Source organism: Cnephaeus nilssonii (assembly GCF_951640355.1).
Source record: "Cnephaeus nilssonii genome assembly, chromosome: 13".
NCBI lineage: Eukaryota > Metazoa > Chordata > Mammalia > Chiroptera > Vespertilionidae > Cnephaeus > Cnephaeus nilssonii.
Window position 1 is genome coordinate 18,534,792 of NC_137084.1, and position 118,881 is coordinate 18,653,672.

At 38.2% G+C, this 118,881-nt stretch overlaps 9 protein-coding genes across 11 annotated transcripts; 8 read left to right on the forward strand and 1 right to left on the reverse strand.

The window, feature by feature from the left end:
• Positions 1-3,818: 3,818 nt before the first annotated feature.
• LOC307109348 (olfactory receptor 8K3-like) lies at positions 3,819-13,670 on the forward strand (the record flags this gene model as incomplete). Its single annotated transcript, XM_079788033.1, has 2 exons — positions 3,819-4,197; positions 13,057-13,670. 2 exons carry the CDS (start codon positions 3,819-3,821, stop codon positions 13,668-13,670), a joined length of 993 nt encoding a protein of 330 aa, XP_079644159.1.
• An 18,573-nt stretch (positions 13,671-32,243) lies between these two features.
• Positions 32,244-50,956, forward strand: LOC307109707 (olfactory receptor 8K3-like; the record flags this gene model as incomplete). Of its 3 annotated transcripts, none has more annotated exons than XM_079788574.1 (2): positions 32,244-32,315; positions 50,087-50,956. In XM_079788574.1, the coding sequence occupies 2 exons, from the start codon at positions 32,244-32,246 to the stop codon at positions 50,954-50,956; spliced, it is 942 nt and encodes a 313-aa protein (XP_079644700.1). The 3 variants fall into 3 exon arrangements, with proteins under 3 accessions (XP_079644700.1, XP_079644701.1, XP_079644699.1); XM_079788575.1 differs by lacking the exon at positions 32,244-32,315 and adding an exon at positions 43,065-43,163 and having other exon boundaries at positions 50,114-50,956; XM_079788573.1 differs by lacking the exon at positions 32,244-32,315 and having other exon boundaries at positions 50,015-50,956.
• An 8,080-nt stretch (positions 50,957-59,036) lies between these two features.
• On the reverse strand, positions 59,037-118,422 carry LOC307109349 (olfactory receptor 8U3; the record flags this gene model as incomplete). The annotated part of the gene is made up of 2 exons (XM_079788034.1): positions 59,037-59,994; positions 117,473-118,422. 2 exons carry the CDS (start codon positions 118,420-118,422, stop codon positions 59,037-59,039), a joined length of 1,908 nt encoding a protein of 635 aa, XP_079644160.1.
• OR8K5 (olfactory receptor family 8 subfamily K member 5) lies at positions 70,263-71,204 on the forward strand (the record flags this gene model as incomplete). Its single annotated transcript, XM_079788576.1, has 1 exon — positions 70,263-71,204. The coding sequence occupies one exon, from the start codon at positions 70,263-70,265 to the stop codon at positions 71,202-71,204; it is 942 nt and encodes a 313-aa protein (XP_079644702.1).
• Positions 78,788-79,738, forward strand: LOC307109694 (olfactory receptor 8K1; the record flags this gene model as incomplete). The annotated part of the gene is made up of 1 exon (XM_079788560.1): positions 78,788-79,738. One exon carries the CDS (start codon positions 78,788-78,790, stop codon positions 79,736-79,738), a length of 951 nt encoding a protein of 316 aa, XP_079644686.1.
• Positions 86,919-87,887, forward strand: LOC307109731 (olfactory receptor 8J1-like; the record flags this gene model as incomplete). The annotated part of the gene is made up of 1 exon (XM_079788598.1): positions 86,919-87,887. The coding sequence occupies exon 1, from the start codon at positions 86,940-86,942 to the stop codon at positions 87,885-87,887; it is 948 nt and encodes a 315-aa protein (XP_079644724.1). The 5' UTR covers positions 86,919-86,939.
• On the forward strand, positions 92,526-93,483 carry LOC307109691 (olfactory receptor 8U1-like; the record flags this gene model as incomplete). Its single annotated transcript, XM_079788558.1, is given in 2 exon segments — positions 92,526-92,686; positions 92,688-93,483. Coding segments are annotated over 2 exon segments (957 nt in total).
• LOC307109690 (olfactory receptor 8U9) lies at positions 98,155-99,114 on the forward strand (the record flags this gene model as incomplete). The annotated part of the gene is made up of 1 exon (XM_079788557.1): positions 98,155-99,114. The coding sequence occupies one exon, from the start codon at positions 98,155-98,157 to the stop codon at positions 99,112-99,114; it is 960 nt and encodes a 319-aa protein (XP_079644683.1).
• Positions 105,034-105,972, forward strand: LOC307109713 (olfactory receptor 5AL1-like; the record flags this gene model as incomplete). The annotated part of the gene is made up of 1 exon (XM_079788581.1): positions 105,034-105,972. The coding sequence occupies one exon, from the start codon at positions 105,034-105,036 to the stop codon at positions 105,970-105,972; it is 939 nt and encodes a 312-aa protein (XP_079644707.1).
• Positions 118,423-118,881: the final 459 nt, after the last annotated feature.

Below are 118,881 nucleotides of genomic sequence, written 5' to 3' on the forward strand. Positions count from 1 at the left end.
TCTGGGCCTCTAGTTAGACATAAAAAGTAATCATGAAAGCAGAAAAAAAAAAAAAAAGAAAGTTAATTCAGAGTAAAAGGTAAGAATTTAATGCAAAAACAAACAAACAAATCTAACTCACTGATGAATACAAACAATAAATTCCCCTCCTTGTACTTTGTTAAACTTTCAAATTCTTCAGGGACAATTAAGAAATTGCTTGGCATATCTTCAGAGAGTGTATCAGACAGTGGGAATAATCTATAAATTGTTCTCACTATTTCATGTCATGAAGCACACCAGGAAAGCATGAGAAAGGCTTCATCACAGGTAAGCAGATAGATATTTTATGTGATGCTGTATTATACCAATATCTAGATCGTGTTGGTGACATTTGCAAGATAACAACTTTTTCTAAGGAACACCAATCAGGACTTCTGATTGGCTTTAGTGCATAGTATGCTATTGATGATGCATGAGAAAAAGAGAACTGCTCTCCTTTCAATTCAGATTAATTGTTCAAATATTTTCACAAATGCTAAAAAGCATCTTTGAAATGCTAGCGTCATATTGCTCATGTGAAATTTATGTATCAGATAAATACTTAATCATATGAATAACAGAAGACAGAACCAAGAGACAAGAAAGCCAAACAAAAGAGTCAGGAATGCAAAACTAAACATTCTGACAGAATTATCAAGCTGAACGTATTCAATTTCCAGTGTTATGTCCTTCCAAACCCTGAGTCATTCAGTGCCTCTAGGCTCTCCTTCTCAAAAATATTATAATAATTATTGGATATTTAAATCAATGTATGAATGTGAATTTTTTCTGATGAACTTGATGGGCAAAAAAAGGGTGTTTTCACCTTACATTGAGATGTGAAAAGCAAATTTTGGAGGATAGAAGATTTTTAAGTTTTATGGTGATGGTACAAGGTACACTGTATTCAATTTCCAGTGAAATCTGTCAGAAATCACATATCATTTCTCACCGAGTATATCTCTAACAATGATAATCTGATAGTCGACACAGGTAGTAAACTATGCAAACCTAATTTGGTGCTTCCTATAGAAACCTAAAGCTGGTGAGAGAAAGCCCTTCTTCCTTCCCTTATCTTACAGGAAAACCATCATCTACCGATGGAATTTTTTTCATTAGCCTTTCATTGTACCTAAAAAATTATATTGTTTCTTATTCCATTCATTTACATTTTTCTTAACAGTATTTCTGACTTAAAATGGTAGGTACTTGGAAACAGGATAGTATATGAGAAGCTCATACCAGTAGAAGCAATATTTTATGTGAAAAAAATGTGGATTTCCCATGAACACATTTAGAATGTAATGCTTTAAATTTTGTATTTTTATATGCTTTCTTATACTTAATTCACTGACAATTATTTATATTTTCCTTGTAGCCAGAATCAATTGTATTGTTTTCATTTTTTAAAGAAAATATATATAGCATGTTTTATCCATTATTTATTTGATCTTAGAAGCCATTCTCATTTTATGTTGCCATTACTCTAGTATTTTTGTAAACTGGTGGCATGTCAAGGATATTGCTATACATTTTTAAAAATTATAATTATTTATGTCTACATTAAAAGCTTTTTTATACTATGGAGGAGTCTTTTGTGGCCAGACTTTAACATAATGGAATCCATATTTATATCTTTGAACTTTACCTTGCCAATATACTGTTGTGTAATATAGTGATTTTACACCTATTTTTTTTTTTCAGTAGAGAATGTCTTTATCCAAAGGGAATGTTTACAAAAGTTCATTACATAAGACCAATTCCAGTGATCTTCCTTTCTCTCAAATTGCTCAGTTTCCTCATACTAGCTTAGGTTCCACTATGACAAAATATATATTTTATGTCATAAACAACATAATGTATGTTAGTTATAATGCACCCAGAGAAAAGAAAATATGTTAGGTTTTATGTGAATTTTTATTAAATATTGTAAGTAAGGAAGAAAATCAATTATTCACAATAACAACACATTTATGTTCCACTTGTAGTCATGGAGTTGGTTCCTGGTGGAAATAGGCAGGAGTGCACTAGGAACAGTTACCTTGATAATAGACTACTCGGGCTCTTTATCAGCATACTCCAGACAAAGAAGTTATATCACACAAAAAGAATGTATGTAGACATATGTAAAGGTAATCCATTTCAGCAACATTCTGTCTATACTTAAAAAATAAAAGTAGACACACAAAATAAAAATGACATGAATTTGCCATTAGAGGGATATTTCCAGGTACCATAAATACATTGAAACATTTAATTCTTATTTATCTTCCCAACCATATTATGAAGAATAATTGATTTTGTTGATGAGTATAGAAATTAAGAAAACTTACATCATTAGCCCTAAGAACTCCTTAGTATATCCAACAAATGTAAGTATAACATAGACTGGAACTACCTATGTATATTTTCCTATTCACATAATATCTACTATGATTTTTAAGTGTTTCCATAAGATACACATTTGTCCAATATTGGTCATGTGCTAAATTTGTCATCCTGCATCAACAGTAGACATAATGGCTTTAAAAGGAATATGTTTTATTTTTTAAATTCTACCATAAAAATGTAATAATATTTATTTTGTACACTTTTAAAATTAATATTTTTGTATTACAAACAAAATTGCAATGTCTATAATACAGAATACTTACAAATATTTGAACATATGATTATGAAACATAAACATTAATAAATTGCATCTGAAATTGTTGTAGGAGATACCTTAACAGGACAAAGCAATATGAGTTTTAGTAAATTAAATGAAAGGAATATGTTTTAAATGAAAGGATTTTAAATGTTTCTCCACATAATTGGAATTTGGATTTTAAAAATTCTATTATGTAATTAACATAGGTTCATGTCACATTGTATGATTATAATTTAGCAAGTGCAATTATGTAATTGTCATTGCATAAAAGACAACAGGAAAGCTTAACAATGAACTACAAACCTAATGTCTACAGTTTTCAACATTTTTTATATTTACTGCTTTTTGTATGTAAAATCTCTATCATCCTATCTAATAAAGGGATAATATGCAAATTAACCATCATTCCATCACAAAGCTGGCAGCGCCCATTGCCACAATGTGGCAGCACCCAGTACCCTCAGCTTTGCTAGAGTGCCCCAGTCCTGGAAGGGCGGCTGCAGAGAGCGGCCTGGTGAAACGCTTGCTTCATCGTCCCACCTGTGGCCAAGGAGACCCTCTGAGCCATGGAGAAATTCTGGGCAGCACGCACAGAGAAGCCAGGCCCTGCAGATAGCAGAGAAACACAGGTACTGGGCTTAAGCCAGTAGGGCTCCCAAATTGGAGAAGGTGCAGGTTGAGCTGAGGGACCCATACCCCCATGCACGAATTTTGTGCACTGGGCCTCTAGTTACATATAACAGGGTTTGCCACCATTGGACTTACTGGCATTTGGGGCTGTAAAATTCTTTGTTGGGGGTATACACTAACACAGTAGGTTAATTAGCAACCTCGCTAGACGCCAACCATGTGTTCCAGTAGCACAGGTCCTTCAGTTGTGACAACCAAAAAGCTTCCAATATTATCAAATGTTAGAGGGGGACAAATTCCCCCCCATGGAAAACACAAAACTCTGTCTCCAACTTTATTCTTGTCTCTGTGTTTATTTGTGGGAAGTGGATTATTTTAATACAGCCTAACTGGTATATTAGGATTTATTTAACTTGTACCAACTTTGTATACAAAAAAACATTGCTAGATGATGCTACATAAAAGCTATTGAATATATGAATGTCTTTATCCAGAATAGGTTTTCTGATAAACCTGGATGGACCAAAAAAACCTAACAGTGCTAAAAGAATTCATTCTAATGGGAATCACAGACCACCCTGAGCTGCAGGCCACCTTCTTTGGGGTATTCCTCATCATCTATGCAGTCTCTGTGGTGGGCAACATGGGCATGATCATCCTCAGCAAAATGGACTCCAGGCTTCAGACACCCATGTACTTCTTTCTCAGACACCTGGCTTTCACTGATCTTGGTTATTCAACAGCTGTGGGACCAAAAATGTTGGCAAACATTGTAACTAAACAAAAGACTATTCCCTACAATTGGTGTGCAGCCCAGCTAGCATTCTTCATCTTGTTCATCATTAGTGAACTTTTCATTCTGGCAGCGATGGCCTATGACCGCTATGTGGCCATCTGTATCCCCCTACTCTACACAGTCATCATGTCACCAAGGGTATGCTGGACACTGGTAGCAGTACCCTATCTCCACAGTGCTTTTCTCTCTCTGATAATCACCATAAAGATTTTTATTTCATCTTTTTGTGGCCATAATATCATTAATCATTTCTATTGTGACTGTCTTCCCTTGCTGACACTGCCATGCTCAAGCACACGTGAAATTGAGTTGATAATACTGATCTTTTCAGTGTTTAATTTGGTTTCATCTCTTCTGGTAGTTCTTGTGTCCTACATACTGATCCTTCAGGCCATCCTCAAGATGCACTCTGCAGAGGGCAGGCACAAGGCCTTCTCCACCTGTGGATCTCACCTGACAGTAGTGGTTATATTGTATGCGACTCTATTCTTCATGTATGTGCAGCCCAAGTCCAGTCATTCCTTTGACAGTGATAAAATGGCCTCTGTGTTTTACACTTTGATCATACCCATGCTGAACCCCTTGATCTACAGCTTGAGAAACAAAGAAGTGAAAGGTGCCCTGCATAGGATATGGAAAAACCTGAGCAAACGCCCCAGGTGAAGTTTAATATAGAATGTGTAAGCAATAAATTAGGTGTACAAGCTGTTTGTGATATATGATTGGACTTAGAAAGCAGTGATCTGTAAGAGGCATGGGAGAGTAGAAATATAATTTTGTTGTTTTCACCTTGTAGATGTTGAAGTAGTGATTATCCTCTGGTTTCAACTCTGATTTGTCCTCAGGTTGTACTGTAAGAGATCAAAGCCCCAATAACTGTTTACACATTACCAAGTAGTTATGTTACTTGTATCTTACACAGCATTTAAATACAGGTGCCCATCATACTGGCATAGTGACATACAGATGATGGCAGTTACTGTTATCAGTGGTGAACACATATACAGCAATGAATAATACATGAACAATTTGCCTTATGACAGTTTAACTATATCTTCCTTTGGCTTGGTGGCATATCAGATTCCTTTTATAGCATACATAAACATGTATATGCTTGCAGAAGCAGAAATAATAGTGTAATTATTTTCAAGTGACATTATTGTGTACATCAAAAATGTAAAGGAATTGTCAACTTGAAACATGATAAATAATAAAAGCATTTTACAAGATTGGTGGATATAAGGTAACCAAGCATATAAAAGATCAATTTCCTCTACACTAGTAAAAAGGAGATGAAAATAAAATATAAAACTATTGATTACACAACAATAAAATTTGTAAAATACTTAAAGAACATCCTAATGAATTCTTTGCATTACTTCACTGCTAGATGCTACAAAATCATTACTAGTTTATTAAAGGAAACATAAATGTAGCAATATACCATGTCCATTGATTGGAAATAACAAATGTGATTAGATCAATGCTCCCACAATTGTTGTATAGATTTAATGCACTAGCAATGAAAAGTCCAATAGTATTTTTTACTACTCAAGTTCATATTAAATTTATGTGTAAATGCAAAACTTTTAGGGTAGTCAGGGAAATATATTAAAAGAAGGAAGAATACCAAGTGCTTATAATTATAGATATCAATATCTTTAATAAAACTAGGTTATTTGAAAATGTGCCATCAGGCCCTGGCACTGGTAATTCGGGTGGTTGGAGCATCATCCAAGGCACCAGAAGGTCGCGGGATTAATTCCAAGTCTGGGCACATGCTGGGATTGAGGTTTTGATCCATGGTCCATGTGTTTATGGGAGGCATCTGATCTATTGATGATATATCTCTCTCCAATGGATGCCCCTCTCTCTGTCTCCCTTCCTTCCTCCCTCTTTCCTTCCATCACTCCATCCAACCTTGCCCTCCTCTCCAAAATCATATTTAAAAAACTGTGTCATCAGTGCAAATAGAAAGGCCAATAAAATAAATGAAAATAATTTGTTCAATAGGTGACTCACACATATAATTTCACTTGATTTAAATAAAAAATGCACGCTATGTAATAAGGAAAGAAGGATTTCATAGTAAACTGACCTAGCTCATTTAGGTTTCCTATGTAAAATATAAAACTTAGTCATTTGGTTGCATCAAATGTAAGATTAATTATGAATATATTATATTCATAAAAAATAAAGAAATCTAAAGCACAAAGATTCTTTTAAAAAAAAGAATATCTTCATGACTTGGAAAAAGCAAAGATTTTTTTTATAAAGTACAAAAATTATAACACTGAAATATACATAGACTAGAGGCCCGGTGCCTGAAATTCATGCGGGGTGGTGGGGGGGGAGGCAGTTGTCCCTCATCCCAGCCTGCACCCTCTCCAATCTGGGACCACTCGAGGGAGGCAGTTCAATATCCCTCTCACGATCCAGGACTGCTGGCTCCAACCACTCGCCTGCCTGCCTGCCTAATTGCCCCTAACCACTTCTGCCTGCCAGCCTGATCACCCTCTAACCATTCTCTTGCCAGCCTGATTGACGCTTAACTGCTTCCTGCCAGCCTGATTGCCCCTAATTGCCCTCCCCTACCGGCCTGTTTGCCCCTAACTGTCCTACCCTGCAGGCCTGGTCACCCCCAAATGCCCTCCCCTGCATGCCTTGTTCCCCCCAAATATCCTCCCCTGCCGGCCTGTAATCGCCCCCAACTGCCCTCTCCTGCAGGCCTGGTTTCCCCAACTGCCCCCCCTTGCAGGCCTAGACCCCCCTACTGCCCTCTCCTGCAGGCCGGGTTGCCCTCAACTGCCATCCTCTGCAAGCCCAGTCATCCTGAACTGCCGTCCCCTGGAGGCCTGATCGCCCCCAACTGCGCTCCCCTGCTGGCCTGATTGCCCACAACTGCCTGCCCCTGCCGGCCATCTTGTGGTGGCCATTTTGACCACATGGGGGCAACCATATTGTGTGTTGGAGTGATGGTCAATTTGTATATTACCTCTTTATTACATAAGATATCACTGTATACAAAATAAAAATTTGTATTTATCAAAATATCAACAGACACCACAGAAGAGATAAAATAAAATCCTGACAGAACACTTCTGATACACATATGAGTACTGATATCAGTAATTTGTAAAACAAATTGCCAAACTGTTAAATTAAGTATGATTTAGACCATCAATGTACTGTGGGGGAAGGGGAACCAGGGTGGTCAACACACCTAAAGAAATGCTTCACAACAAAAGCTATCAAAACAGCCAAAAATTCATAAATGTCTTCAAAATATCATTAATCATTAGCTAAGTATGTTAAGGTTATACTATGAAATCACTACACACCCAGCAGAATGGCTAAAATTAAAAATTTTGAACAATAGTTCAAAATGTTGATGCTAATGAGGAAAGCAAATATTATTTTACTTGCTTGAGGACATGTACATTGTTATAAAAACTGAAAAGCTAAGGGTAGAAATGACTAAATTTTAGTATGTGTATTCTCTATGAAGCAGCCATTCTATTCTTGTGCAATTATGCCCACTGGAGGATAATGTGTTTGGCAGATGTGGCCATCATAGGTGTTAAACGCTTATCAAGGGTAGAAGGGTGGTGCATTTACAGGGTTGGGAAAAGTAGGTTGAAAGTTGCGACTACGAAAAAAAATTATTCTCGTTTTATTTTAATTACAATTATCAGGGAATTGTAAATATCAGGGCAATATTTTTATAAATTATATGTGATTATCTGTAATAAATCCAAATTTAACATTTTATAATACCTAAAGAAGAGGAAAATGTTTTATTTTCAAAGCATAAAATGGAATACAATGTTAATAATATCAGCAATCATAAAACCTTGAAATTGGAACCCATTCTAATATTCAAAAATAGAATAATGGATAAATAATTTGTGATGAAATGGAACTACACATAAAAATTAAGATGAACCATCTAGAAATACCTATGACAATATATCAAGTGAAAGAGCCCAGACACACAAAAAACAATGTACAGGATTTCTTCTATACTGTATAAAGTAACAAACATAGGTGAAAATAATCTATGCTATTAGAAGTCAGACTGTGTGTGTGTGTAAGGGAACAGTACATAATAGAAAGGAGAATGAAGGATTATTTTGGAGTCTTGATAACATTTTATTTATTTTAGTGGTTATAATTGCTGTAATCTGGATCCTGACTACACAGTTGTGTTAATTTTATAAATATTAATTTATGATGTATACTTTTGTTAATATGTATATTATCTATATTAATAAAAGGTAATATGCTAATTAGACTGGGAGACCTTTCAAGAGACCTTCCGGATGTTCTTCTGGACAAAGCCATGTTGGCGGTGCTGAGGTAGAGGTGGTTAGAGGCCAAGAGCGGAGGGCAGTTGTGGGTGATCATGCCAGTGTGTGTGTGTGTGTGTGGGGGGGGGGAGGCGCGGCCATTTGGGGTGATCAGGCTGGTGGGGGGTGGCAGTTGAGGGTGAGTAGACTAGCAGGGGGGCCAGTTGGGGGCAAGCAGGCTGTCAGTGGGGGTCAGATGGGGGTGATCAGGACATCGGGGGGGGGGGGAAGTTAGTGGTGAGCAGGCCAGCAGGGGTGCAGTTGGGTGTGAGCAGGCCAGTGGGGAGGGCAGGTGGGGGCGAGCAGGCCAGCAGGGGGGGCAGTTGGGGGCAAGAAGGCTGGCATGGGGGGCATTTGGGGGCAAGCAGGCCAGAGGCAGGGGCCAGTTGGGAGCAAGCAGGCCAGCAGGTAGAGTGGTTAGGGGCAATCAGGCAGGCAAGCAGGTGAGCGGTTAGGAGCCAGCAGTACCGGATAAAGAGAGGGATGTCCGACTGCCAGTTTTGGCCCGATCCCTGTAAACCAGCAGTAGGACATCCTTCGAGGGGTCCCAGATTTAAGAGGGTGCAGTCAGGGCTGAGGGACACCCCCCCACACCCATGCATGAATTTCATGCACTGGGCCACTAGTACTTTAATAAGTTAAATACACCACAACTAAGGGGAAAATAGCTACACATATCTATTTTCCCTTATGAATTTTAAAACAATGTAAAACATTGTACAAACATTTCTCCATTATGTCCTCAGCAGTAAAATCATAAGCAGACACTCCTTTTAGAGGAGACAATTAAGGATTGCAAAAAAAAACTAAAATGCTCTCTTAAAGAAATAATATCCAAGAGAACGCAAGGAAAGGTACATAACATAACTTTTGTGTGGGACTAGAAAGATGTCTGTACAATTAGCAGATATTCCATCGGCTTTGTTTGAAGTTTTCAAATGCTTTAAGCATAATTAACAAATTGTATCCTTTCCCCTCAGGGACCATCTCAAAGGACCAAGGAAACCCGTAAATTCTTCTTATTGGGTTATCTTAGGGACACATCATGGGGCAGCACAGTGAGATTCCTTCTTGGAGGTGAGTAGACTGTACCTGCTTCTCTGACCTGTTCTGAGGTCCGGGGACACTTCATGGTCCATCTCCCATTTAACAGTTAGTCTCTAATACTCCAACTCAGTGCTTTAGCCATAGCTTGAACAACCTGCTTTAATAAATGAAGTTTCAACAGCTACTTTACTATGATTTTTTATGAAAGCCAGACATTTACGTTAATGTAATAAATATGACACCTCTGAGTGGCGAGGAAGCATTAAAAATCTCAAATCCCAAGATCATAATATTTGTTTTAACTTGGACCCTTAATCAAATATGATATTGTTATTTGTAGTTAATTGGATGTGTTTCAGAATTATTAACCTCAATAGTAAGGTATATTCATAATGTTTTCCAGTTACCTTTAAATTAAAAAGATTTTATCAATATTTTTATAAACCGTGTCATTTCTCTGTTTAAAATTTTCCACATATATCCAAACTTTACAAATATCATTGAAAGTATCAATGTTATTTGATAGTTACCACTTTTAGTGGGAGATGAGATATTAAAGCAAAATATTAAAGCATAAATTGCACTACACTGCACCTCTGTTCCACTATGTCTGGTAAGAGGACATCCCCTCCCTCTCACATGCAAGCCTTGGAAGGGTCTTTGAAATGCCAATAAGTTGTATTTTGAATAACTAAATGCACATCTAATAGAAATAGGGAATAAATTTAAAATATACACAAATACAGACTTAAGTAAAGAACAGTCTTTGCAAAATTATAAAGCAGGAGTATGCATTATGCCTAAAATTAAGGTTTCTTTTCCACTCTACTTATTAGTATTTATTTATTTAAAAGTTTTTTATTGATTTCAGAGAGGAAGGGAGAGGGAGAGAGAATGAGATAGAAACATCAATGATGACAGAGAATCATTGATCTGCTGCCTCCTGCTTGCCCCACACTGGTGATTGAGCCAGAAACCTGGGCATGTGCCCTTTCCTAGAATCGAACTGTGACCTCCTGGTTCATAGGTAGATGTTCAATCATTGAGCCATGCTAGCAGGGCTCCACTCTATTTATTTAGTAGCTCTTTCTAAAATTCTCTATATTTTCACTCAAAAATGACTTGGGTTTTGAAATAGGTACATTATGAATATTTTATTGATCTTTCAATGTAGAATTCATTTATTGCCACTTATGTAGAGCTGAAAGCACTATCTGGGAGAAGAAGGGAGACAGAGCAGGGAAACAGTTTAATTGATCTTTACTCTTAGTGCAGTTTTATAGTGAAGGTCCAATGCTAAGCTCTTCCCCTTGCATTTGTTACATATTTTGAGAGTATTGAGTAAAAACAAATTTAAGAGGTCAGAACCAGGTCATCTTTAATTATCATATAAAATAATCTAAATAGAAATAGAAATCCATGTAAAAAAAGAGGTTAGTGTTTCACTATCTCATATTTTCTCACATATAGAAAGACTGATATTTACTAGCATAGATATAAAAAAGTGTCCAGTTTTTATTTTATTTTATTGTTTAAAGTATTACAAATAGTAGCACATATGTCTCCTTTTTTCCCCATTGAGCTTCCACCGACATCCCCTACTCCCCAGCAAATGCCCTCATCCCCCCTAGTGACTTGCAATCATTGGTTATGCTTCTATACATGCATACAAGTCCTTTGGTTGATCTCTTTTTGTTTTTTATATTCCATAAATGAGTGAGATCATGTGGTATTTTTCTTTCCTGACTGGCTTATTTCACTTAGCATAATGCTCTCTAGTGAACTCATACAACTTAACAAAAGGATGATAAACAATCTAATAAAAAAAATGGGCAAAGGACCTAAATAGACATTTTTCCAAAGAGGACATTCAGAAAGCCAAGAGACATATGCAAACATCCTCAAAGTCACTAATCACCCAAGAGATGGAAATTAAAACAACAATGAGGGAACATCTCACACCTGTCAGAAGTGCTATCATCAACAAATCAACAAAGTACAAGTCCTGGAGTGTCCAGTTTTTAAACTCTCATTTATTCCATGAGACTTACAATGTTATTTATATCCAATAAATACACTCAGTGTATTATCTCTTGAGAATTAATTCAGTGTTCCTGAACAAGCCACAAATATTCTGGTTTCTTCCTCTATCAATCTCCTTATTCTGGATATTTCATATAATGCAATTGTACAGCATGTGACCTTGTATAGTTGGCTTCTTTCACTTTGCATAATGTCTTAAAGACTCATTCATGTAGTAGCATGTATCAATACTTTTTTCTTTTATGAATTATTAATATTTCATTGTATGAATACACCATACTGGCTATATCCTTTTATAAGTTGATGAACCTTTGGTTTATACCTATTTTTGACTATTATGACTAGCGTTTTGAATATTTACCTGTAAGTTTTTGTGTAAACTTAACAAAGGTTTTCCTAATTTCTGGGTATATATCTAAGAGTGGAATTTTTGGGTCATAATAACAATTCTATGATTAGCTTATTGAGTAACCCTCAAAATATTTTCATAGTGGCTTATTACAGTTTAAATGACTGAAAAAAGTGTTCAAAGATTCTAATACCTCCACACTGTTGCCAAAATTTGTAATTTTCTATTATTTTTTAATAAAAATCCTAGAGGGTGTAAAACAGTACCTGTGTAGTTTTAACTTGTATTTTTCTAATGACTAATGCTGTTAAGCCACTTTTCATGTACTTATTGGTCACTTGTATGTTTTCCATAATATATGTCTATTCAGGTCTTTTGCCTTTTTAAAAAAATATGTGTATTGTTTACCATTTTGTTGTTGAGTTTTCCAAATCATTTGTGTATTGTATATACTGGAAACTTCACAGATATATTACTTGCATTTTTTTTTTTACTTTGTGTGGGTCGTATTTTAATTATTTGATAATGTTCTTCAGTGCCCAAAAGTCTGTTTTATAATTTTGATAAAGCACCAATTTCTGTATTTTTAATTTTTTGTTTGTGCTATTGTGTCAAATCTAAGAAACCTGTCAAGAGCTTCGCTAAGCTGGGAGAGAGATAATTGAGCTGTCAAGTGTTAGAGTAGCCAATTAAAGCAACAAGCCATAAATGAAATATTGAAACCTTTAATCACTTATTACAATGGAAATCTCTAATCATAGCTCATGACATTTATTGGTTAGCTATGTATTTATTCCCATTACAGTTTTCCTGAATGGCCTGATGGACAACCACAATCGAACAATGTTGAATGAATTCATTCTAATGGGCATCACGGACCTCCCAGAGCTGCAGGCTCCATTATTTGGGCTCTTCCTCATTGTTTACCTAGTCTCCTTGCTGGGTAACCTGGGCTTGATTATCCTGACCAAGAAAGACTCGAGGCTACAAACGCCCATGTACTTTTTCCTGAGATACTTGGCTTTCACTGATCTTGGTTACTCTACAACTGTAGGACCTAAAATGCTAGTAAATTTAGCTGTCAATCAACATGCAATCTCCTATAATTCGTGTGCTACCCAACTCACTATCTTCAATGTGTTTATAACCAGTGAAATTTGTATTCTGTCAGCAATGGCCTATGACCGCTATGTGGCCATCTGTAACCCTCTGCTCTACACAGTCATCATGTCACAAAGATTATGTCACTTGCTGGTGGCAATACCCTATCTATACAGTGTCTTTTTGTCTTTGCTGATCACCACAAAAATTTTCATTTCATCATTTTGTGGCTATAATGTCATCCAGCATTTCTACTGTGATTGTCTGCCATTGATATCTTTGCTCTGCTCAGACACACATGAAATCAAATTGATCATTCTGAGTTTTGCAGTTTTGACTCTGGTTTCATCTCTTCTGATAGTCCTTGTGTCCTACATTCTGATCCTGGTTGCCATCCTCAGGATGAATTCTGCAGAGGGCAGGCACAAGGCTTTCTTTACCTGTGGATCTCACCTGACGGTCATAGTCATTTTCTATGGTACCCTATTCTTTATGTATGTGCAGCCCAAGTCCAGTCATTTATTGGATACTGATAAAATGGCCTCTTTATTTTACACTTTGGTCATACCCATGCTGAATCCCTTGATTTACAGTTTGAGGAACAAGGAGGTGAAAAATGCCCTAATTAAAACCTTGAGCACGTGTGCAAATAATCTCTCGAAAATTCACTGTAAGATATGGTAAGAATTAATTATGTATTAGCCAATGTATACTAAGTTTGATTGCTTTAATCTTGTGTTGGTACCTTCATGAAAAGGGCAAGAATAAATGTGTGATAGTATAGAAATAAGAAAAGTATTTATTATTTTCAAACAAAATATATCACTAATAAATGACTACTTTCTGCTTATACATCAGATATTAACCTATAAATATTCAAAGTAAGATTAGGTGCCATTCCTATATGTTCTCATATGTAGCTTTTTTTGCTTTCATTATATATTTATTTTTATAAAACCAGCCTCTACATTATATTTAAAATTATATGGTATAGGCACACAAAAAATACCTGATATATATAAAAAAAATACCTGATTATATAAATAATAATATATAATTCAATGGGTTGATTCAATGAAATATACTTACATTGTTAAGAGTAATAAGAAAAATTTTCTATTTAGGAGCTAAGAGAAAATCAGAATATATGCAGAATGAGAAGTAAGCTATATAATATGATGGATGGTATTGAGCAATATAAAAATGTAATAGAACAAGCAGCCAGAATAGAGTTTAAATTTTAAGGTTGTCAATAAGGGTGGCATTTAAATAAACACTTGAAGATATGAGTGAGTGGACTATATGGCTATCTAGGAGAAGACCATATCACAGAGAGAGAAGTGTAAATGCAAGAGTTCTTAAATGACAATATTGTTGTTGTATTATGGAACTTCAGAATCAAAGGTGGTTGAAGAATAAAATGTGATTAGGACATAGAAGAGGTGATAATATACTTGTAGCAGAAGTTGACCTTGTAGGACTATGTAGACCATTGTAAAACTTGCCCTTTCTTCTGATTGATAAAAGGACCCTGAGGATTTTTAGTCAATGAGTGATTAAATTAATCTTATATTAAACTAGTGGCCTGTTGCATGAAATTCATGCATGGAGCGGGGGTTCCCTCAGCCCAGCCTGCACCCTTTCCAATCAGGGACCCCTTGCTGGCAGTCTGACATCCCTCTCGCAATCTGGGACCGCTGGCTCCTAACCGCTCATTTGCCTGCCTGCCTGATTACTCCTAACTGCCTCTGCCTGCCTTCCTAATTGCCCCTAACCCCTCTGCTTGCCTGCCTGATTGCCCCTAACTGCCCTCCCCTGCCTGATCTTGTCCCCAACAGCACTCCCTTGCTGGCCTGAGCTCCCTCGCTACTGCCCTCCCCTGCTGGCCTGATCTCGCCCCCATCTGCCTTTCCCTGCTGGCCTGATCTTGCCCCCATCTGCCTTCCCTGGCTGGCCTGGTTGCCCCCAACTGCCCACTCTTGCTGGCCTGTTTTGCCTCCAAAGGCCCTCCCCTGCCGGCCTGATCTCACTCCCAACTACCTTCCCCTGCCGGCCTGGTTCCCCTCAACTGCCCTCCCCTTCTGGCCTGATCTTGCCCCCAATGGCCCTGCCCTGCCAACCTGATCTCCCCCAACTACCCTACCCTGCTGTCCTTATTGCCTCCAACTGCCCTCCCCTGCTGGCCTGATCTCGCCCCCAACTGCCCTCTCCTGCCAGACTGGTTGCCCCCAACTGCCCTCCCCTGCTGGCCTGATCTCGCTCCCAACCACCCTCCTCTGTTGGCCAATTTGGTTCTGATTGGTCAGTTTCTATGCCAGTCAGCGTCAAAAGCTCCGCCTCCTAGGCAGCCATTGGCTCCTCACACTTCACCCAGATTTGGTTCTGATTGGTCAGTTTCTATGCCAGTTAGGTCTCTCCGCCTATCAATGGGGCCTGATCAGAAAGGCGGGACTGATCAACAGCCTTGTTGGAGGCCTGGAGAGAAATGGAGGCATGGCTGCTGGCTGGCCTGGAGAGAAAGAAAGAGGTAAATGCTGATCAATAGCTGCCACACAGGCTGCAGATCAGACACTGCTTCTCTCTTCAGGCCTCTCTCTGGGCCTGATTCGCAGCCCCCTCAGCAATCAGTGCTGCGTCACCATGCCTGCAGTTGCAGTAGTCAGGGCTGGGTTTCCATGGCAACCCAGTGCTGACAGCAGGACTAACTTCATGGTTGTGGAGCCTCCGGTCCTGACAGAACCAGGGTTTTTAATATTAGGATGATAAGTTAGACTTCTGTGAAAACAATAGATTGTAGGATACTAGAAAAGGAAATGGGAAATCCTGAGGGAGTTCATTTAGTTGTGATAATTGGGAGAGGACAGAAACTTAAGCTAGGGCAGAAAGAGTCAGAGGATAAGAAATGAGTAGATTCTTAACACATTTTTTAAGAAAAGGTCAATAATATTTCTACATATAGATGGGGTTTGTTAGAGGCTTGAAAAAATATTAATTATTTTTAAAGAATAGAAAAACTAGTTCCAGAGCTCACCTAAGATATGCTGAATACTATTTTTGTTTCCAACTAATGTAGAATAATAGGGATTGGACTTACCTTTCTATTAAAACAAGAACAAACACAAGATGTAAGAAATAAGAGTTTTCAAAACAATGATATTAGGCAACAAAACAGTTTCCCTGAGAGATGAAGAATAAGGGAGGTGAACTCTGATTACCCAGCTTTCCTTTCTTATGAGAGTTTCTAGGCCACCCTGCCAAAAGGTCAAAACCTAGAATACTTCAGCTGATGAGGCAGAGTTGACAGTCCAGTGAGACCAGGCAGCTAGAGTTCACAAAACAGAGTACTAAAGTCCAGGGGTTTCACAGAGAAAGGAAAGTGGGCATCTGCAGATAATCCTTCTCAGTTATTCAAGGGGTGACTGATCAGCACATGCAAGTGGAAACCACCCAAGGCTAAAGAAAGAATCATATTGATACAGAATTTTTGGACTAGAACCCAGATTCTTTGTCTGCTGGAGTCAAATAATGAATCCTTGGACAGGGGGTAGTATAGCAAAGGTGGAGATTTATTGAAGAACAAGTACAGATTCCCACATGGGGAGAGAGAAAGAGTCCCACAGAATGGACTTCCATGTGGGAAGGGGGAAAGGATCCCACTGAGTTCCTTTTCCCTAAGGCATATAAAGGCTGCAGATCTTGGTGCCTTGATATCCCCTCTGATTGATCAATATTCCCTTTTGAAATGGTAACTATTATGATTCCTGAGGCCCTTCTCCTTCATTGTCCTCCTGTTCCTTCTGGGAATTCTTCCTTCTTTATTTTGTAAATATAGACCTTTTTTTGGCTAATACCAGTTCCCTTGTCTTATGGAAATATACTTGTTGCCGCTTCCTTGCCTTATGCAAATGTCACTGTACCAGGCTTCCTTGTGTTATGAAGATGTATCTGTTGCTGCCTCCCTTGTCTTATGGAAATGTAACTACACCTCGCTTCCTTGTGTTAAGGAAACGTACCTTCTCCCAATCTGTAGCCCTAGGTTTTTTTTCCATGGACCCCAATTCTAAAAATTTCCTAAACCTGCCTATATCCCCCTAAAATTCCTGTTTCAATATGAAAAAATTAAAAACAGCAGTACTCAGAACTCAAAAAGAGGCAGGAACTGTGACAATTTGTTACATAGAGTAGAAAAACTCATCATTCATGGGGTTTTATGTAGAGTACACAAGAAGGTCTTACTCCTTATCTCAAGTAGATCCCAGGAAAGGATCTGGGTTGTTTATCTAAGGCATCCCTTGAGATAAACTTGAACCATGCAGGTGTGGGACATTCAAGTCATTGCTAGAGAAGAGGCTACTCTACGCAAGCAGGACCAAGGGCAGTCTTAGGACCAAAAAGACCAGAAGCTTAAATTTAAAATTTAAGTGTACGCAAAATAATTAAATTAACTGCTGGAGGATTTACACCACATGAAACATATGCAATTGCAAATCACACAGCACTTTATTATTCACACAATTCCTGATGCTGTGGGTACAGGCTTACATGGGGATCCTGGTGGTGCTGTCCTCTGGGGTCCGGTAGCTGGGCTGGTCCAATCAAGGTGTAAGGGTCTGGCATTCCTCACCTGAGAGTTCGGTCTTGTCTCAATCAGGAGTTACTAGCCATTCTTCTGTCATCAGGCAGGAAGAGGAACGTGGAGCAGCGTCGCTTGCCAGACTGACAGAAGGACATGCCTTTGTGGCTGTCTTGACAGGCGAGCACTGGGCTGATCAGGATCCCCATTTTAAAGCTTTTATCACATTTGCAGCAGTCCAGGTGGCTATCAATGAATTAAGTCAATGCACACGTTTATCTCAAACAGGGCAAGGGGCTACATGTGGTTATCTAGGGAGAGTATATCACTCACTCAAGTGGTTATCTTGACAAGTCACTCTGAGTTATTTACTGAAGTTCAAATCCTTATCTATGTTAACGAAAAAAAACCATTGAAACCTGTAAAGAATTTTAGTGAGTTTATTTGAGCCAAACTGTCGACATATGCCGGGAAGCAGAACCTCAATGAATTGAGATTATGCTCCTAAGAATGGTGGGTTACATCTGTATTTATGCATTGCCATCAAAGGAGGGACATAGGTGGGCTACATGAAATTCATTGGATAAAGTCAAATGGTGGAAACCCCTGGGATTGGACAAAAAGTAAAATGATGGACACATACTTAGGTGGGTACAGGAACAATTAACATGATAATGAAGGAATTTGAGGCATCTGTCCTGGCGCCTACCACATTTGGTTGTACCCCAGGGGCTCCAGCAAAAGAAGGAAGTTACAAGTTACCCAGACATCTCACAGATATGTTATCTCAGAGGCAAAAAGGCAAATGGGCTCAGTAAAGAAGATCCAAGTTGATCTTTGTCAGGGAAGATAGCAGCCTAGGAATGACTGCCCACCATAACCTGTTTGTAGTTAAATATTTAATTTTCAAACCATCCTTTGTGGTTATTCCAGGTCTCTGAGTTTGCAAGACTGCCACGCAGGCCTCCCCTGAGCTTGTCAGGTTAGCATGTGGCTCCTTTCGTCCACACATTCCCCTTTTGGTCATAAATCAATCCAAAGGATGCATTGATGACCAACCTTTTGGTTGGATAATGGAGTCCCACGATGCTAGGAAGGCTCATTCCTAGGATGTCTCAGTGTCAGCATGTCTTGCTGAACAGGTGGACCACTGGGGATGGGGCAAGACCATAACCTTAGATGGCATTTAAGGTCGAATTATATATTTTAAAAAGGCAGGTAAATGGGAGGCAGTCAGATCCTATATGTCCTTGTTAAAAGTATTCTGGATCATTTCTAATTTTGAGCCACCGTGATCCGAGTCTTTTTGCTGTTTGTCTTACGTTTTGCTTTTCTGCATCTAATATAACATTTACATATCAAGAACAAAAGTAACAATAGTAAACCAATAACACTGATTAGGAACAGAAAATGTCTAATACTAGACAAGGAAAATTCTAAGGGGAACAAGCATCACAGCTAACCAAAAAACCCTTTACATGTATTATCATAATCTTTTATTAAGCTAATTATGCTTTCCTCCTTCATCCACTGTCATTTGTACCTTATGATATGTTTGGCCAAATGAATTAAGACTCTACTATTTCATTATCTAGAAGCTCTAATTTTCTTCTGGCCAATTAGTTCCCATAAAAATGGCTTCATGGGGAGGAGTTCAATTTCCCAATACATTGGTTTTTCAGTATCAATATCATCACAGATTTTATGAACATCAGGCAAAGTCATTCTGCCTATAATTTCAGTATTACACCATATTCTAGTATTATTTAATGTAAACTTGGTGATATTACAGTAAAGATTGCTTTTAACCCTTTCCAGCAAAAACGCCCCTTTCCTATATACTATATTGTTATTTGTTGGGGTAGATACAATAAGCCAGGACTGGGTGAATTCAGTATTCCATATGGATTGAGGGCATAACCATTCACTTTTCCAATTTTCACAGACAGTGAGATGGGTTCACATTGTTTATTATTTTAAATATGGCCCATCTACTTCCCATTGGAAGTATTCTAGTATTATAGAGGATAGTCCTTACGCCAGCCAGTTGAACTACTGGGAATTTTAAGCTTAGGATTTAACTCGCACCTGGGCTTTTAAAAACACAATATTGTAGATCACATTTCCCATTTAAAATTTTCCAAATGCCTGGGGAACCATATGAGTCCCATAAGTGTCTGGCCTGGGCTTCTGCAGCCATTATCGTTGGCCATTGTTTCATAGCCACTTCAGATTCCTTGCATTAGCATAGACAACAGGCCCAGTTGAATTAGGGCACAAGCATGTTCCCATTGTTGGGTTTGGGCATGAGTTTTTAGTCTGTCAAGCCTGTTCTATCCATTAAACTAAGGCTTTATTATCTTTTCATGCTGCTTCCCACTGTTTTTCCTTCTTCCAGAAACAGCATTCCCTCTATGTGACCTATTTGAGATAAAAATCTTTTTCTAATGAATGACATTCTTCATTAGCTACATACAACTTCAGCTTGTCCCGGATACCAAGGCCAGCCCCTACTGCTCCAAGTATTCCCCTTTTGCTTCTTTTAGGGGGACCAATGTTGTTGGATCCACCAGGAATGTTGTTGCCATTGGGTAGCTATGGCTTGGGAGCAGTTAGGGTATACTGAGTGGAGCCCAAAAATGTTGAGTTTCCCATGCCATAGTTAAATGGGTAGAGGTGACCCCCAAATGAGCTAGAGTTTGAGTATTCCATAGGGCTTCCCATAAGCGTCCAGGACGCAAGGATGGTGGGGTAGTTACAGACATATCTACCCACCAAGTAATGCCAATAATTTCTGAAATAGGGACCCATTGATTTCTTTCTTGCTTCACAGACATCCAGCCACAAGAACATGGCTGGTGAGTCGGAGGACATGGTATGCTATGACAGATAGGACAGGCTGCTGCAAGCCTTTTGCCATCATATCCAGGTGTTTTTCTTAGCTTTTCATCATCCATCTCTATAGCTATACAATATTCATCCAGATTACATCCATATACAATTCTACCAGTGGAATTATCAGGGAGATATTCTTGGAGGTATTTGCCTAAGGTGGGTCCTTTATAATAGATAGAGCCAGAAAACAACAACAACAACAACCAAAGCTTATATTGATAGGAGAAGACCAATGTGTGGCTAACAAGGCATTAATTTCACTATCATACCTGATAACCAGAACATCATTGTGTAGTAGGTAGGAAAGATTAGCAGGTATCTAGGTTAAATTTTTCATATCTAATAAAGAAAGAGGTCTGGGGAGGTAGACATTGTTTCCACTAGGGAACCATAAGGATAATAATAATATGAAAATCATTTTATGTACATTCAATCAGTATCAATCAGATGATATGAAAACAAGCTATCAGTTTGTGAGTATACAGGCCTTGTTGACGTCATCTTGGGATAGCTGTCTGCCTCCGTGGTCAGCGACTTCTCGTCCTTGAAAAGTCTGTGATCTCCGCTGCAGACAGAGATGGTGTCAGAGATGGGAGTAGATGTCCATTCACAGTCAGATGCCTTTTTTTAAATGAGAAATGTGAATCCATGAGCTAACTCCTTTAAGCTTAGCTGCACATGGGTTAGTTAGTAATACCTGGTAAGGTCCCCTCTAATGAGGTTGGAGAGTTTTTTATTTGGTGTCTTTTCCAAGACAGCAAATCTCCTGGTTGTAAGCCATGATCTTTGAACGCTTCGTCTCCCGGGAGCGCACTGTGAAATGAATCTGTTACCAATTTGTTAGTTCCTATAATGCAGAATGTCTGCTCTTTACTTTTCCCTATATTCAGGAAACAAGAGATTTAAGAGTCAACAATATTTTAAATAGAATCATAAGAATAATTATCTTCAATTCATTTAGTCCCATAGTTGTTTTTGTTTATTTATTCCTTGAAGTTCTATAAATCTTCATCCAGTTCAAAATATGACCTGCTTAGTAGCCTGCAAGTTAGAGTAAATCTGAGTCCTTTTCATGGATTTTTCTAGACATATATACCTACAAATGCATCAGAATAAAGCTGTCCACAAATGACAAAATTTAAAAGTGGCATGGTTATAGATTTGATAAAAACTTTGCTTTTCTATAAAATATAACATTCCAAGACAACAACTTCTTGGTAAGTAATAATCCCTGTAAAATGACATAGAGAATAATATAAAATTTGTATACCTTTAGATTCAATTATAATTTCAACATATAAAGAATAATATGTAAGAGTTTAAAATGAGGCGCATGGCTTATTGCAAGCAGTGTATTGAGCATTGAAAATAATACATAAACTCCCAATATGTGAAACGCAAATACCCAGAGTATCACTGGCAGACGCCCCCACAGGGAATCATGACTCTTGGCTTGCCAGTGTCCCTGACTGGACACATGCTACCCTCCTAAAGTTTCCTGTTTGAACTTAGCTCTGAGAATCTTTGCAAGTTTCTTTCTGAAGCAGAGTGCCTTAACGATGCACGTGACCTGTCCTTGCTCTTGATTGGAGCTCAGGCACATGGTCTTTCCCGATTGGCTAATTCAAAGGGAGGGGTTGGCCCTTGCTCTTTCAAGGGGAGAAGCAAACCATGAGGCCAACATGGCGGCTGCCAAGTCACAGTCCAAAATGGAGGCTGTCTAAACTATTCTTTGACAGAGAAGATGATTTGTTTATTCTCACAACAAATAAGGAAAGAGCAAACCGAAATCCCTAAAAGATAGACTGCCACAATTATATTTCAGACCAACAGACAGAAATCTCACTAGCTGTTTCTGGAGGCTGAACCCTGAGAGGGAGAGCAAGAAGAGCCCCCAAGATTAATAAGAATTCTTGGCAGCTGCTGGGACGTTCTTGCAATCTCTCTCACGCCTTCAACCCCACCACACACAACTAGGCTTCCCCAAAGCGGGACTTGCCTCTTCTTTCAACAAATTAAACAACAACAAAGAGACACAAAAACATCAACACTCTTATACAGGCGCGCAGAAAACACACTAAGAATTTACACCAGAGAATGTCTAGCATTAAAATTACTGAAGCAGTGTCTTTTGTCCCCGATTCGGGAACTGCCTCTCTCTAGAATTTCAGTACATTCCCAAAGGACTATTCAAAAATGGCTGTAGACATTTGTTAACTTCAAAATAGTTCTGAAACAGTCTCTGAAAATCTTTTTTATTAATTTCCATCTTATTGGAAGAAAATTTATTTTCTTAGAAGCTTATAGTTTCCAAATCAAGATACGCTTCCCATATACTCATTCACTTTAATTTCAGAGCCGGCATTTTTTTTTTTCCCTGCATGCAAAATATTAACATAGGTACCCCAAACAAACTGCATTTTTTTTCTTTCTTTTTTCTAGCCATTCCTCAGTTAATATTTTCTAGTTAAATTTTCTCATTTCTGTTAAGTACTTGCAAGTAAAGGCTTCTTATCAGGAGTATTAAATGAGGGCTGGGGTCTTGGGAGCTTCTAGCCTTGGAGGCACAATTTCCCATGTTAAATTTTTTTATTTTTGGATATCTGTAGTCTGAGCAAACTTTAGATATGTTATGTAGTAGGTCAAATGTGGCCTCAGTTTCTCTCCCGGCTGTCTAAAACCACAAAAAAAAAAACGTTTTGGGGCCCGGGCAGACCAAACCTTATGGTGGCCCCCTAGAAAAGCCATTTAGCAGTTGTGTCGGAACTTCCAGATGGGGCTCCTGCATTTCTGACACTTCCACAAAATTCTTAGTCACCTAAGAACACCTCAGAATTGGACTATTCTTTAAAAATAAAGAAAATGTTGCCCCTTTATCTTCAGAGCTGAATGAGTTCAGCTCATTTATACGGCGAAAGTTACTTTTGCTCAGACTCTCAGCAATTCCAATTGAAAAGCCAAAATCAAAACCAGCCACCCATTTTTTTTCTCCAGTCCCGCCTTAGCCTGGGTTCTGCCAACCCTTAACCTGGGGTTCTGTCAACCCTGGTTCCACCTCGAGGATTTTAAAACAGCTCAAATAAAGTCAGACCCTCTACCAAAGCGAGGGAAGGTCCTGGATCCAAGAGACGACTCACCCACGTTCACCCAATGGGCGGAGAACCGGTGGGCTCAAGGGGCCCTTTGCTGGATCCTAGCTCCAAGTCCAAGTCCATAGGATGATCCTGGGTGAGTTTTCTTTGGAATCCTGCCACGACTACGCCAAGTAATGTTAACGAAAAAAAACCATTGAAACCTGTAAAGAATTTTAGTGAGTTTATTTGAGCCAAACTGTCGACATATGCCGGGAAGCAGAACCTCAATGAATTGAGATTATGCTCCTAAGAATGGTGGGTTACATCTGTATTTATGCATTGCCATCAAAGGAGGGACATAGGTGGGCTACATGAAATTCATTGGATAAAGTCAAATGGTGGAAACCCCTGGGATTGGACAAAAAGTAAAATGATGGACACATACTTAGGTGGGTACAGGAACAATTAACATGATAATGAAGGAATTTGAGGCATCTGTCCTGGCGCCTACCATATTTGGTTGTACCCCAGGGGCTCCAGCAAAAGAAGGAAGTTACAAGTTACCCAGACATCTCACAGATATGTTATCTCAGAGGCAAAAAGGCAAATGGGCTCAGTAAAGAAGATCCAAGTTGATCTTTGTCAGGGAAGATAGCAGCCTAGGAATGACTGCCCACCATAACCTGTTTGTAGTTAAATATTTAATTTTCAAACCATCCTTTGTGGTTATTCCAGGTCTCTGCGTTTGTAAGACTGCCACGCAGGCCTCCCCTGAGCTTGTCAGGTTAGCATGTGGCTCCTTTCGTCCACATCTATGAGGAACACATGCTTTAGGGCAGTGGGGAATGTGTCCTTATTATCACATTTTAAGTTTCAAGGAAAGTTAATTTAAACATTTTTGAAAGATGAAACAGAGGGCTGGAGACCATGGGATACCAGGACACAGGCTTTATTGGAGATCACCCTGCCGGCCGCCTTCCAGAGGGGGAAAGGGGAGAGAGAGAGAGAGAGAGAGAGTGCATGCCGGGGTAAGAGTGCCTTTTAAGGGGAGGAAAGGAGGGGACAGGGCTTAGGGTATTCAGGCTGGCAGGGGAGGGCAGTTAGAGGCAATTGGGCTGGCAGGGGAGGGCAGTTGGAGGTGACCAGACCTGCAGGGGAGGACAGGTTTCATGTAAGGTACATGGTTAGGGGCCTAGGGATTTAGGAATTGGGGGCTTAGGGTATATGGCAGGTGCTGATTTATGGTTCAATGTACAGTCCATATAAGGTATTCAGGAATGTCCGGCTGCAGGTGGAGTTTACGTCATACTCCGTCTATCAGTTGGGGGAAGGGAGGATCTATCAGTTTTAAAACTTTCTTAATATTTTTGGGGCATTTTAAAAGAATTTTTAAACATTTCTTTATATTACTATGACACTCCTGAAAGGAGATAGATAGATAGATAGATGATAGATAGATAGATAGATAGATAGATGATAGATAGATAGACAGATATATACATAGATAGATAGATAGATGATAGATAGATGATAGATAGATAGATAGATGACAGATAGATAGACAGATATATACATAGATAGATAGATAGATGATAGATAGATAGATAGATAGATAGATAGATAGATATCCTATATAATAAAGAGGTAATATGCAAATTGACCATCACTACAACACAAAAGATGGTCGCCTCCATGTGGTCAAAGATAGCTGCCCCCATGTGGACACAAAATGGCCGCCACAAGTCGGCCAGTAGGGGAGGGCAGTTGGGAGGGCCAGGCCTGCAAGGGAGGGCAGTTGGGGGCATTCAGGCCTGTAGGGAGGGCAGTTAGGAGTGTCTGGGTCAGCAGAGGAGGGCAGTTTGGGGTGACCAGGCCTGCAAGGGAGGGCAGTTAGGGTCAACCAGACTGGCAGGAGAGGGCAGTTGGGGGCAACCAGCCCAGCAGGGGAGGGCAGTTGGGGGGGGACGAGGCCTGCAAGGGAGGGCAGTTAGGGGCAACCAGCCCAGTGGGAGAGGGCAGTTAGGGGTGACTGGGCCAGGAGGGGAGGGCAGTTAGGGGCAACTAGGCCTGCAGGGGAGATCAGTTTGGAATGACCAGGCCTGCAGGGGAGTGCTATTGGGGAGGACCAGGCCTTCAGGGGAGGGCAGTTGGGAGAGACAAGGCCTGCAGGGGAGGACAGTTGGGGGAGACCAGGCTGGCAGGGGAGGGCAGTTAGAGGCAACTGGGCTGGCAGGGGAGGGCAGTTGGAGGTGACCAGACCTGCAGGGGAGGACAGTTAGGGGTGACCAGCCCAGCAGGGGAGGGCAGTTGGGGGTGACCAGGCCTGCAAGGGAGGGCAGTTAGGGCAACCAGGCTGGCAGAAGAGGGCAGTTGGGGGGACCAGGCTGACAGAGGAGGGCAGTTAGGGGTGACCAAGCCGGCAGGGGAGGGCAGTTAGGGGCAACCAGGCCTACAGGGGAGGTCAGTATGGAATGACCAGGCCTGCAGGGGAGTGCATTTGGGAGAGACAAAGCCTGTAGGGGAGGACAGTTGGGGGAGACCAGGCCTGCAGGAGAGGGCATTTGGGATGACCAGGGCTGCAAGGGAGAGCAGTTAGGGCAACCAGGCCTGCAGGGGAGGGTAGTTAGGGGTGTCCAGGCCAGCAGGGGAGGGCAGTTGGGGGCGACCAGGCCAGCAGGGGAGGGCAGTTAGGGGCAATTGGGCTGGCTGGGGAGGGCAATTGGAGCTGACCAGGCCTGCAGGGGAGGAAAGTTAGGGGCAACCAACCCAGCAGGGGAGGGCAGTTAGGGGTGACTGGGCCAGTAGGGGAGGGCAGTTGGGGGGACCAGGCCTGCAGGGGTGGGCAGTTGGTGGGACCAGGCCTGCAGGGAAGGACACTTAGGGGCAACCAGGCCAGCAGGGGAGGGCAGTTGGAGGCAACCCACCCATCAGGAGATGGCAGTTAGGGGTGACCAGTCCTGCAGGGGAAGACATTTGGGGGTTAGCAGGCCTTCAAGGGAGGGCAGTTGGGAGAACCAGGCTGGCAAGGGAGGACAGTTATGGGTGACTGGGCCAGCAGGGGATGGAAGTTAGTGGCAACCAGGTCTGCAGGGGAGAACAGTTAGGGGTGACCAGGCCGGTAGGGGAGGGCAGTTAGGGGCAATTGGGCCAGCAGGGGAGGGCAGTTAGGGGCAACCAGGATGGCAAGGGAGGGAAGTTAGGGGTGACCAGACCTGCAGGGAAGGGCTATTGGGGGTGACCAGGCCTGCATGGGAGGGCTGTTGTGGGAAACCAGGCCTGCAGGGGAGGGCAGTTAGGGGTGACCATGCTGGCAAGGGAGGACAGTTATGGGTGACTGGGCCAGCAGAGGAGGAAACTTGGGGGCGACCAGGCCATCAGGCAATGGCAGTTAGGGGTGACCAGGCCTGTAGGGGAAGACAATTGGGGGTTGCCAGGGCCATTGGAGGACAGTTAGGGTTGACCAGGCTGTCAAGGGAGGGCATTTAGGGGTGACTGGACCAGCAGGGGAAAGCAATTAGGGGCAACAAGGACTGCAGGGGTAGACAGTTGGGGCGACCAGGCCTGTAGGGGAGGGCAGTTAGGGGTAATTGGGATGGCTGGGGAGGGCAATTGGAGGTGACCAGGCCTACAGGGGAGGAAAGTTAGGGGCAACCAACCCAGCAGGGGAGGGCAGTTAGGGGTGACTGGGCCAGCAGGGGAGGGCAGTTGGAGGGACCAGACCTGCAGGGGAGGGCAGTTGGGGGGACCAGGCCTGCAGGGTAGGACACTTAGGGGCAACCAGGCCAGCAGGGGAGGGCAGTTGGAGGCAACCCACCCATCAGGAGATGGCAGTTAGGGGTGACCAGGCCTGCAGGGGAAGGCATTTGGGGGTTAGCAGGCCTTCAGGGGTGGGAAGTTGGGGAAACCAGGCTGGTAAGGGAGGACAGTTATGGGTGACTGGGCCAGCAGGGGAGGGAAGTTGGTGGGGATCAGGCTGGCAAGGAAGGGTAGTTAGGGGCAATTGGGCCGGCAGGGGAGGTGAGTTAGGGGCGACCTGGCTGTCAAGAGAGGGCATTTAGGGGTGACCAGCCAACAGGGGAGGGTAATTGGGGGTGACCAGGCCATCAGACGATGGCAGTTAGGGGTCACCAGGCCTGTAGGGGAAGACAGTTGGCAGTAACCAGGCCAGCAGGGGAGGACAGTTAAGGTTGAACAGGCTGGCAGGGGAGGGCAGTTAGGGGTGACTGGACCAGCAGGGGAAGATAATTGGGGGCAACCAGGCCTGCAGGGGAAGACAGTTAGGGGTGACCAGGCCAGCAGGGGAGGACAGTTATGGGTTATCAGACCAGCAGGGGAGGGTAGTTAGGGACAACCAGGCTGGCAAGGGAGGGAAGTTAGGGATGACCAGGCCTGCAGTGGAGGGCATTTTGGGTTGACCAGGTGGTAGGGAAGAGCAGTTAGGGGCAATCAGGCCAGCTGGGGAGCAGTTAGGCATTGATCTGGCTGGCAGGGGAGTAGGTAGGAGGTGATCAGGCTGGCAGGCAGAAGCAATTAAGGGCTATCAGGCAGGCAGGCAGGAGTGGAGTGGTTGGGAGCTAGCTTTCCTTTATTGTGAGAGGGATGTTCAACTGCCCATTTAGGCCCTATACCACCAGGATCAGGCCTATACGGGCAGTCAAACATCCCTACTGGGCTCCCAGATTCGAGAGGGTGCTGGCTGGGTTGAGGGACACACCCCCCTCGTGCATGAATTTCATGCACCGGGCCTCTAGTAGGTATATATATATATATATATATATATATATATATATATATATATATATATAGACAGACATATATATATGTATCTATATATGCACACCCACATATACAACATGTAAACATCAGGCTTTACTATTTAAAAACCTTCAACTGATTAAATGAGGCCCACACACATTCTGGAGGGTAATTGGCTATACTCAAAGTGTATTGATTTAAGTGTTAATCACATCTGAAGAAAATCTTCACTGCAACATTAGACTGATTTTTGACCAAAGAACCAGCCACCATAACCTAGCCATTAGACATAAAAAATAAGCATCAAAGCAAAAAAAAAGAGAGAGAGAAAACTAATCTGGATTAAAAGGTAAGAATTTAATACAAAAACAAACAAACAAATCTAACTCACTGATGAATAAAATTAATAAATTCCCTTCTTGTAGTTTGTTAAACTTGCAAATTCTTCAGGGACAATTAAGAAATTGCTTGGCATATCTTCAGGGAGTGTATCAGACAGTGGGAATAATCTATAAATTGTTCTCACTATTTCATGTCATAAAGCACACAAGGAAAGCATGAGAGAGGCTTCATCACAGGTAAGCAGATAGATATTTTATGTGATGCTGTATTATACCAATATCTAGATCATGTTGGTGACATTTGCAAGATAACAACTTTTTCTATGGAACACCAATCAGGACTTCTGATTGGCTTTAGTGCATAGTATGCTATTGATGATGCATGAGAAAAATAGAACTGCTCTCCTTTCAATTCAGATTAATTGTTCAAATATTTTCACAAATGCTAAAAAGCATCTTTGAAATGCTAGTGTCATATTGCTCATGTTAAATTTATGTATCATATAAATACTTAATCATATGAATAACAGAAGACAAAACCAAGAGACAAGAAAGCCAAACAAAGAGTCAGGAATGGAAAACTAAAAATTCTGACAGAATTATCAAGCTGAACGTATTCAATTTCCAGTGTTATGTCCTTCCAAACCCTGAGTCATTAGTGCCTCTAGGCTCTACTTCTAAAAAATATAGTAATAATTATTGGATATTTAAATCAATGTATGAATGTGAATTTTTTCTGATAAACTTGATGGGCAAAAAGGATGTTTTCATCTTACATTGAGATGTGAAAAGCAATTTTTGGAGGGTAGAAGATTTTTAAGTTTTATGGTGATGGTACAAAGTACACTGGGTTCAATTTCCAGTGAAATCTGTCAGAAATCACATATCATTTCTCACCGAGTATATCTTTAATAATGATAATGTGATAGTCAACACAGATAGTAAACTATGCAAACCTAATTTGGTGCTTCCTATAGAAACCTAAAGCTGGTGAGAGAAAGCCCTTCTTCCTTCCCTTATCTTACAGGAAAACCATCATCTACCGATGGAAATTTTTTTTTTTAGCCTTTCATTGCACCTAAAAAATTATATGGTTTCTTATTCCATTCATTTACATTTTTCTTAACAGTATTTCAGTATTTCTGACATGAAATGGTAGGTATTTGGGAACAGGATAGTATATCAGAAACTCACACCAGTTGAAGCAATGTTTTATGTGAAAAAAATGTGGATTTCCCATAAACACATTTAAAATGTAATGCTTTAAATTTTGTATTTTTCTATATGCTTTCTTATACCTAATTCACTAACTCTTATTTATATTTTCCTTGTAGCCAGAATCAATTGTATTGTTTTCATTTTTTAAAGAAAATGTATATAACATGTTTTATCCATTATTTATTTGATCTTAGAAGCCATCCTTATTTTACTTTGGCATTGCTCTAGTATATTTTTTTAAACTGGTGGCATGTCAGGGATATTTCTAAATATATTTTTAAATTATAATTATTTATGTCTACATTAAAAGCTTTTTTATACTATGGAGGAGTCCTTTGTGGCCAGACTTTAACATAATGGAATCCATATTTATATCTTTGAACTTTACCTTGCCAATATACTGTTGTGTAATATAGTGATTTTACACCTATTTTTTTTCAGTAGAGAATGTCTTTATCCAAAGGGAATGTTTACAAAAGTTCATTACTTAAGACCAATTCCAGTGATCTTCCTTTCTCTCAAATTGCTCACTTTCCTCATACTAGCTTAGGTTCCACTATGACAAAATACATATTTTATGTCACAAACAACATAACGTATGTTAGTTATAATACACCCAGAGAAAAAAAGATATGTTAGGTTTTATGTGAATTTTTATTAAATATTTTAAGTAAGGAAGAAGATCAATTATTCACAATAACAACACATTTATGTTCCACTTGTAGTCATGGAGTTGGGTCCTGGTGGAAATAGGCAGGAGTGCACTAGGAACAGTCACCCCAATAATAGACTACTCGGGCTCTTTTTAAAAATATATATTTTATTGATTTTTTGCAGAGAGGAAGGGTGAGGGATAGTTAGAAACATCAATGAGAGAGAAACATTGACCAGCTGCCTCCTACTGGATATGTGCCTGCTCCCAAGGTACATGACCTTGACCAGAATCAAACCCGGGACCCTTGAGTCCGCAGGCCAACACTCTATCCACTGAGCCAAACCGGTTAGGGCTACTCGGGATCTTTATCAGCATACTCCAGACAAAGAAGTTATATCACACAAAAAGAATGTAGGTAGACATATGTAAAGGTAATCCATTTCAGCAACATACTGTCTATACTTAAAAAATAAAAGTAGACACACAAAATAAAAATGACATGTATTTGCTATTAGAGGGATATTTCCAGGTACCATAAATACATTGAAACATTTAATTCTTATTTATCTTCCCAACCATATTATGAAGAATAATTGATTTTGTTGATGTGTATAGAAATTAAGAAAACTTACATCATTAGCCCTAAGTACTCCTTAGTATATACAACAAATGTAAGTATAACAGAGACTTTAACTACCTATGTATATTTTCCTATACACATAATATCTACTATGATTTTTAAGCGTTTCCATAAGATACACATTTGTCCAATATTGGTCGTGTGATAAATTTGTCATCCTGCATCAACTGTAGACATAATGGCTTTAAAAGGAATATGTTTTATTTTTTAAATTCTACCATAAAATGTAATAATATTTATTTTGAACACTTTTAAAATTAATATTTGTGTATTACAAACAAAATTGCAATGTCTATAATACAGAATACTTACAAATATTTGAACATATGATTATGAAACATAAACATTAATAAATGGCATCTGAAATTGTTGTAGGAGATACCTTAACAGGACAAAGCAATATGAGTTTTAGTAAATTAAATGAAAGGAATATGTTTTAAATGAAAGGATTTTAAATGTTTATCCACATAATTGGAATTTGGATTTAAAAAATGCTATTATGTAATTAATATAGGTTCATGTCACATTGTGTGATTATACTTTAGTAAGTGCAATTATGTAATTGTCATTGCATAAAAGACAACAGAAAAGCTTAACAATGGACTACAAACCTAATGCCTACAGGTTTCAACATTTTTTATATTTACTGACTTTTTCTATGTTAAATCTAAATCATTACATATAACAGGGTTTGCCACCATTCGACTTACTGGCATTTGGGGCTGTAAAATTCTTTGTTGGGGGTATACACTAACACAGTAGGGTAATTAGCAACCTCACTAGACACCAACCATGTGTTCCAGTAGCACAGCTCCTTCAGTTGTGACAACCAAAAAGCTTCCAATATTATCAAATGTTAGAGGGGGACAAATTTCCCGCCATGGAAAACACAAAACTCTATCTCCAACTTTATTCTTGTCTCTGTGTTTATTTATGGGAAGTGGATTATTTTAATACAACCTAATTGGTATATTAGGATTTATTTTACTTATACCAACTTCGTATACCAAAAAAATAAAATAAAATAAAATTGCTAGATGATACTACATAAAAGCTATTGAATATGTGAATGTCTTTATCCAGAATAGGTTTTCTGATAAACCTGGATGGACCAAAAAAACCTAACAGTGCTAAAAGAATTCATTCTAATGGGAATCACAGACCACCCTGAGCTGCAGGCCACCTTCTTTGGGGTGTTCCTCATCATCTATGCAGTCTCCGTGGTGGGCAACATGGGCATGATCATCCTCAGCAAAATGGACTCCAGGCTTCAGACACCCATGTACTTCTTTCTCAGACACCTGGCTTTCACTGATCTTGGTTATTCAACAGCTGTGGGACCAAAAATGTTGGCAAACATTGTAACTAAACAAAAGACTATTCTCTACAATTGGTGTGCAGCCCAGCTAGCATTCTTCATCTTGTTCATCATTAGTGAACTTTTCATTCTGGCAGCGATGGCCTATGACCGCTATGTGGCCATCTGTAACCCCCTACTCTACACAGTCATCATGTCACCAAGGGTATGCTGGACACTGGTAGCAGTCCCCTACCTCTACAGTGCTTTTCTCTCTCTGATAATCACCATAAAGATTTTTATTTCATCTTTCTGTGGCCATAATATCATTAATCATTTCTACTGTGACAATCTTCCCTTGTTGACACTGATATGCTCAAGCACACGTGAAATTGAGTTAATAATACTGATCTTTTCGGTGTTTAATTTGGTTTCATCTCTTCTGGTAGTTCTTGTGTCCTACATACTAATCCTCCTGGCCATCCTCAAGATGCACTCTGCAGAGGGCAGGCACAAGGCCTTCTCCACCTGTGGATCTCACCTGACAGTGGTGGTTGTATTCTATGCAACTCTGTCTTTCATGTATGTGCAGCCCAAGTCCAGTCATTCCTTTGACAGTGATAAAATGGCCTCTGTGTTTTACACTTTGATCATACCCATGCTGAACCCCTTGATCTACAGCTTGAGAAACAAAGAAGTGAAAGGTGCCCTGCATAGGATATGGAAAAACCTGAGCAAACACCCCAGGTAAAGTTCAATATCAAATGTATATATCATAAATTAGGTTATAGAAGCTGTTTATGATGTATGATAAGCCTTAGAAAGCAGTGATGTTAAGTAGGCCTGGGAAACTGGAAATTTTTTTTTTTGTTTGTTTGTTTTTGTTATCAACTTGTTCATGTTCACCTAATAACAATTGTTCTCATATCAGCTGCAGATTGGTACAATATCTGCAAATCAACAAATGTGACACACTATGTAACTAAAATGAAGGATAAAAGTCACATGATCATATCAATAGATGCAGAAAAAATATTTGATAAAATCCAGCACCCAATTATGGTAAACACTCTCAGCAAACTCAGGATAGAGCAAAGATATCTCAACATAATAAAGGCCATATATGGGAAACCATAGTCAACATCATATTCAATGGGCAAAAGGTACAAGCATTTCCCTTCAGATTAGGAACAAGACAGGGATGTCCACTTTCCCCAATCTTATTCAACTCATTACTGAAAGTCCTAGCCACAGCAATGAGACAAGAAATAAAAGGCATTCAAATTGTAAAGGTAGAAGTAAAATTGTCATTATCTGCATATGATATGATACCGTATATAAGGAACCCTAAAGATTCCACCAAAAACCTACTAGAACTGATAAATGAATTTAGTAAAGTAGCAGGATGCAAAATAAATATCCAGAAATCAATTGCATTTTTATATATCAATTATGAACTATCAGAAAGGTAAACTAAGAAAACAATTCCATTTACGATCTTCAAACAGAACAAAATACCTAGGAATAAATTTAACCACTGATGTAAAGTGATCTGTACTCTAAAAATTATAAGGCACTGAAGAAAGAAATTTAAGAACATAAAAATAAGTGGAAGCATATACTGTGTTCATAGGTAGGAAGAATTAACATCATTAAAATATCCATAATACCCAATCTACAGATTCAATACAATTCCTATCAAGATATCCATGGTGTATTTCACAGAACTAGAACAAATATTTAAAAAATTTATACGAAACCACTAAAGACCCCGAAGCACACAGTGATCTTGAGAAAGAACAAAGTTGGAAGAATCAGGCTACATAATATCAAATTATTACAAGGCCATAGTTATCAAAATAACATGGTATTAGCATAAAAACAGACATTAATCTTCTACATACTAATAAACACAAGTAAAATTGTTCTAAACTCTCAATTACATAGAAAAATCTGTAAAATCTTAAGGAAAAATCTAATGAATGCTTTGCATGGCTTTATTGCTAGAAACTACAAAAACATTACTGAGTTATTGAAGAAAACGTAAGTGTAGCAATATGTCATGTCCATTGGTTGGCAGAAATAAATGTGATGTGGTTAATACAGTACTCCCTAAATTTCTCCATTGGTTAATGCAGTAACAATCAAAATTTCAGTATTTTTTTAATACTCGAGTTGATATCAAATGTATGTGGAAATGCAAGTGTTCTGGAATAGCCAGGCAATATGTTAGAAGAAAGAATATGAGGGATTTCCAATAAAAGATACCAATACTTTAAATAAAAATAGATTATTTTTCAGACTTAACCCATTTTTAACACTGTAATCAATAAAGAAAAAACTAGATTATTTTTTAAATTGTTTCATCAGTGCACATATGAATAGAAAGACCAATAAAATGAATAAAAATAAAGTGTAAAAATAGACTCACATTTGTAACTTCACTTGATTTAAACAAAAGCTGCACTGCAATGTAAACAAAATATAGAGTTTCTTAGTAAATAGGTTTCTTATGTTAGTCATTTGCTTGTATCATGTGTAAAAATTAATTGAGATATATTATGACTATACATGTGAAAACTAAAACCATGAAATTTCTTGAAAAGAAAAGTGAAATAATACCTTGCAAAGATTTCATAAAAAGGGTACAAAATATAATAACATTAAAATATATAAATATTACTCTAACTAAAATAAAAACTTGTAATTTGGGAGATTAAACCGTTATCAGAGATAACATTGGCAAATATGTTCTCCCATGCAGTGGGTTTTCTTGTTGTTTTGTTGATGGTTTCTTTCGCTGTGCAGAAGCTCTTTATTTTGATGTAGTCCCATTTGTTTATTTTCTCCTTAGTTTCCATTGCCCTAGAAGCTGTATTGGTAAAGATATTGTTACAACAAATGTCTGTTATTTTGCTGCCTATGGCTTCTCCAAAATTTATAGGAAACTCATACATCTTAACAAAAGGAAGATAAACAATCCAATCCAAAAATGGGCAATGGACCTAAATAGACACTTTTCAAAAGAGAACATACAGAAGGCCGTAGAGACATATGAAAACATGCTCAAAGTCACTAATCATCTGAGAGATGCAAATCAAAACAACAATGAGGTACCATCTCACATCTGTCAGAATGGCTATCATCAACAAATCAACAAATGACAAGTGCAGAGAAAAAGGAGCCCTCTTGCACTGCTGGTGGGAATGCAGACTGGTGCAGCCACTGAGGAAAACAGTATGGTGTTTCCTCAAAAAATTAAAAATGGAACTCCTATTTGACCCAGTAATCCCACTTCTAGGAATATATCCCAAGAAACTAGAAATACCAATCAGAAAGGATATTTGCATCCTTATGTTCATAGCAGCACAATTTACAATAGCTAAGATTTGGAAACAGCCTAAATGCCCATCAGCAGATAAGTGCATTAGAAAGTTGTGGTACATCTACACAATGGAATATGACACTGCTATAAAAAAAAAGGAGGAATTTTTATCATCTGCAACAGCATGAATGGAACTGGAGAGCATTATGCCAAGCGAAATAAGCCAGTCAGAGAAAGATAAATATCACATAATCTCACTTATTAGTGGAATGTAATGAACAACATAAACTGATCAACAAAAATAGAACCAGAGTCATAGAACCATCGAACAGGCTGTCCAACCTATGAGGGAAGGGGTGAGGGGGTAAGGTATCAACCAAAGGACTTGTATGCATGCATATGAGCATAACCAATGGACACAGAAAGGGGGTGTTGGTGAGGGCATGTGCTGGGGGGTGGGGGTGGCCAGGGAGAGGTGGGGGAAAAGGAGACTTACGTAATACTTTAAACAATAAAGAATTTAAATTTAAAAACTTGTATTTATAAAAATATAGCATACAAAGAATGAAAGAACCTGATTGAAAACCATGTACCCCATGAAGTACAGATATCAGTCATTTGTAAAATAACAACTTGCCTAACTCCTAAAATCAGTAAACCTTTTGGAAGTAAAGAGAGGGGCAGGGCGGCAGCAAATACACCTGAAGAAATACTTCACAAAAGAGAATATCAAAGCAATGAAAAGACACATCAATGTTTTTCCCCAAATCATTCATCATTAGACAAATGCAAGTATGACTATACTGTGATATCACTACCTACCCTTCAGGATGGCTAAAATTCAAAAGTTTGAACAACAGTTCCAAATGTTGATGAGAATGTGAAGAAACTAGAATGATTTTACTTTGAGAGAGTAAGTTGCTATAAACACTGTGGAAGAATAAGGCAGTAAAAACTAAAGTTTAGTATGTATATTCTCAATAATGCAGCAATTTTATTACTGAGTAATCATGCCTACTAGAGGATAAGTAATAGCATGTTTTGGTAGATGTAATTATTATAGATGTTAAAATTTAAAAATCCAGATGCTTGGGGTAAATATATCATGGACCCTGAAAAGAAAGATTCCTTTTATATGAAGCCTAATAAGGGAGTTTATCTGCTGAGCTGGACTCCCCATGGTCAACTGAGGGCTTAAATTTTATGAATAATAAGAGTCTAGCAGCCATTTCCAATAGGAAATGCCCAAGTACTCAGTATACCAAGAACAACCTCAGAATAAACTCTTGGCTTCCCACACTATGTCCTGCTTTTTTATGCCATCTGGGTCCATCACTAAAGGGAAGCCCTGGTTTTGCCTTTTGACCAATAGCCTGAGACATGCCTGGTGTAATCAGAACTTCCTAAATTATATCCTCATTTGCATTTATGTGGACCAATTAGAACTATATAATTTGAAAACCTCATTTATAGGAGACCAAAATAGGAACTATGGGTGAGAAAATTAATTCTCTATAAAATGTGACTTCTTTGGACAATATAGGTTGCTACCTGAATCTGTGTCTCCTAGGATGCACAAATAAATGCTGTTATTCCTTATTACAGTCTAAAATCAATTTTGGTTGATAATATAATGGCATGTTCACATAATGCATACTGCACACAAAATGATAACAATGTAAGATTTTAAAAAGATGGATTGAGCTTCTTTAAAAAATTCTGTCCATCAAAATTTATAGTGTGAAAAGGGAAACTCTCATAATAAAAGAAAATATATTATCAGAATTATATAATCAGATGTGTATATCTGACCTCATATGAAAACTATAAAAGTAATTCTTACAACTGGAAAAACAGTTGACATGAAATACAATACAAAGGTGATAAAAGATATGAACAAACACTTTTCAAATAAAATATAAAACCAGCCATCAAACATATGAAAAGATTTTCAATTTCATTCAGCATCAGGACAATGCAAATTAAAATCACTATGATATCCAGCCACATCATCCAGAGTGTTATGAAGAAAACAGTGGAAAGTATTAAATCTTGACAAGGTTATTGATTTATCATAACTACTTGTGATACTAAACCCAGGTTCAACTGCCTGCAGCTTGAGAACCAGCAACAAAGAGACAAGGTTTGGTGAAAGGAAAGAGGTTTATTCAAGAGAAGGCAGCTTGAGAAGGTGGCAGACTAATGTTTCAAAGACCATCTTAACAATTGGACTCAGACAGGGGTTTTTATAAAAAGGGAGGGGGAAGAAAATAAACATAACAAAGGAGTGGTTTGAGAGTTGTCTGTTGAGGGGACTATGTCAGCACAGTCTGTTCAGATAACTGGTCAAGCCATGGTCTGGTTTGCATCACCCTGTTTTTTGTGTTTTTTAAATGATTGAAGGTCAGCAAACCTCCTGGAGCCAGAATGTCTGGAAATTGAAGTCTGCTTCTTTTGAAGTTAGTTCCTAGAATTTTTAAGCAAACAGTTACATATGAGTTAACAGGTCATCATTTATAAAAACAACCTTAATGGAATGGTGGGTGAGTTACATTTGCACTGCTGGTGGGAACACACCTTGATGTAACTGAGATAGGCTGAACCACTCTTAAATGAATCTTTCAGTTACTTCTTGACCCTCTCCTAGATAAGATTAAAGTTTGCCTTCAGGTACTCCCCAAACCAATGTGTCTGTACCTGTGCCAGTCAGTGCCAGCCCAGGTTGGGAATCTGAAGAACAAAAAGATCCACTCTGCGTCTGCAGGAGAAAACCCAGCTCTGTAAAAGCCAGACCCCAGCAGCAGTTCTGGGAGCCATACTCTGTCAAGCTCACTCCTTCTATCTTCCTTTCACCCAGTTCTTAGTAAACTTCTCTTTTGAATCAATTTGGCCTTCTCTCTTGATTTCTATCCTGGGTGAGGGAGAAGAACCCCCTGCCACTACATAATCACTCTGGAAATTCATTTGGCAGCATTTGCTGAATATGCATATTCTATGACTCAGCAATGTAAAGAATAAATGACTCAGTGTAAAGAATATATCCAAGTAGAAATACATTCAAGATTAAGCTCATATAGATTGAGTATTGGTGCGGACCTAAGGGGGAATGAGAATAGCTGTTTTTAATTACCAGTATCAGGATTTTTTGTGCATATTTTTCTCTAAATGATAATTGATTATTTAATAAATACATGACAAATTTCAATTTTTATTATTTTATAATAAAAAATAGCTTTAGTTTCTAAACATAAAATGGAATAGGATGTTGACAATGTCGCTATTCATAAAATCTTTAAATTGGAACCAATGAAAACATTCAACAATAAATAGAACAATGGATAACTAATCTGTGGTATATTTATAAAATGAAATTCTACACAGAATGAGAAAATACAATCTAGAACTACTGATAGAAATATTTTAAGTGAAATTAATCCAGACACAAAAATATGACAGGTTAGAATTTTATTTATGTAAAATAACAAAAATAGATACTGAAGGGTTCAGAGTGGGCTGGGGTCATGCACCTATGACAGGAGGCCATAATGTATCAAAAGAGATTTTTATTTCAGGCACATGGGTGCAGGTGGACTGAGATCAAGAAAGGCATCAGTGAAGAGGGCAGGGAGAGCTAGGTTTCTATTAATTTTTGCTGGCTATAAGCTGCTCTGCTGACGTAAGGGTCTGTCTGTCCTTGGTTCCTCCCAGCGTCAGATGGATAGTGGTTTTCTGGGCTATGCAGTGCTCAAGGCTGCAAGCTTTCTTCAAGATATCTGCTAAGCACAATAAGTTTTCTCTGTTTCATTTAATTCTCTTTAATCCTTTCGGATACAAATAATCTATACTGTCAGAAGGTAGAATAATGGCTATGCATTTGTGTGTGTTTAGGGGTTGGGGGTAGTTTATAGTGGAAAGGAGAATGAAGGATTTTAAAAGGGTACTCACAATATTTAGTTTTATTTTTGTTGTTGTAATTGCTGTTTGTTATGAATTTTTATTATTCAGAAAATTAAGATTGCAAAAATTTGTTTATGAGTAAGCATTTGTTGATATGTATATTATATTTCAATGATACGTTTAAAACACCACAAATAAAGGAAAATAGCTACACATATGTATCATTTTCCCTTGTGAATTAAAAAAAAATTAATACATATTGTTTAAATACTTCTCTATGATGTCCCCACTCCTTTTAGAGGAGACAATAAAGGCTTGCAAAAAATGCCACCAAAAATGCTTCTCCTGCAGAAACAATGTTTTGCTTCCAGATTTCTGGTTGCACTAGAAAAGACTAACTAAGAGAAACCGAGGAAAGGTACCTAACATAGCTTTATTTGTGTGGGAATATAAAGATGTCCTCTACAATTAACAGATATCCCATTGGCTTTGTTTTACTTTAGGTATAATTAACAATTTGTATCCTTTCTCCTCAGCGAGGATCTCAAAGGATCGAAGAAACCCTTAAGTTCTTCTTATTGGTTTATGTTAGGGACACATGGGGAAGCACAAAGAGATTCATCATTAGAGGTGAGCAGACTGTACCTGCTCCTATGACCTGCTCTGAGTTTCAGGGACTCTTCATGACCACATCTTCCATTTTAACTGTTAGTTTTTAGTACTGTACCTTAGTGATTTAGCCATTGTTTTAAAAACCTGTTTTAATAACTGAAGTTTCTGGGTTAGTATGATGTGATGCCAAAGCAAAGACATTAAAGCGTGGATTTCACTACCTAGTACCTCCATCCCACTGTCAAGTCTCATAAGAGTACTTAGCCTTGCAAGAGTGAAATGTCATGAAATCGTCTCTTAAATGACCAAATGCACACCTGATGGATATTGGAAGCAAGATTAAAATATCTACACTAATAAAAGAGAAAGATGCAAATTAACCATACATTTGCGACGCCCACCAGCCAATCAGGAGTGAGTATGCAAATTAACCCAACAAAGCTTATGGGTTAATTTGCACATGCAGGCAGCGAGCCACCGGGGGTGGGGCGGGACTCTTGCATCGTCACCATGGTGACGATGCAGGCGTTCCGCACTGCCCCAGCAGCTCCGAGCCTCTGGGCAGCGTGGGAAGGCGGAAAGGGAAGGCGGCTCCGGCCTGAGCGAAGGCGGTGCTGGCAGCCAGGGGAAGGAAGGCCCATTCTTGCACGAATCTTCGTGCATCGGGCCTCTAGTACACAAATAAAAAGGAATGTATATTTTATCTAAAATTAAGATGTATTTTCCACTCCTTATTTAAACTCCCTTTATTCCCACTCCACAATTGCAGAGGTGTTTACATATAGGCATCTAAATGTAAATTTTATTGATTTTTTTTATTACATAACTCATTTATTGTCACTTATTTTAGAGTTGAAGGCTGTGTTTGACACAGAGAGGGAAGTAGCCTAGGAAATGACAAAACTTCTCTGAGCTCCACAGTTAGGGTAGTTATTTAGTAAAGGTCCAATGCTAAGCTCTGCCCGTTGCATTTTTTACACAATTGCAAAATCATGAAAAAAAAATATTTAAAAGTTCAAAAACAGGTTATCTTCAATAATCAGATAAAATAATATAAATGTAAATATTACAATGTTAAAAATGTTTAGTGTTTTACATAGAACTCTAAAAATGGTGAGAAGAGTATCTTTCTCACATATAGGGAGACTGGTATTTACTAGCAGGAATCTAGAAAAGAGCACACTTTTTAAAACTCACATTTATTGCATCAGATTTATAATGCTTTTTTAAAAATATATTTTTTATTGATTTCAGAGAGGAAAGGAGAGAGAGTGTGTGATAGAAACATCAATGATAAGAAAGAATCATCTATTGTCTCCTGCACACCTCCTACTGGGGATCGAGCCTGCAACCCGGGCATGTGCCCTGACCTGGAATCGAACAGTGACCTCTTGGTTCATAGGTCGATACTCAACCACTGAACCACACCAGCCTGGCTATAATGCTTTTTATATCCAGTGTAAAAATGTCTGTAAGTGTATTTATTATCTCTTGATAATTAATTCAGTGTTCCTGAATGAGCCATATTTTTTCTGGTTTCTGTCTCTACAAGTTTGCTTATTCTGGATATTTCATATAATGCAATTGTACAGTATATACAATGTTTGTCTTTCACATATGTTTTCTGTGATTTTGCATGATGTTTTAAAGAGTAGCATGTATCAGTGCTTCTTTCCTTTTATAACTTACTGCAGCTTATGAATATTCTGTTGTATAGACTAACACTTATATTATCTACTAGAGGCCTGGTGTATGAAATTAGTGCATGGGTAGGGTCCCTAGGCCTGGCCGGCAATCAGGGCCGATCAGGGCCTTCCTGCTTGTCGGCCGGGGCCTTCCTTCGTTCTGCACTGCCCCCTGGTGATCGGCGCACGTCATAGTGAGCAATCAAACTCCTGGTCTCCCAGTTGAACTCCGGAGGGGACACTTTGCATATTAGCCTTTTTTTTTTTTTTTTACCAGTTGACATTTGGATTGTTTCTACTTCTGAATTTTATGAATAATGCCACTCTGAAAATTTACCTACAAGTTTTGTGTGAACACCTGTGGTCTACCATGCCTTGGGGTATATATCTAAGAGTGGAATTACTGGGTAACAATGATAATTCTGTGGGTAACACTGAGTAACCCTTAAGCTGTTCTCATAGTGGCTATTCCATTTTACATTACGTACAAAAATGTTCAAAGGTTCTAATCTCTCCACACCTTTGCTAGCATTTGTAGCAACTGTAGGAGGTGTAAGTGCTATTTCATTGTGGATTTGATTTTTATTTTCCTAATGCCTAGAGTTAGTAAACATCTTTTCATGTGCTTTGGCCATTTGTATACCTTCTGTAAGAAATATGTATAACTTCTGTTTAAGTTTTTTGCCTGTTTTTTTTTTTTTTAATTTGGGTTGTTAGTCTTTTTTGTTGTTGAATGGTAAAAATCTTTTTTATATTCCATATAATAAGCCCTTACTAAATATAAAATTTGAAAATTTCTTCCTTCTTTAATAACATCCTTTGGTGCACAAAAGTTTTTCTTAAAAATTTGGATAAAGTCCAATTTATCTATTTTAAATTTTGTTGTTTGTACTTCTGGTATCAGAATGAAGAAAACTGTCAAGAGGTTCATTGAGCTTGGAGAGAGAGAATTGAGCTGTCAAGTGTTAGAGTAGCTAATTAAAGCAACAAGCCATAAATGAAATATTGAAACCTTTAATCACTTATTAAAATGGAAATCTCTAATCATAGCTCATGACATTTATTGATTAGCTGTGTATTTATTCCCATTATAGGTTTCCTGAATGGCCTGATGGACAACCACAATCTAACAATGTTCAATGAATTCATTCTAATGGGGATCACAGACCACCCAGAGCTGCAGGCTCCATTATTTGGGCTCTTCCTCATTGTTTACCTAGTCTCCTTGGTGGGTAACCTGGGCTTGATTATTCTCACCAAGACAGACTCCAGGCTACAAACACCCATGTACTTTTTCCTGAGACACTTGGCTTTCACTGATCTTGGTTACTCAACAACTGTAGGACTTAAAATGCTAGTGCATTTAGCTGTCAATCAACATGCAATCTCCTATAATTCGTGTGCTACCCAACTCACTTTCTTCAGTATGTTTATCACCAGTGAAATTTGTATTCTGTCAGCAATGGCCTATGACCGCTATGTGGCCATCTGTAACCCTCTGCTCTACACAGTGATCATGTCACAAAGATTATGTCACTTGCTGGTCACAATACCCTATCTATACAGTGTCTTTTTGTCTTTGCTGATCACCACAAAAATTTTCACTTCATCATTTTGTGGCTGTAATGTCATCAGGCATTTCTACTGTGATAGTCTGCCATTGATATCTTTGCTCTCCTCAGACACACATGAAATCAAATTGATCATTCTGATTTTTGCAGCTTTGACTCTGGTTTCATCTCTTCTGATAGTCCTTGTGTCCTACATTCTGATCCTGGTTGCCATCCCCAGGATGAATTCTGCAGAGGGCAGGCACAAGGCTTTCTCTACCTGTGGATCTCACCTGACAGTCATAGTCATTTTCTATGGTACCCTATTCTTTATGTATGTGCAGCCCAAGTCCAGTCATTCATTGGATATTGATAAAATGGCCTCTTTATTTTACACTTTGGTCATAATCATGCTGAATCCCTTGATTTACAGTTTGAGGAACAAGGAGGTGAAAAATGCCCTAACTAGAACCTGGAGCATGTGTGCAAATATTTTGTTGAAAATTCACTGTAAGATGTGGTAGCAATAAATTATGTATTAGACAATGTACACTAAGTGTGATTGTTTTAATCTTGTGTTGTTACCTTCATAAAATGGGCAAGAATCAATGTGTTATAGGCATAGAAATAAGAAAAGTATTCATTATTTGCAAATAAAATATATCAGTAATAGATGGCTAATTCCTGCTTATACTTCAGATATTAACCTATAAATATACATTCAAATTCAAATTATGTTCCATTCCTATATGTTCTCACATGTAGCTTTTTGCTTCCATTGAACATTTGTTTTTATAAAACCATCTTTTTATAAAAACATACAGTATATACTGTATGTGTCATTGCTTTAACCTGATACTGCTACCACCATAGGATGGGCAAGAATATAAGTATGATAGGCCTGGAAAGAAAATTATTCATTATTTTCAACCCAAAATATATTACCAACTGATGGCTATTTTCTGCTCATACTTCAGATACTAACCTACATTTAATTTCAAATCAGATTGATGCCATTCCTCACATGTAGCTTGTTGCATTTCTCTTCCACTAAACATTTATTTTTAGAGAGCCAGGGACTCTGGATATTACATTCATAATTCTGTTATTGGAGAAAATTGGGGTTCCTCTTCTAAATTGGGTACTGCTAGGAGTGGAGTTCTTGTGATATAATGAGAAAAAGAATTCTCTGAGACATGCATGGGAGAATAGTGATTTTTATTTGCATGGAATTAAATCCCTGGGTTTCTAAAGTCCCATTTCCCTTAGTCCAGTTATAGAAGTGTAGCTGGGGTTTTAATAAAGCTATAAGCAGAGTCAGCATACAGTTTCCATTCTATGTTGCAGCCAGGTCCCATATAGCATCAGGCTAGCTGTGGTCCATTGTGTGTGGGCGTCCACATGGTCCTGAGCCACACAGGAGAATACAGAAGAGCACACCCCAAGCAACAAGAGTCCCAAGAGTCCTGAAAGCACAAGAGAGTGAATTCCTTTGTTCATGGGATTAAATATCCCAAATCTTTGCATGCTTACAGTTCATTCTGGCCAATGAACTATGTTCCCTGGTGTGACTGACAGAAAAGTACCTTTCCTATGCTACCCCAACTATAGTCTATCTCCCCATTGTCCAGTCCCCTCCCCCCAATATTTTACAGGTGTCATGCCTCTAATGCCTAGCTTTCCATTTGCTCCTTTTCTATTATTAATAACCAGTTTAATTACAATGGCATCAGCTTTGTCTTTAGAACCTAACATGGTAAAATGGATTAAAAAGAATTCATGATAGATTTTATGTTAATGAATTCACTCAAGGAAACAAACACATATTGTGAAGTGAACCAAAGTCCCTCTCTTTATGGGGCTTAGAGAAAATACATAAAATAGAATGAGAAGAGGTCAATATAAAGGAAGCTCTGGAGCATCAAATGCATTTAAAGAAAATATTGTGAAAATTTTCAAACATGATAAAAATTTAAAACCCTCAAATTAAAGAAGATTAACAAGCCCCAGATATAAGCAGCATATAAACCACTGCATAAAGGCATATCGTAATTAAATTTCTCACAGTTACTGATAAATAAAAACCGAAATAGTCAAAGAAAAAAGAGTATATACATTGAAACAAAGAGTTTATAGACATGACATTAAAAACATAAGCTATAAAAGTACAAGTTGATAAACTGGATAAGCAAATTGTATCATCCATACCATGGAATGCTACTCAGCAATAATAAGAGGAAGAAATGATTTATACACACAAAAGCACAAATAAATCTCAAAGATTGCAAGTGGTATGATATTATTTGTTAAGGTTTGGCCAGTGACATGGGTGGTGAAAGAATTCATAATTTAAAAAAAGAGATGTAGAAAAGAAGTTTATTCTACTTTCCAAGAGAGAAAAGGACCAAGTATTGCTAGTTTATACAGGGCAGGGAACAAAGAACGGCTTCCACTTTTAAAGAGTGATAGGTTAATGTTGCTAGGTGACAAGGAAGGGAAGGGATTTGGGTTATGTTGAAGTTGAGCAGATAACAGGGGCTGCCTTGAAAAATTACAGTTTTTTGCTTACCAGGAGACAGTTCGGCATGTGTCCTAGAGAGCTATCTTATCAGTATTTTTCACAAGCCTGTAAAACATGCTTAGAGAAGAAGTTATGAAGCATTCATAAGAGGCTTGTTTAGGGGAGGGAGGAAGGGAACTTCCTACTAACTAGAGACTCCTTGGTGCAAATTATATCTGAGTTGTTAAAACATCAGGGAGAAGGGGAATGCAATAATGTAGTTTTGAGAGTAGTTTGTCCCACAATTTGAACAGAGGAGCCAACAATCTTGGGGTTTAATTCCACGTGTTTCTATAAATTGTGGAATGCCACAGCAAAGAAAAAGAAAGGCATTTTTCCTGTTCTTACATTATTTATAAAACATTCTTCATATGACAAAAATATAGTGATGGAATCAGATTAGTGGTTGCCAGGGCTTAGAAACAGTGGCAGAGGAGGAGGAAGTGGGTGTAGACCCGGGCATTTTTTTCTTTTTTGTTATACAAGTGCCTGATTTAAGTTTTGATTGCCCCAAGTCCCTGTTCTTCTCTTCTCTTCTCTTCTCTTCTCTTCTCTTCTCTTCTCTTCTCTTCTCTTCTCTTCTCTTCTCTTCTCTTCTCTTCTCTTCTCTCCTCTCCTCTCCTCTCCTCTCCTCTCCTCTCCTCTCCTCTCCTCTCCTCTCCTCTCCTCTCCTCCCCTCCCCTCCCCTCCCCTCCCCTCTTCTCTCCTCTTCTTCCCTTCCCTTCCCTTCCCTTCCCTTCCCTTCCTTTCCCTTCCCTTCCCTTCCCTCCACTCCCCACCTTTCTTCCCCTCCCCTTCCTTTTCTACCCTCCTCTTTCTTTTTCTTCCCTCTCCCTGCCCCAGACCTCACTGTGTGACCCAGGTATGCAGTATAATTTCCAGGTCTTGTAAATAATAAACCTGTATCTTTTCCAAGTTTCTTGGAAGTTATTGCTGAAAGGCATCTTTGCAATCATAAAAACCACAAGGGATGGTCCAGCCACAACACTGATTATTAATAGGCTGAGACCAGTACAAACATGTGACTATAAAGGGGAAGCCAAAGGGAACTTTATGGTAATAGAATAGATCTGTATGGAGTGTGTTTGTACAGAATAGAATAACTAACATGGTGCAATAGATTGTATTAAAAAAAAAAAAAGCAAAAGAGAAGTGCTGAACAGACAGATGATGAAAACTCACAATGAAATGAGAAGTAACAGTAACTAATTTCTGTCCCTGAGGGAGAAAAAAACTACATTATGCCAGAGTGAAATGGTCAGTCTCTCAGACTTAATCTTATTCAAGCCTGCTTTGTTCCCATGACATTCAGGCTAATAGGTCCGGCTTTGTCTTGCATATGGCCTTGCTAATCATTACAGGAATCCTGCTTGAAGCTTGAGTTTAACTTTCCTTACTCAAAACTCTGATGTTTAAGTTTTGGCCTTTTGAAGTGTTTGACACATGGACTTTGGAGCAGTAACAACATGAGCAACAAATCAAGAAAGCAACGTATCATTTTAATTTCCTGAAAGTTTTTAAATAGTAGAACAGTATTTAAGTATTTATACACTGTCACTCATTCAAGGAGACCACTGTGCAAATGCAGACTCTTGATGGGCATCAAGAGTCCTATGTGCTACAAAAGGAAAGTTAACCAAGAGTAAAAAATAAAAAGAAGGAAGGAAGGAGGGAGGGAAAGGAGGAAGGAAGGAAGGAATGAAGACATGGTAAATAAAAATTGTCCATGGCAATTAAATGACATCCTCTAGGCATTTAATTGTGCTATAAAACACTATAGGGACAATTAACAAATTTCTTGGTATCTCCTCAGGGACAGTCTCAAAAGGTGAAAAAAATCCATAAATTGTTCTCACTGAGCCATGTAAGAAACACTTGAAGGAGTCAAGAGAGAGGCTTCAGTACAGGTAAAAAGAGAACAGTTCCTGTGGTGTCTCCTGTTACCAACACTGACAATGTTTCCGTGATATATGCAAAGTGTCAATTTAATTAAATGACAAAGCTCTAGCAAAATGTTTCCATTTCTGATTTAGTTCTTTATGCTTTCTACTACTCCTAGGAGTAGGCCCCTCTCCTTATCTCATCATATTAATGTTTTTGAGTATTTTCACTTGAGTTGGTAGACTAAATATTCAAAAGCATCTTTGAAATATCATCATGCTATTGCTTATAACATATTTGTTTTACATGAATGATTATATCTGTAATGCAGCCAAAACTGAGTACAAATGAAGAGTAACTAAAGAGACATGGATTTTTAAAAATTGGCAAAATTATGAAGATACAGGTATTTAATCTATCATTTTTTAACCTATAGTTTTGATGTTCTTTCAAACTTTTAGTTATTTAGTGGTTCTAGGCCTTTTTGTGACACTCTCAATACAATTTGATATTTAATAATTACTTGAATAAATGTATAAGTAGGATTCTTTCCACCTCACATTGAGATGTGAAAGGCATTATGTGGATATTAGCAGACTTTATGTACTCAGTTTTATAAGAGCAAAATATTCAGCATGCTTTTTAATGTCAAGGGGAATCTAACAGAAAGCAGATATAATTATTTCAAAGAGTTTAGCTTTTTAAAAAAGCCCAAGTGAGTATTTAACAAAAATGTTAAACTATGAAAAAGCAATTTGATTCTTACCATTCAACACTGAGGCTTGTGAGAAAAAACACACAAACACTTTTATCTTTCCTTACCACATAGAAAATTGGAACTTACCAAGTATGATTTTTCTCAGTCTTTCATATTTTCAAAACAAAACAAACACACAAAAACAAGATTCATACAGATTCTTATTAAATTTACTGAAGATATGTTTCTAAAATTGCTATCTATTGATACACATTTCCACATTTTTGATATGAGAAAGGTATGTTCATCAAAGCAGAGTAGACAATTAGGAGGTCACAAACTTATAAGCAATATTTTAATATTTAAAAGTGATTTAAATGCACATTTAATGTAGTCACTTTATAGTTAATGTTATGAAATTATGGTTTTATTTTTCTTTAGACCACTCAGAGACTGCTGTCACTGTAACTTTTATTGTAACCAGTATTATTTCTGCTTTTTAAAGGCAGCACTCACACACAATATTTTGAATTTAATAAATCTTTTACCTTAATCTGCCATTCACCATTTACTCTGGTATACCCTTAATCTGTGTATTATTGGGGGCATTTGTATACATTTTTATTTGATCATATTGAATGTTTATTTGTGTTTATTTTATCATAGTTTGAAGGCAATCCTTTGGCTTAAGGTGTAGAAGAATTTAAAGTAATATCTAAGAATTCATGGATACCTCATCTTTAGTGTGTTTTATTTTACCTCTAGTACTGTGTAACATGGTGACTTTATTATATTCGATGTGCACACTTTTAAACTTACAGTAAAGAGTATAGTATTTCTTTACCCAAAGAAAGTTTTTATAAATCTTGTTATATGAAACCAATGCCAATACTTCCTCATAGAGTTGTTGATAGAGATAGATGCAGATAAAATGATCCAAAATATTGGTTTTGTATATGATAATAAAGAGTTTTGGATGTTACAATTTTGGCCAAAGTTTTGTACATACCTTAAATGAGGATATAACTGAGATTATATATAATGTTTTACCATGTAAAGACAAATAATTCTTACTTCAATCTATTATAGTTTTCTTATTTATGCACTTAATTTCTGTCAATTGTATTGATTGTTTTGTCCTGTATCACTCACCTCCACTTGAGAATCACCAACTATTTGTCTCTAGCTCTATTTGCAAATATTATTTTTTTTTGTGTGTGTGACAGGTTTGTTTTCATATGTTATAAACTGGAAAGTTTAGATGCATCTTATTTATACTAGCTTTGAATACTAAGAATCTTACAGGTATAATACGTGAAATCTTTTGACTATGCTGATGTCTCTTTCCAGAATAGGTTTCCTGAAAAACCTGCATGGAAACACAGAATCTAACAGTGTTAAATGAATTCATGCTCACGGGGATCACAGACCGCCCTGAGCTGCAGGCTCCATTATTTGGACTCTTCTTGATTATCTATGTGATCTCCGTGGTGGGCAACTTGGGCATGGTCATCCTCACCAAGGTGGACTCCAGGCTCCAAACACCCATGTACTTCTTTCTCAGACACCTGGCTTTCACTGATCTTGGTTATTCAACAACTGTAGGACCCAAAATGTTAGTAAATTTTGTTGTGGATCAAAACACAATCTCCTATTATTTTTGTGCTATACAACTAGCCTTTTTTCTTGTGTTTATTGTTAGTGAAATTTTTATTCTATCCGCAATGTCCTACGACCGCTATGTGGCCATCTGTAACCCTCTGCTTTACCCAGTCATCATGTCACAAAGGCTGTGTCAGCTGCTGGTGGCTATTCCCTATCTCTATAGTACATTTGTTTCTCTTCTAGTCACCATAAAGATTTTCAATTTACCTTTCTGTGGCTACAATGTTGTCCCTCATTTCTACTGTGACAGTTTCCCCTTGTTATCATTGCTTTGCTCAAATACACATGAAGTAGAAATGATTATTCTGAGTTTAGCTGGTTTTGATTTGATTACATCTCTTCTGGTAGTTCTTGTGTCTTACCTCCTCATTCTTAAAACCATTCTCAGGATGAACTCTGCTGAGGGTCGGCACAAGGCTTTTTCTACCTGTGGGTCCCACCTGACAGTGGTCATAGTGTTCTATGGGACTTTGATATTTATGTATGTGCAACCTGAGTCCAGTCATTCCTTTGACAGTGATAAAGTGGCTTCCATAGTTTACACCCTCGTTATCCCCATGTTGAATCCCTTGATCTATAGCTTGCGGAACAAAGATGTAAAATGTGCACTACAAAGGGTGTGGAAAAAACTATGTAATACTTTTTCTTAAGGGTTTACATACAATTCAATTCCTATAAACTAGGTTCTGGACTTTAAATTTTGCTGTATATTCCTCCTAAAGAAATAAGAAGCACAGATGAGTTTAATATGAATTACTGTCTTACTGATGCTAGGCACTTCTAAGTCTTGTAAGTAGATTAAAGAACAAGATAGTAAAAATATTTGCCTTTCTTGAGGGGAAAGTTGGATTGTATACTTAAACTATATGTGTAGTAGAATGTGTTGGGTGAATATAGAAAAAAATCTGTCAAGGATTCTGGTGTTTCGTTTTTATTAGAATAAAATCATAGCATACGTATGTGTGAGTGTGTGTATGTGTGTGTGCCCTTTCCTTTCCTTTGGATTTAACCTTAATACTTTCCCCGGATATGTTTTAGAATGGTACTTACTAATGGTTGTGAATGTGATATCTGATATTGCTTTGCTTAAATACCCCTTCCAAACATTGGGATCCCATTGTTTCCTCCTCATTGCCTCTCTTCCATATCCGAGTCTATTAACTGAACATATATGGTAATTTGGCAGTCCAGAGGTTCTGATTGGCACCTGATTTTGTCTTTATTAGTCCCTTTTGTTGATATCAGATGATACTCAAATTGAGGTAAATTTCTGAGGCCACACAGAGAAGCTCCTAGGTTTGTACTGTCCCCCCACCCCAACTAGTTGTTCTTTTTTTCCTCCCAACTAGTTGTTCTTAATAACTGGCTGTTTGGTTTTTGAGGTTATAGTTCCTTATCTCTTTGAAAAATGTGTAATTTTCCATTTTTAAAAGTTACTTTTATATCCTTGGGTAAGAAGACTATCCTATGATAAATTAATTGTGCTGCCTTTCCTTTCTCGGGCTCTTCCCCAGTTTTAATCATTATTGACTATACACTGTGTTTTATGTTTTAACTGACTTTATTGTTTAACTGCATTGGTTATCATCATTGTGGGAAGCAAAGGAAAAGATTCCTGTTGTCTGCACGATGTCCTCTTTCTAATGTAAGTGAAGCCTGATACATGACCAGAATGGAATTATCTTGCCTTTTGTATGTAGTTACTACATGTCACTTTCCACATTTTCCCATGTGCTTAATTTCACTTTCCTTTTGTTTACTTTTATTCTTCTTAATACTTCTGGGATTTTATTAAAACTATTTGTCTACAATATTTACTGTGTTCACTATCATAGTATTAAAATTCGGTGTTTTAGCCAATGAACGTTTAATAAAAATATTTCATTGGAATAACATTTTTAAAGTGCATATACAAATCAACCAAAATGTCTTTCAGTAGGTGGAGGGACAAATAAACTATAGCACATCCAGGTAATGGTATTTTATTTGGCACTAGAAAGAAGTGAGCTAACAAGCCATGAAAAGATGTGGTGAAACCTTAAATACATGTAACTACGTGAAAAAAGCTAATCTGAAAAGACAATGTACTGCATGATTCCAATTATGTGACATTCAGGAAAAGAAGACATTAAAAAGGTTGCCAGGGGTTAGGGTATAGGGAAAGATGAACAGGAGGAGCTTGGAGGATACTTAGAGTAGTGAAAATGCTTTATATGAAATTATAAATGTGTATACAAGTCATTAAATATTTGTTCAGACCAATAGAATGTACAACAAACACCAATAGTGAACCCAATGTAAACTATGGAGTTTAGATGAAAATGATGTGCCAATGTAGGTTCGTGGATTTTAACAAATGTACTACTTTGTTAAGGACTATTGCTAATGGGATGGGTGAGGCTAGCATTTGTAGGTCAGGGAATGGAATATATGAGAATTCTCTGTGCCTTCTCAATTTTTCTGTGAAAGTAAAACTTCTCTAAAAAATAAAATAGTCTTACAATATAAAAAAGTACACAATACAGTGTCATGTGAAGATAACTATCAAATTGTTAATGCAGTTAAAAGGAATCTTGAAGATAATCATTATTACTACCAAGTAATAATATCTCAAACTTTCGAGCATTCTACATGTCTTGATGACTTTGATTATCATAAACAACTCTGTGAGATAGGTCTTATTAAAATTTTAATTTTTTAGATTAGAAGAAGGTAATCCAGAGAAGCTAAGTAAATTGTCCAAGTCCACTAAGATATTAGGTGTTAGAACCAGATTTCAAACCAGGTAGTCAAGTTCATGCTCAAGACTTTATGCTCTTAACAAGGTCCCTACGTTGTCTCTTAATATAATTTTTATGCTTCATGGATGTCATCCCAGAGATAACAGGGAGTAAAACTTCACCTCAGCAGACATAGGATTAGAAAAGGAGAAATAACAGAAAGATTTAAAAACAAAACAAAACAGTGAAAGCCATGGCTGGCACAGGAAATGAATTCAAGAGAGAGATAATTATTCAATTATAAGTAAATAAATTAACTCACATACATATAAATTAATCATGTAATTATTTTTAAATGAGTGATTTTGCTCAAATAGAAAGCCAAAACAAAGTGAAGACAGGTCAGAGTCTGAGAAATGAAGATAAGGAGAAGCAGAATTCCAAAAGATCCAAAAGGCTATTGCTAATTTTTTGTAGAAGGAATTCTTCCAGGGACATTATAAGAGATAAATGTTCTTCCTCAAAACAATGGAGGTCTGTGAGGGGAATATTTATTCTCCATTACTTTCTGCTTCTTATATTTTGAAGAACCTTTCTATGAGCATTTAATCCATTTGGGAAATTTAATTTAAGAGTAATAGAATATATTGACTCAGATATTGTTAAGCTATTGAATGAATAAATGCCTTGAGGCCTAACATGAGATCATTTTTTATTTTAAATTAAGCCCTCTTCCTTGAGCCAGTGTTTGTTTCATAACCTATTACATGCATGGGAAAAACATTCCTAAATGATACAATGGAAATGGTGGAGTACCATGTGCAGTTGTGAAGGTTGGGCACCATGTTACTTTAGGGTGTGCCATTCATATGGACGAAGGTGTGAAAAAACCCTCCCCAAAGATGTACAATTTATAGAATATTGTCCTGATTCATGTACACACGCAACAACTGCCCATCATGGTGATTAGACTGATAAAGGGAAGAACATACCTCTCAGGAATATGTATCAAACCTATGAGGGAAACATCACTAACCAACATATACAGTTTTTCATTGAAAGAGCTTCTGAAATATGAGAGAGAGAATGCTAATTGAAAAGTAAGAATATGAAAGCTAAATATTATTATGTTTAGAATAAGAAAAGATCTGTGATTCGTTAAATTTTTAATGATTCACAATAATCATAATATTCCCATGTCAAATTTCATATGTGTATGATTTCTTATTGGAGAAAGGAAGCATTGCATTCTCTGGAGAATATATCTATCTATATCTATATCATCTATACTAGTGTATCTTTATCGCTGTCTCTATCTCTATCTCTATCTCTATCTCTATCTCTATCTCTCTATCTCTATCTCTATCTCTATCTCTATCTCTATCTCTATCTCTATCTCTATCTCTTTCTCTTTCTCTATCTCTATCTTTATCTCTATCTCTATCTTTATCTCTATCTCTATCTATCTCATCTATCAATGTCCATATCATCTATGGCTACCTATGGATTCCCTGGAGAAATTATAACCACTGGAGAGCTGAAAACAGATGCTATGAGGTAGAGAGGTCTCAGAAGTCAGGAAGAGCTCTAATGTCTAGTATGTGAGCAGCAGACCCTGGAACAGTGAGCGTCATGACCTTCACAAAGCCATCTGATGTTTCTCCCATCCCCTCCTGTGTCATATTTGATTATAGTCAAATTTAATTCTATAGAAATTATGGACTTATTTTTTTCAATGATTTTAAAGTAGAACAACACAGATATTTTTTCAAGGCTTTGGTTTTTTTTTTACAGTCATTAAATTTTGTGTAGTCATAAAGAATGTCATACCTATTGAATAAATGTAGTCTCTATCTCTTCCAGAGATGATTATACATAGATTAACCTGTTGATTTCAGATCCAGTAACAGTCACATAAATTGATTTTTCCCTTGTGGCTAATTTTTATTTTATAGCAACTTATAGATAATTCACAAACCATTTATGAGGTTTATTTTAGGAATACAAGCCCAGTTCAGCATTGAAATATAGTAATGTAATTTATCATAGGAAACAGAATTAAAAAGGAAAATGATGAATTTCTCAATTGATATAGAAAGAGCATCTAATGAAATTCTGTATCCATTCATAGCATAAAATTAAACTCTCAGCAATCTAAAAATGGAAACTTCCTAAAAATTGATTAAAAATTTTTTTCATCTACAATAAAACTTACAGAGAACTCCATATATAATCATGAAAGGATAAGTCTTCTCACTAACACTGGACAAGGAGAAGGCTGTTTTATGACCACAGCTATCATCTCTATATATAAAAGCCTAAGTGACCCTTACAATCAAACGACTGGAACAACCAGAACGACCGGTTGACCAGTCGCTATGACATGCACTGACCATCAGGGGGCAGATGCTCAATGCAGGAACTGCCCTCTGGTGGTCAGTGCGCTCCCACAGCCAACTACCCATAGCCAGCCAACATCCCCTGATTCCTGCCTCCCAGCCAGCAAACATCCTGCAGTCTCTCCCTCCATCCCTCCCCCCATCCTGCAGGCCCCATTCAGCAGGCCCCGGCTGGCAGGCAGCAGGCGCCCAGACCCCAGCTAGCAGGCACCGGCTGGCAGCCAGCAGGCCCCGGCTGGCCCAGCCCCAATCGGGACTGGACGAGTCAGCCCTGATAGGCCCTGATCACTGGCCAGGCCTAGGGACCCTACCTATGCACGAATTTCATGCACCAGGCCTCTAGTATATCATAATGGCGATCCCAGCCTGTGTAATAAGATCAGAGGAATAAATAGAAGATGTAAAATTTTAAAAATAAATAAAATAGTCTCTATTTGAAGATGATGTGATTGCTTATGTAGAAAATGAATCTGCAAAAGTTAATATCTATCTATCTATTTATCTATCTATCTATCATCTATCTATCTATCTATCTATCTATCTATCTATCTGCCTAAGTGACCATTGTAACCGAACGGACGGCTGAACAGGTTGTGTAGGGTGACCAGGCCGGCAGGGGGGTTAGTGAGGGGTGCTCAAACGACCAAACAGCAGGCTGCATGGGGTGACCAGGCCCACTGGGGAGGCAGTTGGGGGCAACCAGGCCAGCAGGGGGGGGCAGTGAGGGGTGACCAGGCTGGCAGGGGAGGCAGTAAGGGGTGACCAGGCAGGCAGGCAGGTGAGCAGTTAGGAGCCAGTGATCCCAGATTGTGGGAGGGGTGTCCGACTGCCTGAGACAGTAAATATAGTAATGTAATTTATCTTATCAACAGAATTAAAAAAGGAAAACTATGAGGGGTCCTGGATTGGAGAAGGTGCAGGCTGGACTGAGGGGACTCCCCCCCATGCATGAATTTTGTGCACCAGGCCTCTAGTCCTATATAATAAAGAGGTAATATGATAATTTGTTTGTTAGGGTGTCCAAGTCACCACCAGTAAATGGGTTGCTCACACACAGGAGCTAGGGGGCAGGGACGGGGGCCCAGAGGAAGGGAGGACAATCGAAGGAAATGTGTCTAGACCAGTGATGGTGAACCTATGACACGCGTGTCAGCACTGACATGCGTAGCCATTTCTGATGACACGCGGCCGCTGAGGCGGCCGCATGCCGAGGATGAAACATTTGCTGTTCCTGAGGATGAAACATTTGCGAAATAATGTTTTTTCCTCAAAGTGACACACTACCCGAGTTATGCTCAGTTTTTTGGCGAAGTTTGACACACCAAGCTTAAAAGGTTGCCCATCACTGGTCTAGACTTTCCCCAGCCCTCTCCCTCTTTCTGCTACCTAAAAAGCCCCAGGCCCCGCCACAGTTCTGTGGGGACTTCCGCCCCCAGCGGAGGCACGCCCAGGCCTGCCCAGTGCTAACGTCCCGTCCAGCACTGAGGTGAAGCTGTCTGCCTGCATCCCTGGCCAGGGACATGATGCTGTCTGCTTGTGTCCCTGTCCTGGGACGTGACCCTGCCTGCCTGTGTCCCTGACCTGGGATGTGGTGCTGCCTGCATGCATCTTCCCCCGCAGTGCAGAACTGCTTCAGTGTTTCGGTGAACTTTGCAACAGACCCAAGGAGGAAACTGAGAGGGGAGAGGCCAGGAGCTGTGGATTCCCAGTGCTTTAGTCACTTGAAAACAGCCCTGCTTGGAATGTGAGGTGGCTGTATGTTCAGCTGAGAAGTGAGAGGGCTGAACACCACCATCACTGGGGTCCGGTCAGTCAGAGACCAGAGCTTCCACCAAGAGAAGGGAAAAAAAAGAGGGAGGGGCCCAGAGGAAGGGAGGACAATCGAAGGAAATGTGTCTAGACTTTCCCAGCCCTCTCCCTCTTTCTGCTGCCTACAAAAGCCCCAGGCCTGGCCACAGTTCTGTCTATACCTTTTAGACCCCTGTTCTCCGATCACAGAGGAAAGAAATAAGGAAGGAGTCTGTGCTGCCTCCAGAAAGTATCTATATACCTGATCGGCCGGTCGCCTCCCGCAGAGGGAGGCCAGACTGCAGCTTAGGCAGAGGTGTGATGGGGCGTCACCTTCCCCTGATCGCCAGGTCGCCTCCCACCCCTGAGGGCTCCTGGACTGTGAGGGAGGGCATGCTGGGCTGAGGGACCCTCCCACCCCCATGCATGAATTTTTGTGCACCGGGCCTCTAGAAACTAATAATTAAATATAAGATGTCACAGTATGCACAGCCAACACACAGAATTCCATTGCATTTCAGTATATAAGCAATATACATTTGAAAGTTTATATAAATACTAGAGGCCAGATGCACAAAATTTGTGCAAGAGTAGGCTTTCCTTCCCCTAGCTGCCAGCACCGGCTTCCCTCTGGCACCCCAGATCCAAGCTTCCCTCCAGCCACCAGCAAGCACCCAGGACCCGGGCTTCCCTTGCAGCCTGGCTTCGCCCAGAAGGTCATCTGGAAGGACATCCAGTCTAATTAGCATATTATGCTTTTATTATATAGGATATAATTTATTACTCTAAAACAAACAAACAAAAAAAATCATAATATAAATTTTAAAAAAGTTTCTTCACTGGGTTACCAGTTTATTATAAAGGATATCAGAGAAAATAAATCAACAATCAGGAAAGTCTACCCAAGTTTATTGTGTGTATTAATTATTCCACAGAAACATGACCCAATCACCATTTCTGTACACTTCCTCTTAGACATGGCCACACTGTGAAGCAAAGTAGTTGCAGTAGCAACGTAATAATCATAGGCCATTACTGACAGCAAGAAGCATTCTGTGGAAATAAACACCCCAAAACACAAATGCTGAACTATGCAAACAAAAAAGAGAGAAAGACAGACAGAAAGACAAAAGCGATGTTTCCCTTCACACCAGGAGCTCTCTAAGCATTTTTGGGTGATAAAAGGGTTTTAGGAGGTATGCCACAAACCAGAATTAAGACCAAATATATGTTTCTTATTATAAATTGCAATATCATAACCAGTCTTTAGTTAAAACATAAGTCAATGAAAGCATGTTCAATAGAATATCTGAATTCTTGGAAACCTGAGAACCAGTTACTTTTTTCTTTGTAAGTACCCTGTTTTTATGTCCTTAAATGCAAGTATTATTACGCAATTGTTTTCTCTAAATAACTGAAAAAATATAAATGTAATAGTGGATTTTGCTATTGATTTAGAGAATAACAACCTAGAATATCGGAAGACATATGTGATAGGCTATTGTTTTTGTGATGCAGCTATATGAATTAAGCAACTTTTCCTTTCTGGCCCCCTCCTTATATCACAAATCAGTGTATAGAATGAAAAATTCTTAAGGTGGATGCTTGGGGCAGTGGGGGGACCAGAGTGTAGACTGCATGGTTTTCCAGATACTTTGTGTACATTTGAAACTGGTGTGGAATGGTATTGAATGTAAACTGTAGTTGAAAAAAAAGTTAAAAAAGAAAAGAAAAAGGAACACCTCTGTACATCTTTAGAAGCTTTACATTCACTGAAATATTGAAAGTGAGAACTGACTGGTAGGATTTACAATGACTTAAACCTAACAGGGGTAATGCTTCATTTCTAAGGCCTTTTTCACAGCATCCTTTACCTCTTTGTTCCTCAGGCTGTAAATCAGTGGGTTTAACATGGGAATCACTAGGGTGTAGAACACAGAAACTACCTTCTCCTGTTCTACAGAATACTGGGAGCTTGGCTGAATATAACTAAAGCTTAAGGTTCCATAGAATATGGTGACAGCAGTCAGGTGAGAGGCACAGGTGGAGAAGGCTTTCTGTCTGCCTGCTGCTGAGCGGATCCTCAAGATAGCAAGAACAATGAACAAGTAGGAAATCAGCACAACCAGGAAGGTGAACATGGCAATGATACCAGAGAAGGTTAAGAGCAACAACTCATTCATGGAGGTTTCAGAACACGACAGCTTTAGGAGTGAGGGAATATCACAGAAGAAGTGGCTGACAACATTCAACCTACAGAAGGACAGTCTGCCCAAGCTTATTGTGTGTATTAATGAGTTAATTATCCCACACATACATGACCCGATGACCAGCCCTACACGCTTCCTCTTAGACATGGCCACACTGTAAAGCAAAGGTTTTGCAATAGCCACATAACGATCATATGCCATTACTGACAGCAAGCAACCTTCTGTGGTAACAAACACCCCAAAACACAAATGCTGTACCATGCAAGCAAAAAACGAGATGGTTGCCTTCACAACCAGTAGGCTTATCAGCATTTTGGGTGCAATGGCAGATGCATAGCAGGCATCTACAAAAGAAAGGCAGCTGAGGAAAAAGTACATAGGTTTGTGGAGCTTGGGAGTGATTCGAATTAAGAAGATCATGCCTAGATTCCCCACCAAGGTAATGACATAAATCACCAGGAACAACACAAAAAGTACAATTTTCAGTTGAGCGTGGTCCGTCAATCCCAAAAGAATAAACTCTGTCACAACTGTAAAATTCTTTTCAGTCATTTGTTTCTTTTCACAAGAACTGTATTGAAAAAAGATACAGAGATTATAACTTATTAGGGAAATTATATATATATAATTATATATATATGTATATACATATATATATATATATATATATATACACACACACATATACATATATATATATGTGTGTGTGTGTGTGTGTGTGTGTGTGTGTGTGTGTGTGTGTATAAAAACAAACACAACACAACAATTACTGATGTCAGGCTTTGTATAAAAAATATCCCTTATTTGAATCTGTGATTTTTCATCAATAAAAGTAGTAAGAGGACTAAATGGTCTCTCATTTCATTCCAATTATGTTGTTTTGTATGATTATATTCCATAGAAACCAAAATGTGAAAAACAGTTTGTCTCTAATAGCTTCAGTCTCTCTCTAAAATGTCCACTAAGCAGACACTAATGACGATAGAAATTAATAGCATGTATAATATATACCATTAGATAGATAGTTATTCTATGATATTCTCTTCTGATTATTTGTTTTTAAGTAGAAAATTATTTAACGAGAAGGGCCCATAAAATCATATTTATTTTGAAGTTATATATGGCGTTGATGTACAGGGTCATTATCTTGGACAACCACATCAGGAAGTAAGAGGCTCAGTACCTAGAGTGATGACATTTAAAATGCCAAGGATTCTGGCTTTTGTGACCATAGGATGTTGGGGGCCAACACCTCATTCTGAAATGCATGAAACAAAAGCCTGTATCTTGCATGATACCTCCTAAAAGGATCCAGGACTCTTGCTCCAGGACAATTTTCTCCACGTTCCTGGTAAAAGACCAGCCCTGGAAGGTCCCTGACTGAGACACAGGACACAGAATCCCACATCTTGCATATCTGGAGCACATGGAGGCTTTTCCTGAGATCTCAAATAATTTTAGAAAAATTTAAAAGCACACTAATTGAGAATATGAATATATGTAGATATATATTCACAAAATTTTCTGTGATACTTCTTCCTATTTTTCATCCTATAATACATAGTTTAAACAATTTAAGTCTTTCTAAAATTGCAATTTTCATTGGATGGTTGGATACCTATATTTCATATTCAAAGCTATTTGTATTTGTTTCAGAATTTGTTTCTCTATTAAGTTGGAGTATCACTTTAGAAATTACAATAAACAAATGGTAATGATATTGGAATAGCTATAATTTATACCATTTATCTATTTTAATTAAAACATTTCAATTGCCACAATGACAAGAAGTTAGGAATTCATTAATCCTGGATCAAATCCCATTGTTGACAACAATTGGTTTTATTTCATTGAACAAGTTATTTAACTTTCCAGATCCAGGTTATAATTATATTTTCTTCTCCAAAATTGCTGAGAGGATTGAAGATAACAACTTCCATTAAGGATTTACTGTTCTTTGAGTATAAATTCATTATTTAACAAACTAGATAGAAAGTTGCATAACTATATTAAATATATCTAGATAGAATATCGATATGTATTTAGTGTGTGATATCTTTTTGTACAAGGTGATCAGTTTCATACTTTTAAACCATTGTAATTGAACTATTTCTTTTTTCTGGAGCATTTCTGCAATACATAAGCTCTATTTATTTTTATTTTTTGTTTATTTTTGTAATCAAATGGATATCTCAAGTTATCAATTACAAACTAGCCTTGTTAAATGTCAGATTTTAAAAAATCTACATTTTTTCACAATATCTTACATGCTATTTAAAGATTACCAACATATTTGACAATATGGAAGAACACATCCCACAACATTCAAAACTGCATCTTTTATTCATAGATCTAACACATGCTCTTTCTTCTACTACTGTTAAAGACTTAACTGAAAATTTTCAGTTAATAAAACATCACTTATAGATACAAATTTTATTTAAACTACAATTAAGGAAATAGCATGTTTAAAAGGTATTATAAATTAAATTAACTACCAAAATATAAAACTAGTAACTTTAGCAACTAAATTTGATGGCAACATTGTAAACTGAATTATATAAAGATATATAAACTTAAATTCCATGAACTTTAAGAATCAAAACACTGATAAGATTCTATCAAACTTAAAATTTTCAATTTTTTGTTGAATGAATGATAAATATAAAATTAAAATAAGTAGAAAGACATTAAAAGGAATGAATTTAACTTACCAAAGATACTTTAAAAATTAGGATATTAGTTTATTTAAAATGCTCATATCCATCACCAAGTTTTCTTACTCTCGTCTTAGAAATGAAATTAGTTAATATATTTTCTGATATTCAGGATAATCAATATTTTAATGGCAGATAACTGAACCACTCAGGTATATATATATATATACCTGAGTGGTTCAGTTATATATATATATAAAAACAAACATAATTTTTAAAAAATAAACAATGTAACAATGGTGTTACACAAAACAAACATAATTTTAAAAAATAAACAATGTAACAATGGTGTTACATCTATAATTCTTTCTTCAATGAGGACAAAAATGAAAGAAGAAACGAGTATATATATTTTATTCTAATGAGACCAGAATTCCTGTGGTTCAGACACTAATTACACTAAAACAACAACAACGGCAAAAATTACACTCTGGATTGCTTTCTGGTTTCTCAAGAGACTCTCTTAAAGTATCTCAGTGGAACTGGTTTCCCTAAGATCTGTAACATAAAAAAAAAAAAAGTTTCAAAAAATAGAAGGCAACATACAGACAAATGTGAGAAAACAGTAGAAATATTGATTGTAAATAATTTATATAAATCAGAAAGTATTTTATTAAGATATAATATGAACTGAGCCTGAGCTTGTAAGGCAAAAAAACCCCAAAAAGTTAAGTGGAATCCAATTTGACAATGGCTATTATTTCTAAAACCTTGGGGAGTAACACCCTACGACCCTTATCTACACACTTCTATTTAGATTGCAATTCTGCATTCTATCAAACTGGTAGAATGGCCACATGTTACTCCTATCAGCTATCATGTTTAACTCTAATGTTCTCATTCATTTAATGAATACTTCTTAGAGAATAAGGTCAAGCTAGACATTGTGTTCTGCACTGGAAAGAGGATTACAAAAACAAACAAACAAGCCCTGACTGTTTGGCTCCGTGGATAGAGCTGTGGCCCGTGGAATGAAGGGTCTCCGGTTCCATTCCCCGTCAAGAGCACATACCTCGGTTGTAGGCTGGATCTCTGGCCCTGTCTGGGCACATGTGGGAGGCAATCAATTGATCAATGTCTCTCTCTCTCTCTCTCTCTCTCTCCATTCTCTGTAAAAATCAATGGAAAGCATATCCTCGAGTGTGGATTAAAAAAATACATTGAAATACTGAATGTAACAGTAAAACATACTATAGCAATTGTAACACATAAATAAAAAAAATTTGTTATTGTTCTCAAAAGAAAAAACATGGACACTGACACCATGACTCTCCTAGGGGCATTTGCAAAATTTTATTACTGAGTTTCAAATTATTTTAAAAAAAAAGCTTAGCTTTTAGGTCCACGAGCAACACAGAATTCCACTAAAACTCACATATAAATCTAGTACACTCAAAGAATTAGCCCAGTCAGGGCACGTACCTAGGTTGGGGGTTCTATCCCAGGTCACTGATCGACGTTTTTCCTCTCTCTCTTTCTCTCCCTCCCCCTCTCTCCTTTCCTCTCTCTTTAAAGACTCAATAAAACATGGGTAAAGACTTAAAAAAATATAAAACCTAACTAAATAAATCTGCTTATCAGCAAACATTATAAATTAACTTGCTCAACATGATCTGGCATCTTGTTATGGTGGGGAGGAGGGGGGGGAGAAAGAAAAAAAAAAAAGAAGTCCCATCTGGGAATCAGTAACCACAACCTTTCCTCATGGGGGTTGAACTTCGGAGTTTGCTGTCTGCACAAGTGAGGTAGCTTTAAGCTGAAACATTTACATACATCGCCTGGCCAGCGTGGCTCAGTGGTTGAGCATCGACCTATGAACCAAGAGGTTGAGGTTCGATTCCTGGTCAGGGCACATGCTGGTTTGTGGCCTGATCCCCAGTGTGGGGCATTCAGGAGGCAGATAATCATTGATGTTTCTATCTTTCTCTCCCTATCCCTCTTTGAAGTCAATTTTTAAAAAATTAAATGTATATTTACATAGAGTGGTCTGAGTTGATCGCGCTGTGGCTACCAGAGTGACCTTCCAGGACTGTCACAGAAAAGGTCCTGCTAAAGATGAACTTACTATCCAATTGTAAAACACAATGAGAAAGAATATCTCCATAATCAAAACTATAGAAAGCAATAAATACATTTAAAATGCTTTTTAAAATAAAAGTCAAAAAGGGGGGAAAATGGATGAACCCTTTACCAAAAAGACAAGCGTTATAGGCTGATTTATTGACAGTGGTCTAAGCAAGGGATCAGGAAGAATAAATGAATGAATGAATGAATGAATGAATGAAATATGCATACCTGTCAAAAAGAAGGTGTGTCTTCTTATGGGAAACAAATGTAGCCTATGGTTGCAGGAGGATTCAGGCATAATAAGTAACTATTTTGAGGAAGGCATGTTGAAGCCAGCCACTAACAGTATTTTTAAGTACCTACAGAAAACAGGAAGCAGCTGTCCATCCCTCTTCAAGTACCCAACACCAGCAAATACCTATGGAACCGAGTCTGTGCAGTTAGCAGCCAAATGAACCTAAACAGACCTCCTGAGCAGAGTGGAACCATGGAACTCAACAAGAGGTGCCACTCTTTGCCATCTGAGCCCACCAGAAAGTGAGAGGTCTGCCAATATGGAAGATGAGACCCAGACCAAATGTGAAAACATATAGGACTGACCAATCAAACTCTGTTAGGTTGAAATTACTTTGTTCCCTCTAGCCCTCTTTTGCATCCCTTACTTCTAGATAGCTTAGTCCTAAGACTATCCAATCAGACCCCTAAATTAGAATTAATGAATATGTAGCCCCTCCTCATCTTCCTCTTTAAATTTGCTTCAAGCCTTGTCAGGGAGGCTTATTTGGGTTTCCTTCCCAGCTCCTGTTTGTCTGCCTCATTAAATAAACTCTTGCCTCACTGCATATTCCATGCTTTGTTAGTTAGCTTCACATAGCGTTTGTCATACAAACTTGGGTTCAATAAAAATGTTTAGTTGTTTATTTTTCTTCTGTCTTCCCCAGTTCTTCTGGCAGTATTATTATCTACTAGAGGCCCGGTGCACAAAATTTGTACACTGGGGGAGGGGGGTGTCCCTCGGCCCAGCCTTCACTCTCTCCAATCTGGGACCCCTCAAGGGATGTCTGACTGCTGGTTTAGGCCCATGGGATTGGGCCTAAACCGGCAGTCAGACATCCCTCTCACAATCTGGGACTGCTGGCTCCCAACAGCTCGCCTGCCTGCCTCCCTGATCACCCCCTAACCACTCCCCTGCCAGCCTGATTGATGCCTAACTGCTCCCCTGCAGGCCCCATTGCCCCCAACTGCCCTCCACTGCTGGCCCAGTAACCCCCAACTGCCCTCTCCTGCAAGCCCAGTCACTCCCAACTGCCCTCCCCTGCCAGCCTCGTTGCCCCTAACTGCCCTCCCCTGCTGACCTGGTCACCCCTAACTGCCCTCCCCTGCCAGCCATCTTGTGGTGGCCATCTTTGACCACATAGGGGAGGCCATTTTTGACCACATGGGTGCAGCCATCTTTGACCACATGGGGGAGGTCATCTTGTGCGAGGGCTTGAGGGTCAATTTGTATATTACCTCTTTATTATATAGGATTATTATATAGGATTTTATCACCCCTGATTTTGACATCATGCATGGCCAACTCAGTTTCTGCATCTTACAGGAAAAGTTGCTGTTATTAGCAAAATTTTTAAAAATGAAACCTAAAAAGAAGGAAAAAAAGAAAAGAAAATATATGCAAAAAGAAAGTTTAAATTGGAGAACATTATGCTAAGTGAAATAAGCCAGTCAATGAAAGAAAAATACCACATGATCTCACTCATTTATGGATAATAAAGAACATTATAAACTGATGAACAAAAATATAGATACAGAGACAGTAAAGCATCAAACAGACTGTCAAATTATAGGGGGAAGGTTAGGGAGAGGTGGGGGAGATAAGAGATCAACCGAAGGACTTGTACGCATGCATATAACCATAACCAATGGACACAAAACTCTGGGGGGTGAGGGCATGTATGGGTGTGGGGTGGGGGGACAATGGTAAGATATGTACACATATAATACCTTAATAAAAAAAAAAGTGAAAAAAAAGTTTAAAAAAAGCTTTCCCATAGTTCCATGGTCACCTGAATAGATGCTACTAGATTCATAGGAGATGCAACTGACCATTGATTACTAGGAAGTCTGTAAAGGCAGCAAGGATCACAACTAAGAAACCATAGAATGCTGAGGATATATTGTTAAGAACCCAGATGTTTCTACAATTTGGATATATGTTTAACTGTATGCAAATTCTCCTCAATTCTTACACATATGGAAGTCATAGAGGAGGAGGGCATGGGTGACATTTATGAGTGATGAATTATACTATCTTATATTAGATTTTGCTCTCAGTGAGGTTGTACTGAACATTATCCAAGAGTGGTAAGATCTCAATTCAGGGAACATGACAGTCGAGGCAATCATTATAGCATTACAATCATTGTTACAGGTTTGTCATATGAAAGAACAAGGCATATATATCACTCACTTAAAGATAAGGCATTCATTTCAAATCTCCTAGTTATCAATCATGTGACTTAGGGCAAATTACATGGTTTATCTGAGCTTGATGTCCCCTGAATATATCAGTGATATATTTTTAACCTAGTGGTTACCCCATATTTTTATTCCATGAACTAATTCAAAGAAAAATCCTATGCAATGTCATTTATAAGTTTATCATGATTTTTGGAACAGTGCTGGTTTTATTGGGATAAAATTATGTCAAAGTATTTTCCATAGTTACTTTAATCATTGACTCTGTGAGTCAGTACCTTTACATCATGCAGGCCTCCAGGGACTGTTTAGGTAATCTCTATTGTTTTCAGTATCTTCCCTGGCATTGCCCCTCATATTTTCTCACTAGGGAATGTGCAAGGTGCCCTGGGTCATTAGCAGGCACCACGAGGCAGTATTTTAAAAGTCTCTCAGATTATTTTAGCATAAATCACATGTGACTTCTTCAGGAAGCATCTCAAAAAAGGACAAGCCAAAATTCTCTCTACTTAAAAGAAAAGGTCAGAGTAATTTAGGAGATGGAAATCCAATTCTTCATTAGAGGTGAGTGGATTGGAATTGTGCTTCGATTATGACCATGGTATTGGTAATTTCCCCTTATTCTTGGCTTCTGAGTATGGACATGCTTATGGTTACTGACAGCTGATTCTAAGATACCACAAAAACTCATTATCTCCTTTGTTAGCTGGGGTTCCCTGGCATAGAATGGTATTTTTAGGGCATTAAATCCTATGACTTAACTAGATATCATAGATCCATTTGATTTATGAAAGTCAATAGTGGCACTTAGATATTGCAAGTAAAGAAGTTAAGCTTTCCAGATAAAATATAGGATTCCCAATTACATTTGCATTACAGCTAAACAACAAATAATTTTAATGTTATATAATATTTGATAAATATTTATTTTATATAAAAATATTCAATGCAATTTTAAGAAAAATGTATTTTAATACATATATTACCCATGCAATAGTTTATATACTACAAGTAATTTTACTATAAGAATATATATATCTTATATGTAAGGAGAAACTCATGATAAACTTATTTATTTAGTTGTTTGCTTTTTACCTCTACTGGCTGCCTACTACTTGGTTTGCTTTTTCAGAATAGGCTTTACACACTGACTGTATTTATCTTTAACAGGGTATATTTCATATTAAGTATCCTTATCACAATAAAATTAAAACATAAATGTCAAAAAAATGAGCAGGGTGAATGAATCTAGATGTCTTCTGAGAGAGGAATAACTGACACTAACAATGAAGATAAACTCAAATAACACCAGAATAATTCTTAGCAAAGCACTGAAGACTTCAACATGAAGGGATTGGTACTGGAATTCTGAATTCCTCTGCTGAATCCAGTGCATCTCCTATTCTATAGGAAAACCCACAAAAGCAGGCCCTGCAAACAATGTTCTTATTTGTGAAAGAGGAAATAACCTGAAAGCAGAGTGAGATCAATGGGGGAACAGCAGACAAGCTGATCTAGGAAAGTGGAATAGAAGTAGCTCACGAATTTCCACATTTGCCTCCCCCTGCCCATCCCATCCCATTCACTAATCCTTGGATCAGACTGGCTAAATGGATACCAAAAAACTATAGATTCCTAGAATTCTGCCAACAGCCACAGGGTGGCTCCCAACTCAGCTGCTCTTAACTATTGGTTTGGGCCTTGTGCCAAGCTCCCAGAAGTTTCTACCTGATAGCTGGCCAACCTAAAGCTGAGCATTACGTTATATAATTCTATTTTGTATTTTAACTGGCTGAATATTTTAAACTCCAATTGAAAATCATGCTTTCAGAGTTCCAGCTTTTCATTGAAGAGAAACTCAGTGTGAGAGGAAGTAAACACAAGTGGATTGAGCTAAAGCAGCTTCACTATCTTCAGAGTAGTTCCACTTTGTTTTCCTGACTTCCCGTGTAAATTTTATGAAATGAAGAGGACAGGACTGCCCATTGAAACATTTGAAAATCACAGCGTTATACTCCAGTACTCCATTGTACAATTCGAGAAATAAAGTGACAGTCATATGAGATTTAATAATTACTTATATAAATATTTTAAATGCTTTATATGCTTTATCATATTCACAATGGAAGAATAAATTAATGCATATAAATAGCATATTAGGGGAAAGAAAGCATATAAGATTAAATATTTAAAATGCCTAAATATTGATATTAACTGCTATTTTAGCAGAAATGGATCCAGATCTTATGCCTCTTAGAACTTATACAAGTTTGAAGATTTTCTTTTTTAAAAAAGAAAAAAGGTTACACATGTAAATGAAGGCATTAATGTGAATATTTATTTAGAATGAAAAAAAATTTAAATTTCAGTTGTCAATGAACAAGTACTCACAAATATTATAAAATTATAAATGTAGTAGTTTTATTAGTGAAATTTTAGACATATCTCAGCATATTGGGTGGTAAGAGAGTTCTTAGAAGCCATTCCAACACCAGAATAGATAGCATTACTAATGATAAATTTGGCTTTCATAAATATGCCCACTAAATATCAAATATGGTATTATTAACTCAATCTCTCCTTAGTTGGACCCCACAAATATTTGTGCACTAGCCAATGAACTATGATATTAGTTGAATATGATGGAGTCAAAGTTGGAATGCAAAGAGAAAGTGTGCTTGATTCAGGTTAAAATATCTTACATTTACAACTTTTACAAAGTTGGAAATATATCACTTTGTGAGTGTATTGTTAAGGCCCCACCTAGACCTTTAAAAGTGCAAATGAGGAACCCAAAATCTTAAACTTCATTAACTTCACATTATCTCTGTCTCTCTTTTAGAAAATCAAAATTCCACAAGAATTCTCAGACAGAAATGTAAGTATACTAAAGAAAAATTGTGATGTCATTGTATAGATGAAATAAATATTTCTAATATGTATATAGCTTTAAAAAAAAAAAAATCAATGGATAGGTTCCAAACAATGTTGACTCTAGTTAGAGTTTAATCTGTCATAACAGTGTATGTTTCATGTGTGTCACTTCGCTAAGGAAGTAAAAGATTCTATCACTTAACTTAACTTTAAAACTAGGTGTGGGAATTGTTTTCTATCTCCTATTATGAAAAACTAGAGGCCCAGTGCACAGATTCAGGACCAGTGGGGTCCCTCGGCCTGGCCTACGGGATCGGGCCGAAACCAGCTTTCTGACATCCCCTAAGAGGTTCTGGATTGCGAGAGGGTGCAGGCCAGGCTGAGGGACCCCACCGGTGCATGATTGGGGCCGGGGAGGGACTAAGGGAGGGCTCCAAGGCATGTCTGGCCTGGCTCACCCAGTCCAGACCAGCCGGACCCCATCAGCAAGCTAATCTACTGGTCAGAGTGTCTGCCCCCTGATGGTCAGTGCACATCATAGCAACTGGCCGAACAGTTGAACGAATGGTTGGACACTTAGCATATTAGGCTTTTATTATATAGGATTTTTTTCAATCTGCCTGCAAAGATTATAATTATGTTTAGGTGACACTACATGAAAGCTAATAACCTCTTTGTTTCTTTGCAGAGCTATCTGGACACAATGAGCCAACAGAATCTAACATCACTGACTGAATTCATTCTCATGGGAGTCACAAAGAAGCCTGAGCTGCAGGTTCCACTTTTCATTGCCTTCCTCATCATCTACTCAATCACAGTGGTAGGCAACCTGGGCATGATCATCTTGACCCAGGTGGACTCCCGCCTACACACACCCATGTATTTTTTTATCAAACACCTGGCTTTCATTGATCTTGGCAATTCCACCGTCATTTGTCCCAAGATGCTGGTAAATTTTGTTATGGATCAAAATGTCATTTCATATTATGCATGTGCCACCCAATTGGCTTTCTTCCTTATGTTTATTATCAGTGAATTTTTCATCTTGTCAGCCATGGCCTATGACCGCTGTTCAGCCATCTGTAACCCTTTGCTCTACAATGTTATTATGTCCCAGAGACGTTGTCATATGCTGGTGGGCATTCCATACCTGTACAGTATCTTTCAGGCTCTGCTGTTCACTATTAAGATTTTTACATTGAACTTTTGCGGCTCTAATGTCATAAATCATTTCTACTGTGATGATGTGCCCTTGGTACTTTTGCTCTGTTCAAATGCACAAGAAATAGAATTGCTAATCATATTATTTTCAGCATTTAATTTGCTCTCTTCCCTGCTGGTAATTTTGGTATCTTACATTCTCATTCTGATTGCCATATTTCGAATGCATTCTGCAGAGGGCAGGAAAAAAGCTTTCTCCACATGTGGTTCTCATCTGACAATGGTGGTTGTATTCTATGGGTCCCTACTATTTATGTACACACAGCCCAAATCCACTTATTCCTTTGATACTGATAAAATGGCCTCTGTGTTTTACACGTTAGTGATCCCTATGCTTAATCCCTTGATATACAGCTTAAGGAACAAAGAGGTAAAAAATGCCTTCCAAAGGGTCTTTAGGAATCCATGTAAACTTTGTATTTAATATTCACTATGGAATATTGTTCTAATAACTCTGATAAAGGCAAATGTCACTATTTCTAATACATATAATTGCATTCTTTTTTAATTCAGAGCAAAATCTAATTATAATGCACAAATAGATTGTTTCCCTAATATTCAGCCAAGTTAATCCCCATATTTTAGATCTCAGATGATACTTCCTCCTTAGCATTTCTTGCTTTTTAAATATATATATGTTTTTATTGATTCCAGAGAGAGAAAGGGAGAGGGAGAGAGAGATAGAAACATCAATGATGAGAGAGAATCATTGATCAGATGTCTCCTGCATGCCCCCTACTGAGGGCATGTGCCTTGACTGGGAAGCGATCTGAGACCTCCTGGTTCATAGGTTGAAGCTCAACCACTCAGCCAGACCAGCCTGGCTCTTGCTTTTGATTTAAGGTTTCTTTTAGTAATCCCATAGAAGTTGAGATTTCTTTCAGTTGAAACACCTACTAAATTCTACCTCAGCAAACTATGTGTTTCTTTCTGTCTTTTTATTGTCATTATTTTTTTCAGTTAGGGGTCTTTTCAATTTTGTTTTTATTTGTTTTCTTAACCTACTACAATAGTATAAATAAAGTAAGTTTCTTGCTGACAACATATAGATGGATAATGATTTTTTAAAACTCTCCTTTGGAGAATTTAACTCATTTACTTTTAAAGTAACTACAGATAATGATCTCATACTTCTGGCATGTTGCTCTTTGTTTTCCATACATCATCTCTTTCTCTTATTGACCATCCTTTCTTCCATTACAAGATCTTGAGTTTGTGGATGAACCCTATATTGGGCATGCCTACAGTGAAAGTCCATAACGCTGTTAAAAGAATGATCAGGGAACTGTAAGCTGAAAAGTTCCAGAGGTCACACAGGTAGGAAGCCTCAATAACGGGACACAACCTGGCTATTTACCTAATTGTGTGTCTGGCAATATGTTCTTTCAAGAGAGCAGTCTTCTTACCCAGCCGCCCAAACCTCCTTCCCCCTGGCAACCATCAGTCTAATCTCTCTATCTATGAGCCTGTTTCTATTTTTCACCTATTTTGCTCTTTAGATTCTACATATAAGTGAAATAATATGTTATTTATTATAATATAGAATTAATAATATATGTAAAGATCTCAGAAATAAAAGTTACTGAAGACTGCTACTCATATAGTTTGAAAATAAGCTTCAAAAAGAGCTATCTGAACCTTGTTTAAAACATTAAAGTTTTTTAGGAAGACACAAAAACATTACAGCACTAATTAACATAAAATTCACGAAAGTCACTACCCAATCACAAATACTAGAACACATGTGAAAGCAGGAACACGTCATCTCACTCAGGAGATGAAAAACATAGATCTTGAAATAACAGTGATGATGGGATTATCAGGCAAAGACTTTAAAACATGTATATGTTTGTCATGTAAGCCCTGATATTTGTGTTTGTTTTCAATCTTATTTTTGTTATGCAAGTTACTGACTAAGGTTTTGGATTCCCAGATATCAATTTCAAAGAGGCATCCACTTCAAAGCCTATTACTATGGAAAACAGTATTGAGATTCCTCAAAAATGTAAAACTGGAACTGCCTTATGACCCATCAATTTCACTTCTGGGTATATATCCGAAGAAATCCAAAATATAAATTCAAAAAAAATATACACCTCTATGTTCATTGCAGGGTTACTTACAATAACCAAGCTATGGAAGCCACCCAAGTGCCCATCAATAGATGAGGGGATAAAAAGGGAGTAATGCATACATATACAACTAGTGACCCAGTGCACAGATTCATGAACATTGAAAGGAAATTAATTAGAAGATGTCCTGTGGGGCAGGACTGGGCGAGAAGGGCTAGACATACCTTGGAGCCAACCTCCCATGGTCCCTCCCCAGCTGGCTGCACCTGGGGTGGCGCTATGGCTCGAAGGGCATCTGCAGAGTGAGCAGGGTCCCTCTGGCAGGTGGATCCCTTGGCCTGGCCTTCAGAGATCAGGTCAAAACCCACTCTCTGACATCCCCTGAGGGCTCCTGGAGTGTGAGAGGGCACTCTGCAAAGTTGCTGTCGTGCAGGGTGTGGAACGCAAATGCAAGTGTACAGTAAACCAGATTTGGGGCTGACAGTGCCCCAGCAACAACATAGTCCATGGCCAAAGGTGGAATCATGTGGCCCAAAACCAGGCTCCCTACTCTCTGGTTTCAGGGTGCGTCACCCAAGAACTGCTGCTGCCAAGTGCCACATCCAGCACGGCTAGGGTTCAGAATCTGAAGAAGGGGCCTCACACAAATGAAAACACTAGACAAGAAATAGGAATTTAGAAGGCATGGGGGGCCAGGTGGAAACCTCTCTCTAGAGGAGAAGCTCACTGAAACCCTGGACCTGTCAGCTTTTATTCAGTTTTAGATACACATCTTGCCCTCAGCAAATAGGTAGCAGACAGACTATCTGAAAGGTCAGTTAAAGATCAGTAAAGATTTACTTTGAGGCTATTAGGTCAGGAAATTGCTTCAAGCCATTGCTATCTCAAGGTTCATCAGCCTTCCGAGTTCCTTGATGCACTCTCATGATAGTGTTGACAATGGGTGGCTTCCCACAGCCAAGTCACTGCAGCTCAGCAGCTCCTGCCTTGAACATCTTTCCCCTGGTGGTCAGTGCACATCATAGCACCTGTTTGGATGGTAGGAGGGACACTTAGCATATTAGCTTTATATATATATATATACTAGAGGCCCAGTGCATGATTAAATCATGCATGTGTAGGGTCCCCTAGGCCTAACCTGCCATCCAGGCCATATCCACTGTCCCGCAAAGCCTAGCATGCTCCACGGACACTGCTGGCAGCCTGCTCCCCGCTTTTGATGGCAGGGGGTCCGCTGGTGCCAGAGCAGACACACAGCTCCCCGCTTTCGATTGTGGGGGAGCTGGGTGTCCGCTGGTGCACCAGAGCGGACAGACACTCAGCTCCCCCGCTTTCGCTTTCGATTGCGGGGGAGCTGGGTGTCCGCTGGTGCACCAGGCCTTTCAAAAGCCTCCGCCGGAGGCTTTTGGCCTGGTGCCGGAGAGGACAGACACCCAGCTCCCCTGCTTTCACTTTCGATCGCGGGGGAGCTGGGTGTCTGTCCACTGGTGCCAGAGCGGACACCCAGCTCCCCGCTATTGATGGTCGGCGGTGGGATGTGGGCTTGCTGCCCCAGAAGCCCCTTCTGTGCCGCAGCACAGCCATGGCTCAGCGTCCCACAGGCCCAATCGGCCACCCCGGCCACCATGAGTCCCGCCCCCCTGCGCCTCCTGGCCAATCGTGGGCACAGCGAAGGTACGGTCAATTTGCATATTACTCTATTATTAGGTAGGATATATATATATATATATATATATATATATATATATATATATATACTAGAGGCCCAGTGCATGAATTTGTGCATGGGTGGGGTCCGGCCGGCCCGGCCCCAATCGGCGGATCAGGGCCAGGCCTGTCGGTAGGAGGAGATGGCAGGAGGTTGGCCGGGTGGGTTCACTGGCCACACTGGGCATCATAACGACCAATCGTTCCAGTCGTTACGGCGTTACCGTCACTGGCTTTTTATATATATAGATATATAGATGGGATACCACTCAGCCATAAAAAAAGAATAAAATCTTACCATTTACAACAGCGTGGATGGACCTAGAGGGTATCATGCTAAGTAAAATAAGTCAGACGAAGACAAACACCATATTATTGTACTTGTGTGTAGAATTTAAAGAGCAAAATAAATGAACAAACAAAACAGAAACAGGCCCATAGATAGAGAGATCAGACTGATGGTTGCCAGAGGGGAGGAGGTTTGGGGGGCTAGGTAAAAAGACTGCTCTCTTGAATAAACACATTGCCAGCCACACAATTAGATAAATAGCCAGGCTGCATCCCCTCATTGAGGCTTCTTGATGTTCGGCCCAGATGTGCTGTGTAATTTCCAGGTCCTATAATTAATAAACCTGTATATCTTTAAAGTTTCCTGAAGGTTATTGCCAAAAGGCACCTCTCAACCATGGAAACTACAAGGGCTGGTCCATCCACAACATTGAATATTGGTAGGCTGAGACCAGTACAAAACAAGGTTCAATATAATTGAATGAATTAACAACAACACTAACCTTTTGAGGAGACAAATAAAATATTAAAAAGTAATCAAATGAGACTTCTAGTGGTTATAATACAATATCAAATATGAACAAATATTTATCAAATGAGAATAATAGCAGATTATACACCGAAAAAGAAATGATAACTATACTTAAACATATTACAATATACACTACCCAAAATGAAGCCAGAGAGAAAGCAAAATGCTAAATAAACACCATGAAAATAGTCTCAGTGATCTGTAGAACAATGACAAGCTACATATTGTACATTTAAATGTGGGTCCAAGTTGAAAAAAATGAACTACATGGGGCAAAGAAACCATTGGAATAAAAGTGGCCAAAATTTCTTCCAGCCAGTTGATATGGCTCAGTGGTTGAACGTCAACCTATGAACCAGAGGGTCACAGTTCCAATTCCAGGTCAGTGGACATGCCCTGGTTGTGGGCTCAATCTCCATAGGTAGAGAGTGATGGGGGAAAAGAGACATTTTTGGGTGCTAGCAATCTGAATCTAGTCACTGCACCTTTAATTGTCTGGTCCTGCAAGAACTGTTTACTCCCATTTTAGAGAGGCTATAAACCATCCCCAGACAAAGTTATCAGTGCTGGCGCCAGGCCAGGCCTTTGGTTGAGGTCTCAAAGCCCCAGCACATGGGGCACTCTTTAAGAACTTGCAAAGGGGACCGGAAGACTCCATATTTGGGAAACAAAGGACTGGGAAAGATATAAAAAGGGACAGCTTCCTCCATGTAGTTGCTCAGAATTTGAAAGACATTTTTCTCTGGGCCTGCGTGTAATAATATAAAGTTTAACTCCATTTCTCTAAGTGTTGCTTGGTCTTCTGTAATAAGAGCAGGAAGCAGCTTATCAATGATTCTCTCTCAGCATTGATGTTTCTGTCTATCTCTCTTCCTCTCCATTCCTCTCAGAAATAATAAAAATATATTTGGGGAAAAAATGTCTTCCAAATTTATTTTCTTTTTAAATTTTTTATTATTTTTTAAAATTTCTTTATTGATTAAGGTGTTACATATGTGTCCTTATTCCACCGTTACCCCCCTCCCCCATATCCTCCCCACTCATGTCCTCACTCCCCTGTTGTCTGTGTCCATTGGTTAGGCTTATATGCATGCATACAAGTCCTTTGGTTGATCAACCACATTTATTTTCATTAAAAAAACTATACTCCTAAAGATGTAAGGAGCTAAGACAATTCTAAGCAATATAAAAAGAAAGGAAATTAAACCCAAGCACATCACAATTAAACTTTTGAAAAGCAGTGATAAAGAAATATCCTTAAAAACAGATAAAGATGAAAGATACTTTATAATCAGATGAAGAAAAGATTTATTACTGATTTATTGGCAGATACAAGTCAAAAGACATTGTTTCATGTCAATCAAATGTTGCATCATTTTCTTAAGTAAATTTAATTTACTCACACATTGTGTGTATGTGTGTATAATGTACCAGATACTGACAAAGTCATATTTATAATGATGGTGTTTAGTGATATTGCATATTTATTTTTTTTAGTTAGACCTAGGTAAGAAATATTTTTTACTTTTCCTAATGGGATATTCTGAGAATAATTAACAGAAATCCAGGGTGCTCTCTCCCTTGGGTAATTACTTGCAATCCTTTTACCAGATTAAAACTTTAACAAAATGAGTGTCAGGAGGGTAGAAAAACACTTAAATACGTTCTCCAACAGCTGATGATTAAAACAGTAGGAAGTCAAAGAAGAATCTCCACTCAGGTGAGTAGAAAACACTAGTTTGAAAATTTAAGCAAATGGCTTAAACTGAATTATCACCAAAGATCTTGAAGAGCATTATGTTCTGTAAAACTGTTTTTTTTCTTTGCAATATACATATCTGTCATCAATAGGAGTAATGGGTAGGACAGACCTAACACTCTGCCCTATACATTTACACCATCTTAGTTTTCCAATAAACTTACTGCTTCAGTCATCTATAGTAACAAGGGTTTTTGTCTATTTTTATTTATGAAGTGTCATTTCTGTCCCACTTTTCATTTCCTATCTATTCAGGGTGACCTTAATATAAAGGAAGCATTATGTTTATCAAAATATATTCCAAAGGCATACTGACTTTATTTGAATCCTAACTTCACCATCTATTATCTGAGTGACCAAGGTTAATTTACTTCACTCCCTGAGCCTCATTTTCCTTGACTCTCAAATTGATATGGTTATACTGTATACTTCCTACAGTTATTGTGTGGCCCATATGAGTTAATATGTGTAAAGTGCTCAGAACAGTGCTTAGCACACAATGAGTTCTTTATTGGCGCTTGATAGTCATTTGTATTCTTATTTCCATGCCTCTTCTCTAAGAGTTTATGAATAATCAGAATGACCAAGTCATTTTTATGCAAAGAGGGCTATATGATTGGAAAATCATTAGAAGAAGATATTCCATAGGCAGAAGCCACAGATGTGCCAAATAAGGACTAAGATATCAATAACAAAATCCTAAAATGTACATATCATGGCCTTAGATTTTGTATTGGGTAAATAAGCTGAACTTATAGTGAAAAGTATTGAAATATATATATATTTTATAAAAGTATTGAAATATATATATATATATATATATATATATATATATATATATATATATATTCAGATTTTTCTCAATCACTCCACCAACAGTTTAGAAACCCTTTTGTCTTATTACTTTAAAGAGACATGGTGATTGTCAGTAATGTAAGGTATATGATTTAGGTGCCTATGTTTGTTTATAAATTACTTCAAATATTGAAAAGGCTGAAATAGAGTAGGTAGGTCTTTTGACATACTTCAGATGACTTTGGATCAAAAAAGGAGGTCATAATAGCTATATCAAAACAACCACTTCAAAATATATTGCCCCCTTAAAGCATACTTTACCAAAGTTTCAATGACTGTGTTGTATCAGTCTCAGACTATCAATAGTGATGTTATCATCTAGGAATGTTTGAAGACACACACCGGGCCTTACTATTTAGACAAGCCTCTGATATTTCCTACCAGAGCCAACATTGAGACAAAGTGCAAGAAGGCAAAGCGGGGTTATTCAAGCAGTAATTTACCTAGGTCACCCAGGGTTTTGTAAATGGGAACTTTAGAGGTGAGGCAGCCTGTCTCTTTCTCTACTTGTGTAGCTGCAATACATTTATTCAAGATGGATGCCATCGAAATGGATATCTTATCAATCAAAAAATTATTGTCAGAAACTTACGGTACAATCAAAAAAGCTAATTATCAATGTGAATGTAGATATGTATAGCCTTGGCCAGATGGGGAGAGGAGTCTCTATTTATAATTTAAGACCAGAAAATGTCTTCGTATATCATACATTATGTATTGAATTCTCGTAGAAGATAGCATCTTAAATAAAACTATTGCTTTTATACCTTACACAGGTTACCTGGAAGAACCATATGGAGAAACACAATCATACTGCAGTGAGCAAGGTGACTGAATTTATTCTCATGGGGATCACAGACAGCCCGGGCCTGCAGGCACCTCTCTTTGGAATCTTCCTGGTCATATATTTGATCACAGTGTTTGGCAATCTGGGTATGGTTATCTTGACCCATTTGGACTCCAAGCTACATACTCCCATGTACTTTTTTCTTAGACATTTGTCCATTACTGATCTTGGTTACTCCACTGTCATTGGCCCCAAAATGATGGCAAACTTTGTGGTGCACAAAAATACAATTTCCTACAATTGGTGTGCCACCCAGCTGGCGCTGTTTGAGATTTTCATTATCACCGAACTGTTTATTCTATCAGCAATGGCCTATGATCGCTATGTTGCCATCTGCAAACCTCTTCTCTATGTGGTCATCATGGCAGAGAGGGTGCGATGGCTGCTGGTACTTATTCCCTATCTCTACAGTACATTCGTGTCGCTATTTCTCACAATTAAGTTATTTAGACTGTCCTTCTGTGGCTCTAACATCATCAGTTATTTTTACTGTGACTGTCTCCCTCTAATATCCCTGCTATGTTCTGACACACATGAACTAGAACTGATCATTTTGATCTTTTCAGGCTGTAATTTGCTCTCCTCCCTCTTGATTGTTCTTGTATCCTACATGTTTATTCTTGTGGCTATTGTCCGAATGAAGTCAACGGAGGGGAGGTACAAAGCCTTCTCCACCTGCAGCTCCCACCTGACAGTGGTGGTCGTGTTCTATGGGACCTTATTGTTTATTTACCTGCAACCCAAATCCAGCCATACCTTTGATATTGATAAAATGGCCTCTGTGTTTTACACCCTGGTGATTCCTATGCTGAATCCATTGATCTACAGCTTAAGGAACAAAGAAGTAAAGGATGCACTGAAAAGAACTTTGACTAATCAGTGCAAAATCTCTACTTAAAGTCTTAATATTCAGTGGCAAAGGCGGGTCTTTGTTTAATGTTCTGTCAGTCCAATTACAGCATCAAAAGTTAGAAATGTTTTACCAGGCTAAGTTTTCTTCTTCTTCTGGAAGAAACATTTTCTCTGATATCTCCCTGTAGCCTTCTTCACTTCAATCAGATAAATATTGTAGCCAGATAATCTAAGTTCTGAGTTATTTTTCAAGGTCAGAGTTGAAATTATTTAGAAATAAGGAAAATCACATAAAATTTTTGTTTGAACTTAGACTTGCAGAGGTAAACATAAAAAAGTCTTAAATATTTAAAATGGTATAAAATTAACCAGAAAATGAGTAATATATATTTCATAGCAGTCACTGTATATTAAAGATAAATATGATTAAACCAAGAAGAATGTGCAATGAAGACAGGAGGCAAGAAAGTAAGTAAATGTGTGAATGATGATAACACAGCATGAACAAACTGTTTCAGGAATCTAGGTTTATTAACCATTGTCACCCTAATAACTTTAATTTTTAAAAGAATCTAGTCTATATAGGATATAAAGCATGCCACCTCAGAATAAAATTTCCAAATCAGATTGAGTTAATAATTTTTATCTCAAGGATACAGTGGGCATATGGGAAGATTTTTTTTCACTAGGAACCACAAAAAAGAAAAAAAAAAGTCACCTTTGACAGGTCCTCACACTGTGGCTAACTTTGGCTTATTGCAGCCTCCTGGTACACAAGCTCACTTTGGATCAGAAAACTCAAGATAAATGAATTAACTGGCCATCTGCTGGAATGGTATCAATATTTTGAACAATCTATAGCAGTAGCAACAAAGATGAAAGATAACTGATAGAACCCAAGGTGAAATGCATTATCAGTCATGTCTATTTTGTCTCCTTGATGAGCTTGTGTGCACAGAGACAATATTTTGCATGGACTCAGGTAACATAATGCTTCGTTCACATTGTGTCCCACGCAGCTGATGTACAGATTCCTCACATCTTAGTATTCTCCTTGTTGTTCAAAAGGCATTATTTAGATATTTTTTAAATGTACACATTACCTCAACCATGCTTGTTTCAATCTATCGTCATAATCCAAGTAATAGTTGTGAGGGCATTAACCAGTACATGAACCAAGGTCTCTTTATTTCAGATCCATGCATTGTATTTATTTTTTCCCTTTTTTGAATGTACTGGAATTTATTTTATTAAGAGTTGATCTTAAGTGTTCTTGACACAAAGTATATGATATATAATTTTGGATAATGAATATGATAATGAGCTTGATTGTTGTAATCGTTTTATAATATATATGCATATCAAAATATTACATTGTACACCCAAAATAAATGTAATTGTAATATCAATAAAACTTGAATTTTTCAAGTATGAAAAATGGAATAAAACAAACTGAACAAACTAAAATAAATACCAAATTGCATTATCTAATCATATCAATTGCATTTACCAAGATGCAGATCCTGTCCCTTAGCACATTTATTGTTATGAATGAATTTTATTTTTTTGACCAACATTTTTATGCTATACTTCAAAAACTTGGTCACATATATATATTTTTTCAAATTCTATTGCTTCCATTACTTTACTAGTACACAATCTATGAGTAAAGTTAAATAATATTAATAACATTCTCCAGTATCAACCATATAGGACGGAATTTTAAAAATGTAATACTAAAGAACTAAACATGGAAGAGCAAATACCAAACTGTTAATGGCAGTTACCTTTGGGGAGCAATTTTTTGGGAGGGAGAAATAGTGGAGGTGAAGGGTGCACATTTACTTTTTAGTCTATATTCTTCTGGCTTACTTGAATCTGTATCAATGAGAATATATTTATTGTATAATTTTAAAATGGTATTTAAAATGTGTTTTTAAATAGAAAGTTAACTGTGTTGTACAAAAAAAAGCTGTTAGAATTAATAAATTCTGTAAAGTTGAAGGATACAAAGTCAACACTCAGAAATCAGTGCATTTCTATATACTAACAATGAACAATATGAAAAGAAAGCTAAAAAACAGTTCCCTCTATAATAGCATCAAAAAGGATAAAATACTTGAGAGTAAACTTAACCAAGCAGGTGGAAGACTTGTACATTGAAAACCATAAAATATTGCTGAAGGAAATTAAAGGAGACACAAATACGTGGAAAGACATCCCTTTTCATTAATTGAAAGACTTATTCTTAAAATGTGCATACCACCCAAACTAATCTACACATTAAATGTAATCTCTATTAGGATCCCAGTAATTTTTTTTCAGAAGTAGAAAAATCCACTTTAACATTTATATAGAAATTCAAAAAACCCTGAATACTAAAAACAATGGTGAAAAAGAACAAAGTTAGAGGTCTCACCATGCCTGATTTCAAAACTTGCTAAAAAGTATAGTAATCAAAATGGTGTGGTTCTGGCATAAAGAAAAACATATAGACCAATGAAATAGAATTCAGATCAAAACAACAATGAGGTACCATCTCACACCTGTCAGAATGGCTATCATCAACAAATCAACAAACAACAAGTGCTGGAGAGGATGCGGAGAAAAAGGAACCCTCTTGCACTGCTGGTGAGAATGCAGACTGGTGTAGCCACTGAGGAAAACAGTATGGCGTTTCCTCAAAAAATTAAAAGTGGAACTTCCATTTGACCCAGTAATCCCACTTCTAGGACTACTAGTATATCCCAAGAAAACAGAAATACCAATCAGAAAGGATATATGCACCCCTATGTTCATAGCAGCACAATTTACAATAGCTAAGATTTTGAAACAGCCTAAGTGCTCATCAGCAGATGAGTGGATTAACCCTTTGCACTCACTTGCTTTTTTCTCGATTCCTTTATTCTACTCGGGATTTAATTTTTTAAATACCCCAGATTTTACAAAGCGTGGCATTAGAATAAAAAACTGAAGTTTCTTTTCATACAAACTTATTTATTTGGATTTTTTTATATTTCAAATTATTGATACACTCAAAGAGTAATTTTAATCTCGATGCTAACCGTGTCGAGTCACACTCGACATCCGAGTGTAAAAGGTTAAAAACCTGTGGTACATCTACATAATGGAATACTACGCTGCTGTAAAAAAGAAGGAATTCTTACCATTTGCAACACAAGCAAAATAAGCCAGTCTAAGAAAGATAAATATCACATGATCGCACTCATTTGTGGGATATAATGAACTTCATAAATTGATGAACAAAAATAGATACAGAGACAAAGAAGCATGGAACAAACTGTCAAACTTCAGCAGGAAGGCAGGGGAAGGCTGGAGAGGGTAAGAGATCAACCACAGGACTTGTATGCATGCATATAAGCATAACCAAGGGACACAGACACTAGGAGGGTGAGGGCATGTGCCAGGGGGTGGGGAAGGCTGAGGGGAGGTCAAGAGGGGAAAAAAGGAGACATATGTACTACTATTTGTAATACTTTAAACAATAAAAAAAAATAGAACTCAGAACCGAGAAGTAAATCCTCACATATATGGTCAAAGGATTTTCAACAAGGATGCCAAGACGGTATAGGAAAGGACAGTATTTTCAGCAAGGATGCTGGGGAAACTGGATGTCCACCTGCAAAAGGATGAAGTTGGACTACTACCTTAAACCATTTACAAAAATTAATTCAAAGGGAGTCAAAGCCTAAATAGAAAAGCTAAAATTACAAAACTCTTAGAAGATAATATAGGAAAACATTTCATGACAATGGATTTGGCAATGACTTCTGGATATGAAACCATACGCAGAAGCAATAAATAAGAAATGAATAAATTGGACTTTATCAAAATTTAAAACTATTGCACATCAAAGAACACTACCAACAGAGTGAAAAGGCAACCCACAGAATAGGAAAAAATATTTGTAAATTATGTATTTGATGAAGGATTATGACATCCAGAGTATTTAAATAAATCCAACAACTCAGTAACAGAGAACAAACACTCCAATTAAAAAAATGGGCAAAGAACTTGAATAGACATTTCTCTGAAGAAGATGGACATATACCAATTAGCACATGAAAGAAGCTCAATATCACTAAATAATACAAAAATATAAATCAAAATCACAATGAGATTCCACTTCACACCCATCAAGATGTCTATTATCATAAAAATAGTAAAGAACTAGTATTGGCCAGAATGAGGAAGAATTGGAACCCTTGTGCACTGTTGGTGGGAGTGTAAAATGGTGCAGCTTCTGTGAAACAGAATGGCTATTCCTCAAAAAATTAAAAATAGATTTATTATATGACCCAAAATTCAATTTCTGGGTGTTTTACCTAGAAGAATTGAAAGCAAGAATTCCAAAGATGTTTGTACATTCATATTCATGGCAGCATTATTCATAGTAGCCAAAAGGTGGAAGCATCTTATGTCTATTGATGGATAAATGGATAAAATGTGGTGCATACATACTATAGAATATTATTCAGCCTTGAAAAGAAAAGAAATTCTGACACACCCTACAAGATGAATTAACCTGTAGGATATTAGGCTAAGTGTAATAAGCCAGGCACAAAAGGACAACTACTGTTTGATTTCACTGGAAAAAAAAATACACCTTTAAACCTGGGAAAAAATGAGATACTGCAAGATTTCTCATTTGGCAAAATTCACAAAACTGAATGGCATTTGGATTATTTTGTACTAAATATCCCATGACTGCTTGATTCAAGATTTAGATGTACATGGATTTAGACAATTATCCACAGTGTAACTGTGGAACTCAAGGTCTGCATTCATGCTCTCTCTGGAAGCAAGGGGGCCAGATTTGAACAAAATTGGTAATAGCAAGCAAATTAAATTCTGTGATTCAGAAAAAAAAATTGTAATACATCATGTTCCCTGCCACTTTCTTACTTGAGGATTCATCATCAGCATATTTCTTGGCCAATAAGCATTATTTTATTGTTTTAATTTTTTAATATCAGCATACTATTGTGGAGTGCAGGTCAGTCACATTGTATTTGTGCATCCTTTGTTGGAAATTTTTTTGTTTGTATGTTTTTATTTCTTTTGCTGCTCTAAAAAATGCTGTAATAAGTAGCCTTCTACATATAACAGGATATGGTATTGCTTTTCATTTCTAAAATAAACAATAGGGGTTTTTCACATCCTAATAAATGTTTCATGTATGTGCATAGTAATTTGGAGAAAAAAAAATACTGAGAAAAGGCTAAGCATTGAAACCTTTATTTCATGTAGTATTTTTTTCTTTTTTTCAATTTTCCAAGAAAGGATACTAACATTTACTGACTTATCATTTTCATTGTGTGATGATGATATACCTTCAACATGGCAATAATACATGAGTAAGTTCATTAAAGTAGGTCCAGACTGCCACAGAAGAGATTCAAGGAGTATCTGATTGAACTCCTAGAGGGAGGTCTAGTTAAGGAACCAATTCCAGGTGGCATCTTCCCCAAGGATGTAAAAGGCAACTTGGGGATCCTAGAGTCATCAGTGCCTCAGAGTTGGGGTCTCAAAGGCTTATAGAGCCCATAAACTCCTACTGCCACAGCCACACAGAGATTCTCACTTGAAGCTGACATAGACTCTCCATTACAGGTGGGTAGAAAATATGTATCTTATTTTTCTATAATGGCCTTTAAAAGATCCCAACTCTTCCTCAAACTGAGCAACTCAACTTCCATTTTTGAAAGAACTGGACATCGTATATAATCAAATAATGCAATATTAAAAGTAAGGCTTGTTTCCAGTATTTATAACATGTTTAGAATACAAGGCTTTAAATATCATCCAGCTATTTATGTTTCCAAATGAAAGCTGACAATTATATCTTATGTACTTAGATAAATTATATCACTCCTGAAGCAATGGAATTTTGCTCACTGAGATGATTTATACCAAAGTTTTGTTTCTGCATTATTAGCTGAAGTGAAAACTGCATGTTTCATAGGATGTGAGAGAAAACTGGATATACAACTACCTAAACTCCAAATGATAATCCTTTCTGAGAATGTAACCATCCAACACAAGTTCTCTCAAAAATGTTTCTGTGAAATCTGGTAACATGTACAGAAGCATAATATGTCATCAATGCAGTGATAAGCCATCTGTCTGATAGTAAAATAAGTCTGCAAATGTTTTAGTCGAGGAGACCTCCAAAAGAAGGGCTCCTATTTGAGGAGAGACACTGCAGAAGCAGGAGCAAGGCTTGATTCCTGGTTTGATAGGACAGAAACTTTATAATATTCTCAAGGAGAGAATAAAACCAAGGAAGAAAATGTTCATTTACAGGGTTGCCCTCAGCTCTACTGACCTAAAAGAGAACGTTAAAAAATAAATATTAAGAAAAAGATTAACTAAAAATTTAGCTGGGGTATGTTTTATAAAATTTTAAGATAATGTTAAAAAATTATATCAATAAGATTACAGGTTATAATAAAACAGTGGAAAGAATATGAGGACTTGCATAAACTTGAGGGGCAAGAAGGAAAAGAGTCATGAAAGAGAAAAAAAGGAAGTTGTGTCCAGTAAAGCAAAGTGGATTGAATTATAAAAGCCATAAAATTTTTACAGAGATAATCTTTTTAAGCTAAAAAGATAATCAGTAACCTGAAAAATAGATCTGTGGATATACCTTTATGTATTTCTGACTGAGTTATTAAGATGAGAAATAAGAAAAGCAGTTAACAGGTATAGATGGCAGAATATGCAAGTTCAAAGTGCCAGCTATTAGAAGTTATAGAAGATAGAATTAAAAAATGGGGCAGAATAGTGACTAGAATCACCTGTTCTGAAGGGGAAAAAAGCAAGAAGTCTTGGATGAAGAAATCAGAAAAAAGACATTTTCAATTATTTGGGGACATACTATTTCTCTAGCCTTTCTTCCATTCAATACAAGAGACATCAGATGAATCATGGCTTCAAATGTTTGTTTGCAAACTAATAACATCCTTATAATTTGTAGCAAGTAAATCCTCAACCTTTATAATGCTGGATCATCTGTTTAAATTGATGTACTTGCTTTTTCTCTCTCTCAAATGATTGAAATGTTTATTTATTAGATCTAGAAACTTTAATAACTGAGTTAGAATTACACATGATTCCAGGAAATCTCACCTAAGAAATTGCTTTTGCCATCTAATGGCAGTCTCTCAAACTTTCTAACCATGTCTTCCCTTTCCCCCCAAACAGATGAATTCCCAAACTCATTCATGGCTCCTGTAAACTTCACCTGGGTCACTGAGTTTATTCTCACAGGTATCTCGGGCAGTCCAGATCTCCAGATTCCACTCTTCTTTGTTTTCCTGGTCATCTATGGGCTGACCTTGGCTGGGAACCTGAGCATCATCGCTCTCACCAGTGTTGACTCTCGACTACAGACCCCCATGTACTTTTTCCTCCGGCACTTGGCTATCATCAACCTTGGCAACTCTACTGTCATTGCCCCTAAAATGCTGACCAACTTTTTAGTAAGAAAGAAAACCATCTCCTACTATGAATGTGCCACCCAACTGGGAGGGTTTTTGGTTTTCATTGTAGCTGAGGTTTCCTTGTTAGCTGTGATGGCCTATGACCGCTACGTGGCCATTTGTAATCCCCTGCTCTACATGGTGGTTTTATCTCGCCAGATCTGCCTTCTGCTAGTATCACTCACTTATGCCTATAGCTTTTCCACAGCTATTGTGACATCATCTTCTGTATTCTCTATGTCTTACTGCTCTCCCAATGTGATCAATCATTTTTACTGTGATACTGTCCCTCTATTAGCCTTGTCCTGCTCTGACACTTACTTCCCAGAAACAGTCATTTTTGTATCTGCAGGTACAAATTTGGTTTGTTCCATGACTATAGTTCTAGTATCATATTTCAACATTGTTCTATCCATTTTAAGGATACGTTCGTCAGAAGGAAGGAAAAAAGCCTTTTCCACATGTGCTTCCCATATGACAGCCATCACAATCTTCTATGGGACACTACTATCCATGTATTTGCAGCCTCGAACTAGCCATTCACTGGACACTGATAAAATGGCTTCTGTGTTTTACACACTTGTGATCCCCATGCTGAATCCCATGATCTATAGCCTGAGGAATAAGGACGTGAAGGCTGCGTTAAAGAGATTGCTGACAAATGTATCCTGTTCTTTTAAATCAATGTGATTTTAGAACTCTGTAGGTGAGTGAAGAGATGGGTAAGATAGGCTGCCACTGTGTCAGGGAAAGTAAAGGTCAGGTGGCTGACTCACAGGTTTCCAAGTAATCCTTGGAATTAAAAGAGGCCAAGATTTGGGAATTAAAAAATAAACTAAAGGTATTGTAGTTATGTGGTTAATACAGAAGCTAGGTATTAGTCACGAACTTTGCTAAGGGTTGTGCAGATATGTAAATTGAAATAAATATTTCTGGGAGTCAGGAGAAAAATAAGAAAATAATTAAAAGTTAAAACTCAGCAATAAAATGTGGATTAGAGAAGTAAGTCATTCAATCTTTCTTATTTTTTTGCGTTTTTAAAAATTCCTGGATATCGTTGGGTATAACGAATTGTTTCATCTTGAAGAACTATAATTAAAGATGGCTAAAATTCTTGTAATAACTAAGTTAACAAAATTAAACTAACAAGTATATCTAAAATAAAACTTTTTAACTCTTTCTTAATATCATTTGAATAAAGAAATATAGACCACTGGTGAGTTTATGGACCTGGAGATTATTATGCTAAGTGAAATAAACCATTCAGAGAAAGACAAATACCATGTAATCTCACTTACATGTGGTATCTAATGAACAAAATAAACCAATGAACCAAAGAGAAACAGAGGCATGAATACATGGAACAGAGTGACATTTGTCATAGGGGAGGGGACTTGGGCATGGCTGGATGAAAGAAGGTGAAGGGATTAAACAAATAAACAAACTATATATAAATATAAATATATATGTATGGAACAGTGTGTGATAGCCAGAGTGAAAGGAGGTTAGAGGGGTTGGTGAAGGTGAACAAAGGGTGGGGAAACATGGAAGGAAAGAAACTTTGCTTGGAGAGATTGAGGCACATTGCAGTGTGCAGATGATGTTTTACTGAGTTGTACACCTGAAACCTGTTTAGTTTTGTGAACCAATGTCACCCCAGTAAATTCAATTTAAAAAAGAAAAAGATTATGATCCACAAAAAAAAAAAAAACAAAGTTGAAACAATTTCTAAACTGGGGTCAAATGTGAAATTTGGTAACTCAACATGGGAAGTGGCTCTTCAATGAAGAGGCTATAACTTCCACAGGTTTTGAAGGATAAATAGAATTTTCCCTTCAACTATCCTTTTTGTTTGTCTGTAGGGAAGGGGACTAGGAATGGCAACAAAAGAAGTAGAGAAGCATGGAGAGAATATTATTATTGACAAATGGAGACTAGTTATATTAATGATACCAATGGATGTCCATGGATGTTGGAACAGTTGAGTGGAGTTGGGATTATAAAAAAATTTTAGGGACAATATTGCCCCTAAAACGTCACATATGCTTTCAAATGTAATTCATACTTTATTTTTTATGAAGTAAATGGCTTGTATGTACAAATGTCAGAGTTTTATTTATTTATTTATTTACTAGAGGCCTGGTGCACGAAATTGGTGAACAGGGGGTATGTGTCCCTCAGTCCAGTCTGCACCCTCACCAATCTGTCACCACTTGAGGGATGTCTGACTACACATTTAGGCCCAATCCTGGTAGGATCGGGCCTAAACGGGCAGTTGGACATCCCTCTCACAAATCAGGACTACTGTCTCCCAACTGCTCGCTTGCCTGTCTTCCTGATTGCCCCTAACCGCTTCTGCCTGCCAGCCTGATCACCCCCTAACCACTCCCCTGCCAGCCTGATTGATGCCTAACTGCTTTCCTGCCAGCTTGTTTGCCCTAACTGCCCTCCCCTTCAGGCCTGGTCACCCCTACTGCCCTTTCCTGCAGGACTGCCCCCCCCCCCAACTGCTCTCCTCTGTAGGCCTGGGTCCCCCCCAACTGCCCTTCCCTGCAGGCTTGGTTGCCCCTACCTTCCCTCCTCTTCCAGCCTGGTCACCCCTAATTGCCCTCCCCTGCAGCCTTGATCACCCCCAACTGCCCTCCCTTGCAGGCCTGGTCCCTCTTAACTGCCTTCCCCTGCTGGCCTGATCACCCACAACTGCCCTCCCTTGCAGACGTGGTCCCTCCCAACTGCCCTCCCCTGCTGGCCATCTTGTGTCCACATGGGGCAGCCATCTTTGACCATATGGGGGCAGCAATCTTGTGTTGGAGTGATGGTCAATTTGCATATAACTCTTCTATTAGATAGGATGGAGGCCTGGTGCATGGGTGGGGGCCAGCTGGTTTGCCCTGAAGGGTGTCCTGGATCAGGGTGGGGGTTCCCTTAGGGCATGGAGCGGCCTGGGTGAGAGGCCTGTGGTGGTTTGCAGGCCAGCCACACCCCCCACCAACCCAAGTGGAGGCCCTGATATCTGGGATTTATTTATCTTCTATAATTGAAACTTTGTAGCCTTGAGTGGAGGCCTGGGCCTGCCAGGGTGTGCAGAAAGCTTGGCTTCTTCTATTACCATGGAAATCCAAGCCTCCTGCTCACTCCGTGGCCGCAGCCATCTTGGTTGGGTTAATTTGCATACTCACTCCTGATTGGCTGGTGGGCATGGCTTGTGGGTGTAGTGGAGTTATGGTCAATTTGCATATCACTCTTTTATTTGATAGGATTTTATTCTGAAAGGAGGGAAAAAACACACAAATGAGAGGAAAAGAGACCAGAAAAATAAAGAAAATTTGGACAAAGCTTTCATTCTTTGTAGTCTACTATATTGTCTGTTTTTTCAATGCTCTATATTCAGACTCCAGTGTCTGGAAATTAATAGTTCCCAACATATATTATTAAATGAGGGAATGAGTGGATTGAAATAGAGGCCGAAAGAAGTGACAAATAGACATCATCAAGACACAGGATAAAGACAGAGTATGCAGATCAGGGTGGGAAGTGTCTCTTGGAGATGTTTATAGATAAATTGTGAATATACTTTTATGTTGGTGAAAATGGTGATGGTCTCCTGTTGATAAAGTGTGGCTTTTGAAATGGTGTTTGTCACTACTGGTAGATCATGAACTCAATTTTTAGAATCTTGATCAGAATTATTTGATTTAAATAAAATAAAACAGATTACAATAGAGCACAAAAGAACACGCAAGATACGTGCATGCCAGATAATGAGAATATTATTATGGATGTATCATTAGCTCCGTGCTTTCAGACTCTGTTTTTGCCACAGACCACAAGAAATTTATAAATCAGCTTTTAAAGAGACATACATTTCTGAATTTCTTAGAAAGAAAACAACAATTTTATTCTAAATTACAATCCTACCTAATAAAATGGTAATATGTAAATTACCATCACTCCGCTATGCCCACGATTGGGCCAGCAATAGGCGCAAGGGGCGGGACTTGGGGTGGCCGGGGTAGCCGATTGGGCCAGTGGGACACTGAGCTCGCTTCACCAGCGGCGGCATGAGCTCAGCGTCTGGGCCATGGCTGTGCTGCGGAATAGAAGGGGCCTCTGGGACAGCGAGCTCACATCCCGCTGCGGACCATCAAAAGCGGGGGAGCTGGGTGCCTGACTGCTCCAGCACCAGGCCTTTCGGAAGCCTCCGCCAAGCCGGAGGCTTCTGAAAGGCCTGGTGCACCAGCAGACAGGCACCCAGCTCCCCCACGATCGAAAGCGAAAGCGTGTAGGGGACCTTACACGTGCATGATTCAATCATGCACTGGGCCTCTAGTATATCATAAAAATACATGAGGATTTATTCTCTGATCATGTAAGTTTATCTTTTAGAGATAAAGATGTTTGTTCAATACTATAGCAATCAAAACCTAGAAATAATTTAAGTTTCTAATAACAGAATAAATAAGATATGCAATATTGACAGTATAGTAATGAGGTGTGGACTTTTGAGTCAGAAACATATGGATTTGAAACCCAACTAACTATAATTACAGCAGCCATCTGATTTTGTTTTGGGTGTTTCTTTTCCAATCTTCTCTTCCTCATCATTATTATGGGCATAATAATGTGGTTTCAACTTAAAGTTCAGTGACATGAAGTGATGTAAATAATTGCCTTATTGCACCTTCTATAGTTACCCATTTTAGTATTTGCATTATTAGCATAACTATAAAGATTATTTTGCAAACTGTAGTAACCTTAAGGTGATAAATTATTACCATATATACATATATATATATATATATATATATATATATATATATGTATATATATATATGTGTGTGTGTGGGTATATATATATATATGTGTGTGTGTGTGTGTGTATGTATATATATAATGTTTCTGACAGTGTTGGGACAACGTGGAGCTGTCTCTGCACAGGTACAATGACATCTGTCACAGTGGTGCCACTGCAGATTTGTTTACTTTTATGCTATTTATGTTAACATATTTTCAATAAAAAAATCCATTTTAACAAGGCAGTTTATAGTTTTAAATAGCTTAATGGATAAGACCTTTGAATAGAAACCAAGGCAAGGTGGACTATTGCATCTTTGTATATATAATGGGTTTGGGAGAGGAGACATATGCTTGTTCCACATATATTTCTCTCTGCCATCCATCCTGTTCCCAATATCCCAGTATGCTAGCAATCTCTGTTAGCAACAAAACCTCTTTACAAGACGCTAAAGTATAAAACACCACATGTGGGAATGGCAACTTGAACTTCCTTCTTTTCTCTACTTCCTCAAGCAGATGCCTTGAAGACTTATGGCCCATATTAATTGCACCCAAGTACAGGAGTTTATTTTTGTGGGCCTCACGAATCAAAAGGAGTGGAAGATGCCTCTTTTCATGGTTTTCTTAACCATCTACCTCTTTACAATAGTAGGGAATCTAGGTTTGATCCTAGTTATTACAACAGACGTGAAACAACACACCAATGTACTTCTTCCTTAGCAACCTGGCTTTTGTTGATTTCTGTTATACTTCTGTCATTACACACAAAATGCTGGGGAATTTCTTATACAAACAAAATGTTATTTCCTTCAATGCCTGTGCTGCTCAGTTAGGCTGTTTCCTCACTTTCATGGTATCTGAATGTTTGCTACTCGCTTCCATGGCCTATGACCGATTTGTGGCCATTTGTAACCCTCTTCTCTATATGGTTGTGATGTCCCCAGGAATCTGCATTCAGCTTGTGGCTGTCCCCTACAGCTATAGCTTCCTCGTTGCACTGTTTCATACCATCCTCACCTTTCGCCTCTCCTATTGCCACTCTAATGTCATCAATCATTTCTATTGTGATGACATGCCTCTCCTCAGGCTAACTTGTTCGGACACTCACTCCAAACAGCTATGGATCTTTGCCTGTGCTGGTATCACGTTCATTTCCTCTGTTCTCATTGTCTTTGTCTCCTACATGTTTATTATTTTTGCCATCCTGAGGATGCGCTCAGCTGAGGGAAGACACAAAGCCTTCTCCACATGTGGCTCCCATATGCTGGCAGTCACCATATTCTATGGGACCCTGATCTTTATGTACTTACAGCCAAGCTCCAACCATTCCCTTGACACAGATAAGATGGCCTCTGTCTTCTACACAGTGATCATTCCCATGCTGAGCCCCTTGATCTACAGTCTCAGGAATAAGGATGTGAAAGACGCCCTGAAGAAAGTCACCATTAATAGAAACCAGGCTTCTGGGTTCCTGAAATTTAAAAAATGATTTGAGTATACAAAAGTGACATGTCCTTACTGATCTTTTTTCTCCTCTAATAATAAAACTACTTGAGTGTCTTGATCTTAGTTGGTTATAAAAAAAGATTTGTTCACTGTAAAATTAAATCATTCTCTCAATTCTTTGTATGCAAGTTTGGCTTAAAATTATAATTTATGTGTAGCAACTACTGTAAGAATTTACATTGTGTTATTTCTGAAATGAAAAAAAAATGTATATTTGAAATTCTATTATCTCATTTGCTAGTTACATAACTAGTTATTGGCCAAAAATAAACAAAAGTGAAGGCGCTCTGAATACCCAGTTTAGGATTATAAGAGCATTTTAACATACTTATGAGTGCTTTAATAATATATTTCAAATTAAGTACCAAGAGACAACTGCAAACTAGTGCTGTCAATCAGGCATGATTTTCTTTCCCCAGGGGAGATTTGTCAATGTCTGTAAATATTATTGATTTTCATCATGACAAGGGAGTGTAAAGGAATAACTTGCTGTCTAGAGTGTTGAGGCTGGGGATGAGCTGAATTACCTACAAAGCACTGGAGAGTCTCTCACACAAAAATTATCCATCCCAAAATAGTAAGTGCCAAGGTTGAGAAAGTCTTTCTTAAACGATTGTTATAGAAACAAGTATCCTATATAATAAAGAGCTAATATGCAAATTGGTCCTCACGCCCTCCCACAAGAAAGCCACATTCATGTGGACAAAGAGGGACACCACATGTGGCTTGCAGGGGAGGGTAGTTGTGGGCAATCAGGCCAGCAGGGAAAGGCAGTTAGGGGCAAACAGGCCTGCAGGGGAGGGTAGCAGTTGGGGGGGACCAGGCCTGCAAGGGAGGGCAGTTAGGGGCAATCAGGCCGGCAGGGGAGGGCAGTTAGGGGCAAGCAGGCCAGTAGGGGAGGGCAGTTGGGGGGGACCAGGCCTGCAGGGGAAGGCAGTTGGGGGTGACCAGGCCTGCAGGGGAGGGCAGTTGAAGGTGATTTGGCTGGCAGGGGAGGGCAGTTGGATGCAATCGCGGGCCAGCAGGGGAGCAGTTAGGCATTGATCAGGCTGGCAGGGAATGGTTAGGGGGTGATCAGGCTAGCAGGCAGGTGTGCGGTTGGGAGCCAACAGTCCAAGATTGTGAGAGGGATGTCCAACTGCCAGTCGGACATCCCCTGAGGGGTCCTAGATTGGAGAGGGTGCAGGCTGGGCTGAGGGACACTCCCTGCTCAGTGCATGAATTTCATGCACTGGGCCTCTAGTTAGAGTAATAATGTCAGACTAAAGGGAGAGCCATACAGGGGTGTTCCCTCAAAACCAGAGGTAATGTTAATTGATCTCCAGCCTGCCTTGGGATCCCTATGGAGATTGGACTGTAATTTTTTAGATGATCTTACTTGCATCATATTCTTACATAAGATCCCTTGGGTTAGAGTCACTGACAAAACCCAGCAGTTTGTTGCTGCCCAAACCTACTTGCAGAAGAAATAAGAATGCCATCTAATCAGGTAGATTTAAAGGCTGCATTTTAAAATTGGGAAGAAGGAATTTTTAAATTAAGTAGAAGAGAATAGAATGTTTTTAAAAAACATTTAGGTAAGCATTTTCTGAAAATAGAACAGAGTGTTCTCTCTAATTTTATTTCTGTATATATTTCAGATATTATATATAATATAGCTCTTATTAGTTTGAAATGAAAATAAGATTTGAGATCTCCAAAATAGAATCAATTATACTATTTGAATAAGTCAGGCACTTAACTGGCTAGACTGTAATCTATAGCAAAACTCTTCTCATTTTTACAAAAGCTAATAATTGTACTTAGACAAGAAGTGAAAGTATTGAAATCAAGTCATCAATATGTCTCATAATGCACCGAAAGACATATTATGAGCAAGGGGAATCAATATTGAAATATTATTACAAAAATAATCTTTTTAAACCTATCTTTTTATTGAGAGAGATAGAAACATAAATGATGAGAAAAAAATCATGATTGGCTGCCTCCTGCATACCCTATACTGGGGATCATGTCTGCAACTTGAGCATGTGTCCTGACCGGGAATTGAACTGTGACCTGCTGGTTAATAGGGTCAACACAACCATTGAGCCATGCTGGCCGGGCACGAAAGTTAATCTTTAATTCTCCACACCAAGCATCTCAAAGGGGCTGGAGTAGGAAATGTATGAAAAATCATGAATTTTATGCATGAAGTCCACAATTTATCAAGAGAAGAAATGTGGAAGAAGATGGCTGCCATAAATGTAAAATGTTACATAAATGAACTGTGTGTAAAATGTGTCTCCATTACACAGAGGGAAACTTGGGTATCAGAGTATGGGAATTAGAAATCAAAAAGTCTTTGTAGAAGAGGTAGGATTTTGGTAGGCCTTGAAAGATAATTAGGAGTTTTCCCTTCAACTCTTTATTCTCAATAAACCTGGTAGAGATGAGCATAGAAAAAAGCATATATGAAAGTAGAGAAGCATGCAAGGGAAGTTAGTAATTAAAGACCACAAAACAAATGTTCTGATTAGATTACTGAGTGTTGGTTGTGACAGAAGAGATGTGAGTATAATTTGAACATAATATATTATATTCAATATTTTCAAATTTTTAAAACATTATAAATATTTGGGTTACATGGTAAAAGGTCATATAAAATGTGCTTTCAAATATGTTTGCATATATATGTATCAAGATAAGATGAGATGACATACTGAAGGTCTTACAGGTACCAAACAGTGAAGACTTAGCTGGTTCTTGGGACTTGGAAACCAAATTTCCAATCAAAAGTTGCTTATTTGTTTCAAAATGGATTTTATATATTTGTGGGGCCACAGACTAGGATTTTAAAACTTTAATATCTTACACATATCATGATGGTGATTGGCTGTAGTAATCTTTAGTGTATTCATTTTCTTAAGATAAATACCCAGACGTGGAATTGCCAGATCCTATGATAGTATAATTTTTAATTTTTGACGAACCTCCATATTGTTTTCCACAGTGTCTGTATGAATTTACATTCTCATCAAAAGTGTACATGGGTTCCCTTTTTTCCCATTCTTACCAATCCTTGTTATTTCTCATGCTTTTTTGTTGTTTTTGTTTTATAACAAGTATGAGGTGATACCTCATTGTGATTTTCATTTGCTTTTCCCTGGTGAATAATGAGATTGAGCATCTATTCATGTGCCTATAGGCCATCTGTATGTCTTCTTTGGAAAAATGTTTAGTATTTAGATCTTCTGCCCACTTGTTAATCTAATTGTTTATGTTTTTTTCGGTTTTCCTGTGTGTTTTGTGTGGGTTTTCTTGCTATTGAGTTGTATGAATTCTTTATATATTTTGGATATCAACTCCTTATTATAATATGATTTACAAATACTTTCTCTCATTCAGTAGATTGCATGAAAGCTTCTTAAAATTACCTGAGCAAGAGGTGTAGTATATAAAAGCCATTAGTCATTGAAAAGACAGAAATATTAGTAACTTTATCTGTCCAATATACCAAGTCATGTCCACTGTGAACATAGCAATTTATTAGTTTCCTCAAAATTGTTTTTAATTTTTGAATGGACAAAGTGAAAGAAATATGGCACATGACATTATAAATTTAGTAACATTTCTGTCAGAGTGATGTTACCACAGAACATTCATTTTCCTTTGTGTTATTCATGTTAACTTTTTTCAATACCAATAATATTTCTTAAGTTTTGAAAAATTAATATTTAATTGTAAATAATATAATGCACAAGAGCTTTGAACAGAGAGCCAATATGGACTGCTTACTACCATATAGTTATTAACTTTATAATGCAATTGATTTGGGTGAAAGAAATAAGTCTTGCCTCCAACATATTTACTTTTATTCTTCATCCCAGCCCATATTCCAAGTATACCACTAATCATGTTAATATTAATGCTTTCATATTAACAATAAAACTGATTTTCAGGATGTTAAGTAATGTGGACGAAAGGAGCCACATGCTAACCTGACAAGCTCAGGGGAGGCCTGCGTGGCAGTCTTGCAAACTCAGAGACCTGGAATAACCACAAAGGATGGTTTGAAAATTAAATATTTAACTACAAACAGGTTATAGTGGGCAGTCATTCCTAGGCTGCTATCTTCCCTGACAAAGATCAACTTGGATCTTTTTTACTGAGCCCATTTGCCTTTTTGCCTCTGAGATAACATATCTGTGAGATGTCTGGGTAACTTGTAACTTCCTTCTTTTGCTGGAGCCCCTGGGGCACAACCAAATGTAGGCGCCAGGACAGATGCCTCAAATTCCTTCATTATCCTGTTAATTGTTCCTGTACCCACCTAAGTATGTGTCCATCATTTTACTTTTTGTCCAATCCCAGGGGTTTCCCACCGTTTGACTTTATCCAATGAATTTCATGTAGCCCACCTATGTCCCTCCTTTGATGGCAATGTATAAATACAGATGTAACCCACCATTCTTCGGAGCATAATCTCAATTCATTGAGGTTCTGCTTCCCGGCATATGTCGACAGTTTGGCTCAAATAAACTCACTAAAATTCTTTACAGGTTTCAATGGTTTTTTTCGTTAACAGTAATAAAAACACATTTTAGAGTTTTAAGGTTAATTTAATTAATATGGGTTTAATTCTCCTCTCTCCATCCAGACACACTGAAGGTACATGGCCCAGATCAATTGTACCCAGGTAAAGGAGTTTATTCTCATGGGCCTCACAGATCGTCAGGATTTAAAGATGCCTCTTTTTGTGGTTTTCTTATCCATCTACCTCTTCACAGTAGTAGGCAACCTGGGTTTGATCTTAGTCATTAAGACAGATGCAAGACTCAACACACCAATGTACTTCTTCCTTAGCAACCTGGCTTTTGTTGATTTCTGTTATGCTTCTGTCATTACACCCAAAATGCTTGGGAATTTCTTATACAAACAAAATGTTATCTCCTTCAATGCCTGTGCCGCTCAGTTAGGCTTTTTCCTAGCTTTCATGACGGCCGAATGCTTGCTTCTGGCTTCCATGGCTTATGACCGATATGTGGCCATTTGTAACCCTCTTCTCTATATGGTTGTAATGTCCCCAGGAATCTGCATTCAGCTTGTGGCTGTCCCCTACAGCTATAGCTTCCTCGTTGCACTGTTTCATACCATCCTCACCTTTCGCCTCTCCTATTGCCACTCTAATGTCATCAACCATTTCTATTGTGATGACATGCCTCTCCTCAGGCTAACTTGCTCAGACACTCACTCCAAACAGCTATGGATCTTTGCCTGTGCTGGTATCATGTTCATATCTTCCCTTCTGGTTGTCTTTGTCTCCTACGTATACATTATTTCTACAATCCTGAGGATGCGCTCAGCTGAGGGAAGACGCAAGGCTTTCTCCACCTGTGGCTCTCACATGCTAGCAGTCACCATATTCTATGGGACCCTGATCTTTATGTACTTACAGCCAAGCTCCAACCATTCCCTTGACACCGATAAGATGGCCTCTGTCTTCTACACAGTGATCATTCCCATGCTGAACCCCTTGATCTACAGTCTTAGGAACAAGGAGGTGAAAGACGCCCTGAAGAAAGTCATAGTCAACAGAAACCAGACTTTTCTGTTCATTAAATTAAGAAAGTGACTTAAGCAAATAAAGAAGAGTCTCTTCTTTATGGTCTGATTTGTCTTCCTCTTAAAAAACTATCAGAATGCCTAGTCTTTTTTTTTTTTAATAAGAGGGCAACATTAATCAATAAGATTATATAGGTTTCAAGTGTACAATTCTATGATACATGATCAATATATTGCATTGTGTGCCCATCACCTAAAGTCAAACCTTCTTCTGTCACCATATATTTGATCCTCTTTACACTTTACTATTCCCTACCTCCTTCTCTCGGGTAACCAACATACTGCTGTCTGTGTCTGCGGGGGTTCTTGTCCCAGCATTACAAAGGGTTCAGCAATCTGGAGAAAGGAGCTGCACGTAGATTCAATAAGGTGTCCAAAGATGAAAGATAATTTTGAAAGGCATTGGGGGTCAGAGAAGCTTCAGCTAAAGGAACTAAAGACTACCTCCTTTACTCAGGACCCTGCTTTTATTAACACAATTTGTCCTAAGGCAAGATGGAGATAATACACTTCAAAGGGTAGGGTTTACAGAAGCATCATCAGTTTGGGGAATAGCCTTCAGCTGTTCAGATGTTTGGCCAACAGGAGGCAATAACATGCAGATTAAGATGCTCTGAGCTGTCTGGCAGCAAGCAATCCTATTCAGGTTTGGGGGAGATGCTTTTTAGCCTTCCCAGATGATTCAGCCCTGCTGACATGCTGGAACTGGTTTCCGGCATGTGTCTATGAGTTTTTACTTGTTTTTCTTGTTTGTTCATTTGTTGCTTTCAGTTTTATATCCCACATATGAGTGAAATCATATGGTTCTTAACTTTTTCTGTCTGACAAATTTTGCTTAGCATGATATTCTCAAGATCCATCCATGTTGTTGCAAATGTCAGTATTTCATCTTTTCTATAGCTGAATAGTATTATTTTATATGTGCATACAACATCTTTTTTGTCCAACCATCTATCAAAGGGCACTTGAGTTGTTTCCATGTCTATGCCTGTCTCAATATTGGATTTCTATATATATATTCAATGAATAATACATTTCTCTAAAGATGTTCATTTAGAATCCAATTTCTGAAAGTAAAAGTAACCATACGAATTAACCATCATTATCTCATTTTTCAAATAGAAATAATATTAAAATGATTAATTGTTTGGTTCATAAGAATGTATACCAATTTCCTCATTTCCCAAATAAAAGAATGCATCAGAAGCTAATACTTGAACATATAACTAGTTACAAGTAGGACAGAGACTAAAGTTCAGATTTTCCACCCCTCCAAAATCCCTAGTTCAAGATTCTCTGGTGCATTGACAATATCCCACATTAAAAGCAAAGATGCATAGTTTAAATAATTGTTACCTGATTTGCTAATATTTTGAGAAATGTAAAACATTTTCATATTTATGTATTTAACAAGTTATCATTATTAAATATAGTACTGCATCCTAATTTTATTTATATCATTATTTTAACATGGCTTTCCACTTACCTGGAAGTCTGTTTTGGTCTCAAAAGACTCTTTGGGAGAACTGCTTTTTTGTTATGCCTATGAGACCTCATTATATTTTTTCCAGTTATTTTAAAATATATTAGTAATCTAATTCATGGATAGAATCCCAGAGGGGCATCATACATTCTAAACAAATATATTCAAAATAATTGAAACTTATAGACCATTTTGGCAATAACAAGGATCATATGCAGTTATACCAGGTAAACCTTGGGTAAGTTGGTTACTATTGATTATGTTATAGCTTATAACACAATGAACATAGCAGGCAATATGGGGTAGTAAAAGAACACATGCTTATTGTCAAAGAATAGCTCTGTAGTATGTGCAAGCTCTCACAAGTTTATCAATTAAATAACAATGTTACTAAATTTGGAGTCTTTTTTAAAAAGATTAAACAGTGTGAAAAAGGACAATAGTAAATTGTGAGCACTTGCATATCATTTTTTTCTTTCTATGAGCCTAAATACCTAAACTATCATACCAACTCTCCTAATGAACTAGAAGGAGCAATTGATAAATTGGAATTGCAATACACTGTAATATAGATAAAGTTATAGCCATAAATATTCGAGTATATTTTTCAAATAAGTGCAATGATAATTTTATAATTTTCAAGTATACAGAAAATGGATTTGAGTTTGCTAATCATTCATATCATTTAATAATTTTTCTTAGTCATTTGAATGATAATGACCAAATACTAGAAATATTGCTATTAATGCGTAGAGAGAGATTACATTCAAATAAAAATATTTCTTAAAAATTTCTTAGGTCAGGGTCCACTTTGATTTAATTATATAATTTGATTGATCATAGAGACATAAGATTAGTCTAATCCACAGTTCTCAATGTTTCTTTCCTCATCTTCTATTTAGACACATTTACCTCTCATTTGAAGATTTCAGTGGCTCCCTGTTTGCTCACAAAGCTCCTGTCGCAGATTTTGAGTCTGTATTCTATGTACCAAAACCTTATCATTAAATCAAGAGAATTTACAACCTCCTGTCAGGCTGGTGCATTGACTGTGTCACAGCTGTTCTATTGGAGTATGGATTCCTTAGAGTTTAATCTTAATGTGAATGCTGGGTCTAACATTTGCTACAGCAAAAGATCTCAGACAGTTTTTTGCGTTTATGCATGCCTCAGTTCCCATAGCAATATCAAGGTGAAAACAGTGTTGGCTGATAAATCTATTGTCATAGGATCAAAACAGACAATCAATAAAAAGACATTTAAGAGTAAAAGAATTTTTAAATTGATAATTTTTATATTTATTATGCTTAATCTTAAAATATTGAACATTTGGAAAAAATAACGTACAAAAATTTCAGGTTAAAACTGAAGACTTGCTATGTAACTATTAATATAGCAGAAAAAATTCTCATGATTTTTACTTAAAAGTTGATGATGATTTTATAAATTGGTTTTGACCCTTTTTGAGGATATTTGTTTTCAATTAGACAAGTATTTCTTTCTCTTATTTTTTGTGATTATAAAACAACTTTGTGTTTTCTTTTTTTTCTATTGCTGACACTATATATATCCTATCTAATAAAGATGGATATGCAAATTGACTGTCACTTCGTGACAAAAGATGGCGGCACCCACAGCCAATAAGGAGGGAATATGCAAATTGACGTGACAAAGATGGTGTTCTGCCCACCCCGGCTGCTCCAGGCCTCTGGGCACTGCACGCGCACAGGCGTGGATCAGCCAGGGCTGGGCGGGACACCTGCTATGAGGCGGGGGGGACAGGGGTGGAGGGAGCTACAGGAGGGAAGCAGGGCTGGAGTGAAGGCAGAAGGCAGCTGCCAGAGTAAAGGCCCGGGTCCCAGGTGCCGGAGGGAAGCCAGTGCCAGCAGCCAGGGGAAGGAAGGCCTATTCTTGCACAAATCTTCGTGCATCAGGCCTCTAGTATACATCTATCTCTATCTCTATCTCTATCTCTATCTCTATCTATATATCTATATCTATAGCTATATAATCAGCATATAGATGCCTATAGAGGACTTAGGATTAGATAAGATAATTGAACCTAAAGGTGTAAGAAAGAAAAAGTGGGGGCTTTGGAAAGAGTTTGAAGAACATGTCTAATCCATGGATAATAAAAGCAGAGCCTTCAATGTAAAGAATTAAATGGCCAAGTAATAAATTCAGAGACTGCTTTGTTCTGGAAATTAAAGTTATATTCAATAGAGTTCAGTGTTGAAGAGCTGCCAAAGAAAAAGGCTTTATTAAATTTTGGAATAAATAAGTGATAGTAAACTTGGTGAGGGCATTTCTTGGTTTAATAGGAAAAGAAAGTAGGTTATACTTGGTTAAGTTATAAATATTATTTAGAAACTGAGGGTAGATGACTGTTCTGAGATGTTTGGTTCAAAAGTAGTGAAAGGGAAAAAATAGATAAAGTAGTAATCAAGATAAAGTTTCCAAGGAGAAAAAAAATTTAAGGGTGATGCTTTTTATATTTTACTAGAGGCCTGGTGCATGAAATTTGTGTGCGGGTACAGTCCCTAAGCCTGGCCTGCAATCAGGTTCATCTTCCCCGGCTGCCAGCAGCCGGCCCCACCCCCTGCCACCACCCACCCCCGGTTCCCAATTCACCATTGGGCGATCGGAGTCTGCCAGCCGGGGGAAGGGACCAAGAGGTGGTCAGTGCACCTCATAGTAGTGACTGGTCATTCCACCATTAGAGTCAATTTGAATATTATCCTTTTATTATATAGGATTATGTTTTATCTATCTAAACCATGTACAAGGTGCATGTGAGGTTACCTGAGACAATGTAGAGATAAAGGAAAATCAAGTTAACTTATCTTCTGCTCTGTTTAGGAAAGGAAAGCATAATTTCAATTCCACTAGCTTTTAAGTATTCATAATATAGCTTGAGTTTATAAAAATGCCCTGTAAAATTTAGTTATTCTAAATATTGCCCAAATGTTATTCACTTTTGACCATTTACTGACTTGGAGATAGATACTAAAATGATGTCTCTTTATAATTAAAAGCTGTTTTATAATCTAAAAAATTGTTCACTGCTGTGTATTCTTCCAAAATACATAGCCAGAAAATTCACAATACTATTTTTCCTCTGGCAACCACCATACTTTTGTCTGTGTCTATAAGTTTTTGTTTATTTATCTTTCTTGTTTGTTCATTTGTTTCTTTCAGTTTCATATTCCACATATAAGTGAAATCATAAAGTTTTTTTACTTTTTCTGTCTGACTTGTTTCTTTTAGCATGACATTTTTTAGGATCCATCCATGTTGTCACAATGGTAGTATTTCATCCTTTCTTATGGCTAAGTAGTATTCCATTGCATATGTACCGTATCTTCTTTATCCAATCACCTATCAAAGGACACTTCAGTTGTTCCCATGTCTTGGCCACTATGAATAATGCTACTATTAACAAAAGGGTGCATTTATCTTGGCAAATAAATGTTTTCAAAGTTGTTGGAAGAGGGGTTACTAGTTCATATAGTAACTTGATTTTTAACTTTTTGAGGAACCTCCTCCACAATGTTTTCCATAGTGGCTGTACGCAGTTTGCATTCCCACCAGCAGTGAATGAGGGTTCCTTTTTCTCCACAACCTCTCCAACACTTGTTATTGCCTCTCTTGTAGGTGTGAGGTGATATCTCATTGTAGTTTTTATTTACATTTCCTAGCAGCTAGTAAAGTTGACCATCTTTTCATATATTTGTTGCCCATTTGTGTGTCTTGGGAGAAGTGTCTGTTTAGGTCCTTTGCTCATTTTTTAACTGGATTGTTTACTTGTTTAGTGTTGTGTTGTGTTGTAAGAATTCTTTATATATTTTGGATATTTACCCCTTGTTGGAGCTGTTTGTTATGACTTTTATATCTTTCACACCTATTTTTAGTAACTTTTAATGTTGTTATGAAATGATGAAATGATAATTTTATGAGATAAACGTACAATTTAAGAAATCATTCTTATATAGGCTGTCAAAATCACTTACATTTTTAATGTTTTTTTTCCTTTATATTTCAAGAAAAGTACATCACAGACTTTGCAATTGTACTAGTATTGATTTGAACCAAACATCTCAGAACAGACATCTACCCTCAGTTTCTAAATAACATTTATAACTTAACCAAGTATAACCTACTTTCTTTTCCTATTAAACCAAGTAAAACTTTAATCAAAGTCCTTTTTCTTTTTTTATAGTGGATTTTCTATGTTGGACTTTCTGCCTGGACCAAACCCTTTCACAGTGAAAGCATAAGTAAAACCTACTCATAATTCCTGTCAGAGGTCTCCTTACTGGTAGACTGAACTTAACATAACCTCCTGGTGATTCAGGGCATCTTCTCACATTTAATTGATTGTATCTCACGAGTCAAGATTATTCAGAGCGTGTGCTCTGGGGAGTTCATTGCAGAATTGTTTATTTCATGGCAAAAGGCAACCATTCAGCAGTCACTGAGTTCATCCTCTTGGGCCTAACAGATAATCCACAGCTTCAAGCCATTCTCTTTTGTGTATTCCTACTGATTTACTTAGTTACTGCCTTGGGTAATCTGGGTTTGATTGTGCTAATTCAAGTCAGTCCTCAGCTTCACATACCCATGTATTTCTTCCTCTGTCATCTGGCTTTTGTTGATTTCTATGGTACCTCCACCATCACACCAAACACCCTCGTGAACTCATTTCGTGAAATTAAAAGTATGTCATTTTACGCATGTGCCACTCAAGTGTGTTGCTTTATCACATTTTCCGTTTGGGAATTATTAATGCTCTCTGTCATGGCATATGATCGGTATGTGGCCATCTGCAACCCTCTACTCTATGTAGTTCTCATGCCTAGGAAACTCTGCGTTCAAATGGTCACTAGCTCTTATATTTACGGATTCACCGTGGGACTCGTACAAGCAGTGGCAACATTCCACATGTCTTTCTGTGACTCTAATGTGGTCAATCAATTTTACTGTGATGATGTTCCCTTGATTGCTCTGGCCTGTTCTGATACCCAAGTCAAAGAGCTGATGTTGTTAATCATTGCTGGGTTCAATGTTTTTTGCTCTCTTATCATTGTTCTTTTATCCTACGTATTCATTGTCTTTGCCATCTTAAGGATCCGTTCTGCTGCAGGAAGACAGAAAGCCCTTTCTACCTGTGCATCCCACCTGTTTTCTATTACTATGTATTATGGGACCCTCAGTTTTATGTACCTTCAGCCCAAGTCAAGCCACTCGCTAGACAAAGACAAATTTGCTTCAGTATTCTATGCAGTAGTGATTCCCATGCTAAATCCATTGATCTACAGCTTGAGGAATCAGGAGGTAAAAAATGCTTTGAAAAAAATTATTGAAAAGGTATATTCTAGTAATTAATAATGAATTGTGCTGTTACTAAAGAAGAACTGGATATGGAGTACGGACATTTTAAATCAAGGCTTATACAATGGTCCAGTGCCATGAAGCACAGGAGCCTTTGTCTTCTGGGATTTAGTTTCCTGATCTTTATTTTCATGAAAATTAGTATTTTATTGGTTTTGCTTGCACGTAGTAGATATTTCATCAATGTTTGTATGTTGAATTGTTGAATTGTAAAAAAGGGATAAAAATTATCTGCTCTTTTTGACCATGAGATGTTTCAACAATAGAGAGGAAGAACCAAGCACCTTAAAATCATAACTTTTTCTTATTTCACTGTGGTATTGAGAATTTTAGGTTGTCTTGAAAGACATGAACTATGCAGGTAAGATTTTCTTCCATAGTTGAACAGGGGAAAAATAACAAGGTGTTTGGGTGAGAATTTTGATTTTAAAATGCCAGGAAAGTGACCTTACTTTTCACTTCACATTGTCCCTATTGATATGGTTGAACATTTTTAAAAGAGTTTACTTTTTAAAGTTGCTTTGGTTTACAGCAAAATTGAGGGGTAGGTACAGAGATGTGTCATGTAGCCGTGTTGCCACACATGCATAGTCTCCCCATTATCAACATTTTAGCCAGAATATGGTATATTTGTTGCAATTGATAAACCTATATTTACACATCATAATCACCCAGTTTACCTAAGGGTTCATTCATGTCATACATTCTATGGGTTTGGAAAAAAACATATAATTACTTATATCCATCACTGTAATATTATACAGAGTATTTTACTGCCCTAAAAATCCTCTGTGTTATGTTTATTCATCTCTCCCCTACTACCCCCAGCCCTGGTAACCACTGATCTTTGTTTTTCATCTTCACCCGAGGATATTTTTCAATTGATTTTTAGAGAGAGTGGGAGAGAGGGGCAAAACAGAGAGAAATATCAATGTGAGAGAAACTTTGATTGGTTTACTCCTGCACAAGCCCCGACCTGGGCCCTGGATGGGGGGAGCCTGCAATCAAAGCATGTGCCCTTGGCTGGAATTGAACCTGGGATCCTTCAGTCTACAGATCGACGCCCTATCCATTGAGCCAAACCAGCTAAGGCAGATCTTTTTTTAAATATGTTTTTATTGATTTGAGAGAGAGAAAGGAAGAGAGAGTGATAAAGAGATAAAAACATCAATGAGAAATATCAATCAGCTGCCTCCTACATGCCTCTACTGGGGATTGAGCCTGCAACTCAGGCAAGTGACAGAATAGGAATCAAGTCAGTGACCACTTGCTTCATAGGTCTATGCTCAACTGCTGAGCCACACCTGAGGTTTTTGGTGCAATCTAAATCATTACTTGTATGCTAGAAAATACAACAGCAACTTAACTCACTTCAATATAATGCATACATACCATGACCTCTTATTAAAATCCAAAATTTAATGAACCTCAGACTAAATCATAAAATGTAGTTAAACATTTTGTAAGTTGTTTCACATGTGTTAAACAATCTTTGTTTTTAGTTATTAATTCTTTATTATGCTTTTAATCAGTACACAGATGTAAAATTTCAAGTGAATGTTCCTTACCTGTTAAGGAAATTGGATTCCAAAAGATTACCCATAACATAATTGCTCATTATGTAAGCTGTCACTGCATGTTTTTTTTTTTTTTGGTCAGACATCTTCAGAGTGATATAATACAAAGAAAATGTTCTAGAGGAAACAACAAATAGTACAAAACATACAATCTATATTATAAAAAGCCAGTGACCATAAAGCCGTAAAGATCAAATGACCAGTCACCAGGAGGTGCATTGATGGGTCCCATGGCACATGGCGTATCTGGGGTCTCGCATAATTTTGTGCACTGGGCCTCTAGTATTTAAATAATGTTAAGTATTGTTGTAATTCACAGAATTTGCCTCCATATCTACTGGACTGTGGTTGTGTTGTGGATTATTCAAAGGCAGTATGTAGTGGCGTATTACAGAATTTACCAGATGACCAAAAAATATGCAGGAGTACTCAAAGATACAGGAAAAACCCATTTATTTTCAGATGTTTCACATGTACTAGTACAGTGACTCAGGGGTCAGTCTTCCAAATCCTGAGTGAGTCAATATGGAGGAAGCTCTCCTTTTATACCCTTTGGTTTCTTTGTCCCCCAAATATGGATGGGACTTCTGGACCTTTCACGGGCTTTGTAAAAAGCCCTGTGTGTTGGGATAGAGGCTGTGAGACCACACCTACAGGCCTGGCATGGCACCAGAGCTGATAACACCCTCTGGGGGTTGTGTATTGTTCATGATTTATGGCCTCTGTAAAATGTGAGTATTTAGGTAAACTGATCTTGCAAGACTAAATTGTCGAGAAAGGGGCAGTGACTTAATTATAGGCTATCAAGAATGTGCATTAGGTTACTGGCACAGATTCAGATGGCTAGTCCCCCAAATAAATCTTATTTTCCCAATGAGGAATGTGACAGTGATAATTCATCCAATTATAGAGTGATATATTGTATTAATTTAAAGTGTGAATTATAATAGCATGCTGGCCACTGTAAACAAACTGGCTATAAAAAGGACCTGAAATGCATACAAGTTATCCTTGGGAATCCCGAGCCGCTTGTGATCAGCCCTTGGATGGAAGACACCATGCTGCCATACTGTAACGCTCATGGAAGGCTAACACTTGATTGAGTTCGCTCCTTCCGGAGGTCTCTCAAGTCAGACGCCTGCTGTGGCCCTATTGAGCGCTCTTCCCGGAGGACTCCCAGAGGCACCACTGAGCTCCTGACACAGCCTGTCCAGAACCTGAGCTGTTCCAGCCACATCCAGAGACATAAACCCGACAACATCAGCATTCAGGTGCTATAAGTCAGCTCTAAGACATAAGGAGATTTGTGAGATCCCTATCTGAGTATAATAAACCATGTAATTTGCAACTGCATTAATGTCTCTGTAGTATGTTTCCTCCAGTGGTTCTTGTAATATAAAGTGGAAAGGAATTAATAAACCCTTGAACATTAGTGCACCTTATAGTTGTCTTGACAGTGCAAGACTACTTGAAGCCCCACAATTAACTCACTCATATAGACATTAATAATAACATTAATATTGATGACTTAGCTGACCTACACTGATTGGGACAGAACCATAAGAAAGTGGGCTGTTTGAGTCCTCTTGGGACCCTCCTCCACAATCTCCAGATCCCACTGCCTCATCCACTTGACCACTTCCAGCTGTTCACCTGGCCCTTGTTCACTTGACCACTTCCGGCTGGTCACCTGGGCCTTCCCCCTTGTTGTCTTGACCACTTCCCAGATGGTCGACCTGCCCCAACCCTTGTTCACGTGACCACTTCCGTGACCACTTCCAGGTGTTCAACTGGCCCTTGTTCACTTGATCACTTCCAGCTGATCAACTGTGCCCTCCCCCTTGTTCCAGAGACCCCGTCGTCTTGTTCACCTGACCACTGAGACACACTGGCTGGGATGTTTTACTCCTCTGGCTGAGGGGTGGACTTACCATAGCTGGAAGTTGGGTTCAGTGCCTAACACCCAGAGTCAGGATCAACTTCTGGTCATAGGCTGCCTTCCACCCAGTAAGGAGGGCGGCAAGAAGGGGGATGCCAGCCCCCTTTAACACAGCCGTGGGTGTCCCACCCTAGGGGCATCTCACATTGGACTGTCCTGGGACACTGATAGCCCTGCTGGTGGGCTCTGATAACAGGGAAAGAGCTGTGTTAATTCCCTGAAACCTCGTTCCATTCACGAGAGCACTGTCCTGCCCCACCAGAATCACTTACTGATCATGTGGCCCTGATGGCCAGCTTTCTGCCTCACTCACAGGGAACGCCCTTCCTTGAGAACAGGGACCTTCTTGCTACCATCTAGATTATGGACAACAGGAAAGTGGGGGGTTGCGTCCACTTGGGACCCTCCTCTGCATTCCCCTGGCCCCACCGCCTCATCCATTTGACCACTTCCAGCTGTTCACCTGACCCTTGTTCACTTGACCACTTCCAGCTGGTCACCTGAGCCTTCCCTCTTGTTCCCCAGACCTGGGCCCCTTTTTCACCTGCCCACTGAGACACACTGGTCGGGCTACTTTGCTCCTCACACAGAGGGGTGGACTTCCCAATCTCTGGAAGTTGGGTTCAGTGCCTAACACCCACAGTCCCAGATCAACTTCTGGTCACAGGATGACTTCCACCCAGCAGGGGGGGGGGCAGCAAGAAGAGTGAGGCCAGCCCCCATTAAGACAGCCAGGTGTGTCCTGGAGTCTAGGGATCCCACATCGTCCCCACCCTGGGGGCATCTCACACTGGACTGTCCTGGGACACTGACAGCCCTGCTGGTGGGCTCTGTTAACAGGGCAAGAGCTATATTAAGTCCTTGAAACCCCGTTCCATTCTGGGAGCACTGTCCTGCCTGCACAGAATCACTTACTGGTTCCTGGGCCCTGAGTGCCAGCTTTCTGCCTTATTCACAGGCAACACCCTTCCTTGAGGACAAGGACCATCTGGCTGCCATCTGGAGTCTGGACCTGTCCCAGTCAGTGTACGTCAGCTAAATCATCAATATAAATGTTATTATTAATTTGTACAGGAGTGACTCAATTGTGGGACTTCATGTCATCTTGCATCGTTGAGACTACTCTATGGTGCACTTAGGTCAAAGGTTTATTAATTACTTTTTACTTAACATTACAAGAACCACTAGAGGAAACATACTACAGAGACATTAATGCAGTTGCAAATCACATGGTATATTATACTCAGATAGGGATCTCACATCTTCTTGTGTCTTTGAGCTGATTTATAGCACCTGAATGCTGATGTTGTCGGGTGTGCGTCTCTGGGTTTGGCTGGTACTGCTCCGGTTCGGGAACAGGCTGTGACAGGAGCTCAGTGATGCCTCTGGGAGTCCTCCAGGAAGAGTGGCTCAATAGGGCCACAGCAGGCGTCCAACTTGAGAGACCTCTGCAAGGAGCGAACTTCATTGAGTGTTAGCCTTTCATGAGCGTCAGGGTACAGCAGCATAGTGTCTTCGATCCAAGGGCTGATCACAAGTGGCTCGGGATTCCCAAGGATAACTTGTATGCATTTCAGGTCCTTTTTATAGCCAGTTTGTTTACATTGCCCATGGCAGTCCAGGTCTTATCTAAGGAGAACAGACTGTGAGTGCGCTTATAGGGACTAAGCCCTGTGAAGTGTGTGGCCAGCATGCTAATTGCGGCCTGTCAGACTTTACTCAATCTTAAAGTGCTTCTCAATTTTCAGGTTTACATTCTATTACCATTCACACTTTAAATTCATACAATATATCACTCTATAATTGGATGAATTATCACTGTCACAAGGTAGTAAGAAATGGTTTAGAGTAACACAAACTTTGAATTCATTTGTTCCATTATTCTAGTAATGTATTTGGAACCACTGCTAATTACTGAGATCTATTACATATTGTTAAAAAATGGGAAAAGTAGAACTATGTCTGCTTACCAAGTTTTTGAAATTTAGAGTAGGTTACAAACAAATTAATAGGTGATTAATAGTTGGATGTAACATGCTAAGAGATAATGAAACACCTCTAGAATGAAGTAAAATTTCACCTGTCATCTGAGAAATAATAGAATTTTAGTAACCAAGTAGAGAAGTGAAGATACATAAAAGTGTATTCTGGCCAAACTATGTACAGAATCTGTGTAACATCTGAAAAATTTGTAACATGCAACATGACCAAAGCATGGAGGTCACGTGAAGAATGCCACAAGAGGTGAGACTAGTTTGCAAAGTAGGATTTGCTCGTCAAAGGTTGGGTTAACCATGTTAAGAAGTTTGGCCTCTATTCTAAGGTCAATGAGAAACAACAAGCTAATATTTGCATGTCTAAACTTTTGCACTCGGATGTCGAGTGTGACTTGACACGGTTAGCATTAGAATAAAGGAATCGAGAAAAAAGCAAGCGAGTGCAAAGGGTTAAAAGTGTGATGGCCACAGAAAGGATGGCAAGGCCCTCTTTATCCTATCTAATAAAAGAGTAATATGCAAATTGACTGTACCTCTGCTACACCCACACGCCAGGCCCATCAGCCAAACAGGAGTGAGTATACAAATTAACACAACCAAGATGGCTGCGACCTCAGAGCTGCAGCAAGCAGGAGGCTTGGGTTTCCCTGGCAATGGAGGAAGCCAAGCTTCCTTGCTGCCCTGGCTGTCCCAGGCCTGCACTCAAGGCTACCAAGTTTCAATTGTAGAAGATAAATAAATCCCAACAAAAATGGCGGCAGCCACGGAGCTGGAGAGAGCAGGAGGCTTGAGTTGCCCCCAGTGATGGAGGAAGCCAAGCTTCCCTGCCACCCTCGCTGGCCCAGGCCTACACTCAAGGTTACAAAGTTTCAGTTATAGAAGATAAATAAACCCAAGATACCAGGGCCTCCACTTGGGTCGCTGGGGGTGTGGACAGCCTGAAAACCACCACAGGCCCCGTGCCCAGGCTTCCCACACCCCAAGGGAACCCCCACCCTGATCTGGGATACCCTTCAGGGCAAACCAGCTGGCTCCCACCTGTGTACCAGGCCTCTATCCTATCTAATAAAAGAGTAATATGCAAATTGACCATCACTTCAAAACACAAGATGGCTGCCCCCACATGGACACAAGATGGCCACCATAAGATGGCTAGCAGGGGAGGGCAGTTGGGAGGGACCAAGCTGGCAGAGGAGGGAAGTTGCAGGCGACTGGGCCTGCAGGGAAGGGGAGTTGGGGGGGACCCAGGCCTGCAGGGGAGTCAGGTAAGGGCAATCAGACTGGCAGCGGAGCAGTTAGGCATCAATCAGTCTGTCAGGGGAGTGGGTAGGGGGTGATCAGGCTGGCAGGCAGAAGCAGTTAGGGGCAATCAGCAAGGCAAGCAGTTGGAAGCCAGCAGTCCTGGATTGTGAGAGGGATGTCCGCCTGTCTGTTTAGGCCCTATCCTACCTGGATCGGGCCTAAACGGGCAGTCGGACAGCCCTTGAGAGGTCCCAGATTGGAGAGGGTGCAGGCTGGGCTGAGGGACACACACCCCTGTGCACAAATTTCATGCACCGGGCCTCTAGTATCTTTGTAAACTTACACAGTTTTATGTTTTGGAATTTCTGCTTAGAACAAATCACTTCATTCTGCAACCAGAACCATTATGAAGATTCTTCTTAGAGTGCAATTATAGAAGATCAGTATCAGTTCCTAACATCACTTGATTATTGCAAATGGAGACAAGAATGCTCAAAATGTGTGATCTGGTGGGTTTTAAGATGTAATAATAATAATAATAACAACAACAACTACTACTACTACTTTTAAATTTATTCCATGGCCAAAAGCAATTATTCAGCAGTGTCAGAGTTTATTTCCTCAGGACTCACAGATAATCCATACCTTCAAGCCATTTTCTTTGGCATATTTCTAATAATCTATTTAGCTATTGTCCTGAGTAACCTTGATTTGATTGTGCTAATTCAAACCAGTCCTCAGCTTCACACACCCATGCATTTTTTTTCCCTCAGCCACCTTGCTTTTGTTGATTTTTCTTTTACTTCATCTTTCCCCCCAAACTACCTTAGTGAATTTCATGTGTGAAGTGAAAGGTATAACATTTTATGCATGTGCCATTCGGGTGTGCTGCTTAATCACATTGGTAATGTGTGAACAGTATCTGCCCTCAATCATGGCATATGATCAGTATATTGCCATCTGCAACTCTTTATGTAATTCTCATGCCTAGAAAACTCTGTAATTGAATCATTGCTAGCATATACATTTATGGATTCACTGTGGGTCTTATACAGACAGTGGTAACATTCCACTTGTTTTTTTGTGACTTCAACATGGTCAACCACTTCTACTGTGATGATGTTCCCTTGATTGCTCTGGCCTGTTTGATACTCAATTCTAAGAGCTGCTGTTGGGAATCATTTCTGGGTTCAATGCCCTTTGCTCATTACTGATTGTGATCATTTCTTATTTCTTCATCATCTTTGCTATACCAAGGTTCCATTCTGCTGAAGGAAGACAGAAAGCTTTTCCTACCTATGCTTCCCATCTGACCTCCATCACAATATTTTATGGGACAATTATTTTTATATACCTACTTCCCAAGTCAAGCCATTCTGTGAACACATAAATTTGTTTTGGTGTTTTATGTGGTAGTGATTCCCATGTTAAACCCATTCATCTATAGCATGAGACACCAGGAGGTTAAAAAAAAACTCACTGAAAAGAATTAAGTTGTGTTTGGCTATTAAATAACTGAAATATTATTGAACAAGGAGGGATCAGAGGTCTTTGAGTTGTGTTTTACTTATAACTAAATTAAATACTAAGGAAGTCTGTGAAAGAAAAGAGAGGTCTCTATATATAATCACTAGTGGTTCTTCACAGATTACACTCCAATTTACTTGATAAGGTCAAAATATGTAAGAAAAATATGGGATTCTCTGAACTAATACATAAATGAGAAATATAACTGAGAGAACATGAGGGAATTATAAGTAGGCATACAAAAAGTATAAATTAAATCTGTTAGAATACTTACATTCTAGATATTTTTTAAAATCTTGTACTTCTAAAACAATTGATTTTTAAATTAAATTAAAGCATGGTTTCAAGGAATTTTAATTGTATGCATTTTTAAATTATCCTTTTTCAAAGGCAAATAAGGTAAAGACCACTTAATTTATCCAGCTTGTAAATCCTGATTTTCACATATTAAACTTGATGTGTGGGACTTATTTGTTAGTATTGATGAGGACTAAATGAGTTAATAAATGCTAAAAATTTACAATTAGGCTAAACAATAACAAATAATACATCTCACCTATTTTTCTTCTTTCCTTTATTGTTAATAGTAGTGCAGAAATTTTAGTATTGGCTGATGATCTTTTTTTTTTAATCTTTATTGTTAAAAGTATTACATAGGTCTTACTTTTCCCCAATTAACCTCTTCTGCATGCTTGGGTTCTGATCTTTTATTCAAATAAAATATTTAAAAACAAGTTATACAGAAAGGGTCCTGTTCTTTTAACAGCAATTCAGCCTTCACTCAACAAACTGACAAGAATTAAAGAGAAACTAAATCAAAGAAAATATAATATAAAGTCTGAAGCTATTAGTATCAATATACAAGAATAAGTGCTTGGATTTCTATTCAAAGTAGACCACAGATTAGTTGTAGCTACAAAAAATCCAACCCTTTTATTTACAAAAAAAAAAAAATGTCTTCAAGATGATCCATGTCACTGACAATAATGATAATAAAGCTGATATTCACCAACCCTATATTAGGTTGATTGTATCTTGGTCCTTACATATATTTCTACCTAAATGTTTATACACCAGTTTGTGAGGTGAGTATTTTCCATCTTTTACAAGTAATTGGAGCTTTATATGCCACAAAACCAGGAGGAGCAAACCTCAACTTTGTGGCAAACTTTCTGAAATCTGTCATGTTCTTCACTAATCTTGGAAACTGCCAATGATGAATCCATTTCCTACTATTTTTTATCAGTCTCTTGATTCCATATCCAGACACAAAAACATTATGGAGATCACAGAAAGAGGGATAAAAATACAAACATTGTATTTCAATGTATCTAGAGACAAAAGGAAGAATGTTGCTTTTGATATTTTGACAGAGGGACCAGTGTCTCAAGAGATGAGCCCCACCACCTGAAACAGTGGCTGGAGTCCAGTCCTGGAAACTGCTCAGAACTGTGTGCCCCAGCCCAGGAAGAATGAATAACATGTCTATCAAGTACACTTGAATTTCTTGGTCCCTGAGAAAAGCCAGGTTTACCTTAGAAATGATTGCTGATAGTAAGGATTTAAAATTGGGTCAAGATGTGAAAACTTCCATTTAATTAGTGTCTGAGCATTGTTATTATTAATCATTTCATGAAGCAGCAAGGTGCAGAGAAACTCCAGAAGGCCTGTGTTTTTCAGACGAGGCACCAAGATTTTACAGGTGTGAATTTCTTTACCTGTAAAAAGAGAGAGAGTGTCTATGCTGCTTCTATTTGTCTCGTATGTGATAGGTGAGAATAGACATGTTTATTAGTCTATATAAATATATAATCAGAAGACAAACTGTGGTGAATAGAAACATCATATTTCTCTGTCAAAATTGCTTTAAAAACTAGAGAATTTATTCAACTCCCATGGTTCTAAAAGTACCTTCTGGCAGCACATTTGAGTTATTTACAAAGTAAGCGCAGAAGAGGAAATAATTAGCTAGTGCCGCAAACCTCAAACTGCCCTCTATCCAATGACTGCAACTCTCTCCATCTCCTTCTACAATGGTAAAATAATAAAAAAATATTAAATCACTAATATAATTATTTTTATGAAATGTCAAAATAAGAGTACATCAAATCATTGATTTTTAAATTTCATGTCATGATCCTATAAGGGTAACTGAATAAATAGCAGGCTCCTAAAATTATTTCTATTTGAACAAAAATGCAAATACATTGAATTTGTTCATTTAAAAGTATAATTTATTATAAACCTTGTTCTTCAAATTATATTTTAAAATCTGATATTGATTATAAGATTTAAATCTAGATAATCTATATTATAACACACCTTATTCCTAACACCCATCGTTTTAGGAAAACAAAATTCAGGTAGTCTTGAATTTGCACTTAGAATTTTCATATAACTAGTTATGTGACCTTAGGTAATTTATAAATAATCAAGGCCCAGAGGTGAAACCTCACACACTTCTAGGTTTGTTTAATTTTATTAAGCAAGACTACTTGATTAAGTGCCTGATGAGTAGTAGAAACCTATGAGGGCATGTGACAGGGCATAGGGAAGGCTGGGGGAAGGTCAATGGAGAAATAAAAAAAAAAAAAAAGGAGATATATGTAATACTTTAAAAAATAAAATAAAATTTTAAAAAAACACAATGTTTTTGAGTATTAAATGAATTAATATTTAATTACATATAACACACATTTATATAACAAGCATTTATTTAGCACTTATTAACATAGGATATTTTTCTAAGCATCTTATAAATATTAACTTGTTTAGTCTTCAAAAGAAGCCAATGAGTAGGGTCCTATTATTTTCTAAAATTGGGAAGAGAGTCACAGAGTTCAGACCAATTGTCCAAGGTTGCACAGCTAATAAAGAAAGGAGATAGAATACAAACTCAGGGAGTCTTGGTTCCAGAGCCGTTCTAACAAAAGGAGGCCGCTGCCTTTGCTTGGGACCCACGTGTGTGTCTTTGCTAGTGTGTTTGTGTTTGAAGATAATTTCAGTGGTCTCTAAAGGCTGAGTGGTCCTCTGACTCATACTGACTCTCCAGGACTGGCCCGGGGCCTTACATACAATGTCAAAGTCTGTTGAAGTAATAAATAGTCCCATTTTCAGTTGATTGGGAAAGAATTCCATGAAATATCAGCAAAGAAAGCTTGATTTATTTCCCTTTGTGTACTTTGTAAAGCATTTAGTAGTATTATTTCCTTAATTTTAATATCTTTAAGGTTTCACAACCTTTATCCAAGACTTTTTTGGAGGCATCTTTCACTTCTTTGTTCCTTAGACTATAGATGAGGGGGTTCAACATGGGGATCACCACTGTGTAAAATACAGAAGCCATTTTGTCTGTGTCCAGGGAGTGGTTTGATTTGGGCTGCAGGTACATAAAGATGAGGGTGCCGTAGAAAATAGTAACAGCCACCATGTGGGAGCCGCAGGTAGAAATAGCCTTGCGTCGCCCCTGGGTAGAGCGGATCCTTAGGATGGCGACGACGATAAAGATGTAGGAGGTGAGGACAATGGAAGAAGAACAGATCATGTCAAAGCCAGCAAAGGCGAAGATCAGAATCTCCTTCACGTGTGTGTCTGAGCAGGACAGAGCCAAGAGGGGGATGTCATCACAGTAGAAATGGTTAATGACATTGGGGCCACAGTAAGTTAGCCGGAAGGTGATAATGGTATGGAACAGAGCAACCAGAAAGCTGTATATGTATGGAACTGCCACCAGTTGAACACAGACTCTTTTTGACATCATGGTTGAATAATGCAGGGGACTACAGATGGCTACGTAGCGATCGTAGGCCATGGAAGCTAAAAGGAAACACTCAGTGATCATGAAGGTAAGAAAACAACCCAGTTGTATTGCACAGGCATGGAAAGGAATAGTGTTATATTCCACAATGAAGTTCACCATCATCTTTGGCGTGATAGCAGAGGAGTAACAAAGGTCAACAAAGGCCAAGTGACTGAGGAAATAATACATAGGTGTGTGGAGTCGAGCATCAGTCCTGATTACGGTTATCAATCCAAGGTTACCCAGCACTGTGACCAGATAGATAACTAAAAACACCACAAAGCATGGGGCCTGAAGCTCTGGCCGGTCTGTAATTCCCTTGAGAATAAATTCAGTAACATGAGTGAGGTTAACTTCAGCCATCTATTCTGGCAGATTTTGTTGCAAGTTGAAGAATAAAAATGACACTTTTCATGGCCCTGCCAGTGTTGGGGAAAAGTGATCACTGATGTTTTCTCACCTTGAATCATGTCATCTTGTGGGCAAAAGGTACACCTTAGCTCTCTAATGACACACAATACTTGCCCCAGGTAGAAGAATCTTTTACTCTCAAAATAGTCTTCTTAACAGCTCTTTCTTTTGCTTTGTAAGTTTAGAAAGTAAGGTAGGGTGTTGATTAAATTTAAATATTACCTGAAAAAAATATCTTGAGGCAACTAACACTAATACTTCAGCGTTTTTGTTGCCAGTATCTTTTTATGCATATATAAATATGGCAGCACAAAAATGTGTAATTCATCAATGAAAATAGATTATTTCCTTGTGTTTCAATTTTGTGCATGTGTCACAGCTTTAAAATATATCAAAATAACCTAGTATGAC